Consider the following 144179-nt stretch of genomic DNA (forward strand, 5'->3'; position numbering starts at 1 on the left):
TTGTAATGGTGCTCAAACAAATGATGTTGCGCCGTGGACAGGGTTGTCTCTTTCTTATTTCAAACAACACACTGTTGTAATGAATGTGCCATGATGTCACCAATATGCAATTATGCATTTTTGTGACTTTGGTAGCTAGGTCTGGCTACTTTTATTAGAAAAGAGTGAGTATGTTTTCTATGGCTTTGTTGCATAAACCAAGCCTTTATTTCCCCAGCAGATCAGACCCGGTTGCAGGCAGAAGTGAAAGCAAGACTTATAGCAAACGAGCCTCAACACAGATAGTTTCATTATTACATATCCACTACAATGTGCAATACACATGTTGCCTTAACTAAGGAAACTAGGATGTGAATGGTTAAACTATTGTCTTCACTTACAATATTATATTAATATAATTGTAGAAAACATCTGCAATTTTTTTATTTTCAATTTTTTTCTGTTACACATAATTCACTTATTCTGGGATGTCACCTGTCTGGATGGCGTCTAACCAGCAGGTGATGTGTGTGAACATGGAGACTCGGATCGATTTGTTCTGTTCACGCAACGACAAGACAAAGATCATCACAGCGAAACGGCAAATGTTTCCAAGAACAGCCTTTTCTCTTTCAGACACAGCTCATAGCTCTTTGAACCATTACACACAATGAATCCATCGATGTCTCTTTTAAGTGTGGATGTAAAAGAAGAGTGTGTGCTACTGCATGTGTGTGCTACACAACGGTATATGCCAAGATATCAAAAGGGATCCATAAATATTCCTGGGATCTAAACGGATTTTGAAAAGAGGAGATAGAGGTGTGTTCAAACACCTCCCAGAATGCCCTGCCTCAGGCCTGGTAAGTGGGACAGACAGTAATGACTAGCTCCACGTCTTCCTCCAAAACGCCCACTTTTGTGAAGTTGGTCATTTCCTTAAGGCATAATTCATTTCTGGAACAATGAGGCCATGAATTGGATTTAACTTTATAATTATTTCCGGTGTAATAAACACCTTAATACATATGTAACTGGATGAAAAGTAGATTCAACATTTCCACTGTAATCCTTAGTAAGCACCATGCTAAAGAGACACGCAGTGAGTCCGAGGCAGTTTAGCTACAGTGTTACAGAGTTACAGAGTACAGCAGCCCCGCCCCGGTGTCAGCCCCGAGGCCATGCAGCTGAGGTGAGGTTTCAGAAATACAATCATACACACATGGATTTCTGGGAAATTAGAGTTTCACGTGAATGTAAGCATTTACAGGTGGTAAATATCCTGTTGGATTTCACAAATGTAAAAGCTTTAGCAATACACCCACAGGCTACGGGGCAGAGGAGACAGACAAACACACACACACACACACACACACACACACACACACACACACACACACACACACACACACACACACACACACACACACACACACACACACACACACACACACACACACACACACACACACACACACACACACACACACACACACACACACACACACACACACACACACACACACACACACACACACACACACACACACACACACACACACACACACACACACACACACACACACACACACACACACACACACACACACACACTTTTATGCTGGAATTGAATTCGTTTTCAATATTAAGCCATTCAGTTTAATTTTTCCCCACCACCTTTAGTTGGATAATCTCCTACGTCTTGAAACAAACACAATTTCACTGACACGCCATATGAAAAAAACAAGCTGTAATATGCAATCTGTGGCAATCAACAACTCAACTGGTGGATAAATAACATACATCTCTAACCTATGTCAACTTCTGATATCTACACCGTGGAATATGAGTCTAATTTCAAGGTAATTAAGATGATCTCTTTCCCATTTATTTTTTCAATTTATGTGCCTTTTTAGTAATATCTGTTTCTATACATCACTCCTGGAAATAGTTAAATCAAATTTGTACCCCTTGAATTGGATATATCACAAACCTGATTGCATTTGCAAATCCACCTTTTTTTCTCTAGGGTTTGACTTTAGCCATGCTTTGCGTAATTACATGGCCGAGGCCAGCGCATGGTCTGAGACAACAGGATCACATCGATAATGGCTGAAGTAATCGCTCATTCACAGCGTTAAAGTTTACACTGCTGCCGGAATTCTGTGACTTTTTCATTGCAGCGGAACAGAGATGGTAAAGATGATTGTTGCCACTCAGCCCCTCCAATTTGTTATTGAGTGCATTGCCATTACCTGGAGAGCCGCTGTAGTTAAAAGAGAATAACAGCCATAATGGAGATCTCTATCCAAGGTTACATATCTGATCGAGGGGCTTCAAAGATCAAACAGTCAGTCAAACAAGAGTTTCTTTTGATGTTGTGGACAGCTTCTCTTCAAAGGAGTTGTCTTCATACCGCCATGAAGATGTAAACATTGTTGCTGCTAATGTAGTTGGTCATATTCTGTTTGCTTTCAGGGCTGAGGCCATTTTTTAAATGCAGAATAGCCCATGGAATCAGATTAGGGCCCATTCGTACATTGTATGAAGTGAAACATGTATCTAACATGTAGGAATCACAAGGTGCAGCTACATAGCTAAATGCCATTCGCTTCACTGGAGCATCGAACACTTCCAGACCATAAAGCAATGTTTTGTATTAGCTCACTTGCAATACTTATATTAAGTTTCCCAATAAAAAATATTTTCTTCCAATCTAAGAAAACCCTGACAGTAAAGACTGAACTTATATAAGTTTTTTACCATTTTTACAAACAGTACAAATGGCAGGTGATTATTACAATAGTCTCTTTAAAGGGGCCCTATTATTGTTATTTAAAGGTTTCATATTTGTATGTTGTGCCTCTACACAAACATGTATAACACACTTCAGGAAAGGGAGAACTCCAAAAAGCCCAATCGGGCCTCTTTTAAATGAATATCTCCCACTTTATTTTGCACATATATAAATCAATTACACAAATGGCAATGGTTAACATTTTGACAGGAATGTGTCTTATCTTTGCCTTGGCTTGCATCACCTTGATTCCATTCCGATGGAAGCGGTTATTATCTGGCAGACGATGTCTGAAATGTAGAGAATATTAATGATGAATGTAACGCATGCCCAATCACTTCCCAAGAAAAATTACAGAGGATTATTTCTGAAAGGGAGAAAAACACGCCACTTATTAAATCATTCCTCTCCCCCCCTTCTTCATGCTTTTCATGGGTGGTCAACAGTAATCAGTTTACCGTCGGGCTCTTTCAGGGTGTTAAGACATCCACTTTTCATTTGCACAAACGGTGTGATAGTTTCAAGCACCCATTTCAATTAATCCCCCTTAAAGTTTTGTGCCGTTCCTCTAGAAAAAACAAACCACCCACTTTTAATCTGAAACCTATGGTGTTTTTTTGTGAAAAAGGATTTGCCCATAATTCTCATTGCCTGCATCCCTCCCCCCCACACTTAGGGAAAACACATATGCACCCCTTACACACACACACACACACACACACACACACACACACACACACACACACACACACACACACACACACACACACACACACACACACACACACACACACACACACACACACACACACACACACACACACACACACACACACACACACACACACACACACACACACACACACACACACACACACACACACACACACACACACACACACACACACACACACACACACACACACACACACACACACTGTATAATTTATAAAGCCTAAGCTCTTTCAATACTCCAAAATGCCAGATAAACTTTTCTCATTTGCTCCTAATTTGGTCACACAAGATAATGCCAACATCTGAAGGCTTTTTAAACTGCTTTTTAAAATGCATTCCTGAAAGGAGCTGGCACAGGCACCTCTGCACCTTGTCAGCTCCAATAATTATTTCCAATCCGGAGCTAGCCCTTAATGTGCTGATTAATCCAGCCCTCTCCTTGCTGTGAGATGCATTCAGCTCCATTAATTTTTCAAAAAGGCCTCACTCTCTTTGCTGGGAGCCCTGCAGATGTCAGGGCTGTGGCAAAGAAAGCCATTAGAAGTTAACACCTCCCACTCCCCAGAGACTGGCATGGACTTCCCCCTCCCTCATTCTAATGCCAAGCAGTCGCATTAAGGACGTCAGCTGCCAGGCCTGGCATGCCCTGAACTTGGACATCGCCATCTAAGCACCATCCCCCCTTTAAAAAAAGAAAACAACCCTAATAAGAGTGGTTCGAAGAAATCAACATAATGAGAAACATGGCCGGGTCGTGCTCGGTCTCTCACAAGCGATGTCAACATCTTCGCTTTCATTTCTTGGGAATATCCAGGATTGGTGGAGATCTAATGTCGTGTGTCACTGTTCTTATCCAAACTCTCAGCTCAGACATTCCCAGCCAGGTCTCAGATCTGCCTCTGTGAAAATGTCCTTTAGAACAACTCGCTCACCAGTGTGTTCGAATTCAAAGCGATTTGAAATCCGTGCTCCAACCTCCTCTCACTCCAGAGCTTTGTGCGGCTCCCCCCTTATGCAGACTGGTTACAAGCTGTCTCAATTGAGGAAATCCCCCCCTTCAACCAGCTTTTATCTGCCGATAGGTAGGTGAATGGTGGAAATTAGGATTCCTGGAGAGACTTGGGATGGAGAGAATAGAAACAAAGACTTCCCCATGTCGGGAACCGATGTCTCTTTTTCCACTGCTTTTCCCTTTCATCCCAAGGGCTCCTGTCAGACAGAGGGAAGGAGAACGAGAGCACATATAATACCTTTTAAGAGGCTGCCAGTTCTCTCCCATGCGATAAGCTCTGCTCAAATCACAATGGAGTTTCAGGACCCTGCAGTCACCCCACTGTAGGCCTGAGAACACACTCCAGCATACACATCAACACCGATATGCAAGCCACATTGAAATATAGCACAGTAGCTAATTACACGTACAATGTTGGATCCAACTTGCACTTAAAGCTCCGTTTTCTGGGGATAATTTCTTACAAATCAATTTTAGGCTTTGACTTTAGCCTTTAAAGCCACGATATAGGAAAGAAACATTTTAAACATACAGCATTAGCGGGACAATAATCTGTAAACACAATGCTTGGGTTGCCAATATGGAAGTGTATAACTCCACTCAACAGTGGAGATACTATGTATACAGTATTCTGTATACAATCCCCAACGCAAAGTATTCAGAAATCTGTATAAACAGAGGCTGTGTCAAAGTCCCAGCCCTTTTGAATGTTAATGAAACGGAGGTGTTAGGATGTCAAAAATCTGTCCAATAACGATAACAGTACAACTCCTGTTTCGACTGAGCACGCTTCAGCTCCCAAAACCCAAAGTGCAGCCTCATTTACGTGCTAATGTGGGGAGGCAGATAAAGGACGGAGGAGCGATCACATCCCTGTCAGAGAGTCACCCTTTGAACCATCCCTCATGCCGGTGGAGAGGGGGGGAATTAAAGAGCCTCAGCAGGTTTACCACCTCTCAAACACAACTCACGCTCCACTCAAGTCTTCACAATGTGACAGAGAGAAAAATAACCCGTAATACACACACACACACACACACACAACAAGCTTTTAGAGCACAAGTTCACTGTCGTGTTTGTGTACGGAAGATTTTCTTTGACAATTAATCCAAATGATTGTTTGGATGGAACAGAATTAGGTTCAGGTTGATGTAATGTACATGACAGCACTAAACACAGCTATGCTTTGTATGAGGCACGGATAGTTAGACAGTTTGACTTGTTAGCAAATAACTTTCTGCATCCCTGAAAGGACTGAAATAACATTAGAACAAATGTAAAAAAACTTGCTTAAAGAGAAATGCATAAATATTTTGACTTTCTTTGAATATTGAATACACAATGGTTTAAAATCCTACGTATTACAATTCTACGTATAATGTGTCTCATAGTGGACGTGTCTCTGTGGTTTCAGCTCTAAGGAACATTTTAGAGACTTGTCTCATTGTTTTGGTTTTGCGCCCCCGACTTCTCTCTTTTGATAGAGTCTCATAGCACTCATCGGCGATAAAGCCAGACATAAAAAGCCAGTTAAGCTTTAGAGTTAGGAGAGACAAAAGCAGAACTGAGATGGGAAAATATTATATCAAATTCATAATGTGGCAGAAATAAAGCCCCACAAGAATGCTATAATGTTACTCATAATACATAATCATTTGTAATAATAATGTGGAACTACATGACCGTTATCTAAAATGTTTGCAAACAAATATGTTGGTCTATCCCTGTTGTGTTTAATGGGAGGGGGGTCCCACACTTGTTATTGCAGCTTGAAAGTTATTCATACTAATGCTTTTTCTGTAGTTTTTAGAAGAAATTATTTCCTTATTTTACTTTTCTGTTATTAAAGGCAAGTGACGTGAAATGTTAAATACTGCATTAAAGAACATTTGTATCGAGTGGATTCTGTAAAATGTTTCCAAATCTGTACACCGCAGAGAACAATACAATTACCAAATAGGAGGAACCAACATGCACACTCCCAAGACTCTCTCAGTTGTGGTGCTGAAGCCTCTACACTTAAAGATTTACTGCAGCACACACATCATTTGAGACTATTCCAGTGTTAATGTTTCATTTTGTGACCTTTATGATGCCATTTGCATTGTGTTAAGGCCAGATGAGGCGAGAAATGAAACATTAACAATGTAATACCAAATTGCTTTGACTATTACAGGAAAGAACTGGGAATAAAACACTCTGTGATGCTGTCTGGACTGTTCCAGTCGAGTAAACCCCACCCATCTGGTGCGCTCAGATGGTTAAAACAAATGAACTACTTGCACACTTCATGACCCTGATCTGTTTGGGGTTAACATGAGGTAACAGAGGACTGATGTGTGTGATCCCAGCTGCACTGCCTCCTGGAGGAGTGGCTCTGTTGAAGAAGGAAGTGAAATCACAAAGTCCTCATGTAGCGTTTAGGTGCACGGAAGTCTTGAACAAATAGGCCTGGATGTTCTCCATCACCTCGTGCCCCGGCCCTCCTGCTCCAGCCGTCCTGCTAATGAGAGCAGCCAGCCAGGCCACATTAGTGGTGCTGCATTAAATGTTCCCACATGTTTCTGAGTCTAAAGTAATGCACCTGTACATTTCCCTCCTTTTGTTAATATTTCACATGCGGGTTTAAGGTCAACGTTACTGAGTCTGAAAGGCTGGCGCGGGCCTGTGGTCACTGTTTGATACTCCTGTTCGGGTTTCATTCACACCTGCTTACAGTTTTACAGACATCGACCGCTCTAACTTAAGGTGGTTGTGTAATGTGTTCAGATAACTCATATTAACACCCACATAAAAGTGAACTCTGAGGACGTTTTACGGTGTAATAATTTCCCAGAGCTCTGCATGACTGTGTTCATGTAAAAAGAATACTTGAAATATATGATTGATTGAACATGTCTGTTACAGTCCGGGCATTTTATTTTCATCCAACTATGCATGTTTGCTGTGATTGGCGCAGTACGAAGAACTGTGGCTTTGGCATCACGGTTACTTTCCTGACTCAAAAGGAAACTGCCCAAATGGTAAGATGAAAGACTGATTTGTAAAATATGACTTCCTTTTCCTGTAATTCCTGGAAAAGGATCAGGCTCTAAAAGGCCTACATGTTGAATACAAGTCAGTGTAATTATTCAGGGGAGATTTGTAAGTGGAACATTCAGGCCTTTATCCGGTGTATTATTCAGGGTATTAACAGCGAGAGAGCTATCTGCATTTGGCCAGAGGGACCAAGTAAACACCGTAAATGGGTGAACCAGACAACCTAGAATCGTACTAAATGCAATCATTAAACATACCCGCATTTTCATTAACTTTTGGTGTTTTTGCTCAGGTTTGATGTTGTCCTTCTGACATCCTGTTAATGTGAATCCAGTAAGCATTGTTATGATGCATTTTAAAATAACTATACTGGGTAAAAGGCAAAGGTACTATGATGTTTCTACTCTTTCTGTCTTCTATTTGGAGATATTTTGGCGGCGACCACAACAAAAATGTACCCCCAGTGGCTGGAGTTCAAAGACGGGGCATGACAGATTGCGAAAGAATTGCTTTGAGTGGTGGATCGGCATCGCAGGAATTTTTTAATTTCCTGTTACTCAATAATTCTGCTCTAGTTAGGTCCTTGGACAACATCCTGCTCTGTACCTTGTCTGATCAGACCAATCCATTAGACAGATGCAGGGGAAACATGCTTTAATCCTTTATCAGTGGTCTGCGACGTGGTGGCCCTGTGTGGCTACCTGGAAGGCTGGGTGAAGTTATTTGGGAGGAGGTCGGACAATGTGGTCAGACTCAGTGATGTCACACACTGGGGACACACCTCAACCCCCCCCCCCCCCCCCACCCCCAACACAAGTGATCATGTTATCCTCCAGGCTTTTTATGAGCTCATGGTGATAAAAGGGAACGATTCTGCCGTCTTTTAGTGGGGAAATAAAGAAAACAGTCAGATGAGAAGCAGAACGAAGTGAGCAGTAAGTGCTTTACAGTGGGGGTGTTGACTTCCAGGCCTCCGGGGCTGTGGAGCTGGTTTTCTGGTGAGGATCTTCCCCTCCTTAACCTCCAGCCCGCCTCCCTCCCCACTGCACGTTCGTCATGGCTGTTCAGGGTCAGATAAATCACCTGCCATCGCAGGTGCTGACCTGTTGTTTATTAGTAAATGTCTAAAGGACAAGCTTTGAAAGGGGGAGGAGTTGAAGAGAGGTAGTCAAGGGGTTAAAGCGCTAGTCTTAGGTCTTAAGGTTGATTTAGCAGGCCCTCTGGGAGGCTGCTGTACTACCTTGAAGAAATGAATGCCAATAAAGCCTGCAGTGACTGATGTTTGAAAGCGTCTTAATTGTCTTGTTAAAAAGAAAGACGTTGGTATGTAGGGGAAATGTGCTCTGGGTGCTGAGAGTTTGCATAGCGAAAACAAACTCCACATTAAGACATTACAGCTGAAAAATGCTACTGTCAAACAACTTTCCTATTTGACCAACATGGCGGGATAATACCAAAGTTCTGGTACAGTGGAAAACTTCTCAGAATATTTGAATTGATATGAACATATATGGATAGTATTAAAGAGGTTGATATATTTGTACTTCTATGGTTTATGATTATTTATAAAACCTAGCACACAAACCACTGTTACGCTTGTCATAACAATGATCGTCTTATCGTACCATATTTACACAAAACATCTACATTTATGCTGACTTCAATATCGCCTACTCTGTTTACATGCATGTTGGTTTTCATAGTCTTCAACCATGAATAAAGTAGGTTTTTTTCTCCAAATATGATTGCATATTTCTGTTAACAGAGCCAGGGAGTCCATTTATTTATTTGTTTTGTAGTTTAATTTGATTAGTTGTATTTATTTATGATATTTATATTTTGTTCACACTCCAATTCCATTGTCTGAATATCTTTAATAATTTAAAGTTCATTGCCCTTTACATCTGTGGTATAAAAATGCTCTTAAATTGACAATAATCATTTATCACAATATTTCTGGGACAATACATCGTCCAACAAAATGTTTTGTTTCTCGTGACAGGCCTGACCTCTGTGCCTTATTTTAGAAACACTACAAACTGACAGTTAGGAGATACCTAGTTTTCATTTCATTTAATAATATGTCATGTTTAAATGGTGGAGGATTATAGAGGGATTATTAGATGAGAACGCTAACTGTCAGAAATGACAGACAGGAAATTACTCCCATCGTTGCTTCAGAGGTGAAACAATAAAGTTGCATTTAGTATAACCTTTGAGTCAAGTTGGGATTGACAGCAGAGTGGGATCTTCAGCTATCTAATAAATGACACTATTGTCTCTTCACTCCTGACACGTTTGAGTTGAAAAGAGACCGAAGCACTGGAGGCCTTAGCATAACACCCGCGCTGCCACCATCCAACAATGACTGGCACCTTCCACCAAAGGCAAGTCAACCTTAACATTTTTAAATTAAAATAATGATTGTCTAAACATTTATACGCTTGATTTCTGTGTACATACGACTTTGTCTAGACAGTGTGTTGCCATAAAGCTGACAACACAACATTAGCCTGTGAGAGCGGCGCAAAATATCTGTATCAAGGGATGTCATCTGCCCATGTAATGTAAAGCTAAGATTGAGCTCGATCAATTAGGATTTGCAGCAGAGCAGAAAATAGCTTGTGACGGAGGAAGGTGGAGGAATGTAAAAGGAGGAATACACTCTGAAACACTCTGAACCTTTGCACACAGTGGTTGCCTGCATTATTTTCACCTGCATTATAATACTGTGCTTCTTTTTTGTTAAACCAAGATCATTTATACAGGTTTTCTGGAAATACTACATTTAAAGGTTCCATCTATACATTTTGTAGGGATACATTTCATTATAATAGTATTATTGTGTGCAGAACAGTCCCATATTAAAGGGGCCCTATTATGCGTTATGTTATGAGTGTCTTGGAATGTTATATAGGTGTTTGTGCATGTAAATGGTCTGCAAAGGCTAAAATCCCCAAATCCCCTCCAGAGGGAGTTTCTCTCTCACACACTGTCCCCCTGTCTGAAATGCCTCTTTTACTTCCGCAATATAGTGACATCACTACGTTACACTCGTTTGTATTAGTGCTCAAACACATTGTATAAGATAGGCTAAGGCACGGGACATCTCTAAGCAGTGGACCAACCACAACAGAGCCAGCTAGCTAACCAATCAGAGCAGACTGGGCTCTGGTTTCAGACAGAGGGTGAAAAGAGCACAGACAGTATGAGAAAAATAAAGAGCTTTTTGAACATTAAAGCATGTAACACATCAGAGTAGATGCACAAAATACAAATATGAACCTGAAAATAAGCATAGTATAGTATAGTATATATAGTATAGTAGGGCCCCTTTAATTTGGGTGGCCCCCCATTAATAGTAAACCTATGTATTGTCTTTTTCATTTACTGTATTGTTTCTTTTTCACTTTTGAAGTTTCCTTGCTTTTTTAACATTTAAGATTCCATTTTCAAACGTTGTAAAGGAGGAGAACAAATGCTACAGTGTCACCTTTTACTGTTTTCACTATTAAATGTACAATGACTGAGTATACATAGTTTGCTTTTTATTGCGAGGGAACATTGGCTGAACAATATTTAAATTCTGACCTTCTGTAATCCAGGGTTGAGGCAGAGGCATAGTTGAGGCGTCCTAATCTCCAGGCAAAATCTCTAACTGTCACATCAGTGAACCTGTAAAGTTGATCTTTTCATAGCCCATAATTTTTAGCAGATATTATCAGTGTGGATATCAGCACGTCAGAGTGAGTGAGTCAGTTAAAATGACTTATTAGCTGCTCAATCTGGTTTATCACCTTCATCGAGTTTCAAAAGCACCGTCTTTAACAGAAAACTGCACAGCGGGTCATTCCCAGTGACAGCTCAAATCATGTTTGTTATTGAGCACGAGGTTGAGAGCCAAGGCTTGACGGGCAGGTGTAATAAGCCAGGGAGTGGAGATGTCACCCATGGGTGCAGCCTAGGGCGAATAGGGCCTAGTGAGCGTCTAAGGATTCCTGGGCTATAATGTAACTCTTTGTTCAAGTTGCAGAAATGGGAAATATGTTCGTGCTTGACGTGTTCTTGTAATGCCGTGGTAATGAGTGTCAAAAAGCAATGGCTATTCCAAATGCCTTTTGGCATCATGCGTCACTTTGGTGTCAAAACCACAATCCCCAAATGCAGGTGTAGCCATAATTATTTCACTTAAGAATATGTGATTTATGTCAGCTGTGAGCTTTGAAGTGCGGGAAGCATACATATTACTTATAAGTCATTTCCGCATCAATGTATTTGATCTGTCTGAGAGCTGGATAAACTTCAGTGAAATTGATTGTGCTGTAATCTATTATAGTACAAGCAGCTATTTCTACACACAGCTGTAACTGTCAGCCTGCTTTTATTAACGTTCCAAATACCCAAGTGTGTGTGAATGATCAATTAATGACTGACTCATTTTTGAACAATCACATAAACATGCCAAACAGCATCTTTCTGTGTATATTACCACGACACAAACTCATCTTTCCATGTTTTTTTTTATCTACCCTATTTAGGGAGGGCGGGGTACACTCCACAATGCTAAATGCTGTTAATCCTGGCCCGAGGCCTCAGACAACAGAAATAAAATGTGCAGCTGCCTTAATTACCAGATTTAAAAAACAAACAATAAATCTGCCTTAGATAGAGATGCTGGTGGAAAACAAACAACCTCTGGGCTTACAGACAGTTATCGCCATATTCCGATGTCTTAGGAAGATTAGCATAAAAGCCCCATATGTTGTGGAAAAGGCTCCTATGCGGGGGGTTGTGACATTTAAAAAGTGTGTGAGTCATAGTTTCCAAAAGTTAATAAACTCTTGTGTTTTGGAGCAGGAGGCAGCAACGGCGCTAACTTTAAAGCGGTTTGTTTTCCCCGAGTTGATTGATAGATACATCTCAGTCATTGGAACAAGGTGTGTCTGTTTCACGCATGGGTGAGAAAGCTCCCGCGGGACAAAGATGTGCTCTGTTCGGTCCTGACCACCCGAGGATTGCAGCCCAGCTTTTGAGGTTTTGATTATATTTTATGAGTCCTAATTGTGACTGACCTGGCCCGCCGGAGGCTTCATTTCATTTGAGGGAAGAAGGGTCCGGTCCTTCCTGCTGACTGGGGCATCTCGTCCGATCTGCGTGGCTGTCTGCTGACCTCCACCTTCACAGGACGGTGAGGGACACGTCTCAAGTTCATCCTCCCCCTGGGTGGTATGGCTCTCAGCTTACCTCCACCTGTCCGCTGGGGCCAGCTTCTCCCTTCACCCCTCGCCCTCCAGCTTCTCTGTGAGACTACTTAACATACCCCGCTCAGCTCCTTTTACAGCTCTTAAACAAAACTCAGCCTTTGTTTACCAACACTAGAACGGGGAAAACACTGCTTTCAAGTCTGATTTTGCTACATTTCATCGTTTTTATAATACGATTTTAATGCAGCTATAAATTAACTTAAACATCATCAAATATAAGTTCAAAATGAGGCAACACTGAGGACTTTTTTCACTCTCCAGTCCAGTGGCTGGCGCTCTCTTTAGGTAGTAACATAAGAATGTGAGTCTAACCCTTTATTAAACTGCGGATTCCTCATTGTTTGTATAACCTCGAAGTGACTCCAGAGTCACATTTGTTCTCTAGGCCTCTGTACAGCAGAAAATGGCCGCTGCATGACCAGATCCTCTTTGATGCAATAATGAAAACAAATGAGTGTAACATGATAATATATTGAGGGGTGCCGCAGTTTCAAAGCTGACATCGCGGGGAATTGAGGTGCAGCAGGGAAACACTAAGCTGTGTTTGTCATCACCCTCGACATTGTCTCTCGCACAAATTATTTCCTCCAGTTCACTTCGGAGTATTAGTCTTCTTAGGGGTTCAATTAATCAAAGGAAGCCCGGTTCCATATGGCTCTGCAGGGCGACTCTGACTGACCCCGGCATCGCTGCAGACCGAAAGCCATACTTCATTATTCTTGTCCTGCTTTAAGCTCCAAGTGAACACCAGAGAAAACTGCAAATCATGTTGGAACAATACCATTTGAAAAAAATAACATTTTAGAAACGCCAATTGTTGCTTAACCCCCTAGAAATGATGTCCATTATGGAGCTCTAGATAGGGTATTAGGACATGACCCAATTTATCATGTGTGAATTGGGTCATGAGCCCTATCCTCTTTATTTACATAAACATAATTTGATCTCTATAGGCTCGGTATTACCTGCTATTTAAGTAGACTGAGTTATTTCCTACACGCTCACCTGTTGTTCTCGTGAGGAAATCAATGCCTCTCTCTGGCGGTATAATAACATTCCCGCTGGAGAGCAACAGCTTAATTCACTCTTATCACTTTTGGTTGTCTGGCTTCCAGTCAAGCTGGGGTCCAAGAGGTGAAATGAGTTTGGCAACCTCAACTCCAGGCGCGACAAGAGAACACACATCATGGTACAGTTAGTGGAAAAAGGGAGGGAAAATTGCCTGCATAAGCAGGAAAGATAGAGTTTCATCGTTCCTCCACTAAAAACGCGCACTCGTCTTTGGCAGACTTCAAACACTTAATCGGCAATCATTTTTCAATGAGCCCCAAAGGAGCACATTTTAGTGCTCCACCAAACAGTCTACTGCTTTGTGCTCTCTAATCCCTCACGGTTATGCATCATGGGGAGCTGGTGGTCGTCCTTTAGGCGGAGGTTAACCCCCACCTCCAGACTCACAGACAGACAGACGGACCCGCAGCACTGCTCCAGTCCTCGCCTCTACCACCTCTGCTCATGCCTCACCCGCAACATCTGTATCCATCAGGAAACACTCACTTTCTATTGGTGCAGCCCTCAAATTAAGACTGTCTTTTGATCTGGAGGCTGGACAAAATGCAAATGAAACTTGATCCCATAAATGGCCTTCTCATCTGCCTTGTTAGGCTCTATGAAGAGGTTTCACCAGCCCCTTTGGATAGAGGAGCCCTGCCTCTTCTGGACTTGTCTCACACATGTGACTGCCTCACTTCAGAGACACCCCCCCTTCAATAGAAAACACACACAACCTGTTCCCTTAACCCCTGCTTCACTCCCATCTCATCTTTTGCTTGTGCTCACAATCTGAGACACAGTGCTCGGGAAAATCATATGCAAGGAAGCCAATAATCTAAACAGCACTTAACCTGGCCGGTGGAGGATAGTATTTGTGTGATGAGAAAATCTCCAGGCTCTGGCTCTGTCTCATTAATGAGAAAAGATGAGCGTTCCCCACAGCAATTAAGAGTCAATCTCCTGCATTAACTCACCGCCCCGCGGCCACACACGCAGCACAAAGACAACAGGCCATCCACTGTCACTCATGTTCCTGGGGTGAGCCGTGCGGAGAGCACTCCCAAGATATATTAAATTAGATGCTCTGTCCTTCTGAAACCTAAACGTGGAGAATGTAATGCTGCAAGGAAATCCAATGAGTGCAACTCCAGCTCTGTCTGACATCTGATCACAACACAGTAATAGGTGCGCAGTGTCCCCAAGAATGACATGCATTACAATCTGAAACTCATAATGTTACACAATAATCACAATGTGTAACAATAATAGTACGTGTGTTTATGATCGGATTTAGAAGCATCAAAATAAAAACTAATATTACCAAAATGTCTCATTATGCAAAATGGCCCATTTCAAAATATATATATATAATAATACTCGGTGCCGGTTAGCCCAATTCCACATAGGGACCAATAAAGTGTTCCCTTTTGCCTTTTTCTTGTTGTTGTATTGCTAAAAATGTTAGGACGTATTTTTTGCAACGCTTTGATTTGTATTAATTTGAACTCTTGTTTACATCCATGTTTTCTTACTAGCAGTCTTCTTTTCCTTTTTCTGGGCAGATTATTGCTAACCAAATGCCAAGCAGCGGAATAGCTTAAAAGAAAGATGTGGATTTGCCTCCTGAATTTTAACAATACATACAAAACTAGGACACACGAATAAAAACATTGCTCTGTAGCACAACTAAAAGTCAGAAACTCCACAAGGCAACATTTATAAGAAAGGAAGTCAAACTAAATATTTATATTTTTCATCTACAGAAACTCTTTGCTTCTCTTATTTTAAACACAGGTGTATGCCTCACATTCTAGAAATGAAAACCGCCGGGCGCAGCAGCATATGACACTATTTTAGACTGTGTAACACTCAATGGAAAAGCAGGTCTGGACTACTCACCATTGTAATTTGAACAGCAAACATCATTAAGCACTCTGAGCGCAATATTCATCAAACAAGATTACTGCAGCACTCAAAAGGAGCGCAATGGCGGGCGACAACAAACAGTCATTTCAAAGAACACACTGTAGGCGTGGTGGCGAAAATCTCAGCAGAAATACTGAGGATAAACACGCCACTTGAAAACCCTTATTCTGTTCATTATGTTACATCATCATTTCTGTGCAGGACTACTAAACAGGGTGTGTGTGTGTGTGTGTGTGTGTGTGTGTGTGTGTGTGTGTGTGTGTGTGTGTGTGTGTGTGTGTGTGTGTGTGTGTGTGTGTGTGTGTGTGTGTGTGTGTGTGAGTGTGTGTTGGTGGCCATGGGGGTATTGAAGAGTCTGACAGAAAATAAGAGACAAGTGGACGGATAGGAGATTGGGTCGGGGTGGGGTGGGCTGGCATAATGAGTGACATATTGTGAAATCTTTACCTACAAAGCAGAGTCTCCTTCCATGCAAATGAGACTCACTGGATAAGGATCTGTTTGATGGGACACATGCGGAATATGAGGCAGTTAATTCCCTCATTAGTATTCCACAGAGCTGATTGGCAAAGACCGCAGAGAGCCAGCCGGAGAGCATGTCTGCAAAACCCAATATTGATTTGTTTAATGGTGTCAGGGAGTCAAAAATCACAAATCTCCTGTCAATTGTTTATGAGGCTGTTTAGCGGGCCAATAGATGCCCCTCGCTTAATTAATACCTCATTACAGAGATGTGATTATATGCTTGAACTGTTAATGGGGCCGCAGAATTTCAAAGACCACCATAAAAGGTGTTTTGACAAACAGAGCTGGGGAAACGCCATATCTGATGAATCCCAGTGTGTGTGTTGATTTGGGACTCTTTGTTTGTTTTCTTCCCTTTTTATGCTTCCATTATTCACAGGGCATACGTGCTGGAAGGCTCGACAATGCTTTCCACCACTTCACAGCATACTTGTTTTGAAACGGGCATTTCCATACAACAGGTTAATAAATATGAATAAATAGGAAGGAATAATACTCGTATAAGTTATTGAATGTGCACTTAATAAGAATGCATGCATGTACAACACATACACCTACAGGATAGTGTACATAATGTCTGCAATAAACGTCATTTAAAAATGATTATTTACAAAGACGCCATAGAGAGATGTCAGTGAATGTCTTGTTACAAAAGGCAGAAAAGCAAAGGGGCTGATGTTCGCCCAGTGGAGCACACATGGCTGATCTGAAGGGCTCTCTATTTAAAGGCCCATAAAGAGAGTGATAATGGCAGAGGTTTATGAGGACTCAGCCCAGTGAGACAGGCTGTTACTGCCGCCGCCGCCGCTGTTGTTGTTATTCCCACTGTTCCTCGATGGCCACTAAAGCGGAAAAATGGATCCCCACTTTGGGTTGAAATATGAAGCTGGGCTTATTCTCCCTCTCTTTCGCTTTTTGTGTGAAAGGCGCCCAGGCATTTGCCTGCATGGTTATGGAGTTAAATGCTCAGCTCCATGGCTGGGCTTCTGCACGGTCTCCCCCTCCATTTCACTCCCCCTGACAGGATTAGCAGGTCTCCAGTGTTAGAAATACATTAAGTGGACCTTTGCAGTCACTTATTATGCCTGATTATGCAGCTGGAATGGGCAAGGTAGGCTCTGTTTGTAGTTAAATAACTTCTCAGATGCTTTTTTTTTTTTTTTACAGCAGCAATCTTCAAAGCATGAACGGGTCAGTGGCTCAGGCACAAAGCTGAGATTGATTTCCACCCTCCTACTCTTTGTTCCCGCGGTTTAAAGAGGACAGGTTCTACTAAATTAGTTTGCCCGTGTTATTAATGGAATAGCCAATTAAACTCCCATACGCTGGTGTCATGGCAAAACAATGCAGTCGCACAGCAGAGGCTAGAACAGCAGGGTTAATGAAATGGTTAACTTATGCTGATGTATAGATCGGATTAGGCTCCATCTGGGCGGTGTGCCACAGAGTCCCAACAGCTGTCCATTTTCTACGTTAGTACAGCAGTCTTCTGCAAAGTGATGCATGCTGGGAACTTCGCAGGTCAAGGCGATATATAACTAAGCATCGAAGTCACCAGAGGCTGCAGACGTGCCGAATGTTGACTCCTCTTGTTTTGACAGCTGGGACAAAACAACCTGAGAGTTCGGAGCTAAAACAAGTGGACAATTCAGCAGTCGGAGAAAGTTTCCGTGAAATCAGCAGAGAAAGTGAGATTGACAGGGCGAAGGGGGGGAAATAAACTTCACCAAGAAAAGTCTACAAAACAGCGATAAGACATTTGTATAAGTGTGTGTGCATGAGGAAATTGGAGGTCGGGTGTAAAGGTGGTTACAGAGACGGGCTTAGTGTCAGCTGTGCTAAGATTGTCCAAAATGAGAGAATATTCACCGTCGCTCCAACAATGAAACCCAATCCCCTGTTCTTACTACTTACTTGAGTTATTTTCTGTAACGCCAGCAACATTTTGTTATTCATTCATTATCTCTGACAATGTAAATGACTCATCACATTTAAAATGGCTCCCTAAGGGGAACAGACCCCAGGAATGATGTGAATGAAATCATGGGCATTTAGGTTACGGCCCAGTTAGCCTGAAGATCCCAGTAAGAGTGTAAGGCAGAGCGGAGGGAGAATTAGCCTTCCTCACTTGATGGCTGTTATACTTGGCCATTTCCTGACCCACTGAGAATAAAGCTCCAATTTATGGCAATTATCCATGTTAAAGACGGCACCCATACACATTAGCAATAATGCCAGAGGTGATGAGAATGTGCGAGTTGCTATTATCATATTCTTCGGCTCGAATACCTCACATGAGCAGCTGATCACAGCTAAAAATGCCTCTACACATGTTATCTGTAATGGGAAAGCTAAATTGATAATGTCTCTATTTATGTGCTCCTGAGAAGCGTGTATTTGTGGCAGCGGGGAGGGTAAAAGAGGACTCCACCCCCAGAACAGCTGACACAAGTGATCCGTGAATTCTTTGGAGAGGAGGTCAGGCACATGGGGCCTCCTCACATCACACACCTCGGGCCATGACCACTCAGCAACGCCCTCCCCATCCAGGGCCCGGGCCTGTCACATCTGGCCCCAAAGACCCGGGACGTTTTCTTTCCCCTGTTCAAAATGCACCAGTGGTTCCCATTTAACACCTGTTCGCCCTAATTTCCATTTTCGGGGACGCTGTGGATTTCAAATCATTTATCACTTCCCAAAGTGCTTCCACATGTGCGCTGCCTTTCCCAGTGTGCGGGGTTCCTGCCTCCGGCCAACCTTTTCCAAATGTATTAAAATTCAGTTTGGTCCAAAGAAGTTCAGACACTGATGTTTCATTGTGGTGATGTCTGGTAATTATTAGTCTAAATTACGGCTCCGGCATGTGACGTGACAGGGTGGACTCCATGTTTAAAAGGAGAGAGGGGGCGAGGAGGTAGGGCCAAGGTGGTCTGTCACGCTTTGTGCACTTTTATAACCGTGTTCCCCAACACTGGGATGTCAGTCAGACTGAAACAGTTTCGCCACCGTGGAAACACTTGTGTGGTTAGGGACCTGAGAGGGTCCACTGGGGCCCACTGCGGGGCAGCTGGGTGAAGGCTGTGTCAAAAGCACTCCACTGTGAGGGACTCCCACATGGAGCTCTGATGAACATTAAACACCAACTGCAGTCCGGTTGATAAGGTCAGAGTTCATATTGTGAAACCAGGATTAGATCTCAAAGTGGAAAACGTTTTGAATGAAAGTGAAATCAGATTATGTCTTGGGGTTCTTTGGTCGACAGTCCCTGAGCCTCAGCAGCACACCAATAGTGTGTAATTGGCTTTGACAAAATAGGACGGGAGACATGCAACCGACTTGGAAACTTCAGTGTTGTGCATGTTGCTTAAAAACATGTTGAAGCATCGACCGGTAACAGCCCCTCCTACCTATGGCTGTGTTTGTCGTTAATAATAATAAACAAAGTTACATTAAACAAAATTAATAAACACATTTAAAGTCAGGGAGGGCATTTGAATCCCTACATATGCAATGGAGTTTAATCTCAAACAAAAAATGTCAAAGAAAAAACTCTAGCAAAGTAATATTGTTGTCATTATATTTAATAAAAACCCAAAACCATGGTAGGTAATGAGAACCTTATCATCACCACATTTCCATGTTCAAGGGTATGTGTACAGAAGTGGGAGAAAAAAAGATATTTCCACAAACACAAACAAAAAAGGTTTTTTTTATTATTTCAAATGTATTCTAATTAAAAAAGGAAATTGCAACATTTGTGTTTACAAAGTACGTTTTTTGACGCGCTAAGCTCCATCTTCAAGTGGCGAATGTTTGAAACTGTACTGTAAGTGCGCTTAATTAAAGTGGGCTGTGAAAATGTGCACTAATCAGATATGGTTGGTTACAAAGTCCATGAAATTACTAATTAGAATTTCATTAAAAGGTACCGCTTTATCATCTGAGGAAATCGTAACCTTTAAAACGCTTTCAGGAAGGCAGTGTGCCTCTTTAAATGGGTTAAAAGAGAGGAACGGCTGGCTTTTGATGTAATATCTCATTTAGGATTTGAGCTAAATTGGACCATTTAAACATGTCATTGTTTTGGACGTAATTTATCAGACTAATTAATGACAGTTATTGCCTGGGTTGGGCGGCTGACAGAACACCAGGCTCCTGCAGAAAGAGATCACAAAGACAGACGTTTAGCTGGGATGAAAACACACCATTAGGAGGCATTTGCCAAGAACGAGTGGCCTTTTTCTTCTTTTCCGCGTTTAGTTAGACTACCTCAGATGATTAGCATTCATATTTCAAAGTGTTGTGGAGAATACAGATCAGTTTTTTGGTGCTTGTTTTAATCAATGTGTAATACAGTATTTTTTAAAGCCTTGCATTCCATGCTGTTGAGTAGTTTGGTCAGTTTCTGTGTCGTCCACGTAACCTTATGCCTAATTACTATTCCTCCCATAAGTGGGTCAGGATGGGCTGTGTTAGTTAAAGGGATCATGTGTAAGCAATCAGGCCTGTTTATCTGAGAGACAGAGGCAGTGGAAGAAAAGACAATCTGTTCCTCTGCTAATGACCGGCTCATTTAAACGCCACAGAGTTCACCCTTTTCTACTAGAAAAGAGAATACTGTGCACACTGTCGACATCGGGCAGATATGTGCAGAAAGCTGATTAGTTGATAGTTCCCTTTGGAAACAGCCATGAGTCAGAGGTGAGAAGTGAAAAGTAATACTGCAGGTTTCCCCCGTGTCATGCCCTCTGCAGATGTTGAAGGGGGAAAGCAGCAGAGAGGTGCATTATGGGGCCAAAATTGTCAGTCTAACTGGATGCAGTTTCAGCGTGTCCAAGTTCATGTGAAATCGGGAAGCTGATCGATTCCTACTAAAACAGGGAAGGGAAGTCAATCAACGGCAGACTCCCATTAAGTTAACTGCCAGTGTGGTGCAAAACAAGGCATGTTGGGAATGCAGCTGTTTAATTTGCCCCGCAGGCTTCATAAACCTTTGCCTTTGAAATAGCAACCATGGTGGCAACATTCTGTCCTACCGTCTACATGTGTACAGACGTAACATATCGGCAAGTGTTTCTCATGCAACCTAAATGATCACAGGATACTTACTTTTTTTAGAAAGGAATAACTACAAATGTTTTTTTTTATGTATGGTATTGTACTCCCATATATAAATCATTAAACTGACTCCTTAAATTAAAAGCCCAGAACACTGATTCAATTGATAATCACAGACACTTTAGTTGATTGTGCTTGATGCCTGAGGCCAAATGATGTCGTTAGTTTGATTTGTGGCACACCCTGGTTCCTCGAGTGGAAACTAATTTGCACCTTCGCATGGGTGACACTTAGGCATTAGCTTGTGAGTGTGTCAGTACCTGTAATTAAAGCAGATGGTCAAATAACCCTGGCTGTTAACAAAGTAGGGCCTCTACATGGTCCTAATTCCCCTCGGCCAATTCCCCCCGCTCGTTGTTCCAGAGGAGTTGTGTGTTCACTCGTTTGGGCCTTATTAAAGCTGTGGCTACAATTAAGGCATACAGTAAATAGACCTGAGGACAACAGAGAGGACGTTTAGGCGACAGTCTAAACCTAAATGACCCTAAATAGGGCCTTTTAATACCACGCTGCCTAATCTCCACAGCACAGGTACTCATGTTTGAATGACCTTCAATCAGCCACCGTAAAGAAAGGGGTATTTCCTCAATAATTTGTAGGAAGAAAGAAAAAGAACACCATGGGAGGTCACTAAATTAAAGCCGTGACAGATCTGCGGTTGGGCTCATATTTGAAAATTACCTTACAAGATTCCTATTAGACCATTTCCTCTAAACTGGTTCCAACTTTTGGGTCCTTCCAGCCTTAAAGTGTGCGATGTGTTTAAAAGCACCACACTGAGATATGTGCTAAATACCAGCTGAGCGAAGAAAAAAAAATCCCCATAACTGTCATTAAAAGGATCATAGAGTATAATCATGGAACACATGCCGTAAGAGCGCATTCAGCAGACCTGTGCAGTCACTATACTTTCTGACATGATACTACAGCACATAATGCAGCCTGTAATTATCTGTTTCCTGGAGGTGGAGGGCTGCATAAAACTGCCATGAGCTCCTGTGTTCCTCTCATGAAACGCTTTTCTCCTCTTTGGCAATGACTCACTGCGCTTCGCCGAGGAACTTAAGCAGGTTCACACCAGGAGGGGCAGCCGTACAGCAGCCATCTGGTTAGGAGAACAAAGACTTGTATACTGTATACTCTTACATGCTCAGTCATATGGCTGAGGTAACACACTTGATAGGCTTCTGACTGAACCGCCATCTAGGCCTGGGCTATATTCGATATTACTGAATATTGATATTGTGATAAAAGACTACATATTGTTTCGATTTTAGATATTATTAATTGTTTTATTTTTCTTGTTTTAAATGCTGCATTAAAGTAAAGTTAGACTGTTCTAGATGTTTATTCTTTAGTCATTATATCCTCATAACTAAAAATAGCACCAATTGTAAACCCTCGCTGTTGTCACAATATCGAGGTATTTGGTGACAAAATATTATCGCCCAGCCTTACCACCATCAAGCTAGCATGATTTATTCCCAGGCTTTTATATCAGGCCTTAAAATCCCCCGAGACAGCTTTGAACAGCCAGGAATACATGATACTCATATCTTTAAGCAGCGTCAGATAATTGAGGCTAAATAAACATAATCAACACGGGAGATAATGCTGTTGTCCACTGCCTTATCTAAGAAATTCTCCAGTGAGACGTCATCATCCTGCTCCTCACACTGGTGGAGGAATTGAAGCCTTTTCTTAATGATATGACAAACAGAGGCAGGGAGGGTGTGTCCGTGTGTGTGCGAGTGCTTGTGGTGATAGAGGTAGAGCAGGAGGAGAGAAAGAGACGGTGAAAAAAAAACATTAATTATTAGCCCCAGTGGGATCTCTTATATTCTGTCTAGCCTGGACAACACCAATTAATACAGCAATTATTATCCTGGCCCGTAGCACAGGGTTGACTAAGCTGGCTTGCCTTCTGACGATTATGGCGTGAGGGGGAGCAGCAGAAGAGAGGCATGCTGGAGCGAGATTATTCATCTCACACTAAACCCCTGCTTTTATGATGCATGGGTGATGAGGGAGATAGCCAAAAGAGCCAAAGAGTAATTTAGTCGGCACATTTCAACTCAGCATTACTGCAACACAATCTCCCCGTAGAATAATTTCTGTTGGGTGTCATCTTTAAGGGTGTAAAGGGAGCATCAATTCGATAAAGAATGAACCGCGCAGAAATGTTCTCATATGTCCGCCCTCCTCCCGAGTAACAAGCAGGCCTAAAGCTGCACTTTAAGTCTGAGACCCTCCAGATCCTGTGTGACAGGTGCACAGTTCACTGCTACTCCTGGCCTCATACCCCCGAGGTCTTATTCTAGGCTGTGACCCAGCCCTGCACTGCATTCATTTCCTAAACATTGTCTTCTCCCCTCCCCTCTCTTGGCCCTGATTCCTAAGCAGTGGGCGCACATGTAAGCAATAGCTCCACCTAGTTTCTGCAGCGCAGCTCTCTCCCTCTCTTCACAGAGTAGCACACTGGCTGAATGAGAGGAGATCTGCAGTTTCAAATGAAATACTGCTCCCATATTATCCCGCTACTCCAGTCAAATGATCCACTCTGCTCTATTCTTCCCCATCATCCTTTTGGACAGGAGAGCTCTCTGTGTCTCTTGTTCTATTTTTGTGGCTCCCCGTCCCCGTCCCACTCTCCCGCTGTGACAGGAGCATCTTAAGCACATATGCCCCTTTCCCCGCAGCCACTGTAAAATCTGTGCTGACAGCCAATGAAAACAACACGGATGCTTGCATGTTATCTTGACATGGCCATGTTAAGCTTCGCTCTCACGATGCTAAATGGTCGTCATAAACCTAAACCTAAAGATCTGAGACGACCAATATGGACTTTTAAATAAAAATAAAAACATTATGCTGTGTAACATGTTTAGGTTGAGCGAGGACATACAGTAGGCAGCTACCGCTAGCTGTCACAGAGTCAAAACAATGTGTAAGCTGTATTTAAAAGAAGCAGCAAGGTGTTCACGTAGATCCCCTGGATGTACTGTTCCTTATGTTACAGCAGATTTTCATTTGGAAGATGTTGTACGTTTTAAACGATGATTTTTTAATGTTCCAAAATAATGTTATACCGTCTCCTGCGCTCTAATCTACCTCCTTTCTATGGGATCAATTGACAAAACAATTACAGTCTACAGGATCTAGTCTAACAAGCCGTCGGAGTACTAAGAATGATTAGATGGCGGGTATTACATGAGGAACCCATCTTTGGATTAGTGACGAACACAATACATTCTGAAATAAGTGGAGGAATATGTACATCCCTTTCATGGAAGACGCTTAGGTGATTGCTGCCACGAGAGGATTTGTCAGCATAACACAGGATCTCAAACAATAATGTGTGTGTGATAGGACACCATGGAACACATTCAGAGCAGAATCACTGCCTGTTGTGCGAATGGATCTCTCCTCCGTGCAACCGAGTGAAGGGGCCAAAATAATTCTGCTCGGTTTCATCATCGTTTAGTTGAATACATTAAAGCATCAATCGGAAAAAGAAAGCAGCATTTATTTCTAAAAAACTCAAAGTTCAATCCATTTGCTTCCATCATATCACGTGTTTTAGTTGGTAATTGGTGGTTGTTCTTTGCAGCAGGACGGTCATTTATTCACGGGGTGTTGCGTTGCTCCTGGGCACAGAGGAGCGGCCATGCCTCTAAGAGGAGGCGCTGTCATTGTCACTGCGAGGTGTAGGATAACAGCTAAACAGCAGGTTGTAATTAGAGTGGCACAGGTGTAATGAGGGTGCAAGATTCCTGCTCCGGGAGCCGGTGCCAAACTGGACCGAGGTGCCGATGGCACACCGCTGAGTGGCGTCCCAGCCAGAGACACCGCGCTGTCTCTACCTGCGTTTCGGAGCAGACAAACAGACACCTGATAGACTTGCATCAGACGATCGTATTTGAGTCGCTGAATAATTGTTCTGAACTGGAGAGGTTCGCAACAGGTGGTAATGATAATAAAACTAATAATAATAATGATTGTGAGTTATTAAAGTGATTCTCAAGAGACAGAGGAAGTGCTTTGGCTAAAAAGCTAAGAATTTGTGGTTTGTTGAACGTAACTGAAAATGTTTGTCTACCCTGGATGTTATTTGAAAAACATTTTCCTCTTTTCCTCAGATCACATTTTAACTCGCTCTCGACATGTGTAACACACACACACACACACACACACACACACACACACACACACACACACACACACACACACACACACACACACACACACACACACACACACACACACACACACACACACACACACACACACACACACACACACACACACACACACACACACACACACACACACACACACACACACACACACACACACACACACACACACACACACACACACACATCTCAGTTTGTGAGGCGCAAGCCACAAATGATCTTACTACACATTATTGTGATAAGTTTGGTGCCAGAGATAGAGGAGGAATTGAGGAGAGAGGGAGGAAAGCACCCAACACTCCACAGAACAGATAAGTGCAAAAGCCAAGATTCTTCTCACTGCTCCATCAGTTAGTGCTCAACCTGACCCTACAAAATAAGACCAGCCCTTTTGATAGAGATGCCTCTTTGCATAATATTCCACCCTCAACTATACTCTCTAAACGGCACACCACTTTCTCAGAAGTAATAGCATCACAAAATGGTCGAAAACAATCTATGTTTCTTTAACACTTAAACAGCAATGCACTAATTGTTTGTGTGAAATAATCGCAATTTTATTGATATCGCAATATGGAACTAGTGCAATATTTGTTAAAAGCTAATCACTGAATGTGTCCAAATTCCATTCTGAATTAGGTATTGCGATGCTGAAGTGGCAGCTTTATCATTTTATTCTACAGATTTCTGAAAACATCTTTATTTGGTAAAGATGATCACGGTACCCTAATCATTTTTAATTTAACGATATATACAAAATATAAAGAGGCCCAATTATGCTTTTTGGGATGTTTTCTTTCCTGTAGTGTATTTAGGTTGTTGTGCATGTAAATTGTCTACAAAGGCTAAAATCCAAAGGTTCCCACCAGAAGGAGTTTCTCTCACACACTTTGCCCCCGCCTAAAACGCTTCCATTGCCCCTTGAAGGATGTGAATAATGATCGTTTCCTCCAATATCGTGAATCATATCGAAACTTTAATAATAGTCAATATAAATGCAATTAGATGATTTTCACAAATCGTGCGGACCTAACCAGGAGTTTGACAAAGTACAACCTGACACGAGTGTACACATTTGAACTTTGAAATGACTTTGTGAGCAGTTCTCTATCTGACGCCTGGGAAACAACACACTAGATGAATAGCAATGAGATGATGGGTTATGTTTATAAAGTGTTGACATATAATTTACTTCCAATCTACTTCCCTTGTTTATTTTATTGTCTCAATGAAGAGAGAGCCTTTTTATCTGTGGCTGAACCACCACCATGACATTCTTTGGCTGTGTGTTGAGTGAACCACAGCTACACCATGTCAGAGCTGCAGCACATCTCATTACTACTCCACTGGAGAACGCAACCACAATAACACCACCCCTTCTTTCCACCAGGGCAGGCGAGGGGGGGGTGTCCGCTGTGTTTGTGTCCGGGCCTGGGAGAGAAAGGCGCGTGCGAGCTGTGGTTGTACTGGTGGGGTCGAGTCAGGGTTGAGTTTTAGTGTACTGTAATGTTGAGGAATAAGAAAGTCTGATGGAAGTTCAGGCTCATAATGTGCTAACTTATTGCACTTTTACTGGGTGATGTATTTTCTAAATAGTTAAATATTCATAGGCATTTTATTCTAGCATCTGTCTGGCATGTGGTGAGTCAGTAAGGGTCGGGGCATTCTCCCGAAGTCCTATCGGGCGAGTGGGAGCAGACCCCCACAGGCTATGAACTCCATAATGTAGGCCATCACAGCAGCTAGCCTGTGTAAGTATGACTTCTGAGGGGCTTCCAAAATACCATGGCAGTGCTTTCATTTCCCCACCACTCGCCAGGCAGCCGCAAGAATGTCAATACCAATGAAGGAATGTCTCGGGGAAAATGTCGAGGGGATTAATCAACACCTGTACTCTTTGGATATAGATTTACAAACGGCTCGAGACTAAGAGACAGTGCAAACTATGCAAAGCAAGGCTCTCTGCATTCATCACACTGGGAGCAGAAATGGATCTACCAGCAAAGGCTTAGTGATACTGAGATGAGTGAATGTGTGACGCAGAGCAAACTGGGAAAGGTCCATGATTATACTAAACTGTGAGGGGACACCCTGCATGGGCAATAGGACAGGGTCTTATAATGATGGCAAATGCATAAACACAAGTTTATGATGATTATTAAAAACCCTCTCAAAGGTACGATTTTAATCATTTCAATGTTTTTGTCATAGCATCAATAAAAATGTACCTTAAATGTATATTAAAAATTACTTAGAGTGCAAAATGCTCCTTGTGAGTGCTTTAGTATTTCGTTATTGGTCCAATAATAGGTAAGTACTGATTTGATGTAATATCTGGATATGTTGGAGCTCATTTTAACTGCTATAGATTATGTTGGGTAGTTTATAAAAATGTGTATATTTATTTATATTAATATCTTAAAAGAATGTTTCGTATGTAAAATCTTGTAACTAGTAACTAAAGCTGTTAAACAAAATGTTATAAAAACTACAGTAGAAGTATAAAATATCATGGAATATAAATACTAAGTAATAATTAAACCACAAGGGAGTATATTAGTTAATCATGTGTAATTTGTTACTTTCAGTAACTGCAAATGTGTACAACATGAACAAAATGACAAGCGATTATGTAATAATTCAATAAATACAACCCTGTGAGATAATAAGTCAACTTCATACGTTTATCTATTATTAATTGAAGTCTATAGAGAGGCGAAGTCCCTCCCCTTCCGGTGGACCTCCATGGGACCTTATTTTGGAAAAATCATGTATTGAAGTCAATGAGAGAAAGATTATCTTTTGATCCCGTTTGAAGTGTGCCACGAATTACACACATGATGTTTGTCAATTTAAAAGATAATTTTGCAAGTAAAAAAAAAAAAAATGTGTCGTAAAACTGTGAAGTAACACATTTTTTTGTGTGAAACCGCTCAATGAACTACATCTCTGGTCTTGCATACGTCACCAACACCAAGATGGCCGTCACGTTGGCACATTTCACCTCTTTCTTTCAGAATGAAGTGAAAAGTATTAAAATAGGTGAAAATCACTACAAGTCTGGCCATGTTGAGAACTGTACATACACAAGGGGAGTTAGTCGGTTCCGTAAGAGCCAGCATGCGGGACCGGCTATACAAGGTTTTGGTGAGTAACACGAGTGTAATGTGTAACGTTAATGTACGCGACTCTGGGATTTGTAGTCTTTCTAGTTGCGTATTTTTCATAGTCTTATATTTCAACAGTTTTACGACAAACTGTGACTTTTTTGACATGGAAATGATTTTTTAAGATTGACAAACATCATATGTGTAATTCATGGCACAATTCAAACGGGATACGTTTTCTCTCCCCATTGACTTCAATACATAATTTGTCAGAAATAAGGTCCCATGGGGCGGAAGTAGATGGGTGTGACTTCGCCACTCGATTACTAATCAAAATCTTTCACAAAAGAAGTCGTTAAACAAGGAAAACTCATTCTAAATCACAATATATCTTGCCTTTTCTATGAAATGTAGTGTGATGGTCAACAGATTCTAGTAAATCAAATCCGTGCCAATCCTTATAGTGATTTCAATTGTATTTTCTTGGGCAGCTTTTACTGTCTTCATCGTGTCTTCCAAATGTCTGCACCCAAACATGTCAGCATAATAGTTATCACCAATTGTGCTTATCAGTGCTCACACCTATTACGTTCTCACTTTTTATAATGAACAAATGACTCAGCATTAGTGCAGCAGCAGCAGAGGCGCGTTGTGACCTAACACTGAGTAACACACAGCTATGTTGTGTGTGCCGATATGTGGAGAGCAGATGATGTTATGAGGTGATAATGACCGAGCCGGGGTAATTGCTCTGCCAGCAGGAGACCTGTAATCACGCCACTGTGATTATGTAATGGACCTCGCTGATATTGAACAGGTGAGCCGAGAGCGGGTTGATTCATTTGGAGCATCCACAACAGGGACCTTATTAACATGCACACACATATCAAGATTAAGACAATGAAGGCAGTACAACAATACCATACAGATGATGTCAGTGCTATTAAGCCCTTAATATGATCACATGATCACAGAGGTGTATGAGGGGTTTATTATCATCATTAGAGATCATGACATGTATTTAACTAATATACAAGTTGTGTTTAATATGTTGAATTGGAGATGAACCTAAAGGTACAATATTTAACAGTTCTGTATATTAATGTATTTTAATCGACTACACCTATGTACAGTTTTTGTGCACTTTCATTTTACATATTTTTCAATATTTATTTGTGTCTCCTGTCATGGCGAGGTATGCACTTCACGCATGCGTCAGCTTTGTGGTTGTCTGTTAGAAGATGTTACAAATCGTTTCTTTTAATCGATTTCCAAGCCATATTTTGTATTTGGTTAAATCTTGGACGCTTTTAACTATATATTTTAACCCAATTAATGATTTTAGTCATCTGATGCCTGGATGTTATGTTGATAGCAGCATCCATACAATGTCAGAGAAATATTAACGTTGAACATTAAACTGCAATGTTTTGCGTTGTTACTGTGCGTTTGTTATTGAGGAAACCTCGGTGAAAATAGTCGCATATAAATACACTACTATCTCCTTTTTTAGTTACATTTGATAAAAATGACAGTACCCCCGTGTTTCAGGAAATAACTGAGCCTTTTAAACTGCATATTTGTGAGTCATCTCTAAAGATTTATTTTGAACTCAATCTCCAACACCACAGCTACATCACTTGCACCCAATTGCCTTTCCACCTGTGTGTCAGATGCAGTCCGAGTGGTGAGAACGTTGAGCAGAGCTGGACCTCCCTCACGCTGGCACACACTGGCCCCGTCTCACCCCCCCGCCCACCCCCGCTGGTCGGACACAATCTGTCTCCCAGAACAGGAGGATCCCCGATTCCCAAGCAAGGTGCAGTGCTGTCACTGCCCTCCTCTTCATTGCTTGCACCTGCTAAAACATTTGAGGTATTTGAGCAGCAGGGCAACACATTTGCTTTTCATTTAACCTGCCTTTGGAGACCTTTGAAGTACATAATAGTAGAGCGGCGTAGGCCCCCCCTTCCCCCCTTAATCATTTATCTAGTAAATGTGCATTCTCTGCAGCTAACCCATCAAGCGGAAAACGAGTTTGGCCCGCTATTTCTCTCTCCCTCCCTTTTTTCCCTCCCACCTTCCCTCCCTTGCTCTCTCTTTCTGTCAACCTGTTTTGCTCCATGCGTCACTCCCTCCCCTTCCCATTGTGAGACCCTCACTCGCCCTCACTGACTCTACTGTATGTGAATGAAGGGAGGAACGGAGCTAATTGTTGGCCACGTCTGGGCGAGAAAGCTTTCAAGATATAGTGTGGCTGGCAGCCCATTGATACAACATGGCTAATTATCTTTTGCGTCCAATCATGGAGAAATGTATTGGCGTGGGGAATACAGCCTTTGTATTTTGGGCAACACAATGAGACTTCTGTGCCTCAACAAGAAACATGAAAAAGATCTGGTCATAAATTCAAGCTGGGACTGGAGCCAGAGTTGGCAGAAATGTTTAATCATCTTCAGTGATAATAGCATATGCTTGTTTTTTTTGCGTCCTTATTAGACAGATGGGACTGCCTGAGTGTGAATGTGTGTGTGGGTGTGTGTGTGTGGCTTACACTATCCTATAATCAGAAACAGTGAGGTGGTTCAGATGATTTGGGACAATGTGCATGGCAGCTCAGAAGCAACATCCAAATATACAGTATGTTGAATAAACACTGCGGCGCTCCACAGTGAATGCAGCAATGGCTTTAATGGATGAACCCCAGTCACACACGAAACACCTTCACCTGTGAATGCTCACCTGTGACGGGGAGCCTACGAGACATTATTACACACATTAAGGACACTGCCAACAATGGGAAGATGCTTCGCAGGGAAATGTGCTTAGGAAATGCCAAGAGGCAACTTTCCCCACCAGCTTTATGAATTGCAATCCCTGTGACTGTGAGCAACAGCTGACTGACAATGTACCTGCTGCAGACACTTAGGGCTATTTATGCAGGTTTGTAATTGCAGCAATACATTCAAACATTCTGCACTCTTGAATGTCCTGTTCATATACTGTGGACTAACTTATGTTCTCAAATGTTTAAGGTTTATTCTACAGTTTCATTCTGAGTAAATACAGTGAGACGGGCAAATTGAGGATATAAAGAAATCAGTGTGAACATAAATGTTGATTCTACCACTTCCCTGCTCAAGTTCAGTGCCAAGTTGCGTACCATACTCCTCTAAATCGCTTAAACAACATGGCTTCATGTCGGCACACATGAGGGGCGCTAATTTAGTGAATCGAGGTACAGGACGCAGGTGAAGTAAGCGTGGCGCATTCAAAGTGCTTATGGAAACAGGCTGGGATTAGGATGAATCTATGATCATACTCAGCTGTGGTTGGAGATGCTAAAATAATCTGGCAAATCAACGCTCTGCCCAGTATGAGTTGGCTGGGGTCAAAAGTTCAGAGGAACTTTCTTCAAGATATAGTTGCTTAAAATGATAAAATTATCTTTTATCCGCCAAATATGTAGGGCCTCTGGTAGGGCAGTTGTGGTCAATTGTCTATTCTACGAAAAAAAAAAAATGTAAAAGGTTAAAACAATACGTTCTAAAAAGTAGGCTTGAAGGCTTGAGGTTTACAACATTCAAAGGAAGAGGATTGGGCTTGAGTTGCGTAACAAACTAATAACAGAGGTTCCTTACTTTGGACAAACTCTTGCTTCATCATTGTCGAACGCATTAGATCTACCGTAAAAGTCCTAGACACACACATCACAGCTTACAAGAGAGCATTTATCGAAGAACAACGTAACGTCTACTGTGGCTTGACCGAGGAGGCGGAACAACCAGAGCAATGTTAAATATAAAAAATATGGTTTCGAACGTGAAGAGGGAGATCAAAAAGGAAAAATGTTTTTACTAATCTGGATCAAAACCTGCCACCATCATAATACCACTGCGTTTTATGCTGCCTTTATCAAAGCACTGAGATGAGGGTTTCAGTTCTTTGTGATTCTGGGGTTGTCTCCTGCTTTCGACAATCACGTTAAGCAGGCTGCCAACAGTAGATTCATTTTTATTCATATGAAATAAACAGAGGGAAAATGTGTTTTTAATGTCTCTGTTGTGCAGTTTGCAAAGTGACGCAAAGTGTTCTGTTTTGCCTTGCAGGTAGCATTGTCGGTTGTCTTTGTGAAAGCTGCACCAACAATAACACCAGTTGGAAATGGTAGGAAGATAAAATGGGGTACAAGTGATCACAGAAAACTTGGCCAAGTATAACATTCAAAGCTCATCAGTCTTTTCTCTATATTCTCTTGCTGAGTCGGTCTTCTTTGGTGGTTACAACGTCAGAAGAGATGCAGGCTGTGCTGACATCTGTAGCAGCTCTCTTTGTGACACGGTAGAGTCCTTCTGAGCCATCAAGGCATATTTGCTCCATCACTCCATTGTTCAAGACTGAAATCCACATTTAAATCCTCTTGCCTTTGTCTTCTTCCAAGTCACATGGCTGCCTCCCACTCTGAAAACTCTTCTGTTAGCCATTCTAACCGACCAGGCTTAAAGGCTACAAGCAACTACAATGATCTCAAATGTAAAATGCCATACGTTTGTAGGTTCAAAGCTAAATGTTGAATTATACTAAATTTCCAACCTTTATGACCAATAAACTCCCTTGGAAAAAGCTGTTAATAAAAGTAGCAAGCTGTTCATTAATATCCCACACATCAATACAAATGTCCTAGGCAAAATAAACAATAGCAGGGTGTCTGTACACATCACTGGATAGCACAGCGCTAACTACTTATGATGAGGCTATCAATGTCAGTCACATCGCATTTTACTGGGGCTTGTGCGCTGCTCTTTAATGCTCAATTTAACACCGTATGAAAGGAGGACCACCTTCGCCACCTGGCTCTTTCCTTCGAGAGAAAAGCCGGCTGAGGATCAAACTCTTGACCCTGCAAACTAAAATTGTTATGCCCCTTTACAAATGAATCTGATATGCATGCTTACTTGGCATATCGCGTTTCCTCTAACCACAGCTCCCGGTGCATGTGCAGGTTGTTTTTGTTGTAGGGTACAACTCGTTTGCTAATCAATGCTAGTGCTCCTTTACGATTGATATATTGAAGCATGAATTGTTCTGACTATACTAAGAGGCAATGAGTCAGAGAGGATACAGCGACATCTAGATCTTCAATCTAGATAGTATGTCATAGTCACTTAAAGTCTACTTCAATGAGGCCAAGCAGAATTGCCCCCGAGGGACAGAACAGATATTTCCCCTTTGGTGTTTGTTTGTGTTCATATGCACGACTCCTTCTCTCTGTTATGTCAACCTTACTAAAGAGTGTGTTACAAATGGGAAATCTTCATGTTATTTATAAATCCCAAATAATAGTTAAGGGGTAAAGATAGAAAGATGAAAAAGGGATATGGGGATTCAAATCAAATACATCACACCTGGATCTGGGTAAAACTGTCAGAGCGCTCCTTATATTGCGCTCAAATTACTCCATTTGTTCCAGAAAATATTTTAATCCCGACTGACCTCAAACTTCCCATGAACCAGGGCCTGAACAAAAGGCCGCCCACTGTCCGTGCAGTAAATCTGTTGTCTCCCTTCTGGGCCCTCAACAGGGGATCATAGATCAGCACTGCTCTGCAGCTTGCTTCAATTTACTCAATTAACTCTGCTAAAGCACTTGTAAGTTCTGCAGATGTTGGTTTATTATCGAGGCCTAAAATGTACAAGTGGGTTCAGGAGCCCGGGGTTGTGGCGGGGTTCAAAAGGGGGGGAAGGGCAAACTAATTACAACCCTTAGTTTTAGTACCAAACATAGATTATGATACATAAGGGTGTATGCATCTGTAAAGCTAAATGTAGCTAAATGCTAAAAATGGCCTGACAATGAGTTTGATTTTCAGATATACAGAGGTGGTGACTTACAGGTTTAATCGAGCCGTTGGAATGACAGAAATCTCCACTAAAGATGAGCACATACGCTGTAGACTATTTCCGCTGCTACAGCTGGTAGACTTCCAGCCAGCCAGGAAAAGTTCTCTAAAGATCTTTGCCACATGAAATGGCTTAGTCCCTTAGCCTGAATCATTTGCAGATGACAAACCTTGAGTGGCTAAATGTAAATCATGATCACAACATTATTGCAATGCTTACAGTTATCGCAGAAATGACCTTGCACCTTGATTTGTATTTTTTTTTTTACATATTTATTGCCTTGCTGTTATCAGAACATCTCTGATTTGCTAAAACATAAAACTCTCAAAAATGTGTATCTGCTGCTAACCTCTCCAGGATAAATCAAACTAAAAGTGACGTTAAGAATGTAAAGTATACAGTAAGGAGGATGCTAATATTAAACAGGTGTGGTTACCATCCCCATAAAACATTCTGCCGACACTCGTGATGTGTACCCGTATATTTCCGTGCTGGGACAACTACACTTCAATTAAGAGGGGCACCCAGGATGACATTCATAGTGCTTTAAAGTAAGGTTCAGACAAATGCTTTTCCTCCGTCAAGCTAATATGCTAGCTTCAGTGGAGGGCTTATCTGTGTGCAGTTGGTGACTCACAAGCCAAGTCAAAGTTGGGAGGCTCTGCACCAGTTTAATGGCTTTCCAGCTGATTTCAATGTGAAGTATTGCTCGTACGCAGGTACAGCAGCCTCAGCCACAGAACATATTTCTCATAACCTCACTCCTCAGTGACAATGATCAAAAGAGGTTCCGACTTCTTTTTCCAGTTAAAGCATTTTATTCCTTTGGAAAAGTCGATAAAGAATCTTTCGCTGATCTGAGCTCAACTCTGTTTTGACAGAATTTTAACAGCGATGTCAAATGTTTACATTGTGAGGCATAGACAGAAAAACAAAACCCCATTGTGCTTTATTGTGGAATTCTGAAGATTTCTAAGAAAATGTTGTGGAGTTTTATGTTTAACTGACACTGAAATTATTTAGCTACAGATTGCCAGCTAATTTCACATCTTGATGCAGTATATCATGGTGCCTGTTACTAAAGCAACCATTACAATGATCTTGGTTAAGGCTCTTAACCTTTGTTGGAATTTCATTTTTCAAGAGAAGCTTGATTTATGCACATTTTAAGCTGGATTGTTGGTTCCAAAACATCTGAAAATTGTGTTTTCTGGCATAGGAAGACACAGATCACTGCAGTTTACAGCATTACTGACAGTATTACTACATTTAAAATCATCTGATCTAACCAGCATTTACAATAAAACACTGACAAGAATTAAATATTGATTTAATTATAGCTATTGAAGCTATTTGAGTGACCTTTGTGATATGTTATTAGGATGTAGCTCCTGCAAAACAAGATGTTATGGCTCCAGAGCATTTACTGTAAAACAGATTAGCGCCGGAAAACCATGAAAGAGATGAGTCTTACTGTCGACATTCCCCCTCCATTTATAAGATGAAAAGTAAGACAAAGTCTTTTGGGAGGCTATAAGAAGGAATTCCCCGCTAATGATATTCCCTGTGGGAAGAATGTAATTTATTCAAGTTAATGCGTCTTATTTTCTGTTCAAGGTGTATTCCACGGAATTAGCAAACAAATTTAATTGTTAATCCATCTGCTTTGAAACAACCGAGATCTTGTTCAATAAGCTCTGAGTCAGCTTGATCCAATTACGCTACAACGGAGACATTTGTAATCATTTGCCATCACACCACCCCTGCAACCTACACAGATACACGCACAAAACCGGCTTACGCTATCTGGGAGGAAGCATGGAAGTTGCACCGGAGTAACACAAACTGTTTGAAAGGAAGCAGGGACCCCAGAGAGTTTGAGGTCAAGGGTTTGGGGGTACGGATTGTAAATGACATGTTCACCCTGGGGCTTTCTCTAATAACTTTTTGGGGAGAGGATGAGGCCCGCTCATTTCTCCACTGTCTTCATTGACAGGTCTTCAGGGAGTGATATGCACGTATGGAAGTGTAATGAACTTGTTTTCCTTCTCTAAACCCCCACACTGTCTCTTAAATCACTTGTGCAGCACATGAGCCACCGTCCTCTCCCACAGCTGCACTTGCTCTGAGGCTGTGCACTACAGAAAGTGGCATTGATTGTGAGCAGATACACAACTTTAGTCTTTCTCAGGGCACAATTAATGTCTCTTTAATTGTTGTGCTTTGCCGTTTTGAAATTAATTCAGTTCAGTTTTTTAAAACTTAAAAATGACAATATCTGTCTGCTCTGTTTATCAGTACTGCTCAATAAAGAACAGACGTAGCTTGTCATAACAGTATTTCCTTGAACTTTTGTAAACGGTGATGATGTTTGACATCCCAAGTTCACAGTCTCATCCTGCTTCTGTATACTTCTATCAAATAAACATTGTTTATACACAAGATTATATAACATGACACTAATTGTAGCATTATTCTTGGTTTTCTTCTTACAGTATAGTACTAAATTATTGCTGTCTGGTCCCATAGCTTTCTATTTCCCTGTCTTTTACGAGTCTTAGTGATAGACAGAACATTATTCTTAGTTGACCTTTGATAGTGAAAAAGACATAGTTGATCTCTGGTTCTGATCTCAGAGTTAGTTTAGCACCAAGCTGGTCACAACATCCAGAGATTTTTTTGTATACATTTTGATATTAGTTTAATTGTTTTGACTAAACAACTAAACAATGTGACATTTTGCAGCAGAGCTATTATATTTATTTAATTACTTTTACAAATGTTAGCATACTTTCAGCAGGCAAGTCTAGCTATGGAGGTGCTGTTTATTTAGCCTTCCCTTTGGTATAAATATTTGTAAAACATGTAAACTCTTGAAAATTAGAAAATTAGCAATATAAGATGTTCAGAAATGATTACTTATAAGAAAAATACATCATGGTATAATCATACTTGCTTTGAACAGTCTCTTGTTTGTGTGGTGGTAAATGCAATCGCTACGTTATGTCTTCTACACACTTCAGCGAGGCGTATGAGAGATGTGAGATGGCCGTGTCCGTGTCATATCCCGCACAGGGTGCCGCGCAGGGTGCAGCGCAGGGTGCAGCGCAGGGTGCAGCGCAGGGTGCCGCGCAGGGTGCCGCGCAGGGTGCAGCGCAGGGTGCAGCGCAGGGTGCCGCGCAGGGTGCCGCGCAGGGTGCCGCGCAGGGTGCAGCGCAGGGTGCAGCGCAGGGTGCAGCGCAGGGTGAGCGGCCGGTCTGCTGCTGGTTAGCTCAACAGATCTTAATCTTCTGGGTTAGACTGAGCCCAGCATCTGTGGTATTCAAAGACGATTGATTGGGCAGCATTCCTAGATTTTTTTTCAACCCTGCCCTTCCCCATGCCCCTTACGTGATGTAATGACATTATCAATTAGCCCCCATTAATTTAGCAAAAACAAATAAGCACCCCCTTCAAGCATGTGGTTCTGATTTCCTGAGTGTTTGTCAGTGGCCGCTGTTTGGTTAATCCTTTGGCCAGGGTGATGTGGCCAACAGAGGTCACGGCTTTCTCCTCCCATCCGCTCATTTCCTCCCTGTCCTCCCTAGACTTTCTTCACGTTCTCTGTTTCCTTTCTAAAATGGGTCTTGCTGACTTTCTCTGCCGTCCTCGATAGGCCACAATTATGTTAAAAGTTGACGATCACTCATATTTTGAAATGTGTATCAAGAACAAACCAGAAACAATATTATTTACAAGCATAAGTGTAAGTATTTGTCAAATACAGAGGCTTAGAAAAAAAGAATAAAGCAATATTTTAACTGACAATTAATTGGCTTCTGTGTGGAAAACCCAAAGTCTCTATGTTGACAGTTTAATATCTCAATTACATTTCTTAAAAGTAATACGTAATATGAGATATCTCGAAATGAAATGTGGAAAATGTATTTACATTTTTTATTTCGAAATAATAGTTACAAATTCAGTGTGGATCTAGCTTGAAATCACGTGAACAATCTATTTTGAAAATAGAAAAAAAGATTACAATTTAAAGATAGTAAACAATGTATTAACTACTATCAATATAGCCAATACAGGCACATGTAAACTCTGTTCACACTCTCACACAATGGCAGGCCGCTTTGTGGTTGGATTTCAAATGTGGGATAGCCTGAGCTGAAATACAATACTGTTAGATCTGGAAACCATACTGCACCTTTAGTGTATGTTGAACATCTGGGAACGCTGCTGAGGAATAGCAGTAGTTACCTGACCATTTTTTATGGCCAAGAACATTTACGAATAACTTTTGCCATTTTTTGTTTATGTTCAGAGACTTGGAGGGCTTGCTTGAGGGTGGTAGCCACAGCCCACCCACAGAAGCTTTTCTAGCCAAAGTTTGCAACTTAAACCTGGTAGTCTGCTAACTTGAATAACTTGTTTGCACAAATGTATTTATTTTATATAGAAGAAGTCGTTTTTAGTAAGATAACTGGTTATTTTGTTCCCCCCTTGTGGTTTAACACAGATATTTAATCTGCAAGACATTTGAGTATATCTTAAAGTCCATGGTGCTATAAGTAAATCAGTACTACAAAACTACCAATAGTAAATAGATGGGATACACTCTCTCTAACACACACACACGCTCATATACACAAACAAACAATTATGGACATAACCACACAAAGCTATATCAATATCCATAATATGGATTTTTGTTATTTACAGGGAATTAAAGCTAAGTGGACACAAAATGAGCCTATGGAGAAGTTGACAGCCTCCACTGTGAGCCCCATGTGTCCCAGAGGATCAGTTCATACATAATACTCCACCCCTGCAGGAAATCCCCCCCCCCCTGTATCTCTGTAAAACATATTCCACTGCAACAAAGGCTATGGAAAGTAGCCGGCTATTTAATATTAATAATGAGGTTAAGACTCATAGATTAGACCACAACGTCTGGCTGTGTGGGAAGTGGCACAGAGGAAACAAATAAAGTTACAGATCGTACAGTTAGAGATGCTGCAATCTTGACTTTGGAGAGTTCGACCACAGTTGGAAGCCCTTCGCAGCCAAATATGAACATAATTGAATGAAAGAAAAGGAACTTGGGTTTACTTGATGCTGATAGCTGAAGATGAACTGAGTTGTTATATAATAGTTCGTTGTTTAACTCTTGTCTATTAAGTACAGGACTCTTTACTTTGTGAACTGTTTTGTTTGTAGTCTACATAGTAGAGTTTAACAGTATTTACAATAAGACAATCCAACCTGCAAATGTGTAGGTATGTTCTAAATGAGGAAGTAAAATCAAATGTATCACAATTGAATAAGTGCAGTGGTCCCGACTCCCCACACATAAACCACACAGTTTCTTTTTTTTGAAACATTTGTCTGAGACAACAACGCCATCTGCGCTCTATTAACATGTGGACAATCTACCCTTGCTCTATCCCTCTCCAACCAGTTTTGGACAGATTACCAGAGGAAAGGAATCACACCGCTGACTACTCTGACAGATCCACACTTGGTCTCTGTTGACTGCAGTGCAAAAAACACAAACACAGAGAAAAATGTACTTTGATTATCATTAGGGATGCTCCGATCGCTCTCTAACGGCCCGTCCACACAGCGGCGTGCGCTGACGCTTGCCGGCGGGCGTGTCTGAAACTCGACCAACAACCAATCACATGAATCTCCCGCCCCTGACACACCAGCAGCGGTTTGATTGGCTAGAGCTTGTACTGGCATATGATTCGATTGGCTGACGCCTCGCTGAGGCGTCAAAAGTTGAACATTGCTCAACTTTTGCAGCGAGCCACGCCAGCTACGCTCCACGTCGCTTCCCACGATAAATTTCGGCTAAAAGTGACGTCACCCCATTCAAAGTGAATGGGGAAGCGTCAACGCACGCCGCTGTGTGGACGGGCCGTAAACATGCCGATCGCGAGAGCCGATCGCATGAAGTAAACTACATGACACTTTTCTCTGAGTGCGGCAAAACAAGCTCGCCAAAATGGCTTCACCGGTCTGGCATTATTTTAAGGTGTCCGAAAAAGACAGTAAAATAGTGGTATGCAACGTGTATGAAGCAGAAGTCCTGCTGCTCCGCCCGCCGGACCGGTAAGCGCAGCGAAACACACACACAGGGAGAACCAGACCGCAGTTCATTTCCTCATATTCCAAACGAGAAATTACGGTAGCAAATCACCCGGTTCTTTACGACCAGAACTATTAACGGGATAGAAACCGGAGGAACCAGGCATGGATTTTCAAGATTTTTGAAAAGCTGCTGTGCGGACGTACCGTAACGGCCCGTCCACACAGTGGCGTGCGCTGGCGCTTGCCGGCAGGCGTGTCTGAAACTCGACCAACAACCAATCACATGAATCTTTTGACGCTTCTGCCGAGGCGTCAAAAGTTGAACATTGCTCAACTTTTGCAGCGAGCCACGCCAGCTACGCTCCACGTCGCTTCCCACGATGCATTTCGGCTAAAAGTGACGTCACCCCATTCAAAGTGAATGGGGAAGCGTCAACGCACGCCGCTGTGTGGACGGGCCGTAAGAGTTAGACCTAACACACTTAGCTATTTTATCTACCTCTGGAACTAGCTAAACTAGTTATTATAAATATATGTATTCTTCATTGTCGGGTCACTCATTACTCAGTGAGCTGCATGAGATACTGACAGGCTGTCAGGAGAGGGAGAGAGGAAAAGAGAGCGCTTCCGCTCATTTCTCCCGTGTTATTCTCCAAAGTGAATGTAAACTTGAATAATGTACATCATTTGAATGTAATAATTAAGTTGATTGTTGTTTGTGGAAGCTCCAGTGAATGAGCCCCATTAACTGAGTTTTAAACATGTTTAAATCTTCCATTTAGGCCCCGCCCACTCGATCGGTATCGGCCGATACTGATTCCGGCGATCGGCCCCGAAATTGGCGATCGGAGCATCTCTAATTATCATGGTTGTCACTTTAAATACCTAACAAGTAACCTAATTATTGATGGGTGGTTAAAGCGGAACTCTAAGATTTACTGAGGGTCAGTATCACATGCTGAAGCACCTGCTCCTGGGTCAGTGAGTGTGGATTAGCTAAAGGGGTCGGTTCTCTTTTCATTCAGCAAATCTTCTGTCTGAGTAGTGTCACGCTGCCTTTACTCAGGCCACATTGACACTTCTCTTCTATACTCATGGCTCATTTACTAACCGGCACATTGTTTCCGAGGAACCACTTTTCAAAAGTAGTGACATGCTCAATACAACTTGAACTTATCGTTCCAAAACCATCATTTTATGAAAAAAGGTTTAAGAGTTTATCTGCTCTCAGATTAAATGAAACAGCAATGATTTTAGTTATGACAAAATCTTAATCTAGACTGCTGTGTTTTCTTGATAGCGGAGCACGTGTTGGTTATATGATTGCTTCCCCTGCCTATCCTATTTACTTTAGACTGAAGGGAACAAATCTCCAGCTTCTCCTCTTGGTCGCCACACAGTAATTCCTGAAGAGAAATCAAGGACCTTGAAGCGTGTTAATGCTCACATATTGAAGTCTTACAGCATGGTTAAGATACAGTAGCTATGAGGGAGCACAGATAAGAAGGTGTGGACAGTGATGCGAAGTTTCTGTGCAGCCTGTTTGTGTCATATTGCATCTAAACACTTCAAAGGTGGTGTGACTCATCTCTGGACTTTGCACCTAACTTGTGCCTAGCCAATCAGCAATGTGCATATTTATCCCACAATCAACTATGGATTAAGAGCTTTCTAAGAAGGACTTTAAAGAAGATATCTGCTCGAGGTTTTGGATGTTTTTTCTGTTTAAAATGTGGCTGAATAATATTTTACAAAGCAGATGACGTTGTAAGGGTATTCACTCTGCAGTGGGACACATACACACAACTGTATATACAGCAAGACAATACAAGCTACTTGTTAGCCCAACCTATCCTGGTGTACTCCAAAGCACCATAATGTTTATTGCAAACACTGGCATATAAAAGACCTAAACACCATTTACACAGGCACACAGTTTAATGGTGCAATATGTAATGCATGGCCAAATGCTCTGAATAAATAGCACAGGCAGAGGCAGCATACACATTTGTTAGATGGACATTTAAATGCGAGAATACGCAAAGGTCTACAAAACAGCTGAAACTATGAAAACCGGTCCAAATAACCCGGCTATTTTATAATCTCTAAGGGAGGCGTTGGCTTATAGTTTACATCTGTTTGTTTATTTGAGTACAAACGAGAGGGGCCGTAAGGTTTCCTCCTGGGAGTATGGGCTGTCCCCCTGGTTCTGAAACCCGGTGAAGGGGATCGCGTTTAGTTGCTAGTACATTTGAGTTGTAGCTGCTAACGGAAGGACTGTCTCTCGGCAAGGAGCCTCAAATGAAATATGTATAGTTCTTCATTTCTGCCACTTTGGATTGAATCTATTTAACAAACTATACAAACAAACTTGGTGATGCTAAAAGCACTCCCATCATCCGACCCATACGTGAATTGAGGATCACTCTCTCAGGCCTTATTACTATAATAAAGAAACAGGTTCCTTTTTTGTCTTCCTCTCACATATCCACAGCTGCATGAATGTATTGGCTAGGGGATAAGAGAGAATGGAATTTCTCCTGTGATTTATATGATGGACCTGCATTTGACCCAGTCCTACTGCTGGAAGCTTGCCATCACCCCATTCAGTCATCAGTAAGCACTTGAAAGTGACCAGACAACGTTTTACGCCACGTTTGGGTCATTCTGGGCAGCTGGGGCCTTTAAGGAGTGGAGTGTCTTGTCAGATGTATGAGTAAATATGTCACACACGCATGTTCTCGCAGCTTCATATATTGAGTCTGTTTTTTATGACAAAGTGTAAAAAACAGTTCATGCAGAAGCTATCACTGCTGTGTATGTTGTAAGTAAAGTAACATTGCCCTATGTTTGATACAAGGCAAACTAAAGAAGACTCCTGGAAAGTGAAGAGTGCAGCTCCTTCTTCTTTTATCTCTAGGAGAGCTGTTAAAACCTTCCAATGAGCGCTTGTAAAACGTCTGTTGGTAAGCTGTGTGGTAGTCGGATGAGCAGAAAGGAAATCTAGAAATAAATAAAGTGGATTACATCCTCTGAAAGCTCCATCTTTGCCCTACAGCTGACTGGGTACCTCTCCTGTCTGCATGATAATGCTTTTGTCAAGGCTTGTGACCCAGTTGGTACAAAGCAGGAAAATTACGTCATTTGCAAATATGCTTTTATTCCATGATAGTGTATAATTGTACAAATGAAATGCGATTATCTCTCTAGTCCTCCACAAACAACCATGCAGCTTTATGTGGGGGGGGGGGGGGGGGGGGGTTGGAAAAGACTGATAATTTGCCAAAAAAACCTGTGGCGTGGAAGCATGTACTCAACCTTGGGCCCAGGTTATTTTAAGGAAAGCCAATCTTTGATCAGCCAAGCTGAAATGGCTAAGATAAGTGGGAGCTACATCTCGCGGCAGGACCGCGCACCAGTCTGATATTGCTATTTCCTCCCTGGTTTCTCAAGAGCGGTAAATAGCTGCTGCCCCCACCTCTCCCCCCCACTGCACCTCCTCCCCTCCCCCTTATCTACTCCCCACTTTCTTCAGGAGATCTCTGTCACTTTAATCCACAGAGTCTGCCGCTGGTTAACAAGGAAATCCTGTGTCAATTATCACCAACCACTTCCTGCTGGGAGAGCAGCGGGGAATCAAAGGGGCCTGAGAGTCTTTCACACCAGAGAGGAGCAGTAGTCCTAATTAAATGGCCCTTGTGTCCCGCTGGCTGCCGGTGGCCGGGTGACAGATAGGCCAGCCCAACGATAACCTCCTTCAGCTGATGATTGTTTTGATAGGGGCGCTAGTAGGCACTTTGGGTGCCCTAAGGTGGGCAGATTGCGATCCAGGGGTCCAAATTAACTCACATCCAGGACGCAAAGGTTTATGGGGAGAAATGATGGCTAAACTCTTTGAAATGTATGTAATCATAATGTAATGTGGGTACGGGTACAGATGTAACAGATTCATGTTGAAATGAAGCTGTTAAAGCTTTTAAGTACAATACGCTTTTTTACAATTCACCATAGGCTTTCGCAAACAAATCAGTGTCCTATAAACTACAAGTCAGGGAGAAAAAAATGGTCATTTAAATTCTTGGTTCATAAGTCTGGGGATGTGAAACCCGTGATGTATCATTTGCACACTATTGGGTGAAGCGTGCATATTAAGATTTGATATGCCATATTTGATCTCGATTCTCAAAACCCTGCATTTGGGGAAGAAGGGAGGTTATTTGAAGCCCAAATGTGCAACGCTCAAAATGACAATTCCCGGACCACTTTCAGGTGGGGGTCTGTGAAGGCACAATTTAAGGTTCAAACTGCTTTATATCAACTTTTAACATCATATGGGGTCAGCAAATCAGCAGCCTGCCTGCCTTGTAGTTGTCATTTCACTCCTAACTGTCACTTACAGGTATCTTATGTCGCCTGCATAATGTCAGATTAAGCTATCAGCCACAGTCACTGCCAAAAGTAGCTCTTTCTGTTCGTTAAAAAAGTTAGCTTCTAAAAAACTCACCGGAATTATCATTTCAAATAGTGCCTGTGTGAAATATGTTTCCAAGAGATTGGCTATGGATTGTGCATGATTTATAAAGTAGGTAGTTTGAGGGTCGGGAGGAAGTGAATAAATCAAACTTAGAATATTTAACATTTAAACAAGCTGAGGATAATGCTGAAATTTGACATTGAAGCCAAACATTAAGAACAAAAGACCCTGCAGCTGAATGAAGTTCATCACAATGTCCTCCCCTCTGCCTCCACTCCTGTTGGAGACTGCTTCACCCCCCAGTGCCTTGTCCACCTTCACATTTTCATATGGAGGAAAAGGGGCAGCAGAAAAACCAATTTACTAACAGAGCGACATCATCTGTTTGGCCGTTTATCTCTGACACGCCACCCCTCAGTCCAGTGTTGACAGTACATGATATTCCATTAATCTGCCTAATGAAAATTTAACCAGTGTTATAAACAAATAATTGGCCATTATCCTCTCAAAGATCCCGAATAAATTACTTGGGCGTTTTTCATGGCTTCTGAAAGAAGAAGAAGCCGGCCCCTCCTGATTGATGTTGGAATAAATGCGGGGCCGGCTCCGACGCTGCGAGTGGGTCTCGGCTAAGCCTGTGATTGACTTAATGAGAGTCTTTGGGGTGAGTAAATGTTCCAAATTGCTCAGTCATTAGCTTTTGCTCGGCTGTCTGAAGATACCCCCGGATCTGCAGCGCGGGTCTCTCCTCTTGTACCATTCCGCCTGCAATTACATTTTCATTTAGAGCAAACCTCTGAAGTCCGATAGGCAGGCCCCTTTTCATTATGCTGGCCTCCTTTTTCTTTTTTATCTAAATGGTGTGAAATGTCTCTTCATTTAGACCAATTAAAGTTGAAAAAGACTGCGCTGTAATGAATTATCATACAAATTATTTACTTAATGCCACAATCTCTCTCCCTCTCTCTCTCTCCCCTCCTCCTCTCTCATCCTCCTCTCTCTGGCACCAGGGATGCACGGAGTCAGGCTGGCGGGGAATACGGTGCGAGAGAAGACGTGGTGGGAGTCCACAATGGATCCACTTTGAAATTGAAACTTCCCTCAAAATGCTCCACATTTCGCTGAGGTTACGTCTCTCTCTAGCATTTATCTGCGTCTTGCATGAACCAAACGCTGCATATGGACCATCTTGACTAATGGAGGAGGACGGGGAACAAAGGGGAATAGTATGTCGTCAATATAGCTCATTTCAGATATTTCATTTCAGGAGATGTCTAAGCTCTTCTTAATTAAGGACAAGCTTATGGTTTCAAATTAACTCATTTAATTGAAGGGACCAGTTCTAGTCTGCAAGACGGTGTGGAGAATGTCTCCAGTCTCCTTCTGGAGGCTGTTGGCTCACACATAAACACTGGGAGAGTTCACAACTATCACAGCAGCCCCATCCATACCTCTGGGACCGCCTCTCTCTCTGTCTCCCTCCTCAATGAGACACACACTGCCAAAGTCTCCCTCCATTAGCTTTTCACCAGCAGAACAGCTATTCAGCGCATATTCTCCAGCCATTAGTCAGTGTTAGCAGCCAATGCACCATATTAGGGCTGTTTTTCACCCGTCGACATAATAGGGAGAGGAATGAAACGCTATATTTTCTTTCAATGTTTTTTTTATTTTTTTTTTAAAAGCCAGTCAATTCACAGCCTGGGTAAAGCTGGTGGAGCTGAAGTGACTTGTCACCATGGAGACGGCAGCTTCTACTTCATGCCAGAGCAGTTCAGCTAAAGCCCCGAGATGAGGGGGCAGCAGAAAGGGGGCTGTTAGTTTGTCCCCAGCCCAGCCACCACTTCCCTTACTGCAAATGAGGGGGACTGGCCGGACCCGAGATGGAAGCCAGATTTGTCACCGGAGGCCATATATAAAAAAATAAAAATAAAAAAAAAAGCTGCTGAAATGAAAAGTCCCAGCCTGGATAAATTACTTTTACGTCCTGCAAAGAAGTTGGAAATCTATGGGGGGAAATAAACTCAAGAGGGGTCAGTTTCAGAGGTGTCAAAGTGTTGTTAAACTCACTTGGCAATAATCGTAAGTACTCCATGATTTGCACTAATTGGTATGAAATCACCCACAGTGCTTAACTGCAGCTACCGCTTCGGTTAGCTGCATCTGCTCTATGTCAGAGCCGATTCTATGTGACAGCCTGGAAATACAAATACTAAATTGCCGTATGGATCGCCCACCTTTGAGCTTAAGCAACAGGTACAAACGAAATGGATTCTCACCAGAAATGTTGCTTCCTTATCAGCAGTTAAGGAAACAAGTGCTATTCGCTGTCATTATCAAGGAACACGTAAAAGCTGCAGATATTTTCTTGTGCAAAGGGAGCTTTTCTGAAAATGATGATGTGGAATGATCCAAACACAATGACAGGATTGCTGTTTGGTGATTTAGACAAGCAGGGGCGATATGATATGCTCATAACACAAAGACATATGTTGCCTTTCAGCGGGAGACGTGGGATTCTGACAGCAATAAATTACCGCTGTGAGAGGATACTGTAGGAGTTTGATGTCAAAACCAGCTCACTTAGATCAGTCATGGGATAGTGAGTGTCCCCTAACCACATGTGGCTGTACGAGGCTATTTGCTCTCTCCAACATCAAGCTGTCTGAGTAATCATACCCAAGTACTCATTATGTGTGGCATGCACCCTAATGCATGCTAATTGCTGCTTATTAATCTAATACTGGCATTTAGAGAGGTAACTAGGGGGGCTGACGCGAGTAAAGCCAAAAACAGAGTAAAGTCATGAGTAAACCCTGCGCATCATGTATTGTCAAGTTGGTGAAGATGTTTCCTCAGTTTTATGTTTGTTTTTTTATATTGGGACCGTTTTTGAAAGTGCAGAGCATTTCTCCTAATGGAAGTATTTTGGGCCTGTCAGCCACCCTCGGTAACTCAATCAGAAGACACATGAAAACAATACAGAAGCCATTTATAATTGTTGATTTACTAAAGTAAAATGCTTGTTGATTTGATTAATATCTGCTTTTATATTCCTTACACTTTGCTTGTTGTTTTAATTAAGATGAACATAAAGTCAGTACAGGTATATCCTTAATGCTCATGTAAGTAACTGTATCTTATGAACTGTCATGAAATGTTTAAGACTCGGAGCCGACTGATGAGTTGTGAAATTCTAGACCTGCTGGCTAACATTACCTCCCTGTTACTTTAACACAAAAGGCCTTGTTTCTTCAGTATTAATAACCATTTGTCACCTTAAAAAAATGCATTTGAAACTATGCATACACTCCTGAATAGGAGAGGGTAAAACTATTAATTAAAAGTGGAACAGGTTCTTATTTTAGTGGAAAGTGGAAAAATGATGAGCCTTTGTTAAGGAAGGCCCAGGAGCAAAGCTTTCATTAGCCTACATGCATGGCAAAAGCAATTCATCAACTGTAATTTTGCCTCAATGGGCAAAAGAGAGGGATCAACCTCAGCATGCTATTTATGGAGATTTACGGAAGTCTGGGAAATGCTAATGTGATTAACATTTATCTACAACATGTTTCAAAATGGCCCTCATGTCCGTGTTTTGCCTCTAAGATTAAGTTATTGCACGAGCTGGAGAAAAAAAAGGAAAAATATAGAGTGATACAGAATCTGCTTTGCAGAGCAAGAGCACACAATGATGCTTTTTTGGGGGGGAGAATTCTCTGTCACATTAGTGGAGGATTTCTTACCCCCCCAATCCCCTCCCTTCTCTCTAAATATCTCTCTTTATGTGTGTCTGTCCCTAGATGAAGGCGCGGCGAGCAGAGCGGCGCTTTTGTCCTACCGGAGTGTCTCTCTCGAATATGTGAACTGTTCCACGGATTAGCTGAGCAGAGATTTATTTAATGCATCCTCATAGAGTATTGTTGAAATCTATTTTGGGATACGGAGCTTGCCAAGCTCTAAGCCTGGTAATATATGCCTGCTACAGTTTAAGAGAGAGGGTTCACAGACCCTCTTTATGTTGGGATCATATGGATCATACAGAGTCATTGAATATGAAAATATTGAGGGCTGGTAGCACATTTATTGTTTTCACACAGGGCTTCACAAAAGGCGTGTTTCCATGCCCCCCCCCCTCCAGTCTCTTGTTTGTTTGGCCTGTTTAAATATTTGATGTCCTAGAGAATGATTGTGATATTCACCAGATAAGATACTGCACATGCATATGCCATGAGAGGCCCCTATTTAAGATACCGGCTTAAGGTTTCTGAGAGGCCAACAAAGCCATGGTGGAAAAGACTGCAGTGCATTTGCATTCAAGCGACGGATTTAGCTGGAGCAGAATGAATACTAATAATGTATCTAATTTAAAATGCTAAGTATTTACCTTAGAATGTATTCAGCCATAAAACCATATAAATAAAATCAAAACATGTGTATTCAATATCTAAAATAGCACAGGATGGACTGTGATTTCAGGCAGTATTTAATCAAATGCATGTATTTATTTAGATGTAGTTCAAATGTTATGGATCAGTTTCCATCTGCTGATACCAGCAAACTCCCCAAAAACGGAACCAACCATCCCCAGACCCTTGACTACACTTCCCAGCATGCCTCGGGGGGGATAAGGTTTTGGACCGCTTCTCCTCACTGTGAACGTGTAGCAATATGACAGAGAGTGACACAAAAGAGGAAAGCCAGGGGGTGTGCAGGAGTGGGGGAGAGGGAGCCGGACAAAAGAGAAGACATGGGCTTTGCACGGAGGACATGATAAAGCCAGGAGCATTATCGTCAGTGTGAAAGACGGGGGCCATACTTCAAACGGGATTTTCTCTCCATGACAGGATACTCCGCTGACGCAGAGCAAATAGCTCTCTGTAGCAGTATATAGCTTCAGGGCTTCTAGGCTTCTTTGTACATTCAAAAAACTACAATGCAATGATAGCATCTCACACAGAGAAACCAGAATGCTCAGTATCAAAATGATAGAAAGGTAAATAAAATAGAAAGGTGGAGAACATTCATAATTAATGTAGACAAATATATATTTTATTGTGTTATTAAGAAAAAGTAGTTCTTGAGTAAATAAACGAGACCCACTGGAAAGCTATACTAGCAACTGATGCTTTTTTTCTAGCTGCTATAAAGGAGGCTTTAAGCTTTACAAATATGACTCTTGCAAGGAAGCCACGGGTTCAATCAATTAGTCTGTGATTATTATTACTTCTGTTGTTATTACTAGTCCCAGCAGCCAGGCTGTTATGGTAACCCTAGACGCGGTCCATGCTACTAATCCTTGCCCCTTCCCTAACCCTAACCTTTACTCTCTTAATCAACATCATATTCCGAGCAAGTGGGCAACATATCGACATGTTATCCCTTGCAGCATTCAGTGAGAATTTACTTTCACTCTGGGAATTCTCAGCTGGAGTTGTTTTGTGTGCTTGCATACATGTAGGAGTGTATGTTACAGTATGCGCATGTGTGAGTGTGTGTACGTGTGCTATTCTGTCCGGGCTCCATTGTTGTTTTTTCCTCTTTTGTCTGAGTTGAAAGTCACAAGGACATTAGGGCTCCAATAAATTAGAGGAAGAAAGGCTCCCATTGTGGATGGGCTGCCACGGGTGGTGTAGTTCTGTCTTTATATAGAACTGTCTTTCCCTTTATGGACTTTCTGACAAGTAATAGCTTTGGGCCTGGCCTCAGAAGTTGTGGTAAAATACAAGATATTTTGAGTTAATAAAGGCAAAGAAAAAGGCAGTAGTACAGCAACCACAGCTAGACAAGTTTATATCCCAGACTGGTGGAAAAGCTCTTCTTTTATTTTGTTCAATATTCAACCCATCTGTCCCAAAATTACTACTGAGAAGTTTGATCCAACAGCAAATATAAACCGGACAGCAAGATAAAGGAAAAGCACGAAACATCGAAGCAAGCAAACATCAGAGTGAGACAAAGATATTTCCTATGCAAAGCTTGCACACAATGTCATGTGTGATAGCGACGAATCCTGTCCAAGTCACACGCAGGGGGGTTGGTGGGGAGACAGAAACGAGGTCGGCTGCCTGCATCTTCCAATGATTCCCCCCCTTAGCTTTGATTTTGCTGATCCAGTATCTCGCCATATAGCAAGGGACACAAAGCAGATTTCAGCTTTGGGCTAATCTCATTAAGAAACTCTAACCAGCCCTATGAGTGGTGGGGGGGGGGAAAGCAACTCATTCTGCACTATGCCAGAGCCAAGGCTCAGGGAGGCAGGTGTAATGTTACATAATTAGCCTCTAAACGGTAAAAAGGAGATTATTGCAAATGGCCTACCAGCCAGCACATGCAGTGGACCTGGTCCCTGAAGACTCACAAGTCTACTGAAGCTGAAAACAACCCCAGGGAATTCATGTGTGAAAAAGGAAAAACAGGTTATTTGCGGTTAGTGTTTGGTATAGCGTGGTCAAGACCCTTTGTAATTTGGTCCACTTTAACAAATGACTTTGATTAGGGTGTAAGAGGGGAGTTTAAAACTAAGTATTTGATGGCCAGTTAAGCTGCTAGAAAAAAAAGCAGGAATCTGAATTGACATGTAGCTGTCCACCATCTTTCTTTTTCCCTCTTAAAAAGGTGAACATGTTACTTTTAAAGACATGAACACTGCATGAGGCCCGAGTCTGTGCCCCTGCTGAGATGTCCTGTCAACCGCCAGCAGGGGCTCTGCGGCCGACTCCTGCACAGCTACGGCTAACAGAAGAATTGATGGAGTCGGTCTGATCCGGGGAGCCCACACCTAGTCACTCATAACCTCAAGCCTGGATTACCATGTCAGATTGTTGCCATATGTGGCACGGCGCACCACTCTGGCAATGACAGTGATCAACTACTACCGTTCACCATAACCATCCAACAAACATTACTGTCAGAGTTCAAACACTGAACGCACTCGGATAAAGGATTTCTGCGCCGTGTCCAAGTACAATAGGACGTATTGTCCAGCTAACATGCTAATTAGAGAAACAGATGATCTGAAAGTCTCTCTGGGCAGGACAAAGAAAGAATGGCGGCGTTCCTTTGTTGCCTCTTCAGACACGCTGAAGCATCGGCTCGTTGTTACATAAAGTTGTATAACAAATGAGCCTGGGCCCTTTGAACTGGTTGACCACACAGGCCTGCAAGAGTCACTAGGAGCCCAACATGTGGCAGCAATAAGATGGCCCCGCCCTCCACAAGACATGTGGGAGACACTGCATTCCAGCGGAGCTCATTAAAGCTAAAAAACAAATCCAACAAACCCTGCTCCGGTCTCAGAGGAGGACTGTGAAATATGTAGAACGGGCAAATGATGCATTTATTGTTTATTTATCTATTCTCTAATCATTTGATTATTTATATTGTCTACACTGACATAACCCTTCATTCCACTTGCTGATCATATCAGGAACTTTAATGAACCAGTGTAACTGACGGCTCCATTTTCAGACACGTTTTAAAGACAGTGACATTTACCATGGCCTTTACAAAGTGTACAGATGTGGTTAGGCGTTTAAACCTGTCATTGCATTTGGCTTATTTATAATGCTGTTTGTTCCACCAGTCTGCCCAGTTAAGCTATGTGTTGTCTGTTCGACTTGGCTATAAACAGACTGCTGCTGACTGTTTGAACTCCTCCTCATGTGAGCACAGGGCGTGTTTTTTGTGTTACTGTTATTGTAAAATGTGACATGATATTCAGTTTGTGTACATGACTTCCCGACATGAGGGCCGTGCATTATGAGGATCCCAGGGAGTGTATTCACTTAAGATTGATAACAACTCAAATCAAATGCCCACCGGGAGGCAGCTCTTCTCACTGTAGCAGACATCTGGCATGATTATTTTCAGCTCTTCAGCTAATCCTCTCTAAATGTAAACTGAAGAAAAATGTGCCAAATGGCTTTAGAGCAAGACTGAATGTTGGACTTGCAGAAGGTTTAAATGAGTTTTATAGAAATGTTAGAGGCATTATTGGAAAACACAGTGAGACAATTGTAATTACTTTTCAGCCTGTCACATTTATAATCATTATCCCACTTTTTAGACATGGCAATTTTTGACTGCTGTTAACCACTGCAGCTGTGGAGGAGCCACGTAACATGCGGCAGGTTGTTTTTGTTCATGTTTTGATGTGCTTTCATCTGTGTTGCCGGGCGTTAGATGTTTGATATGTAGCGTTGTGACTGGAAACGCTTGAGTCGTGTGCATGCCATTCAGAGGTGGCCCATAAGAGCTAATCTACTTGTCAGGGTTGACTGCCAAGCATATCAGCCCACACACTTCACAATATGACTTTATTCATACTGTAGATCTGGGACATTAACTGTCTCTGCCCACCAGAACACAACACGTACGCCCACCGCTTCCAATGAAAGAAACCGACATTATAAGAAGTGCTAAAAAACAGATCTGCATCCTTTACACCTTGCATCTAGGTTACCTTAAGACGATAACCTTAGATACTTTTCACTCAAACTTAAACTTGTTTTTTATGCAGGGAATCTGTTCATTTTGATATTCCTATTCAATAGACTTCAGGAAAACTGCCAGCAGGATGTTTGGACAACGCTCCATTTACAATCATTCTTATGCAGCGGCATTTGAAATGAAAAAGGCTTAAGGGGCTATCATGTTTATAGAGGCTGCATCATTAAGGGACTTCTCAGTGATGTCTACCACCAGTACAAAAGACTCTGAAACATAAGTGCTTTATGATTAAATTAGTCAAAACAAAAATGGATTTGTGATGACTCTGACAAATGTGGTGATAGCTTCCAAGCAGATGACTTGAATCATGTTCGAAAAACGGCATATCGCTTCTGGCTTGGAAGCAAGAGATGCATTTGATCGGGCTTATGGCACATTGTAGCATAATAAAAGTGGTTGGCATGATTTATTGAGCTTGAATAATGGTGCCTCATGGGCATTTCATAAATCTCTAATAGGGGGAGTGACCTCAGGCGCCAACACTTCATAAATCTATATCAACAAAATTGGAACTTCAAAACACACATAATATAGCAAATGTGTCTAATATGTTTGCTTCAATTAAAGGAATTGAGTTCAGGTCAAATAGGCCAGGTTCACATATACATTAAGAGTAAGAGCAATTATTTTGAAAGTAATAACTTCTTGATAAAGAAGAAAGGACACGCAGACATCTGCAGGCGATTAAAGCCTCCTAAATTTACAACGAGGCGGAAGAGGGATGTCAAGTTTTCACACTAATTTAATACTGGGTCTTCTTGACCCAGCTATTATGAAAGGGATTATTTTGCATAACTTATTGCAATGATAGATCTAACTCTGACCCGTAAGGCTAAAAAGCTGTCACAGGAAGGGACGTTGCCAGATGGTAGAAATATCACTCTTGACTGTATGACACAATTCAAATAAGAAGGTTTCCAAAGTTTACAATTGCAAATGTCTTTTTGTTTTTTTAAATAAAGCAATAAATAAATGAGACTACAAATATGTAAGCCTCAGGGCAAAGAGAGCGCCTGGCTGCCAAGTCACTATCTCAGTTTGTAGTACACCACAAGGGGCAGTGTGCGGCCTGTGAGGGGCTGCAGAGCTGACACACACTGATTCACTCACTGAAGTCACTAAAGGGAAATAAGTGATTATGTAGCTAGCAGGTTAAATAAATGTAAAACCAATATGTGCCGGGGGGTTTTATTGCAGAAATGTTAGCAGGGTGCATCATGTGTGTTTTGTAAATCTTCTTCTGTTCTTTAGCTTGCACAGCTACTATGATGCTTTAAAGGCAGTATATTGTACTCATATGAACACGAGCAATAGTCCATTCATTCCAAAATGGCAAACTATTAATGTTCAATATGACATTTAAAATAGGCTGAGAAGATTTCTGAATATTTTATACAACCAATTAAAAGCTTCTTAGTGGATGGATTTGATTTGAATGAACAGGCCTTCCTGCTGTCCTTTTTAATTTCCCATTGAGATTGTTTCAAAAGGAAAGGAAAGAACAGGACTGACAGCGGCAATGTGTTCAAAACATGTGTTTTGCATTTTATAGTTTGAATTCAAAAGGCCATTGTTAAAGTTACTTAAAATATAATATTGGGAAAAAAACAGTTTTTGAATAATTAGAGAATTATTGAGTGTGATTTAAAAGAGAAACTAAAATCCTTCTTTGCATATTTTCTATAATTGATGAAATAGCTACATTTTTATTTGAATACTTACATTTGTATTTTTCTTATAATAAAACATTGTATTATAATTTTGAATTCAATGATTTGTTCCTTTTAGTATTATATTGTTATTACTGAAACATTACTGACTACAAAACTCTAAGATACTTTAAAGTACATCTTATTCTTTATCATTTGGATCTTTTAGCTGTAAAGAAGAACTACTTTCTCAAAGCCACACAGTTCACTGGGCTGTGTTCATTACAGTAGGCTCATGTACAGATTTACAATGTGGAAGGGGGGTACGTTTTGTATCTATATCCACAGTAAGACAACCTTCCAGCTGAGCCACTGAGGGGTCTGCAGGCCGAGGAGAGGCAGGGGGGCTGTGAGGGTGAGGAACTTGAGAACACAACCTGAATCACTTTCAATCTATGTACTAAATTGATGGCGATGAAAATAAGTCTCAGACACAAAAAAACACTTGTTTGCAGATTAATGTCCTGAAAGCAGGATTGTGAAGGTGCTCTTTGTCGCAGGCCTCACATTGTGCCGCAGCCCTCACCTGAGACTAATGCTCCAAAGACCCTCAAACCACACTGGGCTGAGCAGCACAAATGAGACCAAAAAAACCGCTTTACTTCACTGGAAATGTAAAAAAAGTAAGCCACCTCATTGGGGAGATCATTTAAACGCAGTTTGTGTTTCTCCAGAATGTCACATTTAGGCTCTAATATTCTCCGGCAGAATGAATATATTTGTTGACTAACAGCACGGATAAAACTCTTAAATATTCAGAATTTTTAATCTGGTTTAACATTTCCACCCGTTTTATGCAAATGACAGTATATTAGCATAATCTCATTTGAGAATACATCCTTTTAAAGTAAAAGATTATAACCTATTTTTTTAAACGCATATAAATCAAATGTTATATTGAAATGGTAATGTTTTAAAGTCTGTGTGCTCGGCAGCAAAGAAGAGCATTTACATATATACTTTTATTTTTTGCATTAGTGGCTCAACACTACATGAAAAGATAGAAAACGGAGCTAAAACCTCCATGAGGGAAAACATCCAACAGCTTAAATGTCTTGGCAAACATGAAACATCCGTTTAAAGAGCTACAATAAACAACTAAGCAAATATTCTCTTTGTCTTGTTTCACCCAATGTACGTACATCATCTCTACCCTTTTTCTGATATCAATACTGTTGTTGACAAGATTAAATCCATTTTGCTGGAGAGGAGAGGAAGAGGTAGGACATTACCTCCAGGCATTTAAGTGGAAACAGGGTCTGTAAAAGCTTCAGCGAGATATTGGGATGGATAAAGATGTAAGAAAGGGCCATTATGCTGCCGAGGTGGGGGGACTGTATCTCTCCCCGTCCCCTCCTCCTTCCCTCTTTACGTCTACCTTGAACTTGTAAGGAGTTCAGCAGGTCTGAGCCTACGGTCCAGACAGGCCTCTGGAATGCGAGTGCGGCCACTCAAGCCCGTCTGACCTGCCACCATAGCAGCTCCGTTTTCACCGGGCTAACTTACCTATTCACTTACAATGGGACTTCAACTTTATCTTCCCTTGTAACACAACATTAACTGCCAAAGAGCTGGAAATGCATTATCAGCCCACCCCAAAGCTTGGATTGCTTCCCTCATAAATAAGATCATTATACGACTGGTAATCCCATTAAATAGATCATTTTACAAATATCTAAATCCAATTAATAAAGTGTTTTCAGAGGGGGTGCAGCAAACACACGGCCTTACACAGCTGACATGCTGTGACTCCAGCTCTTTGTTCCTCACTCCCTTAGTAGCAAGGGTGATATTAATAAATACAACCCCAAGCCTGATTCACTCTTTGAAAGAAAACTGGGATTCGTTGTTCTGGTAGAATAGAAATGAAGTGAAAAGTCAACGTTTATCAAATGAAAAGATTCAATTATTTAAGTGAATTTGACTAAGGGTTCAGGAGATTCTCCCCAAGAAAAATAACTTCTTCCCTCACCTTTAACTCGTATTGCGCTTGCGTGCATCATGTGCTTATGGGATGTTCTTATGCTGTAATCCTATAAAAATCCCTAGCTGGACTAGGCCACATGAGCCAAGAGCTTTAAAATGATTGCCAGATGGTTTAACAAATTAACCATTTATGGAATTAATCCAAACTAGTTTCCTAAACCATTACCATAACTCATCAGTGCAAGTGCCCTCTAAATGCCCTTTAACTTTTGGACTCCCTGCTTTGACCATGTCACTTTCTACGGACCATTAGCCAGAATATTAGAAAGAGAGAATACTGTTAACTAATTAATTGCCCTTAATAAACGAACCATCTGTGAGAAGAAGAGGCATTATAATCTTAAAGTATAGATGCCCCTCAAGTGCTTGTGTTTGTTCCACTGAACTAATAAAGTGCATAATCCGATAAAGGATGATATCCTAAGCTTGGATTGCGCCTGAAGTGGTTGTTTTACCTTTGTGGAAAGTGCGTCTGGCATGGTAAGAATGTTTTCGTATCTTTTCATGGTTTTTAATTGCCGGCTGAAGCTGTTAGGAAAACACTGCTGTGGTTAAATGAATTAGAAAACAGTGCCCCTGGGTGATGTTAACACGTCGCACCCTCTCATCCAAAGAGCGCATGTAAGGCAGCTGCCAGTGGATGATCCGTGTCATTTATATGGCTGTTTATGGTACAGCGTGAGGGAGACCACAGCTCTAGTTATGGTTTGGAATGTTTTCACTATCTAGATATTTCCTTTATCTCGAGGCTTTAATGACTGAGATGATTTACATCACATTGGCAACAGTTTTTACCGCACTTCAACCTGTCAAAAAAAAGCTAAATATATGTCTGAATCTGCACATACCATAACATAAGAGTGAACAGCGTTTTGAAATTCAGCAAAGCTCTACGTGTTGAGAGCACTGCAGCAGACCACAAGTCAGCATCCTAATGATGGCATCATTAGAAGAACGCTAGCAGTAATTATGCTCTTCATCTGAGGGCAAGCCTACAAAGAGAGGCCGGTGAAAAACTAAGGTAGAGAACAGTCTTCCCCCTCTTCGACTCTGCTTCCCCCGTCTAATCTGTCTTCTTCTAATGAAGAGAAGGAAAGCGAGAACAGTGAAGGAAAGAGATGTCAAGATTGAGGTCGGCTGCCCCCCCCCCCCCGCGGGGTCAAACTCGAGGGGTTAATACCTGGTGTCCGACACTGCACATAAACTCCGCTGAGCTCATCACACTAATTAAACAGACACACATCCTCTCGGAGCTCCGATGGCCAATCGCTGCCAGCTAAAAAAGCAGTCCATTCATGGAGGTTGGCAGGGTGTGCATGTGGGGTGGGCTAGGGAAATGCTACCTGCCCTTCCTCAGTTTGATTAATGTGAAGAACAATGGAGCTCTTGTGGCCCGCCAGCCTTACTCCACTTGGTTCTGGTTCAGCGCTCCAGGAGAGGGGACTGCATGTTCCAAACCCGTACCCCCAGACGAACCAGCACCCAGCCGAACAACTATTCCACGACTGCTGTCTGCTCAACACCCATCGCCTCGTCCTCACGCTACTCAAAGTGCTGACCCAACAAAGGCACAATGTTTAGGAATATATGTTATTTAAGAGAATTGTTATTGCAGTTATCGGAGATCATTGTTTTCTCAAGACATCACTTGTCATTTTTCTATTTTTCAAAGAAACCAAAGCTGCACAATATAAGATTTTTTACGGTCAACGCGAAGTGAACAATTGCAATTTGGAACCAGAGATTATTTTGATTTAGTTGAAATAGATTATCAGTGGAAATCTGCATTTGATGTGCTTCTATTATTCTTCTTTTTATTGGTGTCTTTTTTGCTCAGTTCAATTTGTTAAAAACTGTGTAGTATTGTGGCCTAGAATACTGAAAGCAGCTGAAAGGCAGAAGCGAGAACAATTAAATATCTCTTTAGTTAATGCAAACAACAGCAATATGAAAATAAAACTGCTACTTACATTACAGTTAAAATAGTATTTCTAAACTCAGATTAGTACTGTAAACCACGGAAAAACCATATGTTCAATACAAAAGTATTTATATGCAAATGTCATAGATTGTTAGTCTTTCCCGACTTAACAACCTTTAACTTAATGCAACACTTCCAAGTTAAATAAAACTACTGTTTCTGCATGATGCCTGAAGTTTTATCCAAAGGATCGTACAACCGTTCTTTCTTGTTGTTAGCTTAAAAAGTAAAGGACAGCCTGCAATTACATCAACGTCATCTCTCTGAGGAACGGCATAATGTAACGCCTGTCAAAACTTAGGTGACATAATTAATTGCTGCACTCCCTAAACTCTTGTAGAGCTTTACCAACATTTTGCCAATACTCTGAGCTTCAGCTTTATCCAAACAGGGAGACAAATTAAGCCACCTGCATGTCTCCAAAGCTTGACAAGCCATCTCACTTGCAAATTGCAGGCATTTGACCCCCCCTACAAAAAGAAGTCCGTAGAGGCTAGCGAGCTTCTCACCAGCCAAGGCTTGATGGGTCTTCATACGGCTATGTGACACTCTGAAAACAGTGGAGACATTCCATAACACTGGAGGCTGGAAAGAGAACATGCAAAGTCCTAATGATGGTCGTCCATATGGCCAAGAGCATAGTGTTGGTCACACACAAAACCATTGGAAAAACAAACCATAGTGCACTAAAAGGTATTCAGTGAGTATTATGAACTCAGGCATGTTGGTTTTTCTGTAACGCAAGGTTTACCTAAAGTAAGATTTCTTTCATGTGAAACTGGTGCTGGTTGCACAAACTGGGCTTATGCGAATGTGGTCGTCACTCAGGGTTCTAATAGATTTGCAAGTTGCCTCTTCTAGGCTTAGACCTTTGTTTTACTAAGAACCGCCGTGTTTCTCATGCCTAGTCAGAAGGCAGAAGGAAGTTTTCCAGATTGAATGAAGTGTAGTCTTCAACAAATACATTATATTGACACTTTACAGCTTTTTTGTTTTAATCTTTACATTGCTCAGGAGGTTTTCCACATTTTAGATACAGAATTTTCGGAATTAAAGCTCCAACTTTGAACATTTGTTATCTCTCACCAAGCCAACTGCTTCTTTTTATTAGCTATACCATTAGATTGCTTGCAAGTCAGCGTGTTTTTGAGCCGGCTGAACCACTCCATTCATTCTCATATCTCCATGTCCTTGAAATCTTCTTTTTCTCTCTCTCAGATCCTCCAAAATAATGTTGCTGCATATGATAAATGACTATCTACACATTAGCAAGATGGCAAGAGATGTTAACAATGTATCTTTGCTAGGTTATAGCCGTGGGCATCCACATGAACATTCATTGCATTCCGTTTCATTGCAACAACTGACTTGAAGTTCATTCTAAAGACTGGTTTTAACAAAGACCCATTTAGCACTTAAGACCAGCTTTAGTAAAGACCAGTTGGTGCAACCGCTCCAGGAATGTATTTTGTCTTAAAGGTAATGTGGTTTATAGATTACAGAGACATTGTGAAAACATTCAAATGTACTTTATAGTTTTTAAGGATAGTATTATCGCTTCAATAAATGAACTTATATGTGAATAGGCACATTTTAATTGAGAATTATTGTTAATGGAAGTGAGATAACTGTCTTCACATAGAAATTGGCTATCACCAGGAATTGTGCTGATGGGACTGTAGATGAAGACGACTTTACAAAAAGGGTAAAAGACACAGAGGGAAAGAGGCGAGAGAAAGATATTTCGATTCCTTTCATTCAAAACGTATTACCTTGTAATATATGGTATTGTAATCCTCTCTGTGAGCATTTTTTTAATAGCATAAATCATTATTTATCTCTGATTAATTAGATTACAGACCTTTTAAATCTCGTCTTGTGCAGAACGCCCATGGAGCTTCTCTTTTCACAGCGAAGAAAAAACAATAGATCTTTGCTGCCGATCACTTTTTGTAGATTAGAGGATTGTTATTAATTGGTCAATTGGTTAATTGTTCTGTTTCTTAATTAGTTACCGCACAGGAATAACACGCTTTGTTCAATGACCCTCTTTACAGTAATGTGCTTGTCACATTCGTAAGGATTCATACAGCAGCCACAGATTATTGAGCAGGAATATAATAATGTGTATTGAAGAATCTTGAACTAAACAAATAAATCATGCCAATGATCCTTAGCATCCATAGGCTAATTCAAAATAAAGCTAGCAAACTGAATACTTGTATTTGAATTACACTAATCCTTTACATATAGGAAGAGGACAAACAACATCTATATTTGTTCATTTTGGTTAAGCAGACAAGATGTAAGAACATGTTTTATTTGCAGAAAAATGCCAACTGTGGTGTCTGCAGGATGATGAAAAGGTTGCACGTGTTTACCATTACACCTGGGAGCTTGCTGGTATTTAAACTGGTATGCATAATAAGTGGAAAATAAAGGGTAGAAAGTAAAAAGGCAGTGACGGGGTCAGTGTTGGTTAAGCTATCTGAATCATACTGTTTTGTTAACACAAACAAAATACAGCTAAATTAGACGCATATCTGCAATAATCTAAACACCACACATACTGTATGTAAGTCCCTCTCAGGTCTGCTTGGTCTTCAGTAGGGGTTTCCTGGCATGTCCCTTCAGAAACCTGAATATTTCCATCGCTATAAGCACAGCAAATCTGAGGTAATTCCTCTTTCCACAAACTACAAGTGGTCAGCAAATGGCCTTAGTGGTAGCCAGAATCTAATGCTTTCCAAATAACTCCCATAGAAATTCACAGCAATGGCTTCTGACAGCATTTCCCAAAATGAGGTAAGCCTTGACCATTAGCTTCAGTTCCCAGCACATCTGGATGTGGTGGGCAGGGAAAGAATCACAAAACAAAATGGTAGGTTTACTAACTGGCCCTGCATGCAGCACATTAAGGAGGGTAAACAATGCTCTGATAATAAGAGGTAAAAACATTGAAAATATCAATCAAAAGTGCTATTTGTGGGGAATTAAAGCAATATTCTCAAAGATTTCAGATGAAAAGTGACTATTACCATAAAAAAAGATAGCAGGTCCTTGCTCAATATTTTCAGCATTATTGTATGCTTTTCTTTTTGCCTCAGCTATGGAGACAACATCCAATTTGAATGTCCAACAAAAAGCTAATATTTTACACCTACCTCAATTAGCATTTATATATAAAAAATACACTTGTCATTTATCAAGCTAAATCACCAAATGTCTCCTAAGGAATTGAGGAGTGTCCCAACACATTCTTATTGAGATATGAAGGTTTTCCATAGGCTACATTCTGTAGTATTGAGACAATGGCTATGGATTTTAGACGCATACAAAATGACAAATCGAAAACAAATCATATTGAAAGTTCTGTTTCTTCTCAAGTATAAAAAAGGTTTGTCTCTATCAAACTCAATCGAACAAAGCCCTAGCCCAAAAACAACAAGCGGACTGAATCCTGAGTCACTTCACTAACAAATTATTACTTTCTATTAGTACAGTGTGCAGTGATGTCACATCCTGCTGGCCGTGCCTCCTACTGTAAACTGTCCACTGCCATCATCATCTCTAGGATGACAGGAGAGCGCAGCTCGACAAGGAGCTCTGTATGAGACCGCGAAGCCAGACACTCAAAGACATTGGCAGACTTTGCTTAGCTCAGCCCAAATGTACAACACGCACCCCTCAAACGCGGGCTTGTTTAGCTGCTGGCACCCGAAGGCATCAGTCAGATGTATGCCAGCTGAGATCAAATGTGCCTGCAGAGTACACACTGCAGCATCACTACCAGCACTCGTGCCCTCACCTTGTCTACCTTGGCACTTTTTGAGTTTGATGGAAAAAATGTCCCATTGCAAACGACAAGTCAAGTGCCAGACAGCATATTTATACATCTTAATTAGCAATAATGAAGCCCAGTACCTGCCAATGATCTGATGCCAGTTGTTACTGTGTCCTGTTGACTAGAGTGTGTGTCTGTTGTTTGTCTTCTACTTACATGAGAACTGTGCAAATAAATAAGGGGAAAGGATCCTAAGACTGTTGGATCCGATAACTAACATGTAGTGATGATGAATCTTTAAATGCAGGTATCTCTTAAGGATGAAAATGTTGTGTCTGAATTATCCTGTTACATCCCTTAATGATAACTAAGCTTCTTTCTAGAGAAATGTTTAAACTGCAGGCTGCAGCATGCCTCAGATTTACAGAAAATTATGAATGAGCAGGAGATGATTATTAGTTGCTCTCACAGCTAACACGATCCTTCATTTTTAAATACCTGTCAGGACATGGTAAATGACTACAGCAGAATCTCATGATGTTTTGTTTCAAGTCTCCTTGATTTGAGGCTGTGTTTGGATGCAAGCATGTTTAGATCTGTCCTCTGCGATAAGTTTGAGGCCTTCACAGCTAGACATTTTTTATGGAGGTAATGGAAACAAGTTGCATGGATTTTTTACCGTGAAATAGGCTGCAGCCATCCTCCTGACGTCTGGATTTATGGCCTGGTAATTCCCCTCTGGAGTAATTTGGCTGGTACATCTGCAGCTTAGCAGCATTCCAGCAGAGCTCTCCTGTGCTGTGAAGTCAGGAGATGACTGATTGATTGATTGTATTACTCTAGTTTTAACATGGCTTTACTGAGCTATTGCAGTTGAGTTCTAATGTGATCTATCCAGTGCAAACTACAACTGCGTTTGATGTGAGCAGTGAGCGGCCCGCCTGCCGCTGGGTTAGCCTGCTGTGATGATCACAAACTATATTTAAAAAGTGAACTTAACAATATAATAATAATAATCCATGGCAATATCAAAACACACACTTATGTGGTATTATTTAAGATATGGGGTGAATTGTACCTCCTGCCATGCAGGAACAATTAGTTGGGAACATCCAGATTAATCCAAAAGCATTATAAATACAGTGTCAGGCAATCTTCTGCTTAATCAAGATGATCTGTAATTATTCACTCAATATGATCATCAGTTAGAATCCTCACTGCTTTCAAACTAGTGATCCCTCTACAAGCTCTTTGTAGTGCCCATTACATGCTAAAAATGCAAACCCAGGGTCTGCTGACAGCTCATGTTTCCTAGCTTTTAGGTGATAAGTCCCAGGCACGTGCTGCTCAGACAGTGATAATGAGACCGGTCGCTCACCAGCTTGTTGAGGAAACACTGTGGACCTTCGAGTTTGACCTGTTCCTCAAAACAGCCAGGCCTTCAGAGAGCACAACACATCGACATCTAAAACAGGGTTTACCACAATTGGTGAAAACTGACTTGAGTACAATTGAAAATAGATGAAAATGAACTATTCTTTAATGTTTTGTATATAAATTGTTATAATTAAAAGCGTAAGTTAACCCAACGAGTGTTATATGAACCACTGCTAAAGTTTAACTGTTTGTTAGGTCCTACTAATTAACATAAAGTTATGCTGGAAAATGTCCCCAATCTAATAAAGGATAATGAGGCAATTCACATTTCACTATGTGTTAGCTGTGTACTATTATAAAAAAGGTTGACTCAACATTAATTGGGTATGAAATGCCATTTTTCATTTTTGTCAATCCACTTGTTAAAGGTGGGGTAGGTAATTTTGGAGAAACCAGCTCGAGTGCGCTACGCTAGAATTTTAAAAATACACAGCCGGAAGAAATCTGCCACTTCCTTACAGAGCCCCTCCTCCATCACACACGAACGCGCACATGACCATTGATGGCACGAGATAAGTTTGTGCCGGTTTGTGTATGGAAGGCTGACAGGCAGGTAGGCCATCCAGTTACTTTAGCCGGGCCGGCTCAGGTGATTGGTCGTGCTTTTTATAATACTACGGCTTCCACAGATGATATTTTGTATGTATTTGTTGTCAAAGCACTTAAGATATTCATTGCTATCGGGATGTTAAGAGCATTCCATGGAATATAACAAAAAGTGTATCTCGAGCCGGTTTCTCAAACTTACCTACCCCACCTTTTAACATAATTGACTTAGGAAATTACAGTCTGGCTAGCGAGCTAGCACTAAACTAGCAACTATACAAATGTATCTTGCTAACACAAAACTATCTACTGACATTTACATTAGCTCTGTTAACCAGTATTAAATTAAATGTACACTTCACAGTGTGTTTGAAGCCATATTCATTGACAGCATAATTATATTATCTTTTAGCTTATTAATGGCTAGTTAGCAACCATGCTAAAACAATAAAGCTAAGTTAGCCAACTAGCTATAAAAGATGGATGGTAGCTAGCTTGTTAGAAACGTTAACGTTACGCCAGACATTGCACGTAATGTACACCTCTAATTGTATAAACCATAACAACTTGTGTTTGTAACTATGAGTCAATACAAACTCAATTGCCTGAAGGAGAGGCTACTGCAAACTGTTACATATTGTGCACATTAACAGGGCTGAGGTCTGAAACCTGAGCCCTCAGGTTTGTCACTTTACCTTCATGAATCCTGTGTCCTCCACCTTTACGTCCTTTTTCTTCACTGTCACATTAAGTTGCAACATTTTTTGTCTAGTGACAAGTTTAAATTTGAGAAAATATAAATCAAAATAAAAAGTTGTGTTTATTCAACAGAAAAAACTATTTGTGTTAATGACTAGTAGCCTACGGAGCTCCGCTGGTGACATTGGTGAGAAAAATATGTATACGTGGCCACCATAGACTGTATATAAAGATGGCCACGTATTAATATTTTTCTCACCAATGTCACCAGGGGGGCTCCGTACTGCTTGCAAACTGATATTGCATTATTTATACATTTCATTAAAGCACTGACAGTGAATGTAATTACATTAAAATGTTTAATTTGTAATTCGAGTAACAACAATGTTGGAACACATTTACAGTTAAATGGGTATGGATTATAAAAATCATATTTTTTATGAAATGGATAAACTATGTGAATAATGACATCCCTTTTGAAACTATAAGAGTTGTAGGCTCTATCTTTCACCCTTGTTTGCTGTTCAATGTTGACAAATGTCCTCTTTCCTCTGGTTATCATCTGGCTTTGTTCACCTGATACTAGACGCGTGGCAGCTATCAAAGGAAGACAATACCATCAATACAATGCTCAACGCTGGGATCTGCAGCACGTTTGACACCTGATTTATCTCAAGCACCCATTCAGATTAGTTAACTATCCAACAAAGAGCTCTGCGTTGGAGGAGAGGGTGTGGTCTGATACTCTGGGGAGTTTGAGGGGTTAACCTTGACATCTGGCCCCCGATCATCCAACAAGTACAGGCCAGCTGCCAAAATAGGTCTGCTTTTTCCCCTAAAAACACCTCATCCATCTGCTGAATTTCTCCTCATATAAGTTTCCCCATGATTGCCTGAGGCACTTCCATTCACAGACGCGTGCTGGGTGACACTGATCCCTGCTATGACGCCCATCCATATTTAAAGGGGAGCGCAGGTGACCTGTGGGTGGCCCTCTGTGGCACGCTTGGGCTCTCCAGCACCCACAGAATCTTACATAACATGCTTGTTGGATATTTCCTCAAATTACAGCAATATGATATAATGCACAAAGAACTAATGGGCTTTAATGTAGAGGGCACTCAGATGACACGTGCCGTACAAAAGCTGGGACCTGTGAAATTCGATCAGTTCATGAATGTGTGAGGATGACAATGAGTATTCCAATTAGCTTATGAATACAACAGGTGACACCTACATAAAGCCCAATTACACACTTATTTGTGCTCTCCCAAAGCTGACTATAAGTTAACACAGGAGGATAACAAATTAATCATGACGCAAGCTGCCAATTTGGTCTCCAGCTAGAATTATCTGGAATTTAACACTTACATCTAGCCACATGTAAAGCAAAAATGAACCGTTTCATCAGCACATGTGGTTCTGTATCTATTTCTGTCATGAGGCATTTAAAGATTTTAGGAATTGTGTTGCAAACAATTTATTTTTTCACGGTGTTGTGGTTACCACCGCTTTGCATCTTCCACCATCAGCTCTTTCGCAGTGCCGCAGTGTTCAGTAGCAGCTGCCGCTGGGTCGTTGTGAACCTCTTCAGGGACTTCTACAGAAGAGACGACAGGGGAGAGGTCATGTTTTAACCTGCTATGTGGCGGGAAGAAAAACCCACCAACAAAAGCATCAGGCGGTAAACAACACAAGTGTCTCTTGTCCCAAAAGACTTCACACAGTCTTGTTGCACACATAGGCAAATTAGAGTGGACCTTTAACAAGTAATCTTTACTCAGTTGTCAAACGATGCCACTTCTCCCTTTACCGGGAAGGCATGGGAATTTCTCAAGAACAAAAAAGGAAGAGCTGCCTAGAGCAAGGGAGAAAACAAAAGCTTTGACACAAATCAGTACAATTTAAAACACTAATCATGGTTTAACTGCCAGCGAGATCGTAGTTAATTGAGAGTGGATTTAATTTATCCTTAAGAATGATAGGGACAGGAACAGATGAATAGCAACCCACTTTATGGATGATTATCAACCCAATTCACAGTGCAGTTTGATAAACCACATATGCTGCAAAATGTAAGATGCAGATAACATAATTAGAATGTTGTTGAAATTCAGATGTCAAGTATGTAAAGACAGAGCGTGTCGTATTGTGATATTCTGTACAAACTGTGAAGTCCACAGAGACACATGTAACATTTGTGACATTGGGCTATATAAATAAACATTGATTGATTGACTTAAACCACAATTACATTTGATTTTTTTATAGAAATGTTTGCCTTAAAAACTATACAGAAGCACATTTCATTTACAGTGAGTTTATTGAAAATGACATTGGATTTCAATTATAATGATGGTGATGATGGTGATGATATCTAAAAGGTCAAAACTGTAGTACATGGATGAATTTAAGAAATGCATCACCAAATTCTTCTGAATTAGTGCTTCCGTTGGCACTTTATAGTCATCATTAACAGCATCATACTGTTATTATATTACATACATTTTCTAAACCCCAACGCTTTTCCAGAACTACAATAATACAAAAAAAGCCATACATTCTTGTACCCACACATCCAGGTATGAAAGTCTTGCATATAGGCTATTATGTGAAAACAAATAAAGACATCATGTAATTTTTTCCGATGAAAGCACTTTTTTTCATTCAGAGTTAATTACATTACCATAAGGTAGTGTGACGAGTTGATGAAAATGATCCCAATCTTGAGGAATCAATGGAAAAAACGACATTTGGCAAAAATATAACGTTTTACATAATCAAAACATTTGATTGACATGCAGAAATGACAAGAATCAGCCATTTACTTCCATTTTTTTGACATTACAAGGCTTGTGGCTGAGTTCACATCGACTACCTTGAGAAACACGCGAGTATCAACATGTCATATAAGGTCTCCACCATGTTGGGGCACTAAACTCAACTCACATTCTGTTTATTTGTGTTGGCACCTCTTGTGCACCAGCCTCCATACTTGTGTAAACTCAATGCTAACTGGCGAGATCTTTTATAAACACAGTCATCATTTCCTTCAAAAACTGTGTGCCACATTACAAGCACCGTCAGGGGATTTAGCGGGAGCTTAAGTCTTAGTGTCTGGCAGCTGTATGTGGCCTATGGCAAGCAGCATCATATTATCAGTAGAAGACTTAAAAGCTGCCAGAGGAGGATTGTGAGATCCGACTTGAGCTTTATGCCATCTTCATCAAAAGGTTCAATGCATGCTTCGTCAACATGGGAAAAAATCCCCATATGTTTGCACTATTTGTTTTTCTTTGAATGGGGTGGACAACACTAACAAAACATACTTTTATGCATTTGCAAAATACTCTATATTAAATTTGAATTACAACACAGGCTAAATTGTATAGGACATGTTGCCTCCACGCTTTGCACATTGGAACATTGGCATTGATTGGATGACACATATTATGCAAAAGAGCAGAGGAAGAAGTGCAATAATGATGCAGAGGTGGTTGTGTTTCTGTTTTTTTGCAATGCACCCCTTTACAATGTTGTGCTGGAAAAATGATTTGAAAATGCTTTTCATTTAGATTAGCAATTTATTCTGACATCTTCCAAAGCACCAAATTATATTAAAGCATATGAAGCAAATGTAGCAATCAAGCTGAAAGAGAATATGACAGGCAAAATTAATTAGAACTAAGCAACCACTCATTTTTCATTTGAACTAAATAACCTCGGGGTCCGAATGTGTTCAACATTTATTTATTACGACCTTATCCTTTTTTTCATCGTTTGAGCAAAGCAGTGGCGCTTTGGGGCAAATAGTTGACCTGAGTGTAAATCACCTGTTTCATTCTCTGCTTTACACTATAATGCACCATATGTCATACACTAAATACAGAAGCAACAGAACATGTCTATAAAAGCTGGAATATCCCAACTACTTTGCCAGTATTAGTTTTGCTCATATCGGTGTTAATTACTTTTCTTAAGTTTTACATTTTCATTCCTACCGTTGAATTTGTATTTGGCTTAACATGAATTCGACTGAATTTCAGACCTAAGTAAGCACATTTGCAAACATTTTACAGCACAGTAAAATGCGCAAAAAGTCAAAGTGAGGAGAAATTACAAAGTGACTATACAGTATGTACAATGGAAGTATTGAGACTTCGTCAAAGGTCCATTTACAACTAGCAATACAGAGTAGTTAAAGCAGTTTAAACAATAAAAGCCTGTAACACGAGTTCACACTTCAGCACACGTAGGAAGGCAATCAGTGAGAAGCTTCTCCGTAATGTGAAACAGATTCTTATCCACATATTTTCTTAATTACTATCACATAATACTCATCATTTCGTGAAGTGATTCAAACATGTTTGGCAAAATATATGCAGATCAAATAACCCTCCTCCAATACGAAGGAATTTACCCAACATCTGTGTCACATCATCGCACAAAACAATCACTTCTTGTCCATAATGAAGATGTCTGAGTGACGTCAGAGTAATAGAAGGAAGGAGGGGGGGGGGGGAAATGATCTCTTTGGATACACCAAATACTTTAAAGGCAAGCAAGGTTCTATGGCCTTGTAAGTGTTTTGTATATCATTATACATTTCAGAATCACGTATTTCAAAATCGAGCAGGATACATTCAGTAACAAGACAAGTCCACGAAGAGATCGCATACCTTCACATGAAGTAACTCAGCAGCTGAAATAATTAGTACATGACAAACTGTGTTTCCAGTGGTTCATGACAAAATGTGTTTTGACAGTCCATAGATGCGGTGTAGCACTCAACTGTGATTTGGTATCATACAGTGTAAAGGTCAACAATTGTATAAGACTGAAAAGTAATTACAAAATAGATAGAAACACCAGAAGGAAATACCAGCATAAGAACAAAGTCACCAGAAAAATAAGATCGATAAATCAACTACTATAATACGTGTTTAACACTGTACATGAAGCTGCTTCATCGAAAAAAGGAATACAAAACTTGAATGTAAACCTCAACATCAGGAAGTTATTCAACTATTGTTGAGCATCTAGCTCGAACACAGGTAAAGGAGATACAAATGATTCACCTTTAAGTAGTCATTTTGTTCATTTTAGTACCAGGAGTGCGCTCCAAAAGCAGCGAGGGGTGTAACAAAACAACAATATCCATCGATTCAGTGACCAACAATGCAATACCTCTGGTGCAAGTGAAAACATTCATACAGATATGCTTTTATTTTGAAAAATTTCTTTTTGGACCAATTCCAATCTAAATCACACCGCCCTCCTACACATTTAAAGATGGTTTTTACATAAATGTCAAGTATTTTTTTTTAGCTATCTTTTGTAAATGTAGTTTTGTTACAAGGGCATATTACATCCCCTGGAATTGATCAATAAAAACTAATATTGCATTATTGGTGGAGAATCAACGTTAAACCGTATTGTGGTGAAACGTGTTACACCCTTTAACGCTGCCCCTTATTTCAGTTAAACATGGAAACAACATATGTTGTTGTGACATTAGCATCACAGATTGAAGCGACATATGAGATGACATACAACTGTGAAATGAGGACATTTAGCTTCTGACGCCAGCTGTCACACTGTGATCTGCAACCTGAATGACACTCATTGGCTGTTTACCTCGAACAGTCATCATTAGTACCGTGAAGTGGTGAAACACGTTCATATTACTGTATATTCATTTTAGAATTCGTGTTTATAACACAGAAAAACGGACATAATGAGGCACAGTACATCATTCATCTGTGACTAGGTAAACACATATTAAAGCCGATGTAAATACATATAAAACTGTATCAGTATGACACTTATGAATGATAATATGTGTTGGGACTTTTACCATCTGTTGAGTGTTAAACATTAGAAAGGGTGATGAGGGAGGGGGAACAGTAGCATGTTTACCATTTTACAAATACATTGTTCATATGTAACTGAGCTATAACACAGTTATAAATAAAGATTGTTCAGCATAAGTCCACATGTGCATCTTGGTACCATAATTCAATCTTCTCAAAATTGTAGGAGATGGTTGATCTGTAGAGGCTATAACAACATGACTTTTTCCAGTGAATCAAACAATATTAAAAGACATGAGTTTGACTCAAAGCTTAGATTATAATGTAAACAACAACATTACCAGCAGAATGTAAAGCAAATTATTATTATTATTGCACTTAAAGTCAGTAAAATGATCACCTCCAGCAAATGACTGAGACACTAATAAACTTAATTGATAGTCATCACAAATAATAATAAAAAAGAATAGAAAGACAGTAACTGCATGTTTGTTCATTCGAAACCAGATACTTTCCAGCAACTTCTTACAGTAACTCTCCTCCAGTCTTTCTAAGAATACACATCTGTAGAACAGAGGAGGCTCTAAAACAAAGCTGATGCTTCCTCCTCTGAATGTGTATCGTAGTTTGAGACTCCAGTGTAAACACAGCAACTACAGCTTCATCTTCTCGACCCACTTGACCGTGTTTCAGCAAACAGGAAGCATAACTTCAAATGCACCATCTGGTGAACTTGGATTTGGATTTGCACCTTAAGAGCGTTTGAGCCAATGACGGCAGCTGTATGTGCAACATGTGGGGAAGTGCATACCATATTGTCAGAAGAAATGTATTTGATTGGACTTGAATCAATCATTGCATTTCTCTCATCCTGTACCCAACAATACACCAAAAAATAGGAATGCCAAAAAAAATAAAAAAAAGCTACACCCATTGAATAAAATGTTCTTTAGGCAAGGACATAAACCATTGAGCAATTTGGCTTTGATCAATACCATTTGTTCTCACTTATTTGACCACATGAGTTCCTCCTTCATTAGTAACTGTTTGTCTTTCATTTCTTTTTACCAATTTTACCCGCCTTCTTTTTGGGCTCGTAGGGTGTCCGTAGAATGCTGGGCGTCTCCTCCATCACGCGCACGAGAAGGTTGTCGATGTAGTTCTCCAGCTCTCTGATGTGGGCGTCTTTCTTTTTCACCACGTCTTTCTGCTTGATGAGTTCCCGCACAACTTCCTCGAAGGACAGGTTGCTGTAGGCGGCCAGGCTTTCCTGTTTCACCTCCTGGAAATAAGAAAAAAGGACTTAGTTTGAGGCTCCATAATCACCATATTTGACATGGATCTTTTGTAAAAGTAGCCTGAATGATCTTCTATGAAATGCCAGCATCTGATAAGCTGATCACAATGCGAAGGAGAAACTAGACTAATTAGACGTGTTGGCCTAACGTGATTGTCATGTGTTTTTGTTCTCTGCTGCTAATAAAGGCTAACAGTTGTTAAGAAGAGAGTGCTGTCAGGAGATGTAGCGCTCACATGTCAATAATGACAGATGCTATGATCCAATACTGTGCAACAGTTTGCAATGAGAATAAAGACATGTTTAACAGCTCTAATGAGACTTCACTTTGACACTAAAGCATTTAGCGAGAGAAAGTAGTTCTTCTTTAGTTTTAACTAAGGCTGGGCAATATGAAAAATCAAATATGACAGTATTTCTGACCAAATACCTTAATATCAATAATTGTGTGGGGAGAAACTACCAACTTTGGGATTTTAGCCTTTGAGAACCATTTACATGCACACAAACCTATACATATAAATATAATACACGACTACAGGAAAGGGAAAGGGAAAGGGAAAGGGAACACCCCCCCCCCCCCCAAAAAGCACATTTCAAAGCATGACCTCTCTGACTCAACAGACACAAACTCTAAACTGCCTTTAAGAACTTACAGTAGCAGGTTTCCCAAAAACACAGAATCTTTGTTTTGACGGGGGAAATGCCAGGCTGCATATTTTTGCAATAAAAGGTCAGGCTGATAAATACCAAAATAAGGATGCAACCCAAGCCCAGCGTTGCTCTTTGAGGACAACCTGCTTGGACGGAGCCGTGTGGTACGGTATGTGCAGATCGTATTGCGCGGGTACGAGAGGAGCTGTAATCGTTTTTAATGAGGGACCACTTTATCGCTTCAGTGCTGGGCATCCTCCCACGAACGGATAGAGCAGCAAAGCCTTCACCCTTGTTTAAAATACCACACTTATCAGCTTCCACTCCCATGCACCATTCATGCCTCCACTAGCCGGGTAAAGACAATGCAGAAAGACCTGGAGCGGGACTGCTTACCAGGTATCTTATCGCTTCTAACAGCAAGGAGGCTACTGTGGGGAGACGCGGACCAAAATGAAATATTTGCCACCGAGATTAAATGTCCGATGTAAGAAAGGGTTTAAGAACAGATCTCTGTAACCTATTCCTAGCACACACACACAATACAAAAAAGGTATTTCAGCGAAAGATACTGCACTTGGAGAGGGAATACGAGAAGTGACCGCAATATGTTGTGTCGCATGCAAGCATGTGTACGTGCATAGCTCTCTCTCACTCACACACAGCATAATAATCAGAGCTTCAGTGGCTGGTGACAAAGGCCTGGAAAGGACCATGAATTGGCAAAGTGATGATGACCGTTTCCCTGCGATCAGTAGTGAGGAGAAGATAAGGCGCACACTTGGCATTCTCCAGTTGTGTCATTACAGTTTCTAATGAGCTCAGCTTTGAGAATCTAAAAGCTCAGTCCTTTGAAATCTCTCACTGCCTGCACCCCTCCCCCTCCCCCTGTGTGTGGTTAATTAGGGCCTTGAAGCGGAGGAAATGGGAGCTGCCATTTCTGTGAGGCACTGCGGCATGCACAGGGGCACATGTGTGGATACCGACAGCCCTCAACACCCACAAAGAAAGGTGAGGAAAGCTATTATCAGCATTCTCCTTCTCATTTAGGCGTCACTTCAGCCACTGCTCCTTCATTATTACTATTTGCTGTGTAATAGCTGGCAAATTTGACTTTTCTATTTCAAATTGGAGATACAAACTACAAAAAGGGTAAAACGCCATGTACAAAAAATGTAACAATCATTAAAAACAGAAGAACAAATGACATCTTTATGCTTTTTCCTGACTCCAATTACGGAATAACCCGGCACTGTGACCGACCTCACAGAGGGGAATCTCACACCACTTCAAATTACGATCAGATCAGACATGATGACCGATGTGTGCAGCTGCTAATTAGTTGAATGGCACAGTCTGATTCTTTAGAGGACTCAGAGATCACTGTGGCCATCTGCTTTGTCTAATCAAAATGACAAAAAAACAATACCACGACAAATCATGTCTTTCTTACCTTTTTCTTGCCGTATACGTCTTTCTTCTTATGGCCGAATGTGATGTCTTCACTTGACTTTTTATCACTGCAAAGCAATCAAAGACAATTCACATGAACACATTAAAGTGACCGTCTATGAAGAATTACAATATGTGATGTATTTGCTACAGAAGTTCACCTATCAATAATACACTTGGTATTCCTGCACCGCGTTACAGAAGGACCACTGAGCTACTGTACGACAAAGGCAGCAGTAAAGATGATGGACGAGTGCCTAAAGAGATAAGTGGTTAATTGGGTGGTCTATCTCTGCAGAGGATCTCATTACTGTAGCTCAGAGGGCTCCGTTATCAAGCCCAGGCCCTCTAAATAGCCACTAATGACACCTTCAGCTCCGATAAACCAGAACTCAGACAGTGCCCACCAACTCTTTAGGCAACACTGGGAGTAGAGGCAACAGGGCTCGGTGGAGAGGTTTGAACAACAATACTTGACAACAGAATGAAAGAGAGAGAGGAGGGGGGTTTCATCAGATGGGGAGATTTCAATCAACAAGGTATTCCAAACTTTAAGGGAATGTTGTAACCAATATCCTGTGGTTCCGTACTGGGTGTCCAACAGGGTAGCAAGGGCACGTTTGGAGATTGTGAGAGGATTGATGGAACATGATAAAAAAACATGCAGTATATGCTCTTATAATCTAATGTCAGGCGAGACAATACTTAAACATTTTGTTTTTGATTTAGAGCGCTTCACACTTTCAACGTGCTTCCATGAACTGCTTGTATTTGCCACTGATAGGCTCAGAATGTGTGTGACAACTATCTGTTGTTACTGTATCCAAACAAGTGTGAATACCTGCATAATAAACATGTTGTGAAAATCAGCAATATAATCAGCCATGATATAAAAAATATTTCCGATGACTGTTAACTATGTTTTATGAACCCAAACACACACATGCTCTGACAGCACCCACCAGAGCTGTGTGTGGCCTGTACTACAAAGTAGGATGTTCTGTTAGCATGTTTGTGTTAGAACATATGCTGCAAACCACGCCCCTTTTATGTGAACACTCGCATAACCAGACTGAGGAACACTAGGTTGACATACTGCTTTTGTTAGGGTTAGTAAAGCCAGATAACATGTTGAACTGGCTTCAAGGTGCAGGCCTCTGGTGAAGAGTAAAGAAAAACGTTTGATTTTCCATAGGGCTCTTCCATACCGTCAGACTGAGCCCGTCAGGGGCCAAAACAAGCACTTTGAGTGGACCTGTATTGACAGTTCACTTTGAGTGGAAGGATATTACTGCAGTCCATTCTCCAGTGGCTGTCTACAGCCTTCTTACACAATACTGAAACAATTGTGGTCACTATTAGTCGCTTATAAAGAATATATAGAAATATAAAGAAACCATGGGACGCTTGCCTCGTAAATGTTTTTTGATGAGGCTACAAAAATATACATGAGCATTAATTATAGCTTTGGTTAACCAAAAGGAGAGACATTTACCGAAGGTGCTGCCTTAGGAGGAAGCATTCATTTCAAATTAGGCTCTTTAAACCCAAGAGGGGTAAATAATAACTTGAAGGCATTTTTGTAGCATCTTCTGGATTATATGTGTCCTCAAATAGCTGATGTATTTGAGAACAGAAAGTGTGTTAAGAGTTTAGATATACAGATTGACTTTGAAGTGTGTGGGGTTAGTCATTATTATTGTTTTGTGAATATAAAAGAGAAACAGAATATGTTCCTTTGTATTGAAAACACATTATTCAAAGGTATCTGTACCTTTCTCATCATCATGTCTTAATGGACACGTATCTAAATGTCTGTATTGATGCCGAGTAATAGATGTAATTTATAAACTGTTGTTTTATAAACTTGGTGATTTATAGGTGAAATTAATGACTGTTTATCAAGAACAGGAAGAATACCCCAGTCACTACCCTAATAGAGAAACATAGAAGACATTCTGTGAGAGGAGTAAAGCCTGGTGCGCTGAATGAGAGTGAGCTGGTGTTTTAATCAGGGTACAATCATACGGAGCAAAGAAAGACAGTATACCTGGTTTTGTAGTTGGAGATGAAGGGGTTAGTGTCTCCACTGAAGGGGTTGGGGGAGCACAGGTCTCCAGAGCTGCCCGATCGCCCCCCATAGTTGGTCTTGCGGCCTTCCTTCTTTCCAGTCACGCGTTCCAGTAGGCTGACCTTCTCCTTTTTCTCCTTCCGCTCCGGCCGGTCCCACAGCTGCCCGTGCTCCCCCTCAAATGGGTTGCGGTTGCGTGGGAGCGTGGCATACTTCTGTGGCAGGGTGTCACTGATATCAGTGAAAGGGTCACTGTGTGCCTCTCCGTCCTGGTAGCCTGGCACCTCGCTCTGGGAACGCCTGTGAGGGCCGCCTGCAAGACAAACCAAAGGGAGTACATCAACTGCATACTTCAAGATGCACTTATCTGAACAATGTATCAATGCACTAATCACAAAAAGGCCACATTTGTTTCCGTTTTGTTTTAATATATGTGATATTTCTAACTTGAGATGATCACATGGCCAGAAGTCATTGTAATGTAACCAGGGCCGGCCCTTAGCATAGGCAGTATAGGTGAATGCTAAGGGCGCATCAACACATCGGGGGCGCCAAAAATGTCAAAAATTTAAATTTCATAACACAATTTCCCGATTTTGGATCAACAAAGGACATCTTATTATCTTATACTGACATAACTACGCCTATATTGCATACAGGGCCCATAAACTATGGCGCACCCCCCAAAATCAAGTTGAACTGCCCCAGCCCCAGTAAAAACCAGAGGTTTATGTGAAATTGTTCTTTTTTTTTTTTAAATAATGGTTTTAGTGTGCAATTATAGGTTTTAATTTTGTGTGAGTGTTAATTTAAAATAAATCAAACTCCCAAAAAACGTATCCAGCTTCTGTGTGCTTTTATTAACATTGGGGGGAGAGCTTTAGAGAGCTCTCTCCTGCAAGACTGAGCGGCTCTGATAACCTCAGCTCAGTGAGGTAAAGGCACACCTTTATATGATCATTATAGTTATAAAAAAATAAGAGAATAGGTGAAAAACAGGTATAAAATACTATATGACAGTACAAAGTTGTTATTAATAAACAAGAATAGAGTTTAAAAGGGGATTGATTTGTAAAATATCCATAAAGAAAAATACAATCTGTTTACAGTTCTGTTTCATATTGATGTTGAGAGATGTATCCATAGATCTCTTAATGTTGCTCTCAAAGTGCACCAGATTGATGCTTTCAACTTCAATATTAAGAACAAATGCTGATTGTTGCCTGACACCTTTCAGCTTCCCCTGACAATAGTAACAACTGAAGTGCATCGGCACAAACCATAATGTATCCTAAATTAGCAATAACTGACCTAAAAATACATCACCAGATAAATATTTGTTGTGATAATCTTTTTAATTTCAGTCAGTCCTTATCCATCCTTTTGCTTTTGTCCTTACACAAAGCAGGACATTAGTACATTTTCTATCATTACTATATTGTTTTGGGTAGTTGTGCGTCATCATGTTATAGCCCATTCTGTTTGATCGCTTTCTTTCTGTTGTTCACATTGGGAGTATTCTTCACATTGATTTACAGCTTCTGCAACTCGGGGAAAGAGGGGGCAAATGGGAGGCCAATTATACGGGTTAGAAACAGAGGTCAATTAAGGTCACAGATTGATAGGATTGACCTAAATAACTAGGATAGTGAAGATTGTATACCTTGTTGTGTAAATATCTGTCTTTCTCCATAGCTGTGACTTATATTGACCTCTACTGATGGCCACTACAAATTGCAACAGCATCCTATATTGACAATAAGTCAGTCACACAAGAAAAAGACACTTCATTAAGAACAGGTTGACAGCCAACGTTTTTTTAAGTAATAGCAATGTGAAATAGTTTCATTTTAGTGCTCTAGAATGACGCCTTTTATTCTACAGATATAGCAGGAATGTTTGAGATACAAGGTAGATCTCTGATCATCAGTGACTCGGTTAATAAATGGGATGATTGTTATTTAAAAAAAGAGTAAATCCTGCACGCATTTACCAACCGCTAAAAAATGACATAATTCAACTGCCTTATAAACAAGAAATCTCGAAAGAAATAAGAGTTTTGTTCCTCACCACTTTCTTCTATGGAGTTCATGGAATCCAGTTTGGGTCGGAAGTGAGTCCCAATGAGATCGGACATGGAATGGGCTGCAGAGAGTTTGTGGACCCCAGAAAGCAGCGGCCTCTTGACCTTAGCTTCAGGCTGGGGTTGTGGTTCTGGGGCGAGGGACTGGCGGTTTGGCTCCGTGTCGCTGGCAGCAGAGCGAGGCAGGATGGCAGAGGACGTGTCACTGAAGCCGCTATCGTGTTTGCGACCTTTCATTTTGTCTTTAAGTTTGGAAAAAGGCGAGCGGGGCTTCTCCTTCATAGAGAGGTCGAACATGCTGGCAGTCATGTTGTTCCTCATGAACTGGATGCTCACTTGGATGCGGCCTCGTTCTTTCCTCTTCTTCCCCGGCTTAGACTCCAAGGGATACCAGCTAGAAAATGAAAGAGGAGGACGCTTAGGCTGAGCAAATTCAATGAGACAATTTATATAAAAAGAGCAGGATTTATAAGAAAATCTTCTCAGTTGATTACATGTTATTCAACATAATTCAGTATGACAGGTATACAAAGTCAGAATGTGGTAAAAGTCTATCAAACAATGCGACAAAAGGAAAAAATAGCCCACATTCTCGCTAATGTGCTCTACCTACTTCTTTGTGGACATCACTGAAAAGGCTAATTTGAGCAGACTAATCCAACAGCGACACACAAAAGCAGGGGCTTAAATCGTTTGAACTTTTTCTGACACACACAGGAATACAATTCATCATTCAGAGGATAAACATTATTCCCTGCAAACTGAACATAGGAAATAGCCTGCTGCTGCTGAATAATATAGACCATTTCAGGATGCTTTTTGGGCTCCTATTTGTTTAACCTCTCCGCTTCTTCAACTGGAAGTAATGGGATTTATGCATTCATTCTTAGCGAAATAAAGTGGCATTTGCACAAATCTGGCCTTTGTTCAGAAATGCAACGACAAGCAATTGGGAAATTGCAAAGCCCCGGTGCAGGTCCAGCCAACAGTTCATACATGTTAATGAGACGTATCCTCTGTGTTATAGGCCTTGTGACAATGTCCTTTAAGAAACTGCAGTAGGAAAACCTCTTCCAGTCATTGTGTTCTATTTGATGTGTTCATCTGGGAGATGATGAAGTAGTTTACATTAATATGCTGTATACCTTTGCACTCATTAGAGATGATCCGATCACGTGATCGGGGATCGGAGCCGATCACGTGATTTTCAAAAGATCGGAAGAAAAAAATCGGGGATCGGAACTTTTTATTTTTTTATCAATTTTTTTATTTAATGTTACAAAACAAAAATGACCATGTTCACGTTTTAAAGTCATCCTGAGGACTTAGTTTTGGTTTAAAATTACACAACATCATGTATGTGTTGCTTCTTTTGGGCTTATTTTCATAGTGCTTATTTCTCTCACATCTGGCAACAGAGTGGGCGCAGTGTCTAATAGTAGCAGTAAGCTAACGAGAGGCTACGTTCAGCTGGTGACTCGGGAGTCGGGACAGAGAAAATGTCAGGAGTTTGGAAGTATTATAAAATTGAAAGCGAAGGCAGTGTAACAGCCAGATGCAATGTTTGCAAGGCAGAGGTTCCGCGTGGTGGAAAGAACAGAGCTACGTTCAACACGACCAATCTAATACGCCACCTGAGAAACAAACAGACAACAACACGACGAGTACACAGCGGCCACTCAGATAACGGCACTGAAACAACCGACACTTCCAGAGACTTTCAAAAGGAAAGAGAAACTGCCCCAGAACGGTGAAAAGGCCAACACAATAACAGCCAAGATAGCTGAATTCATCGCGTTGGATGACCAGCCGTTATCTGTTACCTTTGTTTTCTCTTAATGCATTGCATAAAGATCGGATCGGGAAAAATCGGTATCGGCAGATTGTCAAAACCAAATGATCGGAATCGGATCGGGAGCAAAAAAAGGTGATCGGGACATCCCTAGCACTCATCCATCATAATGCAGTTTGATCAATATAATAAATTGTTCTAATTTTCAAAATATTTTTTTGTGAAAAGTACTTGAATTGACATTTGACCTAGAGTGTAAGCAATTCTTTTTTTCATACAATTATTGATATTTCTTCGTGGATTAACATGCAGATTTGTGTGATCCCTTGAATTCCAGCATGAAACACCATTTATCAGTTCATCCAAAAAAGGTGCTGGTATTGACTTTCTAAAACCTGCAGCTGTTCAACGCTATTCTGAAGCCGTCTAGCTCGTGGCTCGGGGAGCCGCTCATGAAAGGGCCTCGCTGGGTCCGATTCCCAGGCTGCGCGCCGCTCTCAGTCTGATCAGCAGCCACAGCATACGGCTGCCGTGGGGCCGGGGCTGCACCTCACGTGTGTCTCAAGGCCAAGATAAACCTCCCTGTGCTTGGAACCACAATCCTCCCACTCGGGCCTGGACCGCTGGGAAACTCCTCACAATCAACAAACACAGGTGTGCGATAATTATGGGCTGCCTACTCAGATATCAAGACGGGCTTTCCTCCCCTATATGTGGGTTCAAAAACATTGCGGATGGGCTGCGGTGAACACAGGCCCACTGTGGAGAGTGGATATAACATTGAGGGACCCGGCATCATTGTCAAGTATGCCAGCAGTGCAGTGTGGGATTGGGCCAACAAGCAATATGAGCGTATCCATTACAGAACCTCTGCTGAGAAAGTGCACGGCCTGGAGGTGCATCGGCTCAGGCACTTTAAACAAATAACAGCCATCCACGCTGATTATAACATATTGTGATTCTCCTGACTGATGAGCAGAGAGGAAGTGTGCTAATGCCTTTTTTTTGTTGAAATGTGCGGTGAGCTAATTAACACCAGATCCAATTTGGTTATTCTGTTCGCTTAATGTGAGGCTAAAATGTGTGCGGGTGTTGAACTTGTAGGGGTCAACACCCACAATTGTATCCTTATATAACACTGCCTTGATGAGCTATAATAGTAGGTGGGATCCGCTGAAGCCTTCCATGCCGTAGTGTAACCAGGGGACAAACCTGCATAGGGAGGGTGAACAGCCTAGACAAGTTCCCAGTTAATGAATAGGCTGACTCACTCGACATACACCCAGTATCAGCCACCAATACTTATGATCTACACCTAACCTGACATGTATTCTTTTTTGGCTAAATGAAAGCACCCAGAAAAAATGTAAAAAACAAAAAGGAAAATGTGTGAGCTCTACACAGAACAGGACAAGATTCAAAACCATGTTATTTAAAAAAGGAAGGGCTATTTTCTATTCACACCTTTTTAAACAATTGTTTGTATAGGAGTGACTTACAAGACATGTTTAGCCAGCTCCACTTGTTTCATTAGGCCAACTGCTACTCACCATCATGTCAGTGATTGTTGAGCTTAAAATAACCTCCTTTGCCTCAAACAATAAAGGGTCAACAAGATGGAACACTTCAATGAACGGAGCACTAATGTTCTACTTCATCCGAGACAATTGTGTTAGATTAGAAGGAACACTCTGGTGTCTCTGTTTACCTACTGGCAACAAAAAAAGATCTATTTACTTTTTCAAATTAAAACACGCCTGTGTAATAAAATGTAATCGTCTAAAACAAGGGTATAAAAGAGAATATTACATTCAATTGTATTTAAATCATGTGGTGTACAGGAGTTACGTCATGAACTTAATTTAGAACCGATGCACAGACTATAACGCACAAAACATTGGTATTTTGTGTAGCTTAATATGGCAAAACACATGTGGAAATGTGGCAAATAAATGCTATTTTTGTCTATGCTGTAATCCACTTATGACTGGAAAACGTCTGCAAATATTTTCCACTTCCTCTCAAAAGTCCCCTCTATCACCAGCAGCACGACAATGCATGAGTATGAGCTGGAGTTACAAAGAACATAAATGCTTATGACATACAAATGGGCTTAAATGATTACATATGAAAAGTACTATATCAAATGTAAGATTGAAAGACAACTAAATGTAGTGGCATCCAAATACAACATTTGATTATTGTACAAACTAATGAAGAAGCTCATACGCATGGTAATCTAGTTTTTATCAGGATCAAGTATTCATTTCTTGACACAAGTACTATAAAGTAATATTCTCTTTGCGAATATCTCTATGGCTATATGTAGCAGTGGGTGTACTATTGTCGGTTACTAGCTTTGCAATGACATTATAACAGATGTCAAATCAAAGGAGATATTTTGCCAAAACATGTTACTCTAAATAAAACACAATTTATGATACTTACTCAGTTTTCTTCCGTTCCTTGTTATCGAAGATTTCATTGAGGCTGATGGACCTTTGACCCAGGAACTTGTCCATCCCAACCAAAGAGCGGTGCATCACGATAAAGCAGAGTTCATATACTTCTGGGTTCCCCTCCAAAAGTAACCCCGGTAACTCAAAGGAGGCTTCCTCTCTCCAGACGGGGTTAAGCGTCTTCTCTGCCACCGATGTCGAGTACTTTTCTTTGCCCAGCTGAATGATAGTGTAGGCATCGTTGGTGCCATTTTTGCCCTTGGCCTGTAAACTGGTTGATTGAAGAACAGTGGCTTGGACATGGGTTGGAAACCACTTTTGAGACTGCTCGGCCAGTGACATGGTTATCAACTGAAAGCCATTCAAAACTAATTAATTATAATGTATGCAGTTAGTGTTTTTCTGTGGATGTGATGTGCAAAATGCAACAAACATGTTTCACTATAGTTTGTTGTCCATGTCAGTGTGGTTTATGAGCCTACAGAAGCAATCATTTTGAGCAAGTCTGATAAATTGAGCAAGCCTCATCTTCTGTCAGATGTCCAAGCCACTTGTGAGTCATCTGAAAAAGCACAAAAAGAAACAGAACAGCATTCAGTTTCTTTCCCAGAACCATTACATGACTCATGTGGGTGTAGAGGCTACATTGATATTAAGCCGGATAATATTTCCTCCAGCTTTGATAGCAGTCACTTGCACAAACATGTGATTTTAAAGTAAACACACAGAAAATCAAGACTGAAACAGATGTACATGTATGCTATATGATGGTGTACACCTGCTATAAACAGATCTCCCCGAGCTGGAGTATCAGGAAACTGGTGATCTCATGCAGTGACACATTTGGGTGCTGGTACATTGTCACTGATTCAGCGCCATGGTCGTTTCATATAGTACCTACACATTACTTGTATTTGGTTACAAGGTTGAAAATAGGAACATGTATTCCTAGTTATGTAAAATGATTATTATGAGTGGTGTCAAAGTGATTTTGTCACTACCCATGAGCAACTCTAGGTTTTATCTTAAGGTGACTCATCTCTAAAGGGTCTGTTCTTCAACTTGAAAGTGTGTTTCATTCATAAATCTGACGTTGCAGGACAACTCAGCTGTATGTTACTGAACTGACAGAGCCACGTGAAACCTATTAGTCCTGGATGTACCTTTAACTGAGCATCTTTCCGGAGATTCGTCCAAGAACGGAGCTAGTACTTAACTCATTTCCAATATATAGTTAAACATTGAAGCAAATGTAAACACTAAATTGCAATACTAAATGATATGGTTAAAATTGAGCTTTGTTATAGTTGTTACATTCTGCAGAAGAGCGTTAGATAGATGCAGCTAGCTAGCTTCAGAGCTAGCAGGCACACAGAGCATCACACACACAGCTGCTTACCTCGGTGTCATGTTGTACCGACACTTGAAGGACATTCAGCACCTCAGCTCAGCAGAGACAGACTTCACAAATACATTCATGTAATGGTCCCTTAGGAAATTGGCCGCTAAAGTTAGTTGTTGCTGCTGCTGCTGTTGCTGTTGATACTCACTTCTGTCGGCCAGCGGCGAGCTTTACTTCCTCGTCTGACGTCACTTCCTCATCATCCCGGTGGAAGTTCAAGCAACATATCAAAAATAAAAGGTGGTCGCACTAATAACTGCGGTTACAAAGGTTCTACAATTAAGACTAAAAAACATTTCTTATAAAGTTAAATTCTGTGCAAAACATTTTTAATAAATAAAAACACTAAAAAGGAAGAACAATTGATGCATTCGGCTGTCGGCGTTGAGTTGTGGCTTTCCTGCACAGGTAAGCAGTAATGAGAGGCTATATGCTGTAAATAATTTTAGCTAACACTCTCTCCCCTGTAATATATGGTTATGTATGCGTGTGAGTCTGCCTGTGCTCGGGGGGTTCACTTTACTTGAGAGGTAAATCATACAAACATGGGAAGTGCTTTTGTCTCATGAGTGGGACATGGAGGTGCAGATAAGGGGTTCACTTGAATGAACACAGACATGCTTGTCACCCCTCTTGACAAGTGCATCTTAACCAAACACACCTGCCTGTGTTGGTTTTATCGTTCTGCCACAACCAGTGCAGTATGTACACACCACTGGCCTGAGGCTCCGGCTGGGCCATCCATCAAACTGAGATTATTGCACTTATCTAGAGTACATCTCTGAATGAAATGCTAAGGCTTAGTGAAATATTAGGCTGTACAAAAATGTGAGTCAGATAGCATTTAATACATTTGAGGATATCTGCCTCATGTTTTGAATTAGCCGTTAGGTGTAAACATTGTGTGAATAATGAGTACAATGTCACTTTGTAACTGTATAAAGGATGTGACAACATTTAGGATTTAGGTATCACACTTTAAAAAGGGCTTTTTATACAGTAGCTCTTATTAAAGGAATTACATTTTTAACCAGAAGATACTTCTATTATTTAAACAAAAGCAATAGTTATTATATATGAACAACTAAATACATGGCAATAAAACCATTCTTATCATCCAGTTTTCCCCTTTTATATCCTGCGATGGTTTTGCTCCAATTTACCAAATGACATTATTGTAGATGTATTGTGCCTCATTATATACAAATGTCCTTAAAATGTAGCCCATCATATTTTATAGAAGGATTTAAAGTTGGCAATTTGATGAAACAAGATGTAAGATGACTCAAATTCTACTAAAATAAACATGTCAATTCAACCAGCTATAAAAAAAACAATGCATCGTGGGTTTGCACAAAGTTTGGTAGCACTGCATGAGTTTATAACAACAACAAAAAATGGCCAGACACCATTTTGAACGTTTTGGCTCTTGTTCTCGAGTGATTAATGGCTTATAGGGACACATTTTGAAGATTGTGACAAGAGTTTGTTTTCAAGTGAAGGCAAGATCTCATTAGCCTTTCCAGTCTATAAATGGAGTATGCTCAAACAGCTCCGTGTGTTTCCGAGTTATCCAGTCCCATCTCTGATCCACTACTCACATTCAGGCACATGTTATGATCGGTTATGGTTAGCCTTTTCGGCTTGAACTGAATAAAATAACGACTAAAGGAATATTTATACACCATCGGGGTCATGAAACGCTTCCTTCATTTGACAATAAGTCAAACACTTTCATATATTACCCCGTATAGGGACATAATACCACTGTACTGGTGCTTTGTGAGATAAGACATGAAAGACACGGCGTTCCAACATCACTTGAATCTTTTTATTACCCTCCTCTATGGAGAATACATTGGTCGTATAAAAACAAAACATCACGCTATAAATTAAAGTAACCTGGTCCACTTTCTGAGGGAATAACGCTGAGGGTCATAAACTGTCCGACATGTAAGTGAACCTGCATGCATGGCGGGGTCCACATGTTGAACCATATTAGCTGTGGCCCCTAACGGCTGGGCCTCCATCCATCCCATGCACATGGTTCTGGTTTAGATCCCTTTCTTCAACACTAGATAGGTTGTATTACATTTATTAAACACTTTAAGAAATCTCTGGCTGCAAGATTGTCCATCTGTTGAGGACAAGAGAAAATATATGAAAGAGGCATGAGGCGGAGAGAGGAAAGAGTTGTGATGTCAGTGCCGGTCTTAATGTGGTGCAGGTCTGAGCTCTGGACGGATGACTGATTTAAAAGGTATAGCTTTTAGCGGAGTGAACAGTTAGATCACAGGTGAATTTTAATAAAAAAAGAAGGAGAAAGGCACACAAATCACCTCTGCTTTACTCTCAGGAATGTTTTTGTGCACAGCTTTGATATATAGGTGCAGATGTGCGACTGCAGCGTGACGAGCAGAGCTTAAAAGGCCTGCTAAGCTGGGGCAACATGTCAGGCCGGTTACTCCATTAAGGCCTTGATTTCTACCTTGTAACCTCAACACAACTGAAACTATCACCAAGGAATAACGGCAACATCCATAATTCACTGTTCAATGAGCTTTCTTTACGATTGAGAAGCAACAGTGAAATCTAAAGGTCCTATTGGTAATATTTGGTGGGGTTTCTCGCCAGATTCAAAACCTTATCAATAAACAAAATCCCATTAATTCTGAATCCAAGCATCCAATTAGCACGGGTTTGTTTGTGCAGGAGGTGTTCCCCTTTTGCATGTCAATCATACTATGTGCACAGCTCTCTACTCTGCAGATAACACAAGGTCCCTTCTTCTGTGGTTTAACATATCTGACCGGCAAAATATTAGCCCAGCTGGACGAGTCAAGATTCAAGATATGTTATTGTCCTTGTCATAAAGTGATGGGGGATGAGACTATGGTCAGGTCTACTACAAACATGATTGCCCTTTTTCGTGGGGGAAATGTAGTCACCTCAAGTGATTGAATCAGAGATATTCATGTAAACAGTGAGGCTAAAAAAGAGCTTGAGATCAGGTGCTGCAACAGCTTTGACCAGCTATGTCATGGACTGTCATGGTGAAGACATGACATCTACGTTCACACCCTCACAGATGGCATTGAGCTCTGGATAGTAACTGATAGGCGATCACAGAGAAGCAGCTGAGTTGAGCTTGGTTCCAACAGCTCTCTCTCAAGGGCGAGGGAACTCTCATGGAACCCCTGCTCCTTCACGATGAATCGTATTGCATTATCGTTCAGGTATCTGATCAAATGCCTCGTGGACACCTCCCTGTTGGACATGCCTGACATGTCTTTACAGGGAGGTGTCCATGAGGCCTCAGAACATTTCAAATCAACACCCTAAAATAACATTTCAAATAGTATATATCTAAGATAGTTTTAGAATTGTGCACTGTATATACAATTGCCCTGCCAACACTTTAAGACATTACATATCTAAATAACGATCAGACTTAAATATACTTTCATAAAAAATACTACATTTAAAAAGAAAAGAAAAAAAGAACGTTGTCTTTCTGTTTGCAGTTTGACAAATAAAATGTACATACATTCAACCATTCAACTCCTCAGAAACAGATGACATTGCTTAAAAGGGTAGAGTCTAAACAATCATTTCAGCGGCTTTTATATTCTATAAACCCAAGAAGACAGATACAGATATAAGCCTGTGCAGTAGGCCTCTGTGAAATGCATTCCTATGCACAGTTTAATGTCAGCAGCACACTCGGGGGTCATGTTTTGCAGGGCATGAGAACAGGTGTCGACCCTGCAACAGTACGAACACACTCTTCCAGGCCAGAGGAAGCACCCACACGTGTATGCCCCGCAGTCAGCCCCGTACAGGATGAAATAATTCATCAGAACTGTTCAGAAGAGACGTTGTGAGGCAAAGTTCAGAGGCATGCTAATGACAAGAGCATGTTCGCAGGGAAAATGAAAAACTGTCAGCTCTGAATGAATTGGGAACGGCAGAACAGAGGTTAGGCCATTTCAAACTCCTTATATCTCTGTATAATCTGTGTAGAGGGCTTGCAAATGCCTGACAGAAATTGGTGGTTTTGTAGCACATGGCTCATGCATTATTTTATGCTCTCTTGACTTGTATGGATTTCTTGAGTCCAGTTCTTTACAGCACAGCTTATTGGATATTCCAAGATGAAAAATGTTGGATAAAGAATGTTGCTTTCTTTCAAACCCCTGTCAATGCTTTTTGATACACATTTATATTCAACATATGGACTACTTTTTTCTAAAACCCTGCTGCTGAAGACAGATTTTTTCAATGTTAAGTAAAAAAAAAAGCAACTGCATTTTAAGTGGAATGATTTAAAGTAATGTTTAAGTAATGCATGTACAACACACTCTAAATGACTCCCTCAAGATTAACATTTGTTATGGAATGTATGGTTTCCAGGCATTTGCATAGCCAATAGGATATATGTGTATGTATGTGTCTTAACTTAACAAGCAGTGAGACATTTAAATGTAAAACAAATACTGCATTCGGAGAGAGTGCGCATTAAATAAACATACAAATATAAAGTAGTATTACCTTAGCCCTACAGAGAAAACGTGTGGGTGCATCATTACGTTCAGCAGTCTTCAAAGCTCGAAGCAGAATCAGCTTATTACCAGTTTCTACAAGGATAAACATCCCACACAGCCACTCAGTCTGCACAGTTTTATTGCAATTTGCCTATATTAAGTATCAAATTAACATTTTCTTCTAAAAAACATGTATATACAACACCATTTAGCAGAGTCAGACTTGCGTTTATTTGAGATGAAACTTGAATGATCCCTGAAGAGACACTGGTCCTGAAAACTGGAACAGAAGAAGTGATGACAATTGGGATAACATAGTATTTATAAATATTCAAGGTTCAAGGTTCTTTATTTGTATAAATGGTCTGCATATTTTGTCCATTTACTTACATTTAATATTCCATCATGTTGTCTTATTGTCATTGCAATTGCACAATGAATTAAACAGATATAGTAGTTTATGTCAAATAGGACACGATTGATTAATACAATTGAATTGCACGTTAAACTGGGCCTATAATAACATGTAGGGTGTAACATGAGGCCTTTGCGTATTAGTTAGTAATTTAAGATCGCAGAGTTTTTTAGCATGAATTAGTTTAGTTTCAGATTGCACAATTTTTAAATGTTTGGGGTTGGTTTATCTTTGCTAACAATTTGTTAAATGTATGTATCTGTATATTTTAACTTAAAATAATAATAATAATAATTCAAAGCATTACAAAACAATAATTTTGCAGACCCCTGCAGTACATTTGAGGACCATTAGGGGTCACATACTCATGTTCTGGATTATTAATTGGCAGTATAATGTCAGGGAGTTTGTGAATGAAAAGATAATGTCCCCCCACCTTTGGGTGCCGAATAAGATGACCTTTGTTCTCACTCCGCTAAAGGCCAAGAAAGTGTGAGCAGCGCCAACCTGGAATGACATATTTCACAGATTACACTACGGATGACTTGTCAGGTTAGATGATAGCTACCATGATGTGCCATCACTGGTGTCAGCGACCCGGTAGCTTTGGCGATCAAGCCTTGAAAACCTCAAAAGAAGAGGATATTATGTTAAATGCCACATTTTTTGTTTCCGTAACAGATTCACAATACCAGAGAAGAGTGTGTGTTACTCTGAGTCAACGGTGTCTGCTGGAGGTCAGTGTTCCCTGGAGTCGTTCCTCGCTGAGGTCAGACACACTGCTGCACTGTCATCATCCCTCTTGTTCTTCTTCTTTCTTCTCCGGGACACATCACAGACACTTTTATAATCTCCACACACTACATCTTCACCTGGGCTAACATGTCTTCCAGATGTCGTGATCGTAGCAGCTTTAGCACGTCTTCTCTGAACAGTTAGAAGGAAAGATTATTCCTTTTCAAACAAGTCTTTTTCTACTTCTGCAAGGTGATGATATATTGAAAATTGTGGAAATCTTTTTTCCATTGTCAATGTGACAACAAAGGTCAAGGTCTATGATGGAGAAATGCTGAAGTATTGTCAAATATTTGTGTCATATCAACCACAAAAGGTTACACAGATGACATTAAGCGCAGCTGACATCTCTGATTGGCAATTTGAGGCTCATGACCTTTTGTGATGTACACAGTGGGACCTGCACTGTAATTTCTTGATATCAAAATGACAATTGATAATGATCACTTTTGTAGATCACGTTTGCAAGACGGCTCTAATGAATTCTTTATGTCACCTTAGCTGAAGTCGTAAAGAAAGGGTATTAATGTCCCTCATTTCATTGCATCTCATTATCATACGCAAAATGCTTGTTGAATGAATGATGCCCTCCACTTAAAAAATGGTTTTCTTTATGTTTGTGACACACAAATGTCTTACTTTGACTTTAATTACATGTATCTTTTGGAAATGTTAGCACACTTTCCTAAAATCTGAGATTCAAACATAGCCCGTACAAACTAGCTTAAGTACATCACAAATGCAAAAGCCAATGGCTGTCAAATACAAAAAGGCAGACACATATTAAAGGAGAAACAATCTTTACCACAAGGCCGGCAAAGACACTTTTAATCCCCTGTGCAGAGTGGACTTTCAAGTAAAGAGAGCGAGAGTTAGCATTAGCATTATAGACGTTTGAACAGCTAGCATGGCAAAATCTGAATATTTGTGAAGTTGGAGCTTCCTTGTACAAAACACAATGTATAAAAAGAATCTCATTACATGTTATTGTATGTTTCAGTAACAGTAATGCTATCACTCATTTCCAGTTGCAAGCTAACAAGCTAACAAAAACACAAACAATAAAAGATGCTAACTACACTCTTCATTCTGACACATGCTGTTCCCAACACATTGGACTCCTCAACTTGATGAGTCAAACATGTAGCTATGGCCTCAATCTCACCAATGTTTCCCCCAATGGAGAAACAATACACACCCAAAAGTATTGCCATAGAGCTCGATGTGTCCTGGCAAGGCCTGATACAGAATGTGTCGATGAGGGACAAACAGTATATGCAACCCAGTCTCACGGCATTTCGTGTTCAACAACATGATTTTTAATCTATTGATTCGTGTTCACCAACATGATTTCCCCCTTTTTTTCGTGTTATACAACACGATTTTAAAAGCAATGTATTTCTACTGGTAATGTGTTTCATGCCTGCAGCACGTCTTTTTCTCCGGTCGGGTCGTGGAAGACCGGAAGCTGTGTGGTTCATAAAAACATGTTCTTACTCAATATCAAGCCACAATTATTGCTTTTATTTTAAATCGTATAATTTCGGACTTTTGTTGTCGTCTGTGAGGAAAATAAATGGGGCTCAGAGCCTCAGAATACTGACATCTGTATTTTTTAAATATTTTTTCCTTCTAATTTGTTATTCTTTTCCCAATAACACACTGTTATTTACTCACCAATAACACACAATTATCCTTGCTTTTATTTATTGGTTTAATTCCATAATCTCGGGCTGTTTTGGCGTCCGTCAGGAACGGAATTTCAAAATAAAAATAACCGGAAACAGACGTAGGCCTCTAGGAGTTTAGGATGGCCGAAGACACTACACTACCCATAATCCCCAGCTATCGTTTAGGACTACAGTCCCCGTGATTAATCTTCAAGCGCTGGGATTGGATGTTGGAGTTGGAGTGGCAGTGCGCCAAGGTTACGCCGAGCGTCAAACAGCTGTTTGAAATGGAACGAAACCACGCCAGACTATCCAAATCTGGAATCGAAGGCCCCCCCAGAACTACACATGCTGGCTATTGTGTTTCGCGAAATGTTCTATGGGACGTCTCTACTGAACGTTTTCGTTTTTCCTACAATTAGAAGTTGCCAGTATTAAACACATTGGTGTTATCAAATGTAAAACATATAGTGAAAATCGCTTGTGTCCATAATGGGCAGCATTAATATACCCACATGACAGCTCATTGTTACTTTGTAATTCTACTCCACTATAATTCAGAGGTTAACCTGGTATTTTTACTCCACTACATTTATTTGAGTTACTTTGCAGATTCTGATTAATGATGTGAAATATAAACAACCCTTAAATCAGACTTTAGTTACACCTGAGTAAAATTCAGGTAAGGTGATTGTCAAGTGCCAACAATCAGGAGAGATATTTGATAGTTGGTGCTTGAGAAGACTAAACATGTATCTGCAATTGACATGAATGGAAACGAGTAATAAAGTATATTCATTACTCGTTATTCTCTACTAATAGTTAATTAAATACTGTATATTATGGCTATTTTGCACATTCCTTTCAAGATTTCAAGATTTTCAAAGGTTTATTGACATATCATATACACAACTACGGTATAGTTATGCAATGAATGAAAAACTTGGGTCGCAGCTGAAGTTCCTCAACAGTGCAGTACAAGACATCTATCAATATGTGTGTATACCTCCACCATTAAACTGTCATATTCTGCACATTTATTATTCTATCTACATACATAAGACTATAATTCATATGTATAATATCAGTTAAAATAAGTGCTTCAACATAGTTAAAATTGCAGGAAAGCAATATATTAGACGTTAAGTACTTTGTCACAGCGGCGTAGCTGTGGGTGGGCCCGGGTGGGCCTGGGCCCACCCACATGCACGTCTGGCCCACCCACAGCCAATCAGCGCTTCATAGCGCAGAACCGGGAAGCCCAGAAGGAAGTGCCACAAACTGCAGTTCATCTAGTGGCCGACAGGGGATGGATGAAAAAAGGAGCAATTCCCATAGACCCCCATGTTAAAATGCCCAACTTTACAGCAGTCTGTGTGCGAGGGGGCGGGCAGTTTACACACACGCAGCTGCTACATGCAGCAACACACACGCATGGAGGAGATGGCGGAGAGAACACGCTCCGAGGTGTGGTTAAACTATAGCCGTGTCGATGGGGACAATACTCGTTACCAAAAGTGGAATAAGAGTTTAGCATTTAAGGGTGGTAACACGAGCAATGTGTCTAAACATTTAGCAAAAGTGCTCCACATCCAGATGGAGGAATGCACCGGGTTGGACTGTCTTTCTAGTAGCTCTGTAGCCCCATCCACGAGTAACGTTTCCACGTCAGGTGTTATGCATGCTAGCAGCAACACACAGAGTTAACTACATTATACAAACATGGGTTAATGATTAGAGGTAACTGAGTTATTTATTTTGTTAAAGTTTCAGCTATTCTGTTTACAGTTCTGTCATCACATTATTTAATACGATTTGTTAAAACATTGTTGTTTCTTTTGATGTGAAATATTATGTATTTAATTTAAATAAAAAGCAATGTTAGTTTTGTTCACAATTTGTTTAGTTAGTTTACCTTGTTTTATTCTCCAAAATAACCGATAAAAGTAATGTTAAAGGACCAGATCGATAAGACATAGACATAGACATACTTTATTGTCATTTCAACAAGACACAGAGTGTACTATTAAAACGAAATTTCGTTGTACTGGCTGCAGGAACAGGACAATATAAAAACTTGCTAAAATTGTACATATGAATAAATAATAGTGACATGGTGCTGATAAAATTAAAGATAAAGTGTGCATTTAAAATATGAAGACTTACTATACATATAAATAAAATAGACATACTATATAACAAATATGTGCTCTTTAAATAATAATGTAATCTTTATGTTACTGGTCTACTTGCTGTTCAGCAGTCTGATGGCTTGGGGGAAAAAGCTATTGCAGAATCTGGCTGTTTTGCTCTTAATGCTGCGGAACCTCTTGCTGGAGGGCAGCAGGGAGAACAGAGCATGGTGAAGATGAGTGGGGTCTTTAAAAATGTTCTGGGCTTTTGTCAGGCAGCGTTTCTGCGCGGTGTCTCTGATGGGAGGGAGAGAAACTCCGATGATCTTCTCTGCTGTCCTGACCACTCTCTGCAGAGACTTCCAGTCTTTGGCGTTGCAGTCTCTCGACCAGATGGACATGCCGCTGGTCAGCACGCTCTCTATGGTTCCTCTGTAGAACGTGGTGAGGATGGGAGGGGGGAGCTGTGCAGGAAGTGTAGGCGCTGCTGTGCCTTCTTAAATAGTGATGTAGTGTGAGTGGACCAGGTCAGACTGCTTGTGATATGCACCCCCAGGAACTTGGTGCTGGCTGTAGTCTTCACTGCTGTGCCGTTGATGTGGAGTGGTGGGTGACAGTGCTTTTTGTTCCTGACGTCGACAATAATCTCTTTTGTTTTATCGACATTCAGGATCAGGTTGTTGGTGTTACACCAGTCTGTCAGATGTTTCACCTCCTCCCTGTAGGCCTGTTTGTTGTTGTCCCTGATGAGTCCCACCACTGTTGTATCGTCCGCGTACTTTATGATGTGGTTGGTACTGAACCTGGAGCATAAGCATAAGCACTATCGATAAAAGTAGTAGTACCGTTAAAGCCTTAACGATACCCATCCCTATGTGGATGTCAGTTTTACACACATTCTGAGGCCGCCGTGCCTATGTTTTTTGTTTTCACTGCTAATTTATGCTTATGTTCTATTAGTGCATTAAAAATCATTAATGAAGTTTCAGCTCAGACCCCACGCTTAATATGTCTCCCCCTGGCCCACCTACATTTCTCCAGGCCCACCCACACACTAATTCCTGGCTACGCCACTGCTTTGTCAGGCTTAATATTTATCTGTAGATAGATACCCCCAACGTTTTTTTCTTATTTAAAAGAAGACCTTAATCTAAAGTATTATTTAATGTTTAAATAAAGGTTCATTCGTTTTTCTGTTTTGCACCTCCTCCTATTAATATCTTTGTACATCCTGCACTAAACTGTTTTATTGTAGAGATCACTTATAGTATCTTCTTGATTTTTTATATTCTATATTTTTATCATTGACCTTCTACTTTCCCCCTATGAAAGTATGTACTCTCAATATTTTTGTAATCAAATATAACACATAAAAACAATTATTCAATAACGTGCTTTAACCACTAGGCGGTGCACACAAGGTACACACAGCCATAATAACTTTGTATTATTAGTGTAGGACACTTATGTATGTACAACATCTGAAGATGTGTAGTTTTATTCATGCTTTCACATAATGTTACAGCATATTGCTATACTATTTCAGACTCAGTATTTACATTCTTATATTCAAAGAAAATCAGTAATATCTGCTGTGCACAATTATGGGGTAAATATAACCTATCTATGAATTAGATCAAATGTAAAAGTCAGCCGAATTAGTGTTGATACTGCAAGGAGACGTATTGTGTGAAGAGAAATTGAAGATGTTGTTTAATTGTTGATATATTTATGATCCACGTCACGTATTCAGTTTCGGCAGCATTTCTTCAGTTTTTCCAAAGGTCTTCTCATCAGGGCTCTATAAATAAAGAACTACGGCAGATCTGTAATATGTAATGCAGCCGAACCGTGTATTACAATGCCGTTATGTGATGACTTTCAAAGAGAAAAGCAAGAACACTCGGAATTAAGTATTATTTTATTCTTTAAATTTTTTCCCGGATTTCATATCATATAAACACCAAATCCCAGCATGCATTGCGGCTAAAACATCCAATCAGCGAGCTTAAACCATAGCTGGGGATCTTGGGTAATCGCTTGAAATGCCTACGTCTGTTTCCGGTTATTTTTATTGTGAAATTCAGTTCCTGACGGACGCCAAAAAAGCCCGAGATTATGGAATTAAACCAATAAATAAAAGCAAGGATAATTGTGTGTTATTGGTGAGTAAATAACAGTGTGTTATTTGGAAAAGAATAACAAATTAGAAGGAAAAAAAGATTTAAAAAATACAGATGTCAGTATCCTGAGGCTCTGAGCCCCATTTATTTTCCTCACAGACGGCAACAAAAGTCCGAAATTATACGATTTAAAATAAAAGCAATAATTGTGGCTTGATATTGAGTAAGAACATGTTTTTATGAACCACACAGCTTCCGGTCTTCCACGACCCGACCGGAGAAAAAGACGTGCTGCAGGCACGAAACACATTACCAGTAGAAATACATTGCTTTTAAAATCGTGCTGTGCAACACGAAAAAAAGGGGCAAATCGTGTTGGTGAACACGACATGCCATGAGACTGGGTTGGTATATGTGCTTAACATGTTTTGCAGGAATTTTAAACAAAATATGAATCAATGGGTATTTTATATTACTTTGACACGGGTCATGTAGGACTTTATTCACTAGAAGAAAAGGGAAACTGGGTCTTCATTAAAGAAACAGTGACAAATTGACTTTATGAAAACTTTCAATGTTGCTCCTTTGGGAATATCAATAATATGTCAAACAGACTTAATCCACACATTGTGACAGCACACCTGACAGTTAATCCCTTCAATTTGAATTGATTTTGATAACAACATGGTTCACTGTAAGCCTTTCTATCTGTTTGTAAATAGTTACCCATTTTCAATTATGAATATGTTTAAAACCTCATTTTAATGCCTGTGAAAAAAAAGGCACATTAAAACATGGATTTTACCACAAATAAGCTATTTTCCAGCAGAAAGGCCAATTTGATGCTCATCATGTGCCCTGGTGTACCTAAGAGCTGTTTAAAGAACATCAATGCAAAGAGGGATTAAATATTCCTGTATTTTGCTAATCATTTATGAAATGCATAATTATCTCAGCCGCTTGTTGAGTGGATTAGGAATCATTGATTCTCCCTCTCTTAGTGTATATATAGTGTCTACCTAACCCTTTCAAACTCCCCAATAGAAATATTCTGAATAATACGTATGTATATAGTTGGCAGCGTTGTACCGTGGTTCATATTTCATGCAATGTGAATGACTAATCCATGAAATGTGTGGGAGGGATGATTAACACAGACACCAGCACTGAAAATATGTTTGCTTTGAAACTCTGAATGTGATACGTATATGAAAACTATGAGTAATTGGCAGTGAATGGCCGCCCGTGTAGATTTAGAACTCAGAAATGCAGTTTATGACTAATTGTGTTAAGTGAAAATAAAGTGCACTTTTGTTCCTGGGCTAATTAGCTTTTTAATGTTTGCGAGGGTGATTGTGGAGGCTCTCCTGGGCCCCGCTGCATGTGGAGTGAGCCCTCTAGCTCTCCCGTGGGGAAGGAGCGCTTGTTACATGTCAGCCTGCGGGCCAGAGGAGAGGAGAGGAGAGGAGGCAACACTTGTTAAGAAAGCAGCATGAACAGAAACAGTTCCTACAGCAAGGTGTTGTTGGGGCTAAAGCTGAAGCTACATTACAGTATGATTTTCAAACCTTATCAAAGTTTTTTCCTATTGTAAAACATGGACACCCAAGTCTGTTTTACCAGCTTGTTTTATTTGATATTTTCAATACACGTTGTAAATAAATGCACAATTCCTGGAAGTACATAACATATTTATTTACCATCAAGATTGAGGTCTTGGTGGAGATAATGTGATTTTTTTCACATTAACAGTATGAGGTAAGAAATGCACAAGAAAATACTAACCTTTAAAGCAACACAATTATTACATTACATTGCATTGCATTTAGCTGACGCTTTTATCCAAAGCGACTTACAATAAGTGCGTTCGACCAACAAAATACAAACTTGAAGAAAACAGAATCATATAAGTACATCAGGCTTCATAGAGCCAAAACATTTCAAGTGCTACTCAACTGGCTTTAGGTAAGCCAGCCCTTTATTAGTATATAAGTGCTTTGTTAATAGTTCTATTGCTCGAAGTGGAGTCGAAAGAGATGAGTTTTCAGTCTGCGTTGGAAGGTGTGTAAGCTTTCTGCCGTCCTGATGTCAATGGGGAGCTCATTCCACCATTTTGGAGCCAGGATAGCAAACCCACGTGTTTTTGCTGATGGGAACTTGGGTCCCCCTCGCAGCGAGGGTGCAGCGAGTCATTTGGTTGATGCAGAGCATAGAGCACGTGCTGGGGTGTACGGTTTAACCATGTCCTGGATGTAGGAAGGGCCAGATCCATTCGCAGCATGGTACGCAAGTACCATTGTCTTGAAGTGAATTCTAGCAGTTACCGGAAGCCAGTGGAGGGAGCGGAGGAGCGGAGTGGTGTGGGAGAATTTAGGAAGGTTGAAGACCAGACGAGCCGCTGCATTCTGGATGAGCTGCAGAGGTCGGATGGCACATGCAGGTAGACCAGCCAGGAGGGAGTTGCAGTAGTCTAGGCGTGAGATGACGAGAGCCTGGACCAGAAGCTGCAATTATCATTGCAAACACTGCAGGGTCATTTCAAGCAGTATTTCTCAGACCACTATATCAATAAATATCATATTCCTTTTAGTAAATGTCATGTTTATATCTTGCATATGCTACGATGACTTACTGTATTGGCTATTTTTTTATAATAAAAAACTGTTTTTATCTAATACACCCAGAGATATCTTAGATAATAGTCTCTTTTTCAAATGTACTCTTCAAAGTGCTGATTCTCAAACATTTTTAAAACTCATAAAAACAATCAACATGATTCAAAGCATTGTTTCTTATTCTGATAAAGTCAATTCCAAATGAAAGTAGTCTTCCGTGAAGTTTATATTCTTCCCAGCCTGTGTAGGAATCGTGCTATGAGGTGTGGATTTATTGTCCACTTTGAAATGTAACTGAAACATATTCCCATAGAAGGAAACTTTAAAGGGTCTTGAGGGAGCGGAACATTTAGATTCAGAAAAAGGGTGAAGGGTAGAGGATAATTTAGGGAAAGGAGAGGACCCAATAGGAGGCGGGGAGCGGGGAGTGAGAGAGTAATTACTGGATGTAAAGGCCACAAACAGAGCTCCTGCTGTCGCTGAAAAATCAAATCTGTCAGCAATTAGACGGAGGCCAAGCAGCACTTGTCAGTGGACAATGGGGCAAGAGGAGAAGGGGCTAGCAATTATTAGAGCTGATAGAGTACCTTTATTTATCTAAACAGCAGGTTAGTTGCCCAATCTCCTCCTTTGTCACTTGTTGCCTATGTGAAAGGGGCACCACTTAATCCGAATAGTGTTCCTTGTGGCAACCATCGGGTATTATGCCTGGGCCAAGAGCTGGAGAGGGCTTCCTTTCAGCGCGGGTCAGAATAATCCAGGGGTTGATCTCATGCTCTTGCAATGCTTCCTTTTGCTCAAAGCGCTGATCAGGATCCTTTACGTTTGCAGCTATTTATTAGAAGTTTAGTGAGTGGGGGGCACTCGTCTAAAACATGTAGTCATTATCAAAGACTTCTGCTCCTCCGAGGGGCAAAAGCCCACAGAGAGAGGATTTGAGATGTGTGGGGCTTATTTTCATTTAGAGCCGCCTGCAAATACAGACCACATTATAACTTCAGTGTTTCTCACAGAAAGACATCAGCATCGGGTAAACGAGGGGAGGCTCTGCTTTGTTTGGTTAATGGAAGAATTGGAGAAATGTTATTAAATGGTGGCTCATAGGGATCCTAGTGGTTGCTCAGAGTGTTAACTTCTCAATTAAATGTATCATTTGAGAGAAAACATTCACAAGGTCTCACCTGAGGTTAGGACAATGTTGCCAAATGTGTTAAATCACACAATATATAGATGCAAATCTAAAGAAAATAGCTTTTTCTTAGCTTCCTTACCCTCTTTTACAGTGCACACATTTTAGTTGACTACATCACGTCCTTAATGCGTGTTTATGTGCCCTTTTCCCCTCAACATACACCACTTTAGAAATAGTTAGTAAAGTTTAACGGGTGCAAATCAGCATGCGTGCTCTGTTCCCGATATTAGTAAAAGCAGTGTTGCACTTCTACCGTATTAATATCATCATGTTTTCTCGTCGTGTCCATTCGAAAGGTAACATTTGTTGGTGCAGTTAATTGCATCGGTATCTTTCAGGTGCAGAGCGCACAAGCTTCACTGCAGTTTTACAACAAGAAGCCAGAATAAATTAATTTGGACAAGTCAGCAGTACTATGAGGAAAGAAATGAGATGGATTGACATTCAAATATTAGATAATACATTTAATATTATATTAAGTTTATGGTGCTTTTAAAAAAAATCACATGGAAGAAGCCTAGTTATTAATTAAGGCCAAACTGAGAATTAAATCAAATTAATTAAATCACATTTCTGATGATGTGAACTCATCCCATTAATGTGTGTATTTGTAATGTTTCTGACTTGAACTGAGGAAGTTAAGAGCGAGAAACATCAACCCAATGCGCAGTATCTTATAATGTGGTTGATAGCTCTTGTGCTGACACAGGCTAATTTCCTCAAACATCCCTAACTGGAGACAAAATGAATATCAACTTCACTCTCAGTTGTTCAATTAAAATTAAAATTGGAAATTGTATTAATGAGGTTTCAACTAACTTTAAGAATAACAAGAATTGGCTAAGTTTATTTGAAGTATGGTTTTGAGTGAGGAGGTGATCGTTTCTGGATAAACGTCTAACATGTCTCTCTAATATTGAGAATAAACATTTTCCATTTGCTCATGAAATTGCCTTGCGAGTCATTTCCAATGTTTTTTTTGGTGAAATGACAGTAAAGTTATTGCTTCAGGTTCAGTAGTGCCGGGACACGCCATCTCCCCGCTCCTGCCCTCTACCTCCTCCATCGTAAAGAGGAGCATATTTGCGGCGATGGAGTCCGATTGTCAATAAAGTATGCGGCATAGTGGTGTCTTAAATATTCCTTTATATATGGAACCCAGATGTGAACAAATATGAAATCCCATAAATCACCGGAGGCTGATTAGCTTCCTACATTTGGCTATTGAAAAATGCATAAGTACATCACTCATGGCTCAAAGCAGATTTCTGAAGATTACAGAGTTGCATATTTTCTAAATAGGGACAGGTTTTTAATGTGGTTTACAGAGCTCTCCGGAGGCAGAACCAGCAAGAAAGATTCATAAACTGGAGACTGCGAAGGCTGATTCTAAGTTGACATTGAGGTATTTGCCTGTTTCCCACACGTATAAACATATGCTGCTGAAATACACGACTGACATGAGACAGAGCATCTACAGAACTCATTTGTACTCACATGAACTCGCAAAAAATAATATCTATTTATCAGTTTCAGGTTAGAAAAAAGAGTGCAGTTAGTGATGTACTACGTTAGAAAATATAAATTCAATACTCCGTCGACGTTAATTGGAAGAAAAATGGGTCTGATTGGAAACTTTGTCGAGGAAAATTGGTGTTCCCGAAGAACACATGAAGAACGTTGTTTCTTTTCTTCAAATTGCTTTCACAGCTTAAACAAATTTAATAAGACTTCTCTTGATTGACAGGAGAGCGCTCTCCCACAATGTCTTCTTTTTGCTCTCACATTCCTCGTCAGCAGCTGTGCGTCGTTTTCAATGAGATGGAGGCTGGAAATCTGCGCTACACACACACACACACACACACACACACACACACACACACACACACACACACACACACACACACACACACACACACACACACACACACACACACACACACACACACACACACACACACACACACACACACACACACACACACACACACACACACACACACACCGACGGGGAACAAGTGGGACTTTTATACAAGTCTCGGCGGGCCTCAATGTGCTACTCATGACACATTTCAGATGTGTTATTTTGTGTCATTGAGAGTTTTGTAAACTTGGTCGGTTTACAGTACAAGCTACATATCACAGCGGTTGACATTAGATGGCGGTTTTGGGGTCAAAAAGTCAATAATTAAGATTGCATTACAATCAATGGAAAATGCTGCACAGGAAGTGATGCGTTTTACATTTCCTGCTTTGTTTGTTTGCACTTTGCAACAAAGGAAGAACTTGTTAGCATGAACGTGAAAGGCCAAAGAATAACAAGACCACCTGTATAGTTAAAAATAACATTTAAAAAAGTGCTGTATCGTGCCAGACATCAGTGTTTCCTTGACTTATCTCTGGCACAATAACAAAAAGCCAAAATGTACAGGATTCTCACAGATAAAACCCTTAATTTCTCGTCAGTGGAGATGATTTCCTAACTTTTCTCTAGTTTTCCAGCCCTGTGTTTGAGGCAGTTACGTTCTCAGCGAGGCACAGTGGAGGTCTGTGCAGGTGGCACGGCTGCAAAGCCCGGCGGGGGTTTTCTGCTCCCTCTCCACAGGTGCTTATTAGCATATATGAGCTGCCACATGTTCCCAGCTAGGCCGCCGCCCGAGGGGGCAAAATCAGTCTTCGCCCATAATCTTCACAGCCTGACCAGGCCCTTGCTCCACTAACAGGGGCACATGGCGTAGCGTTTATGAAGCCCAGCAGAGGTATTACCCCTGCGCTTTCTCCCCTCTTTTTTTCTTCTTCACTCCTCCCTGAACTGCTGGATAACCTCTCTAAGCATCTGCACCTTTATTTCCATATACCAAGTTTAAGGTCAGGATGAAAAGAGATATCGATGCACATAATTCATATATGTAAGAGATATCTTCTCTCAAAGGCAAAAAGTAATTCAGACTTTACGTTGCAAATGTTACGATATCAAACAGCTCGGCCAGCAGTTGAAATGTGTTGCACCTGGCCGGCATGACAGAAACCCATTGTCATCTTAACAGCCTCCCACCCTGTGAGACATGTGAATGGTTCCGCTGTGTGTGTGTGAGAGTTCGAGTGGGGGGGAGCGCAGTTTGGATGGGAGCTGTCTGTGTTTGAAGTGGGCATATGGTCGTTGCATTTGCATTTAATGCCCTTCAGATTACTTGTTTTAACTCGCGCTAAACACTTCACTCGGTTGGGGCTAATTTGATGAGGTCATGGTATGACCCTGTGACCCCCTCTCTCCGTGTTCGCTAAGTGAAACCAGCTGAGTCACAGAGAGAGAGAGCCGGGTGGGGAGGGTCTCTGCGATGTGGCTGGATTGGCCAGAGAGTCGCTGAGCCTCACTTACCCATCAATCTACTATGCTCTGAGATCACGCCGCTGGTGTGATCCCCCCACCCCCACCCCCCCCCCCGAGCATCACAGAGATCCACATCCTCTCCCAAGCAAAGCATCTAGTCAAAACACATTCAACTGACCTGGAAAGAATAACAAATGGCCAAGCTTCTTATCGCTTCCACTTTCAACTGTGGAGATGCTTTCGAAAGCCGATTGGGCCAATATACATCCAGCCAGTGTGTGTGTGTGTGTGTGTGTGTGTGTGTGTGTGTGTGTGTGTGTGTGTGTGTGTGTGTGTGTGTGTGTGTGTGTGTGTGTGTGTGTGTGTGTGTGTGTGTGTGTGTGTGACCTGCAAGACCCCTATTAGGACATTTATTTTCCTAAGTGTTGCTATACTTTCTTATGTTTCAAAACTCTTACCAAGAGCTTTACTATGACTTTTCCAACATAAGCAATCTTCCAATTCTAACTTTTCAATTGGGAACAATGCGTTTGGTGTTGGTTACATTTTAGGTATTTGCTGTGCAATTTATTATAATTTTTGAAATAATGTTAGCTTGTTAGAAACAACACAGCCATAAGCATGCTTAGATATGCATTTGTAAACACACACACACACACACACACACACACACACACACACACACACACACACACACACACACACACACACACACACACACACACACACACACACACACACACACACACACACACACACACACACACACACACACACACACACACACACACACACACACACACACACACACACACACACACACACCTCTCAACATGAAAGGCCATCCAAAGGAATAGTAAAAGCCCTCTTATGGAATGTCAGTGAGGCCCGTTGAAGTACTGATCCACAGCGGCAAACCGGCTCTTTTCTATTGCTGCAGACTCAAGTGTTGTCCAGACTCCAGAGAATAGCCCCGTATGGTCTGAAGGGCTACATTTTCCTAACCTCCAAGGCCACCGCCACGAAGGCGCCTCAAGAGAGCCTCTTTCGTGTCAAAGGGGGAAAGCCATTCAACTCGAGAACGGCCTCTGGCTTTTGATCAGTTCACAAGTTACAGTTTTGCAGAGGCTCTTTTTTCATGCAAATGGAAAATCTTCAAACACGGCACGGAAATACATCTCATTCGGATGTACCTTAATAGGTAGTGCTTTTAACATGGGAACTTTCACAGCCAAGGACTTGCTTGAAAGCCTCTTTAGAGTAGTGAAAGGCCCGCTCAGCGCCCAGGTGTAGATGGTCCCCTTTAAGATCTTCATTCTGCCCCAAGTTCCTTCTCATCCAGCGCCTTTGTATGTTCACTGGAGACTTTATTGACTCCCAATTAAGGGATTAGGATAAAGATTATTGGACCCGTTTTCAAAACACACAACATTTACTGGCTTTCCCACACCACTTTGGATCACCACCCGTGTTTTGGCACACATTAACTTAATTGTTGTTGATGGAACAGCTGTTTCCAAGCTTATAGTGTTTTTAAAACCCGTTCTCTAATTATTCCAGCAGGATAAACAGTTTTCATTCCTTTTTTTACTTATATTCCACATATTTATGCTCAAATACATAATCGTTATTTGAGGAGCTATTTGGAGTGTGGGGTTGCGTAAATATAGTGCAAAGTCTATTCCGAAGGGTCTTTCCCCAAGTGGATTTAAATTCAAAGGTGTTGGAATGTCGGGTTTTATTTGGGGTGTCTCTCTGTGTTTCATGTGTTTCTCTTGGCACTTTGAAACTGCCCATTATGCTCGTATTAAAGTTCATGTTGCTGGAATATTGGGAAGAAGGAGGGGTGAACCAAACTCTCGTCAAGGTCATGTTCCATTGGAAAGAGCCAACAATGCCAGAGCTAATCCCTCCCCCTCCACCGCGCTCTGACCCCATCCCGCGGCTTGTAGAACTCTGTGGTGGGAGAGGACAAGAGGCCCGGCTTGTTCCTATGCTCAACCCGGCATTAGGCGGCCCAGAGCTCTTGGATTATCTGCCAATTAGCACCAATTGTGCCGGACGGCATTAATGTAATGTTCTATATTTTTTAATACCATTTAATTTTTGCTCCTCTCCTCTCCCCTTCGCCTAATCAAGATTTTCAGCACCCTCTTTTGCCATTTTCTCATTTAAAATAAAAGAGTTGGGGTTTAATTTGGCATTAAGGAGCGTAGAATATGCCTTGCCAGCAGAGCGTTTGTTAGAGGGAGAGAGTTAGCAGGGAAATGAGGGGGGGAGAGACAGAAGGGAGAAAATCATTTTATGGGAGATACTGTGAAGGACTTGTTTGAACAGGCCGCCAGCCTCAGTGTCCTGCTACATTAGCGGGGAAGTCAGCTTTGTGGCGGAATAACGTGTTGCCTCACTATTGTGCCCCCTACGGTGGAAGGGTTTGGTGGGTTTGGATTAGGAGACTCCATTACATTACCCTAATAACTGGATAAAGCCGCCTCATCCAGTGCAACTGATCCTCAAGTATTAGCGCTCATGGCTTGTTACAGCATTTCAGCAGCTGATCTGCAGACAGTTGATTTCTCATTATAACACACTGATAGAAACACACAGCTGCAGCAGACAGAGCTCGAGCACGCCATCACGTTTCATCTCGCAGCAAATGTGTTATTTATCAGAGAATTTCCCAGAGACCATTGCAGTCGTTTCCCACTGATTCAGATTGGCAATAAAGAAAGTCAACAAATCTCCCCACAATTTAAGAGGCTAAATGATAACCTTTAGTCTGCTATGAGGGGATTTCCACCTAGTTTTATTACCTTGAAAAACCTTTTATACTTTACACATAATTGAGTCAGGAAAAGTAGCTAATCATTATGTAGCATGGTGGTTTCACAGAGTTTAATTATATATGTGTTGCAGGTGTTAGGGCATGTCAGAAGCTGCATTATGAGACTCGCAGAATATTTTTATCAGGTTTTGTCTTTTTTCAAATAGTGTAATTTACCTTGTGTAAGCTGTGCGGGTTGTTTTCACACACCGTGAGAGTGAGAGATATAAAGAGTGAAAGAAAAGAGGGGGAGAAAATGAAAAAGTGAGGGAAGGAGTGTGAGGCGACAGCAAACCGAGCAGTGAAAGCAATGAGGATTTTTTTTATTAAAATGCAAAATTTTTGTCATTTTAGATCAAAGTGAATTGATGGAGAATGACCTTCATTACAACGTTTGAACGTATAAAAAGCGGCGGCATGAGAATGTGGCAGAGGAGCGAGCAGATTACATATAAAGCCCAGCTTCTTTGATGTTAACTGTCCAGACCAATTAGGCCCCAGGACATGTGAGTCCTGACGCTTTCATGGATGGATTCAGGTTGACTCTCTGCGTGCTGCAACCACACACCAACCCATCCCAGAAATGTCCTCTAAATTAAATCACATTTTTGACTATGATTCTTAAATTATTTTTGACAAGTAGTAGTAGAATTAGCAGTAATATCTAGTGGATGTTATTTGTAGAATTACCTAGATATTCACAAAAAAAGTAAAGGAAACGATCTGCGTCAAAAGTCTCTTTTAGATTTGAACGACTGCAAAATATATCCAAATTTGATCGTAATCGCTGGATGGGCTAGTGCAATATTCAAATAGAAGTATGCTCAATATTTAGGCTTAAATACAATTTTCGAGATTTATTTTTGATTGTGAAGTTGCAGAGATAAACGGCCCACAAATGGTATCCTGCTAACTTAACAAAACAAGTTTGTTTCCTACAGATCCTCACACTTTCACCATTTAATATATTTTTCAATCCTAATAATAATTAGGATAAAAAAAATGATCAAATCCCTCAATATTGTGAATCATATGGCAATTGCAATATGAGTCAAAAATAATTGCAATAAGTTGTTTTTTAAATGGCTAGCCCTTCCCACAGCTGTTTAGCATAGCTTTAAATCTCCTCACATACACTGGCAGTGTGTCCGCAGGTCTGGCTGCAGAGTGGGGGGGGGGCTCAGGTGAGGCCAGAGGCCGCTGGTCATTAGCGACCCAGCTTCCCTTCATAGTGTTAATGGGGGGTCAGCCTGTGGACTAGAAATCCACAGTCACAGCTGGCACATCGGCATCTCCACGGTTGCTGTTTTCACTAGTGGAGTGAAAACAATCCCCCTGCTGTTCCCCCCGGTCCGCCGCGCTGACCTTGCCCTTGGGCCACAGCACCATACACCACCCCAGCTGTTGTCACTCTGCAGCAGGAGGAAAAGTCTAGCCGGCCCCTCTTGCTGGGACCTTTTTCTTTGCTGTGGGCCCTTCCTGCAGGTGTGCGAAGGTCCTACTGTAGCTCCCCCTGTTTGATTACGGCAGGCCAAACACCAGGCTCGCTCCGCCCGGTCCTGCGGGTTTGATTCTGGGCCTCCAAATGCCTTTTAGATCCCTAATCCTAAACACTTAAGCCCTTCCTGATGGGTTCAGCTCCAGGTCCCAGCGATTGAACCAATCCAAATAGTGAGAGCACTGAGGGGTCGAGTTCGGCCGATTTGACTTTTGGCCCTTTTTTTTCTTTTAATTCAGTGTAGAAACCCTTTCCCATCGATTGAAGATCTATAGACGCAGTTGTCAAAACACAAGAGCCATTCTTGTATTTTATAAAAATATAACTTCACACACCTACATGCTTCTGGCACTAACAATCACATCTTCATTTTTCCTCTCATTCTGACCGAACTTCTATAAAGTATGAAATTAACTTCTTGAAAGTCTGAAAAAAATGTCAGAGCTCACTGGATTGGGAAGAGATGTTTTCTTAAAATCAGTGTCATCTACAGTACAGTGCTACACATAAATTACCAAACAACAAAAAAAGTTTAGTTTCTCTCCCCGGGCGTAGCGGTTGGTTTAATCTTCCCCATTTTCCTCTGTGCTGTTTAAGTAAACAGGGCTGTCCGGGCCTCCACCTGTTTCAGGGTGCTTGAGAAATGGACTTTTCCTGAAAAGTCTGTGACCTCTGACCCCTGCAGAGCAGGAAGGGGCTGCCAGGAGGCAAATGCCCTCCTGTGTGGCCAACTGCCATTTAACCCCATAATTGTTACAAGGCAGCTCCTGGCCATGCAAAACTTGGTTTCCGGAAACTGCTCTTAAACAATCAAATAAACGCACATGCTGGGAATTTGCCATGCCTTAGGCCACGAGAGGGGGCTTGTGAAGCAGTGATTACACACGCACTGCTTGGAACTGACACCTCTGAAAACACATACAGCGATATATAAATATATCTTTGTGTTGATTGTGTTTGAATTGTATTTTTAAAAAGCGCGCTGGAAGTTATTCTAACTCAAACAAACATAAGTTGTTTATTTTCCATTTCAAATCATGCTAACAAGTACAATTTTATGTCATTTCGAGTTATATAAACTAGCCCACTAATACAGTTCTTAATTGAAATAAAATAATGGTCTTCTTTCAGCCAACATTTCAGCAGTTAAGATCATTTAATGTTGGTGTGGTGTTGAATCACAGCTGGCCTCAGGCTGTGTTGTAGATACAGTATCCACTTTACCTTTATCATGCAGCGCTCCGGCCCATCAGGCTTTCTATGTGGTTGGCTGCACTTGGTTATTTCTTCCATCCCTGCCCATTTGCTTCTCTGCTCGGCGCTCACCTCCAGACTCGGGCTTAGAGTGTTTCCCCAGCAGCCTCTCTGATAGCGGCGCGCTCGGTGATTGCTTCCCAGGATCAGAGCGCATGCAGCACGAGCAGTCGGCTCAGCATACCACACATGCTGCCAGATCAAAGGTCATCCGCGGAGGCCCGGGATTACGGGGGAGGTAAAATTATATTTTTTATCCTTCTGCTTTGTTTTTGATCACCCTATCCGACCCACCTCAACCTACACTCCCACGCCACCTCTCACTGCAGCCCTTTTACGCTCAGGTGTTAGTTTTCAAGAGAGGTGAAGCAGGGTTGAGGATTGCTAATGTAGAAAAACAACAGACAGATTGGACGCAACCTTGAGCGGCGGGTTTTTTGGAAAGAGCTCTAAAGAGACTCCAAGGTCAGGGGATGTGGGAACTGCTGCTCTCTCCTGGGTCTGACGGAAATAGTGACCAAATCAAAGACGGCTCTTGAGTGATACGCCGACTGAGGTCACATCTATTTATTACTGCAGGCGGGGGGGGGGGGTATCAACTATACAGTAGGTCTATAATGGAAGGGACAGTAATGATGCCTGATGAGTGACATCAGAGGTGTGAATGACTTGTCATCATGGAAGTTATTATCCAAGTGATTACAGCTTACATAAACCCTGTGTTTACCTGTGTGTGCGTATTCTGCACTGCCGTCACATTACTGTGTGTGTGTGTGTGTGTGTGTATTATTATGAACTTTTAATTTGGCATTAGCAGAAGCTCTTCATAACTTTTAGCTACAGAGAGCTCCGCCTCATTTGCATGCCACAGAGTGTGTAATTATCACAGAATGCATTGCATTGTGTTAATGTCAAAATTGCTCAAATTTGTAAACAAATAAAAGCAAATACACCACGAGTGTGTCATTGACTTAGTCTTGTAATTTCAAGGAAATTGCAATAAATGTCATGGTGTTTTTTTCACCATTGTGAGGACAGCCAACATGAAACATTTTTAAAAGAAAAAAGTGTGTATTGTTGGCTAATTATTAATTCACAAAATATTACCCGATGTGTCAGAGTATGTCTCTGGGGCATATTTCTTGTTTTGGAAATGTTTTTTTAAAAATACGTCTCCCACCCTGTGTGTAGTCATTCATCTGGAAGAATTAATTATGATGTTTAGTGAACGCTGGATTTTAATGTTCAGGGAGTCACAATTCTGTTAGGTATATTTATTCTACAAATATAAGTTTAAAGGCAACAAAGAGGACAATGAAACAAACACTTGTATTTAGTTTTAGAAGAATTTACAGAATTAAAATGAATTATGCAAAACGTGGTAAAAAAAAGTGCACACAATAATAATTGCATTTTTAATTCTAAAGTCTCCTCTTTTTGACACAAATGTCTCCTAAAACATATTAAGTGGCTTAAATGAACTACATCAATACATATTTCAAGTAGATTCATTAGTAACTATAAGTTATAGATTTACAAAAGTTATAAAAAGTTATACCTATTTATAAATGTCATGAATATCTTTAAGATTAAGGCTTGAAATATATATTTTCAAAGGAAATGTGTGGAAGTAATATAGCACAATTTCTTTGTTGCATGTAAAATACTAATACAGCAGATTTTTGGGTGATGCCACAACAATAAAAGTATTTTCTTGAAATATCTTTTAGTTTAAAAAAAGTTGTGTGATAAAGGAAGAGAGTAGGGAAGGTAAAAACAAAAAGACAGAGTTGTCCATACAGTACTGTAGGTTGAGTAGTTGTCATTTTTAACATAAGAACATATTGCACCTCTATCCCAAATGCAAAAATATAAAATAAGTTATTTATTGTCAGGGCATCTTCTAATATTAGTGTTTTTTAAAATCTCTCCTATAGCTGTTCCTGTGATATTCTGTGGAAGTGAGAGGCGAGCCGGATGAATAGTGGATGACGAGCCCCCGCGGAGAGGAGGCTGCTGCCCCTCCATGTGATTCAAAATGCTCTGCAGAGTGGGAGAGGACCATTAAGTGGTGTGTTATTTACACATCATAAGCCAGTCTATTATATTGACATCCATGCGACCCCGTCCACCGCTGCTCTGCTCACGCCGCAGCCTCCCTCTCTGTTTGCTCTCAACACCAGCATGCTGATTGGGTGATTTTCTGATATGACATTCCAACGCTGCGGACTATGTGCAAGATCTTTTTGTCTGAAATAGTCCGAAAGCATTCATTACCCGGCGAGAAATGAGACAAAAGGTCAAGAAAGCGGAGCGACGGGGTGGAGCCATGTGAAGTGGAGGTGGGGTTTACAATCCAATTGGGGATTAAGTTATCTCTTATATCTCTTACTTACAATAAATCCACACGTCTCCATCAGAAATGTCTTGTTTAAACTGTGGAGGAGCATGAAGCAAATGTTTGACTTTATTTAAAATTCATTGTTCAGTATTACATTGCTGGCTGGGGTGAGCCCTGAGATTGCAGAGGTGAGCAAAGGCTGTATATATATATATATATATATTTATTTTACTCTCATCCAGGAATTGCAGAATTGCCTTCCTGTTGTTGTCCTCCACATTCATGCTGCCATTTACCTATAGCATCAAAATATTTGACATCCTATAATGGGATCGCATCCAGAGTAATTCTTGTAACTACTGTTGACATAGGAGCCCCACGTAAAATAAATCTTTTTTTGGCCAGTGATGTGAATGAACTCTCTGTGAACCATTTCAAGCATTAATGCAGATAAAGGAGAATGCTTTCCCTTTTTAACCCAGATCATTAGAGTATAACCACCACAGAGTTGTTACTGTGGGCTCCACTGCCAATACTTTTCAATAAAACGGCGGGTATCTGGAACAATTATCTGCTTAGGGATGTAAACAGTTCAAAGCTATCCTATAAAAGGTGATTTCTTTTTGCAGAATATGAGAGCTTTTTTGCACAAAAACATGAATCCAATTATGTTGCTGTTTATATTCTTCTCTTTCTCTGTGTCCCACACACCCGCTCGCGCGCACATGCATGCATGCACGCACGCACGCACGCGCGCACACACACACACACACACACACACACACACACACACACACACACACACACACACACACACACACACACACACACACTCGTACAATACAGTAGCCTTTGAAAATAGTCTTCACAAGTAGGGGAGAAATGCAATTATGAGAGGTCATCTTCTACCCCAAAATATTTGTTTAACCGATTCAAGGACTGGAGGCACAAGTACAGTACATGTTATGAATTCTGACGGATTCATCAACCAATCAAAAGCACTTGTGTAAAAAAAGCTGAGAGAGACATTATTTATCAAAACATTCATGGCTTCAATTTATGATCACAAGCAGTCCAGCTGGGTAAATGATAATATTTCCAAAAGGCAAATATGGAGCCTTTTTAAATTATTTTTTTGTCTGTGGGCATGTTGTTGAATTTATAACACATCAAAGTTGGGAGGCTGTTTAGACAGAACCTCAACTGAAGATGTGTGTTATTTTATGATCCGTAGCTACAAGATAATATAATAAATATCTGAACACAGAAGTTAGTCATGTTGATCATGTTACAGGTTAAAAGTCTTGTACTTAAAATAATGAAATAACCTTTTTTCTTAAATACTGGGAAACCCTGCGAGCCCCTGGGAGACCCATATGAGACCCTGCGCCTCAGTTTGGGCATCACTAACACAGGAGACAACATCTTAGTGTAGCCGTTTCAAGCCACAAAGTATTAATAACATGACATTTTTTTTTATTTATGGTGTTGTCCCATCACAGATGATATTTCAAATGATAATTTTTGTTTTATTTTCTAAGATTTGTATTAAAAAAAGGTATCTTGTGCTCGATTTGATTTAATCTGTTTTAATTTATCAAATATATTAGAAATTAGACTACACGGAGATCCAGTTTTAAAGTATAAACAAACTTTTTGAAATGTATTTCCCTGCTCCACGAGTCAGATTATGATCCAGGCAGAGGCTAGAGGCTCATGTCCCTGCAACACCGCGCCGGCTGTAAACCATCGGTGTGTTTGTATGCGTTCATACAAGATGTGGGACGTGACTGAATCCTCTCAAAGACCGTCAATTAAATTAAAGTACACCGAAGCTGTGAATTTCACTCAAATTGGACACCACTGAATGAACAAATATTATCACTAGTGTTTATCCTTATCCGGTGAAGTAAAATAAACTGTTGAATCAAGTTAAATCAAGGTGTTTAAAGCGGAGATACTTTTCCTATAACTTACTATAATTTATTAATTTTAAAATGACATGTTTTCTTCTTATCAAAGAACATTTGCAGGCATTTTTAATATCAATTGTTTATGCAGGAAGTGAAGTATTTCAGTAAAATGGAAAAACCTAAAGTGCCAAATAACTAAACTATTAGGTTCATTGAATACATTTGAATTTGTACATCAATTCCAAAATCTGCAGCCACTAAAACCAATTTGATATCAGCAATAGTGCCAGCAGAGTAAAACTTAAACTGTTGCTCAATATGTGTTATATACTTTATTCTACAAGTGAGTATATTAGATTAGTTAAGGAGTTATTGGAAGAGGAAATAAACAATACAAACTAATGAGAATCTGATTGGGATCTGTGGTAAATCTGGCAGACAATTTCCTCTCCTCACCTCTCTCATGAGTCGCAGCACCCACCGAGCAGGAGGCGTCCCACAGGGAGAGCCTCTGTGTGGTTATCATACCCCATCTAGTGGCTGCAGAGGGGAGAGGGTGGAGGGCAGAGTCAGCAGCAGCCTCTAAACCCGGAGCAGCTGCAGTCAGAAACAGAATCAAGCAGGTTTACACAGGGAATTCGCTCTGGTGTATAATGGTGCTACATAAACACAGTAAATGTAATTAAGTTGTGAAAAAAGAGGAAAAGGTATATAAAACTATTTTTAAAAAACTGTTAAAAAACATATGAGGAAATGTTTACAACAAATATAAATATTAAAAAAGTAAGTACAATGATCTGAAAAAAGAAAAAATAGTAATATACAAAAATAATAGACTAAAATGTGATTTTTTTGTATAGATAGATAGTTAGAGAGAAAAAAAGTCGCCTGTGTTTTCGTTCAAATAATATGATAATGGAGACTTTGGACGCAAATCACTGTAAAATGAAAAGAAAACAGAGACATAATTTCATTCAATTTGTTTGAATAACTCCTTATGAAGAACTCCTATGTGGTCTGACAATATAGCATTGCACAACATAACACTATTTTAGGTGCAAATTGAATTTCATTTAAGGGGGGGGGGGGGGGAGGCTTTTGGAGGTGTTGAGACTGAAGCGGTACACGGGTTCGTGTTTCAGAGATATGAAGCCATAAGTATGTGTGAAAGCAATGCCCTCTAGATCCCCTCTTTTCACAACCCTATTATCCAATTGAAAACTGATCTTCAGCGAACTCCCATTGTGTGCCTCTCTCAGAGAATAAATGCACCAAAATTGATCTCAGGTCTCTCAAGTGGGCCCGCCGAGCTGGAGTTTACACATGGGACCATTTTATTCCTGGTGGCAATTTACAAACATGCAAAACTGAGAGCCCTCCACCACAACCTGCGAGACAAACACAGGAGCTCCACCTGTCTCATAACCTTGTTGGGGGCAGGGGAGATGTAGCTGTGACAATGTCAAACAATGTGTGTTAACAATTCAACAGTACAGTGGGACTGTCATGCAGAAAGAGCAGCGATTTAGAGCGTCTGCTAATGTATTGTGACTCCTGCTGTCAGCAGTTCAGCTCTACACTCTATAACTGTCCAGCCATCTCCACTGATACAGTTTCAAAAGGCTGCATGCTGAAGCTGCTGGGGCTGTTAAGGATTCACTCTGGTTTTGATGTTTTACATTATAGGAGAGCGAGATGCTTTCAAACACCAATGTGGCCTAGCTGAATTAAAAATGTTCCTGTTGAAAGGATAATCAGACTGTTTTGTGACACATATAAGTCCTAGCTTCTAGTCTCATTATGTGAAGAAGATATAACCATATTTTAGAAATTAAGTATCACTTTTTGTCAAAGCAAGTAAAGATACAAGTCTGTGAGCACAAAAAAATACAAAAAAAAAGTTAATTTAAATTGCAATCTAAGACTAAAAATGTAACTACAAAGAATATGATTCATAAGCAATAAATAGTCAATTGATAGTTATCAAAATACATCACACTACAATTTAGTTGTATGTAGATATAAAGACATTGGACAGGTATATTTTTGTATTTGAAAGCAACTAAAACTCCATCAGTTATCATCTCTTTATAAATGATATTATGTACATGTATTTAAAATGTATCTTCATTTAATTTTGGATTTAAAATATTTAAATACATATATTTATATTTTTTATGAATATGTTATTCCTTTTAGAATTATTTATGTATTTGGAGGATACATTTAAACAAGTGGTGTATTTATGTAATGTACAATATTTTTACAACGTGTCTAACAAAAATACACAGCTCTAATAACAATGCATTCACCTTCTGTTTAAGACCTCTTTTAAAGTGTGTGACACTTAAGTCATGACATTTTGTTATCTAAATTAAGACTACTAGGGTTTTTGTTAATACAAGTGTAACTAGCAATATGTAATTATGAAACCAGTCCTCACACGTGGTGTACCACAAGGATCTATTCATGGGCCCATCGTTTTTTGTTTGCTGATAATACCAGCTACCAACAGATTTCCATATAAAAAGTACTAGAAAGTACAAAATAACTCAAAATGATTTAAGGATTTTGCTAAGTATAAGTAAATGGAGCAGAAATTCCACAATTTACATACCTTTCACAAGTTACCAATGGGAGATGAAATTGAGATATAATGAATAAACTACAGTATAAAGTCAGTGGGGATCATCCAGAGGTCGCGTTAACCGAATATATTTTCCGTCATTTTGACAATGACGGAAAAATCTGAAAGCAGTCTGTCATTTTGACGGATTAGAACAAACTCAGAACAGCGCCAAAGTTTCCCCGCAGCAGGGCTCCGGTGTTATGCCCTTATGTCGTTTCCAGACCTAACTACAGTATGCCGTACAAATCATTGAAATGTCTGGGAGTTTATGCTTTACGCTGTGGCGCACACTCCCGCGAGGTGCAGTGGCATGCACAACACGGCATAACACCGGTGCTAATCCCCCCCCCCCCCGTTGACAGTTCACGAGCGTGCACCTTCCGCCGCCATTTGACCATACCTCAGAGTCTGATTTAAAGCAAACCAAAAGGAGAATCAGGATTGAGCTGTAGTTGCTCTGGTCGATAAAAAAAGCCCTATTATATGGTTTATAATTATAAAGCCCTCAGCTGTTTCAACCTATTTCCTGTGCATCCTTTTAATCAGGCCATAACCACCATTACATTTGTTCAACCAAAGGGTGATGCAATCCCGGAAGCCAAAGCTCTCTATTCATTAGATTGTTTAAATGTGCCTCAAAGCGGTTGTGCAAATAAACAAGCGGTTACAGTGAAAAGAGAGGAATCCCTGAGTCGAGGAGAGACTACAATTCCAACTTGTTCCTTTTATCTTATTAATCCCACGCAATGTCGTTTCGCAGGTTCCTGAAAAAGGACTTCTAAATTGCATCTAATGGGCTTCAAATCAAGCACTAATTAAAACTGCATTAACCTTAATGAATCAGAAAAATTGAGACACCAATTTATTGGAGTTGTGTTTATACAAGGGCTGCTTTCAATAATACATGACGCAACCGGCTGTGTGGGATGAGCCCGTCTTCCTAATGCGAACCTCCTGTGAGTGTGCGAATGTGTGTGTGAGCATCAGTGTGGTGTGTTTTGGCCCTCGTCGTCATTACAGGCCTTGTTAGAGGTTAACTTTAGCAACATTCAGGCGTCTTTAGCACCGCTGAAGGAGACGGAGCCGCATGGTGCCAATCAGCGTCACAGGTGTTCATAATTGTCTGTCTAATTGCTTCATTACTGGTGAGGAGGCCTGAGCCCCGTCTGTGCTTTCACCACATCTGGATTTTGGAAAGACCTCTCCAGTTTAAACGAGAAGCTCTCTCCTGAGTTTTAACATGTATCTGCTTGTTGCCGTGATTTCCCAGGAGCGCGTCATTTATTTGTACACTGATTCTGACTCAAACGCCTTTAATGGAAATTCCCATGGGCTTCTGGGGGTGGAGCGCTTACGGCAATTTGTTGACTGGGAGATCTCATTTGTTTTTCCATGAATGAATGTTAAAAGTAAAAGAAAAATACAACATTCAAAGGATGTTAGTGTAGATTTGTGCTCCAGTGAAGTACGTTAAAGTTCGGAGTGTGTTTTTTATGCTATTCCAGTCGCTTGGTTGGTTAGAGAAGACCCTTGAGATTTCCCTCAAGAGACCTGCTGTCCTAATGAATCAAGCTTCTACGATGTGGGGAGGACCTGAGGGGTAAAAAAAACGGTGGTTCGTATTACTGTGGCTTCAGCAAACCCGCCAAACTCACCAGTGATCCCTCGCCACTCTTGTTATGTCAGATTCCTGACTGGAATTACAAAACAAAAACGGCACATTTAAAATCTTTCACTTCATGTCTGTTTGATGAGTCACTGTTTTATGGCTGCAATTCTTCTCCCTGTAAGGAAATGGGCGATAGATTAGGCTGAGGTCACCACAGCTAATGAGACATTTAACATGCCATTTGCAGGAAGTGCCCCAAGATCTTCCCTCTTTCTCCGATAAGCTCCATGACGCCCAATGTGAAACGGTACCGACCCTAGGGGACCGACGTTCGACCTCCAGCCACCTATGCCCACCCAACAGGCTGTTATGTATCAATGCTCACGTCAAGCCTGGGCCTGCGTGCGCCAATTAAGTCCCAGCCATATGGATTTCAACTGTGGCTTTTGGCAGATGTTTGTCCAACCCATCGCTCAATTTGGCCCACGAGGGATTTGGTGTCACCTTTAGGGAGTGTTGGAGATTTCTGTCAGATTTTGATTATCAGTCTTCATCAGGTGCATTGGTGTTTTCCCAGAGGTGAAATTACGGCCCAGTGTGTCTGTTATTTATACATGAAAGTGATCTCAGTCGTCTGCAGTGCCAGCAGTCACTTATGGGAGTCGCCAATGTTAACCTGTGCTCAAATTTGGACCGTGGATTATATTCATGACCAATGATTACATTCTTGCTTTGAATGTATAAAGTTTATTCAATTATAAAAACATTTGGTTATATAGTTTCTTTCTCCACTTCTGTCAGATGTAGATGGGCATGTCTTGACTTGATTCTCCCTGACAACAGAGTCTTCAGTCAGGCATGTTGAAGTCCTCTGAGGGCACGCTGCTGTTTCTTGTGATGTCAACACTCTAAACACAACATGCTAGTCTTGATTTGTATCATGCATCAGACATTTACACCTCTCTCATACTTAGTGATTACACTACATAATTACTATTATGACGTAATTAGATATGACATTATGGCCAACAATGAGCATCTAAAGCATATCGATTGTCTATCAACCCCCAGAAAGTCAAAAGCATGCGGTAATTTGCCAATAAAGGCTGCACTTTCTCCTTACCACAAACCGGAGTCAATAATTCCCACCATTGTCTGCCCCAAATTGACTCAACAGTGGGTATTTGAAATACAAGTGGTGAAATATTTCATGTTCTTTGCAGCTTATGTGCAATAGACTTGGCAGCAGCACAATAGCTATGGGAGGTGATTTATTTTCTTAAAGTAATTAAATGCCTACTTGATAATTTTTCGGGGGAAATTTGAGAATGTGGCAAACAAATTAAAAGAGCACTCCATGACTAAACCTATCCCTAGGATTGATGGAAACATCACAAGCGAAACAGGAGCCAAACCTTCTTAATCTACGTAGCTACATTTGGGAGTTTCCGAGGGAACAATTCGGAAACATGCATTCTATTTCTGTTTGCACACGATTATTAATTTCAATTTATGTAACCCCACTTACTCTCACAGTTTAATTAATGATGCTTGTTATCAGCTGTGTTTAAGAGGTAATGGACAATGCTGCATTTTGAGTGTTTACAGTGCTAGAGAAAAATCCTGCTTTACCCCTTTGTAATGGACTGCCAGCAAACAAGAGATTAACAGTGTTTGTCACTCTTCCTGCAGCTGTGTTATAATGCAAAGCAAAGAGGGGAGGGGGGGTAAGGAATTAAGTGCCTAACTTTGAAATGGTGACTTGAAATAGATACCATGGTCAGAAGAACTGGCATGCCCCTCCATCACCTAATCCATACCATAATTCCTGATCTAATTAGAGGGAAGCTCAGCGCGAGGCCTGCCATGAAAATAATAAAGAACACAGACAGACCGTGTGCCCAGGGACGGAGGGAATAAGAAGTCAGTGAAATAGAAAGAGAGGGAGAAGTAGGAGAGGAAAGAGGAAGAGGAAGGAAAAACAAGTGCACAGTACAGCTTACTGAGCATGTAAACATGGCCGACCGCTAGGGGTGTAACGGTATCCGTATTCGTCCCGTACCGTCACGGTTCGGACGTCACGGTTCGGCACATGCAGTCACACGGCGAATACGCCTTTTTTTTACGAGTGGGAAAAAAGTCTGTCACACAGGGCAGTATACACTACACTATATATACTCCAGGGGGCGGTATTGCGCCTAAAAGCTGTTTGCCAGCCGCCCTTAAACAACAAATGAAGAACAAGAAGAAACACAACAACAAAACGAACAAAATACAAGAAGAAGAAAAGTTAGTATGGTGAGTTCTCATTCATAACACTCCGTTCGATGTCTCACTATGGGATGCGCCTCATCGCGGAGCAAACAGAAGCATCAATCTCATTACGCCAATCCTGATTGGCTGGTGATCTTGACGTCAACGTCAGGGGAAATCACCCCCTATAAGTAGCCTGCGCCACGACGCATGCGTCATTCAAACACCTCTTCTCGCTTCAGAGCACATCTCTAATAGTAGCCGGGCTAGCTTAACAGTCCACAGACTGAACCAAAGCTAATTTTCGGTCGACGGGCGTTAGCCGGCTACCCTATTCTGCCTCGCAGAAGAGTATGGTACTAACACACCAGTTAGTATTATAGTCAACCTCGCCGTTCTTCCTCTGGAGTTAAGGTAAGGTTTTGACTTTCAAGTTAGCAACACACCCGTTGCTAGCTTGTGTTTTTCCCCTCACTGCCGACACCACGGTAGCGAGGACGCTTTTTTCTTCTCTCTTCTCACGGAGGAGAAAAGGATTACAGGAATATTACCACACCAGGTAATATCCTTTGAGAAAAAATACCCACACTGTCCTTTTCCCCCGGATTAAAGACAGATTGGTAACACTTTTTTCTCGACGTACCTGTTACGAGCGGGCCCTCTCCATGCCTCACGGCAAACGAGATGGATGCCTCTCTCCCTCACACCAGAGGAGTCAGGAACTCGGAGGCTCGGCGCTGCGGCTGCGGGTTGAAAGTGTCAGGCACAGACTCACACCAGATCTGTTCGTCCTGCCTCGGGCTGGAACACGCCCAGGAGGCCATTGACAACCCCGGCTCGTGCGGGCATTGTGCCCGCTTCACTATGAAGAGCCTCCACCGAAGGTTAGCACAACAAGCTAGCCTGTCGGGACGGGACTCCCTCATGTCCACTGATCTGCCGACCGGCAATCAAGACACGGGGGCGTCCGCCGCAGAGATGGAGCCCCTCACTGGGTCGGTCTGGGGCTCATCGACAGCGGCACCCGCAGAACCGGAATCCCGCGCCATATCAGGCCGAGACCCGGTGGCGGCAAGAGACGCGGGAACGGGGCCCCCACGCTATACCAAGCTGGGGCTCCCGGCTGGACCTCACCATGGTTTCACCCGCGGAAGATGTCCTAGAGTTAGACTACATGGAGGACGAAGAGGATACCTCTGAGTTCCTCCTGTCTGACTCGGATGAGCAGGAAGACGACATCTTCATGTCATCGGCTCAGGCTGCAAAGCCGGGAGCGATGGTTGCTCTCCCGGGCGATAGCACACCAGCTTCGCCCTGTCTAAGCATGGACCTGCAGGCCGTGTGTCAGCGCGCCGCGTCCAGGCTAGACATCCCGTGGCCCGAAATGGCCAAGGAGACCTCTCCCGTTACGAGGGGAAACTTTTTTCCCAAACAACGAGGACAAAGAGGCAACTCCTTTCGGTCTTCCCGGAGATGTTGGATGAGGTGTCGGTCTCGTGGAGAGACCGGTCCTTTAGCAACAAGGCCCCAATCCAGGGTACCTACTCCCTTGACTGTGACGGTATGGAGAGGCTCGGCCTGCTCCGCATACCGCCTATGGAACCGCTGGTGGCAGCCCACCTCCTACCGAGGATGGGCCAGCCACCAAGCAGGAACCCCACGCTGCCAGCAAAAACGGACCGATTCCAGTCGACCATGACTGAACGGGCCTACAAAGCCGCAGCATTGTCCGCCAGGGCTCTGAACGTTTCCTCGATGCTAACCGCGTACCAAGCGGAGCTCTGTGAGGATATGTCAAGCAATCCTGGACAGGCCACTCTGGACGAGATAGCCGCGGTCACAGACATTTGTCTCCGTGTCCAACGCTGCGCCGTCCAGGCCACGGGCAAGGTAATGGGGATCATGGTGGTGCAGGAAAGAGATAGATGGCTCAACCTCACCAACCTCCCAGACCGGGAAAAGGAAGATGTGCTTGACATGCCCATCGTTCCCGAGGGGATTTTCGGCTCCGCTCTCGCTTCCATGCAGAGGAAGTGCGAGTCGAAAAAGAAGGAAGACGAGGCCCTCCACCTCTGTCTCCCTCGAAGGGTCCAGCCGCTGCCTTTGCAACAGCGGCCCTTCGCCCAAGCAGCACCGAACTCTGCTAGGTTCAAAGTACCAGGACAGCAGAGGTCGCAGCCCGCCCCGAGTCCCCAGCCCAGGCAGGAGATGAGGGCGAGTTGGCCTAGAAAATCTCCGGTTCCGGCTGAAGCCCAGGCGCAGCCAACCCAGAATTTCGGCCAGCAGTCGAGGAAGAAGAAGCGAGCGGCCTGACAGCCCCTCCTTCTCCCCTCCGTGACAGAGCTGGAAGTTCTTTCCCCGGCTCTAAATGTGTCCCCGCCGCCTCGAGAGATTCCTCAACGTCATCCTCAAGTCCGCATAAAACACATGTCACATCTTTCTTGTTTGAATAAACCATTTTCCGCTGCCGCATCCAGGCTTCGGCCAAGGGCGCAGCTCAAAAAAATGAAAAGAAAGACAATAAACAGTCCGTTAACTATAAATCCCCTTCTGAGAGCAGCTACGGCCTCTCTCAAAAGGTGGATAATAAACGGGTCTGTGAAGGCACTACCGTCACGCGCATGCGCAGTGCCGGCTAGAGCTGTAATGGACAGCCCGCCAATTCTTCCCCTTTTGAGAGCAGCTACGGCACCTCTCAAAAGACGGATTATTGACGGGTCCGTGAAGCCACCGCCACATGCATGCGCAGTGCCGACTGGAGCTGTAAAGGCACCTCCGTCACGCGCATGCGCAGTGCCGGCCAGAGCCGTAAGCGTGACATCCCAGCTGGCTCTAAGGAGCATACAGCAGGAGATACTCACGATGTCTGCCTGGGCTTCTCAAAACAGTTATAATTTATCTGTTTTCACAAACCCAGAGAGAGTCAACCCATATTCTGGAGAGAGAGATTCTCTCTCTCCTAGAAAGAAGGGTTTTATCTATAATGCCCACCGAGCGGAGTCAGATTACGGAGGAAAATGTCCTCGTAAAGCACCCACTCAACATGGGCCTCATAATAAAACTAAACCCCGAACGCCACGGCGTATGGAGAGTTTTGGTTATTATGTAATGCGTAGTGGCACTACACCCGACTTTTCTAGTGCGGGACGCGCCTACGGGTGCCGTCCTTTCACGGAAGGTGGTCACCACGGACGCAGGTCAGACAGGCTGATAGGGGATTTATGAAGGTCGCCCGGTGAGAGGTCTCTAGAGCAGAGACTTCCAGCGGGCACACGTAAACTACCCGGAGCTTTTAGCGGTGTTCCCCACCCAAAAACGCTTCCTGCCTTCTCTCAGAGGACATCATGTCCTCGTGAGGACAGACAACACGATATCGTGTATGAACCGCCAGGGGAGGTTGCGTTGTCTCCAGTCACACACACTGGCACACAAACTGATCCCTTGGAGCGGCAGACGTCTCCTCTCTCTGAGAACGACACAGGTAACGGGAGTTATGCACCTCAGGACAGAACTACTGTCCAGAGGTGCACCACTCTATGCAGACTGGACTCCTCATCCAAGGATCGGGAGTCCGCTGTGGGTGCTGTCTGTTCGCAAGAGGAGAAAATGCTCAATGACAGCTGTTCTCTTTAATGCACGATTTAAACGCACTGTTAGGCGGGGACGCACTCGTACACGATTGACCTCCGGGTCCTCTGTACGCGTTCCCACCCCTGGCTCTGTTACCCCCATCTCTGGCCAGAGTGAAGGAGCAACGCCACACACTTACTCTGATGTTTCCACCCTAGCCCGCAATATACGGGCTGGCGGGGATATATCAGCTGTTGTGCGGGCAGTCATGCCAGCCCCCACCACGCAGGGACAGATTGTCTCAGGCGGGGAGGGCGATCCTTTACCCACGCCCAGAGCGCGGGGCACTATGGGCCTGACCCGTGAGCGGTACAATCTGAATACAGTGGGACTCCCTCAGAAGGTGATAAACACTATTCAGAGTGCGAGAGCTTCCTCCACCAGGTCTCTTTACGACTGTAAGAGGAGGGTGTTTGAGGAGTGGTGCCTTCAAGAAGGGCACATCTCTTTTCAATGTCCTGTCGGGGTGATTTTATCATTCCTACAGGACTTGATCGAAAAACACAGAGCTTTCTCCACGATCAAGGTGTACCTGGCTGCTATTGCTGCATGCCATGTGGGCTTTGAGGGTAAGACGGCCAGCCAACATCCTTTGGTTTGCCGTTTTATGAAGGGAGCTCGCAGGCTCCTCCCTGTCTCCAGGTCGCTGGTGCCCTTATGGGACCTGGCAGTGGTTTTAAATGGGCTCAAAATGACCCCATTTGAACCCCTGGAAGGAGCTGACATGAAACATCTGTCACTCAAGACAGTGCTGTTACTGGCCCTGGCATCCGCCAAGCGGGTCAGCGATATCCATGCACTGTCTGTACATCCCTCATGCACTCAGTTCGCCCCAGGGCAAACGAGAGTGTTGTTGAAACCCAACCCTGCCTTTACACCAAAGGTGGTTGGTTCGTGTACCCCAATTGACATTGAGGCATTTCCTCCGCAGCTGGTTGTTGTGTCCAGTCCGGGCTTTACACACATATATGGAAAGATCAAAAGAGCTTCGTCTTAATGACCAACTGTTCGTGTCCTGGGCTAAACCTCACAAGGGTAAGCCTGTTACTAAGCAACGGCTATCCCACTGGATCGTGGAGGCGATTGCTTTGGCCTATACGAGTCAGAATCTGCAAGCACCTTCGGGTCTGCGGGCTCACTCGACTCGGGGCCTGGCTACATCCTGGGCTTTGTTCAAGGGTGTTTCCATCCAAGACATCTGTGCAGCGGCAAGCTGGTCTTCGCCGCTCACTTGTGTCCGCTTTTACAGGCTAGACGTCTCCGCTCCAAGCGTGGCCCGAGCAGTGCTGGGCATCTTGTTGAGTCGGGACTCCACCTGTTAAATTCTGGTTGATCGGTGATCTTCGAGATAAGCTCATCTGGCAATACGGGAGCTACAATATCCCATAGTGAGACATCGAACGGAGTGTTATGAATGAGAACTATAGGTTACTTACGTAACCCCAGAGTTCAGAGTAACATGAAGTGAGATGTCTCACCAGACGGCACTCCTTGCTATGGTGAAGCGAGAAGAGGTGCTTATTTTGAATGACGCATGCATCGTGGCGCAGGCTACTTATAGGGGGTGATTTCCCCTGACGTTGACGTCAAGATCACCAGCCAATCAGGATTGGCGTAATGAGATTGATGCTTCTGTTTGCTCCGCGATGAGGCGCATCCCATAGTGAGACATCTCACTTCATGTTACTCTGATAACTGGGGTTACATAAGTAACCTATAGTTCAGATAACACACAGGAGCTAGAACCCACCTGCTTCTTTTAAATCAGCTGTGTGGGAACATTTCGGGTTCCCTGTGGACTACAATAACGATGAGGTGTGCGAGTGGTGGATCGGACGAGGACGGTGTGTCGGCGTTGTTCTACAGCGGTGCGGTATGCTAATAGAAACACACGCCAAACATGCTAAATCATATCAGAAGGCATCACCCAGATTTGCCAATCACCGGAGCCCGGCAAAAGACAACAGCTGTTCAACAGCTGATCCGCGCTGTTTTTAAGAAGCCAATAGACATGAGAGTCGAGAGACCAAAAAATAAATAACGGAAGCTTTTGGCATATGTTTTTCAACGACTTTGCGCTCTTGAAACACTTTCTTATTATTTATGATGTAATATTTTCAAGACATCCTTTTTAGTTTTACAGCTTGATGAAACCTTTTTGTTTGACATCAGCCATTATAGATAATATGGCCATCTGAGTGTACTGTGTATGGTTTGTTTTTAACTGTTTAATACAGTTAATTATTCAAAATGTCAGAGTTCTTTATTTTTAAACTGAAACTTGCACTACTGTTCAAACATAAATAACAACAAACCTGGAATTATGCATTTGGGACTTTTTTTTGCTTTTTTGTTGTTGTACCGAACCGTGACCTCCAAACCGAGGTACGAACCGAACCGTGACTTCTGTGAACCATTACGGCCCGTCCACACTACAGCGTCGACAACTCCAATCTGCCCATTCACTTTGAATGGGGTGACGTCACGTTGCCTCGCTTTTTCGCCGAACTGAATTGTGGGTAGCAGAACGGTCCGTCTCCGCCGTAGCCAGCGCCAGCCAATCAAATCCCGTTTCGGAAAATCTGACAGCTCAAGCCGTAGCCAATCAAACCGCGTCTAAGTTGGAGAGATATCCCGCCGTTCATTTCTATATTTCAAAAAAAGTTGGAGGAGAAACTAATTATTGCTGTAGCAAATCACCCGGTTTTGTATGACCAGACCCTCTTCACCTACCGGGATACAAACCGGAGGAACCAGGCATGGAGGGAGGTGGCAGAGACAGTGGGTGAAACTGGTAGGTTTTCGCCTGTTTGGGGAGTTTATATATATGTATATTGCTCCCATAAAATCGCCGGGGGTTTTTGCTTTGTATGTCGGGGGCGGGAGATTCATGTGATTGGTTGTTGGTCGCATTGCTTGAATAAAATCCCCAAGGTACAGACACGCCCAGCTCCAAGCTTTTTTTGAAGCTGTAGTGTGGACGCTCCGTTACACCTCTACCGACCGCTGATTTAAAGCAATCAGTACAGTGGTTTAAACAATTTGAATATATTTAGTTAATGTTCAATCCACACATGAGATTATTGACTTGGCTGTAATACTATGTATGGCAGCAATCGAACACATTTCACTAATATTTTCATGAATTAAAACACATTTCGATAACGTATTAATATTTACAATAAAATAGTTGAAGCACATTATAGCCAACAAGGTAAGTGAACGGTTAAGATAATTTAAAATGGATGCATTTGGGTGCCGCAAATGTGGCATCACACAATAGTTTAAATTAAGCCCTTAAATTCTAGAATCAATACGATTTTCAGAAAGCCATGGCTACCAATTCATGAAATTGTACATGTGATATTATTTTAATTTATTTGAATGAATCTCATATCTCTTTAATTAATCCTGGTTGCTCTACTTTCAGAGGAAACACCAGGTGATATGTAATACGCATTTATTCTGCCACAAAACATACTGTATATATTTTCATGAATTCCATGCCATTTTGCCACAATATTCATCAATGAATTATATCAATATCGATCTAGCAATTCTAAGATTATTGACCATGGACAACAGTGCTAGATTACTCCACAATTGAACTAGCTACGTAACGTTAGCTCCTTTAGCTGTGGTTAGTTGACTCATCTAAAGGTAAGTTAGTAACTTAACGTTAGCTAACATGACTTGTGGCAATTTTTATAGGATGAAATAACCAACATGAATAAACATAAACAAACGTAACACGAATATAACTTTAAAACATTACCTCGTCCGTGAACGTCATTTCTGCCTGAATCATGTCAGATACATTTTCAAGTAGTTGTTCAGGGATGAAGACAGCAACTTCCATGATCCCATGCTGCCTTATTCTTCATGAAAAACAACCTATAGCGGCAGACATTACAAAATGTATATTAAAGGGGACCTATCATGCAGAATGCACTTTTTAATGTCTTTATACATGAATATATGTCCCCGGTGTGTTAGGGAACTCACGCAGCGTCAGCAAATAAAAACCTCTCTCTTTTCCTCCATATCCAAATCCCTAAAAACGGGGGTACAACGGAGCTCATCTAGATTTGCGTCCGATATGACGTAATATCGGCAATGCGGACCCACAGCACTATCAGAAAGTTGCTATCAGAAACAATGCCTGACTGTTTTGGACGTAATATGGTCTTTGTTTACATTAGCAAGCATCACTAACGCAGTACTGGACAGAGCACATGTGTTAAAAAGCAGGAAAAAAAATAAGGAACTCACCTTGTAGTAAACCCGCAAGAGAAAAAGCATTTGAGCTCCATACCGTTTCAGAAATAATCCTTGATGTGGTTTAGAACAGGATGGCATTTAATCACGGGAGCATTAAGCTGTATCTGCCAGGTAATTCTGAGCAGGCATTAGCTCCACCTTCTCTTGTTTCTTTTTCAAGCTAAGGCTAAAGATATCTCATTCACACCAACGGTGTTTCAGGGCCGGTGTCGGTACCAGATGGGTTCGGGGTACCAGATGTGTTCGGGGGCCGTCTCTTACCAATGACGTCAAGCATTGTACGCATTGTGATTGGCTGTACGGTAATTTACCCAGAGGTGCTCTGGGGCAAATCACATCTACAGATCATAACGAACCGAATTGAAGTATTCCTATACTCCTAGCGTGTGAAAATGTTTGTAAAAAACATGAAAAACGGAGCAATGGCTGTAGGCCATTGGCTGTACGGCAACTCAAGAGGACTATCATACATGATCAAATTCCGAACATTTAAACATAGCCTACACTTCATTCTTTACTTTGTCCGTTATTATATGTAGAAGATATTACTTTTTTCTCCGTGATGTTGTTTCCATAGAATCCTTTTCCGTTTCACAGAACACAAATTGGGTTATTTACATTTATGTTTACACTACTACTCCAGGGTTGCCAACTTTGGATGGCTGGAGTGAGATTTTGATATCATGGGTTTAATTACACATATGCACACTAAATGACTGCTATCGTGTCAGCAGCGGGACCTTAGCACATATATAGGATATATATATATACAATGTATACGAATATACAATATTGGACACAGACTATAAAGGGCACACAGTTTCATTCACTAATGAAAGTCAAACACATGTTTGTTTCCACTGTTTTATTGTGTGCCTGTCGCGACAAGCAATTAATTGACTTATCGTACGATAAATAAAAATTAACTCGATACATTTCCATTTACATGAGGATGTGACTAGCAGTTTGAAAGGATGTACTTGAATTATTATTATATATTATGATTATGTCAGTGGTCTAAAATGGTCATACAATCGCAATAATTTCCGGGAAAATGCATCCAACAAAATTAATTATCGTGAGAGGCCTATATATGAAACACACACACACAAACAAATCTACAGACTTACTCCAAACTGCCAAATATATTAATTAACACACTCATATACTCTTTGACTCTATTTTGGCCGAGTAGAACGATAAGCAGCAGACTTTTACTTTGTTATCATTTCTACTGGATCTTAGATCTGCGCATGCTCAATACGGGTCGGGGATTGACCAACCGGCTCCCACTGCTCTGCTGTCTGTTAACATTGTTAAGTGGTGGGGGCAGGGAGGGAGCGGATCGACAGCTTGAGCTGTCAACTCAACATTGTAATTAACCAACCAAAAACGATCGCCGGTTCATCTTGTTTTTCGCGTGAGAATAGTTTGGGCAGCGTGAGATTGAGAGTGAAAGCGTGTGTCACACGCCAGATGCGGGAGAGTTGGCAACCCTGTACTACTCCCATACTCCTAGCGCAGGGGTGTCAAACTCAAGGCCCGGGGGCCAAATCCGGCCCGCGACTTCATTTTATGTGGCCCCGCAAGAGCTTGCAAAGAATATAATACGGTTACATGCTACTTTACAGAAGCTGGTTGCCCATAAACTACATGTCCCACAATGCATCTCGTTTTGTGACATGCGCACCGAAAAGAGACTTGCAATTATTTGCCCTGGACTTCTGCTTTCAAATGTAGTTAGTTATTACCCTATCCGATAATAATCCAATTCAGAGGCAATAATGTAATATAATACATTACACAAAAATTAACGCGTTAAAAAAATGTACGCATTTTAATCGCACTTTAATCGCACTTATTTTTGCACAGCGGAACATTTCTCACTGAATGAGTTTCAGACGTACCGATTATACTGGAGCACCAACTAACGTTCATGACTTCAGCATGGGACTTCAAACAACAACAAACCACGGTGAACAATAGTCAAACATGAACGAACAAGCTGATGAGACCGCTTTGGTCGGCCCCGTGGATGGGAAATTTTGTTTTACAAAAGGGACGGATGGAAGCGTCGACAAGAGCACGGTTGTGTGCAAATTATGCAAAAAATAATTTGCATATCACCGCAGCACATCAAGCCTAAAGTATCACCTAAATGCAAAGCATGTAGCAGCTAGCGTGGACGTTAGCCCGACTCCGAGTGCAAGGAACCACACCCTGACCCAACCCACACTCAACCAGATGACTGGTTTCAGGGCCAGGATAAGTAAGTCCACGTCTGAGAAAATAACCAACTCCCTGGCTCACTGGATTGCACTCTGGGCTCGACATTAAGGGCTGCCCGATGCAATAGAGTCTGGCTGCAAGGAGGCGTTTCCTATAGGGGCGTTTCCTATAGGGGCGTTTCCTATAGTGAACGACGGGAGCCGGCTCTCGCCCGCGAACGAGCCGTTTTTTGTTTTGTTTTTGCGGAGGGATCTAGATCGGCATGAAGGCACATTATGCAATGTGCAATGTGGACATTATCCCACATTCTCAACAAAGTAACGACATGACTCCCAATAATAATTGAAATGCTTTTATGGATTTAGAAAAAGATTTTATTGATTTAAAAAATAGTTTTATGTATTGATTTAAATTGACATGCATCCGCTAAGAAAAGTAGTCCGTTGTTACTAGAGATGTCCCGATCCGATCACGTGATCGGGGATCGGAGCAGATCACGTGATTTTCAAAAAATCGGGGATCAGGAGAAAAAAATCGGGGATCGGGATTTTTTTTTTTTTATTTAATGTTACAAAACAAAAATGACCATGTTCACGTCTTAAAGTCATCCTGAGAACTTAGTTTTGGTTTAAAATTACACAACATCATGTATGTGTTGCTTTCTTTGGGCTTGTTTTCATAGACCTGGTTGCTTATTTCTCTGAAATCTGGCAACAGAGTGGGCGCAGTGTCTAATAGTAGCAGTAAGCTAACGAGAGGCTACGTTCAGCTGGTGACTCGGGAGTCGGGACAGAGAAAATGTCAGGAGTTTGGAAGTATTATAAAATTGAAATCGAAGGCAGTGTAACAGCCAGATGCAATGTTTGCAAGGCAGAGGTTCCGCGTGGTGGAAAGAACAGAGCTACGTTCAACACGACCAATCTAATACGCTACCTGAGAAACAAACACCAACAACAACACGGCGAGTACACAGCGGCCACTCAGATAACGGCACTGAAACAACCAACACTTTCAGAGACTTTCAAAAGGAAAGAGAAACTGCCCCAGAACAGTGAAAAGGCCAACACAATAACAGCCAAGATAGCTGAATTCATCGCGTTGGATGACCAGCCGTTATCTGTTACCTTGTTTTTCTCTTAATGCATTGCATAAAGATCGGATCGGGAAAAATCGGTATCGGCAGATTGTCAAAATCAAATGATCGGAATCGGATCGGGAGCAAAAAAAGGTGATCGGGACATCCCTAGTTGTTACTGTTTGAACTAACGTAACAACGGCAGGAACTGCTTCTGTAGTGTTTTTGAGGAGCTTTTTGATTACAGATTTGAAAACATCGTTGCTTGCTTTAAAAGTAGCACAATTCATTATGTCAAACCTTGAAAGATATCCCTGCCCTAATGCCAAAAGTAACTGGCAACTGAATATATGTCGCCGTAGCTATGATGTCTATGTCTGGACCGCTGCGTAAAAAGGAGGGTTTCTGACCCATTACTTCTCTTCTTACTTCTATAAATATAAAACACGGAGGACGGAGATCTCTTTTTGTCCCCCTCTTCTCCCCGCTGCAGCCTAGCAGTTGATCTCAAAGCACGCTCCCCTCTCCTGCAGGGAGAAAAACTATATTTATATACTTTATATAGGTTGATACAGTAGCCCCTTTTTTAAAATAGTTTTTATAGGTGTTGCCATTTGTTTTGTGTAGCGTGGTTCTACAAGCAAGTCAATGCATTCATTGGGTGGTATCAGAGAGTTACACGGGTCTGTAAATGCAATGAAAACAATTGGCCACGCAATGCATGTAATTTTTACTTTTGAATACTTTAGTACAAAGGATGTCTTGAATAATTTAAGTGATATATGTGTACACATATAAATCATTAGTCAAAACAGGGCTACATTTGATTTAATTAAAAGGTATAATATGTGGTAAACTGAAGAGCCCTTTGGGAGCCGAAAGAGCCGGCTCTTCTTGGTGAGCCAAATGATCCGGCTCAGCAAGAAGAGCCGGAATTCCCATCACTAGAACAATGACTTCTTCTGCGAGGATTTATAAAAGCAGCTGGAATCCCTTAAATTGCTATTGGATAAAAAAAGTTAAGAAACGCCCCTATAGGAAACGCCCCTATAGGAAACGCCTCCTTGCTGCGGTCTGCAGCCAGACCCATCTCGCCCGATGGCCCGGGGCCATCTAGTATTTAGCTCGGGCAATGAAGCCTCACCTGCTGGTTGCCCGATCGGGCAATCTATTATGCCAGTATCATGCAGCTCGCGGATCCAGTAATGAGTGACCCGACAGTAAAACTAAACATATCTATAACTAGTTTAGGTAGTTTGAGAGGTAATTAAAATAGCTACGTGTGATATTCTAACCTGAAGTGTGTGTTTTGTTCTGCTCACCGCTGCATGTGCTTATGCAGAGCAGCAGCTGATCTCTCTCTCCCGTCAGATTAGACTTCACTCGCGTTTATGTCTATATCGATCAGATCCAGCTAGTTCTAGCTAATGATATGACTACCTGCTTATTAAAAGTACAACTTTTACAACTACAACTACACAATAAGTGTCGCTATGCAACTGGATGAGGACACTTTAGAGGCTTCTCAATACTCAAATTTTCCCTCCTCGATTCCTCGACTCCTCGGTCCTCCGGTAGTGACCCGGAAATGAATTTCAGCACGCCATTTTGAAGGAGGTCTCATTTCTCTAAATGCACACCGAGGATCGAGCGTCGAGGAGGCTCTCTGGAGGAGCTATAACCGAGGATACACTGATGGTTCCTCCACGGCTCCTCCGCGGATGCATTTCCGGGAACGGTGGAGGCGTGACGCACGGCCGGACTTATCTCAGCCAATGACAGCTCTGCATGCATCCCCTGGATATTATTTTAGAACCTGCTCTCATCGCAACGCCATGTTTACAGTGAGAACAGCTGTGAGGTCCGTGCAGAAAGCAGAGCAGTGTGTAAAATATATATCACTCAGTATAATAGGCCTACTCTCTTTATTTGTTTTAGTTTAGTAGATTTCTACAAACAAAGAGTCGATATTTTTCTAAGACCATTTAGTGCTTCACATAATAAAATACACAACGGCTGTAGCCTGATTATGCTTTAGGAGCTGTAGGTGTGTGTGGTACAGTGTGTAGGTGTGTGTGTGTGGTACAGTGTGTAGGTGCGTGTTGTACAGTGTGTAGGTGTGTGTTGTACAGTGCGCAGATGTGGCGGACAGACAGGTCTCAGTTGGTTTGGTGTCCTCTGCTTACTTTTAATACTTGCAAATACAACTTTTGGCCCGTAATTTCAATTCCCCATTTCAGCGACCAGAGAGAGGAGGGGGGGGGATATATCCAGTCTCTGATTGTGTTATGACAAAACACTCGACAGCTGATGCAGCTGTTGCCACGTAATAATGAACGGACGTCGCTTTAATATGACCGCTCAGAGGAGAGGAGTTCTCATTTCTTTAAACGTCTGCTGCTTCCCCTCCTCTCTCCTCGGTTCCCCTTAAGAATTGAGAAGCCTCTAAAGTATAGCGCAGCATTATGCATGTGTTTACATGCCCACCGGAACCCCGAGGCATTGCCAACAGATCAACGCACAATCAACCCATACAGGACATATCTTTCTCCAAGTGTTAGACATTAGAGTTGACTATTCTTGTCTGTCACATACTCTTCTTGTCTGTCACATAAGTGGCGCAACTGAAGCGGTATTGCTCTAAAGGGAAATTATTTTGACCGAAGATATTTAGCTCCTCCTTCGCGTCAAAAGAAGCCAGTTGAGGTGGTTCGGGCACCTAGTTAGGATGCCACCTGGGCGCCTCCCTAGGGAGGTGTTCCAGGCATGTCCAGCTGGGAAGAGACCAAGGGGTAGACCTAGGACCAGGTGGAGGGATTATATCTCTTCGCTGGCCTGGGAGCGCCTTGGGATCCCCCAGTCAGAGCTGGTTGATGTCGCCAGGGAAAAGAAAGTTTGGGGCTCTCTGCTGGAACTGCTACCCCCGCGACCCGACCACGGATAAGCGGGAGAAGATGGATGGATGGATTTAGATTTGCCGGCTAACGGGAACTCTGACGTGTGCTTCGCGGATGCGCTCGGCTCCTCTCGACTGCTGCTCGGGTCTGCTCGGTCAGTTTCCGGATGAGGAGGCATTCGTTCGACCAACTTACAGTAGTTAACATTACAAACATTTTTAACAGGGGCCATAATAGTGTAAATAATGTTTGTTTTGGCAGTTATAACTGAATGTAATGTTTTCTACTTTTTTCCATCTGGGAAGGCATTTGCCTTCATCAGATGGAAAGTGTTTTGACCAACAACTTAAGTACAAGTACATAGCTATGCAGGGCATGCAAGCGAGCAAACACAAACAAGAACAAACAAACAAGTGAAATGAAGAATAAAATTGAAATTGTACAATATAATATTGTGGTGGTTCATCTTATAATTCAGTCTAGAGAATGCACCAGACAGCATTTAAGACCTGCAAAAATCAAAATTTTCTAGGGGGACGGAGGCCCCCCAAACCATTCGTGCCATTTCGTCCGCGTGCATTTTTCAGGGCAATCTCTATTGGGCTCAGGGCCATCTGTAAATTAGCTTAGATGGCCCACAGGGCCATCTCCCAAAATCCTTAATGTCATGCACTTGGACTGTAGACCACTTGGAGTAAAATCCATGTGAAAATTGCTTCTCACTGTTCTCAGGTCAAATATGTATATTTGATTAAAAATGCGATTAATTTCAATTAATTAATTACAAAGCCTCTAATTAATTAGATTAATTTTTTTAATCGAGTCCCGGCTCTAATTATTTTATATATATATTTATATATGTATATTAAATATTTATATAGTTACAACCGGCCCTTTGAGTGCAACCATAATGCTAATGTGGCCCGCGATGAAATTGAGTTTGACACCCCTGTCCTAGCGTGTGAAAATGTTTGTGAATAACGGGTGGAAAGTCTCCGAAAACGGAGCAGTGGCTGCGATGCTAGCTTTGCGGCTAGTGGTTAGCATTTTAAATGGAAATATGCATCGAAACATCATGTTTCAGTAAAAAAAAGGCCCCACTGATCATCTACTCTCTGAGACGATTCCAGGGATGCCTGACTTGAGTTTCTAGCACCAGGGAAAGTGGACAAAAGTGCCCCAGATCAGCCTCTTCATTTACCCAGGGCTTAGTGCTTGGCTTTGGGCATGAAAATTCAGGAAACTCCCCTGAGTATTTTATTAACCCTTTCATGCATGAATTATGAAAGCCTCAGTCAAGTGTTATTATTGCTCTTGGGGCATGAAAAACAAGATTTGAACTTTTTTTTTTTTAATCTAGTTTTTTCAAAGACATTTTTATATGTCCACTCAGGTGGACACTATGCATTCAGGGTTTGAACTGAAGAGATGTACATTTTGAAAAAATTATAAATAAAGATGTGCAAACTTAAAATTACATTATAATAACATAAGTATATTGATTTACGGGCCAAAAAGATATTGCAGATGAAGTATTTTCAAGAATAACCAGGGCCAGGGGCCAATTTGAGGCCCCACGCACAGTTATTTGATGAGTGCTAATGGAGCCTCGCAGCAGAGAAACCGTGCCGCGCCACCCTAATTGTGCCACATAAGCGCATAGGTGCGCCTCAGATGACCACAGTAGCAGTGATGATAACTGTATTAAGCACCTTGCAGATCGCTTCTCTGATTGTTTTATTGCACAACAAAATCATGTATATTAACTTTCTGTTCTATGCATTTCAGTTCATTAACATTCTTTAATTAACACTTCACTTTCCTGACACAGTTCCACTAACATACATTCACTGTCAGTTACCCTTTTCTGTGATAAACACATATTTCACTTGAATTTCACATACAGTAGACAGTTATTGTACCTTAAATACATTTTAAGAATGAATTATCGAGTCTCCTACATGAGAGAAACAAGGCCTGGGCAAAGGCTAGGAAATCAGGCTTAGAGGTAGAATGGCTGCGTGTTAGGCAGCTAAGGAATAGCTTCACTTCACATGTCAAAAGTGCTAAATCTAAGTATTATCAGTCAGTTACCACAAACAACCTGAACAACCCTAGAACATTCTGGAAAGCCATAACATCGATATCCACCGGTGATATCCGTAATGAGCTACCTCCGTGCATTACCACAGCATCTGGCTCTATATCGGACAGGGCCACCATACTAAATTGTTTTAATGAGCATTTTGTTTCCTGTGGCTCTCTGTTTGATTCTGTTTCTAATTCTGCTTCTGTGAACACCACAGTCGGTGACTCTGAACAATGTGGTCTGGAAAACCCTTTCAGTTGTATTCCTTTTACTGTTGATGTTGTTCGTGAAGTCTTAACCAAGTTAGATCCTAAAAAGCCGGCTGGTCCAGACAAAGTAGAACCTTTCTTTTTAAAGATAGCTGCAGATGTTATTGCTCCACCTCTCACTACTCTTTTTAACCTCTCTCTCAGCACGAACAAAATCCCAAAAGTATGGAAGTCAGCTTATGTCCTGCCACTACTAAAAGGAGGGGAGGCCAGCTTATTAAACAATAATAGACCCTTCTCTAAATTGTCAGTTCTGGCCAAGGTTCTTGAAAGCCTAGTGAGTTAGCAGGTAAAGGTGTTTTTATGTACAAATGACATCCTGTCTAAACATCAGTCAAGCTTCAGAAAGCAACACAGCACCATCACTGCCACAATGAAAGTGGTGAATGATGTGGCGAGTATTTTAGACAATAAGCAGAGTTGTGCAGCCCTATTTGTTGACCTATCCAAAGCGTTTGATACCGTCGATCATCGCATCTGGAAGCAGAGGCTACTCAGTATTGGCCTATCCAGCCTTGCAGTGGGGTGGTTTGTGAACTACCTCTCTGAAAGGTCCCAATGTGTTCATTTTGATGGGCTGTCTTCTGAGTGATTAAACATCACTAATGATTTTATGACTGCTTTGGATATATAATTACACCACAATAAGGTTTTACTATCACAGTGCACTGAGATTTGTGACAAACTGTAAAGCACTTACGCATCACTGTACACTGTAAACCAAGGTGGTTTTGCCATCACTTACTGTACGGAGGCTCAGTCACTGGTACATTTTAATTTACAAAGCCATGTTGGATAAAGTACCATCTTATATCTGCACCCTGATCTCTCGGCAAATTGAAAGTACGTATTGCCTGAGATCTTATGCTGTGGTTTTATTAAATGTGCCAAGTGCTAGGACTGTCTTAGGGAAGAAAGCTTTTAGATGTGCAGCTCCACTAACTTGGAACAGTCTGCAAAAAGAATGGAAAATTACCAAGCTGGTACCACTACATGTTTTCCACTACATGTTTTTCAACCGAGCTTTTCAAGCTCGGTTGGATGCTCCACAATCAGATGCTGTTGGTACCTGTACATGTGGATAGATATGTAAATTGTAATCCCTGTAATTTGTATGATGTCCTTTTGTTGTTCTGTTGTTTATGTTTTTATGTCTTCATGTGGAACCTACTTGTCACGGATGAGTGAAGGAAGCAGGACCCAAATGCAGATAACCTTTGAGAAACCCTTTATTTCAAGGATAAATGATAACTACAGAACAGAACACTCTCCGGTGAACTCCGTCACCAACAAACAATGACCCAACACTGAACACAGACAGAGACAAGACTAAATACAAGAAGGGGTAATCATGACAACGAGAAACAGCCGGGCAGGGGAGGAGAAACACAAGGACAACAGGTGAACACAATCGGGTAATCAGGGAGGGAAACAGACAGAAAGCAGACAGGCAGGAAATGGGGGTGAACACTTAACACAATAAGACAGGAAACCCAAAGACAAGAAAAACCCCAACACAGACAAAACTACAAACGTGACCTAACATGTGAATTGTGACAGAACCCCCCCCTCAAGGGACGGATTCCAGACGTCCCTAAAAAAAAAAAAAAAAAAAAGTCCAAAACCCCAAGCAGGGTGGGCGGAGGGGGTCCGGAGGACGGGTCTTGGGCTGACAGCCCAGGAACACAGCGGAGGACCAGGAAGGGGTCTCGGGCGGACGGCCCGGGGGGCAAGGTACAGTCCAAAAAAGGGGATTCGGGCGGACTGCCCGGGGACAAGGCAGAGAACCAGGAAGGGGTCTCGGGCGGACGGCCCGGGGTCAAAACAGAGTCCAAGGTGGGGACCATGGAGGACCGAAGGCAGCGGCAGGAAGAGTCAGGGACTCGGGTCCGAGGGCGAAGGCAACGGCAGGAAGAGTCAGGGGGCCGGGCCCGAGGGCGAAGACCGCAGCTCTCCGGGGGCCGGGCTCGAGGGCGAAGAACACGGCTCTCAGGGGGCCGGGCTCGAGGGCGAAGACCGCGGCTCTCAGGGGGCCGGGCTCGAGGGCGAAGACCGCGGCTCTCAGGGGGCCGGGCTCGAGCCGGTGTCGACCGGACAGGATCAGGAGGCCGGGCAGGAAAGCGCTGATGGGCCAGTTCCGGAGATCGGGCAGGACCCGGTGTCGGCCGGACAGAAACCAGAGCCGGTCGGACAGGCTTCGGCAGGATCCCCCACGGAAAAGGACCAGGAGTTGGCAGGAACCCCGGCGAGACCGGTGATGGACATGGGGCTGGCAGGGCCCCCGGTAGCACCTCCAACGGCACGGGATATAGGGTTGGCAGGACCCCCGGCAGAAGAGTCTTCTGCGGGACCTCCAACGGGACAGGAGAAAAGGTTGGCAGGACCCCCGGCAGGGGAGTAGACGGCGGGACCTCCAACAACACAGGACACAGGGTTGGCAGGACCCCCGGCAGGGGAGTAGACGGCGGGACCTCCAACGGCACAGGACACAGGGTTGGCAGGACCCCCGGCAGGGGAGTAGACGGCGGGACCTCCAACGGGACAGGAGAAAGGGTTGGCAGGACCCCCGGCAGGGGAGTATTCTGCGGGACCTCCAACGGCACAGGACACAGGGTTGGCAGGACCCCCGGCAGGGGAGTAGACGGCGGGACCTCCAACGGCACAGGACACAGAGCTGGCAGGACCCCCGGCAGGGGAGTAGACGGCGGGACCCCCAACGGGACAGGAGAAAGGGTTGGCAGGACCCCCGGCAGGGGAGTAGACGGCTGGACCTCCAACGGCACAGGACACAGGGTTGGAAGGACCCCCGGCAGGGGAGTAGACGGCGGGACCTCCAACGGCACAGGACACAGGGTTGGCAGGACCCCCGGCAGGGGAGTAGACGGCGGGACCTCCAACGACACAGGACACAGGGTTGGCAGGACCCCCGGCAGGAGAGTATTCTGCGGGACCTCCAACGGCACAGGACACAGGGTTGGCAGGACCCCCGGCAGGGGAGTAGACGGCGGGACCTCCAACGGCACAGGAGAAAGGATTGGCAGGACCCCCGGCAGGGGAGTAGACGGCGGGACCTCCAACGACACTTGCGTAGGGGCTTGAATAGGGAATGGAGAGGGAACTCGAGCGGAGACTTGAGAGGGGACTCGAGAGGAGACTGGAGAGGGGACTCCAGAGGGGACTAGAGAAGGGAACACGAGAGGGGATTTGAGAGGGGAACTAGAGAGGGGACTCGAGGAGGGACCAGAGGAGGGAACCCGAGATGGGACTGTGGCAGCTGGGATCGGGACCATGGCTGCTGGGGCCAGAACTGGGGCTGAAACCATGGCTGCAGAGACCGGAATTGAAGCCAGAATCATGGCTGTTGAAGCCAGAATCCTGTCTATAAGATCCAGCTCTGAAGTCGGAAACATGACTGTATAGGGCGCTCTTGGAGCCGGGACCATGGCCGCTGGGGCCGGCCCTGGAGCTGGAAACATGGCTGTATGATACAGTTCTGGAGCCTGGATAATGACTGTGTGGGGCGGTCTTGGAGCCGAAAACATGGCTGCGGGAGCCTGTACTGGGACTGGAACCATGGCTGCTGGGGCCCGTACTGGGACTGGAACCATGGCTGCTGGGGCCCGTGCTCCTTGTCTGGCCTTGCGACGACTCCTCTTAGCAGCCGCCTGAATACTCCGTGGGCCTCCATAAGCCTGACGACTTCCAGCACATGACTCCAGAACAGGAGCAGGAACTGGGACAGAAGCAAGGGTTGACCCCAGACGGACCACTCCGAGACGTCTGTAGTCAGCAGGCCGGAAATCACACCTCCAGAGGAAGTCCAACATCCAGTCAGGTAAGAATTCCACCAAGTCGGGCTTCTCCATCGCCAACCGGTGCGCCTCTACCAGGGCAGCCTCCTTCAGCCGAACACTGGACGCTTCCTTCCACCAATCGTGGCAACATTCCAAAGGAAAAGAGAAATGTTGCAGCTCCACCTCAAAAGGATCGTCTGCTGGGTCTATTTCGGGTTGGGTCATTCTGTCACGGATGAGTGAAGGAAGCAGGACCCAAATGCAGATAACCTTTGAGAAACCCTTTATTTCAAGGATAAATGATAACTACAGAACAGAACACTCTCCGGTGAACTCCGTCACCAACAAACAATGACCCAACACTGAACACACTGAACACTGACAGAGACAAGACTAAATACAAGAAGGGGTAATCATGACAACGAGAAACAGCCGGGCAGGGGAGGAGAAACACAAGGACAACAGGTGAACACAATCGGGTAATCAGGGAGGGAAACAGACAGAAAGCAGACAGGCAGGAAACGGGGGTGAACACTTAACACAATAAGACAGGAAACCCAAAGACAAGAAAAACACCAACACAGACAAAACTACAAACGTGACCTAACATGTGAATTGTGACACTACTGCTGCAGGTCTCCCTTGGAAAATAGATAATTGATCTCAATGGAATTTTACCTGGATAAATAAAGGTTTTGAATTGAATGTCGAGCATTAACTGCAAGTCACTCAAATGAATAAACTGGAGAATAATTATGTTACAAGTATTACAGAAAACATATCCAAGTGTAACAAACATCCAGTATTAACCTTACTGTTTTTTACTAACAGTAACCAACTAATACTTTTCATGAAGTGCATATTTATTCCAAACTCACAATATATATATATATATATATATATATATATATATGTAATAAAACATAATGCACAATGGTACACAGTATCCAAACTCTTTAGGCACTGGTCAGAGGCATGTAAAGCAGATCACCAGAATCCAATACTGGTAAAAACGCTGCAGAGATCAAATGTTTCCTTGTCTGAAAGGAGAAACCTAATTTTAAAACAACATTTTCAGTGTGTGACTTGAAAGATAAGTTCTGATCAATAATAAAACCTAGATATGTATGTAGTGACCCTTTCAATGTCAATTTCAGTCCCTTGAACAGTACAAATGTTGGGGAGAAAAGAAGTTAACTTTTTGCCATTTGAGAATATCATGAGTTTGGAGTTGTCTGCATTTAATACTAACTTGAGTTGAGATAAGTGGGATGGAATAACATCAAAGGCAGACGGGAGGAAATCAAGACTTTGCTCTATAGAAGAGGATGACCAATAAATAACAGTATCATCTGCATAAAAATGGAAAGCAGCATTTGAAAATTATTAGAGATTATTTACATATATCGTGAAATTATTGGTCCTAATATGGAACCTTGGCGCACACCCTTTCAAATCAAATCAATCAAATCAAGTTTTATTTATATAGCACATTTATAAACGATTTTTGGCTGAGCCAAAGTGCTGTACATATAATAAAAATACCCTACAGTAAAGACATTTTACAGCTAGTACAACAGCAGTTTGTTCAGAATATCAGTATGACAATACGACACCCTCTGTCCTTAGACACTCACATCGTACAAGGAAAAACTTCCAGAGAAAACCCACAGTTTAAAGGGAAAAATGGGAGAAACCTCGGGGAGAGCAACAGAGGAGAGTAGTAGTAACAATCCCCTTTCAATCACATTAGTATTCATGAAAAAGTGACCGATGACACGCCCCCAATTATGCAAATTATCTAAGTCCCACCTCCCATTGTTCGAGATCCTTTTATGTGATTGGGTACAATTATGTTAATGAGCTAAGTCCCGCCTCCCATTGTTCAAGATCCTTTGATGGGTGTTATCACAGGTAGGTGTGAAAAGTCCCCCTGTGTAGTGCCTTTGTTGTCTAATTCTTTGATGTGTTGATTAAGGCAGTCTCTTTGAAGTTATGTTGTCTGGGCCTCTGCCCCCTCACACCCCTTTGTAGTCTAGTCCTTTGCTGTGAGGTGTTATAACAGGTAGGTGTGATATAAGCCTCTGATGTTAATCTAGGTGTTGATTAAGGCAGTCTCTTTGAAGTTATGCTGTCTGACGTCTGACCCCTCAGAGTTGTCTAATCTAATTAGCCTTTGATGTTTGCCCTTTGATGTGAGGTGTTATAACAGGCAGGTGTGATTTCACACTGGTGTGTTATAAGTGATGTTAATCTAGGTGTCTCTTTGAAGTTATGTGTGAGACTTTCTAGTCCCCCTCCCCCTCCCAGCCCAAGCCTCTCCCCTTTCTCCACCCCTTCCTTTGGCTATGACACCAGCAGATAGTGGGGGGTGGAATTAGATGAAAATAGAAATATGCTCAAACTAAATAAAAAGACAGTCATTTCCGCTTACCAAGTCACCTTTTAAAAAAGAAAAATGGCCAAGAGACGCCTCGATAGGGGTTTAATCAGCGAGAGGCCTGTGACAACTTACCGCCATCCGTCCGGAGCGCCAGTCAAGAAACGAATGCAGCATCTGTGCGGGGTTCAGATGCCTACAGCCGAAGATCTGTGCACAAACTTATCTCGTGCCCTCTTTTGGTCATATGCACGCGTTCATATGTGCTGGAGGAGGGGCTCTGTGAGGAAGTGGCAGATTTCCCCCCGGTTGTGTACGTTCAAATTCTAGCTCACTCAAGATGGTTTCTCCAAAATGACCTACCCCTACCTTTAAGAACAATTAACACACACACACACACACACACACACACACACACACACACACACACACACACACACACACACACACACACACACACACACACACACACACACACACACACACACACACACACACACACACACACACACACACACACACACACACACACACACACACACACACACACACACACACACACACACACACGTTGGAGTTGGCCTTTGATGTGAGGGTTTGAGATAAGCCTGGGATGTTAATCTATATGTTGATTAAGACACTCTCTGTGAAGTGAGAAGTGAGGGGATGGAGTTAGTTTTAAAAAAAGAAATACACTCAAACTAAATAAAACAGGTTGTAATAGTGATAACTAAGGATGTTCTCTTTAGTTGTAGGGCTTGTGAACAAAGCCCAAAGCTGTAAACACTTAAAATACATAGAATCAACAGTGTGAGGGTAAATTAAAATATTCATTTACAAACATACAATGCATTGTCTACTGTTAGTGTTAATTAAGGGCTATTGTTATTTTGGCTTATAAGGGGTTAGGAGTTCAACTTTAAAAAATTGCACAGGATCATGAGTGAGAGGGCTAATGAGCCAGCACCATACCTCCTCTATGCATTTTCTTGACCTGTATCTGATCTTGAAAAACTACTAAAAAAAGTACTTTTTATTTTATTTTATATATATATATATATATATATATATATATATATATATATATATGTAATTATTAAATGTTATTTTTTTTTTGGTAGGGGTTAAACTAGTATATTATGTGGATAGTATATTATTAGATGCTTAAACATGTTATGTTTTTTTCTGTTTACAGTAGAGACCCTGTGTGCTGAAATCTACTCAAACAGTGTACTTCATGGTAGTGGTCAGCTTTTAAACACAAAAGTGTATCTTTCAGTAACTTTCTGAGAGAATTAAGCATAAATCTATAGGTTACTTACGTAACCCCAGTTGTCAGAGTAACATGAAGTGAGATGTCTCACTATGGGATGCGCCTCATCGCGGAGCAAACAGAAGCATCAATCTCATTACGCCAATCCTGATTGGCTGGTGATCTTGACGTCAACGTCAGGGGAAATCACCCCCTATAAGTAGCCTGCGCCACGACGCATGCGTCATTCAAAATAAGC

The 144179-nt window shown here is 41.8% G+C and overlaps 1 protein-coding gene and 2 long non-coding RNA genes across 5 annotated transcripts; 1 reads left to right on the top strand and 2 right to left on the bottom strand.

Annotated features, from left to right (window-relative positions):
- Positions 1-2995: 2995 nt before the first annotated feature.
- LOC117459691 (uncharacterized) lies at positions 2996-66010 on the bottom strand. 2 transcript variants are annotated; one of them, XR_011644469.1, is made up of 3 exons: positions 65860-66010; positions 63861-63979; positions 2996-3066 (listed from the first exon to the last, which is right to left on the bottom strand). It is a non-coding gene; the product is annotated as an uncharacterized lncRNA (long non-coding RNA). The 2 variants fall into 2 exon arrangements; XR_004553551.1 differs by lacking the exon at positions 65860-66010 and adding an exon at positions 64560-64618.
- Positions 30538-90598, top strand: LOC117459690 (uncharacterized). 2 transcript variants are annotated; one of them, XR_004553550.2, is made up of 3 exons: positions 30538-30626; positions 74534-74638; positions 90527-90598. It is a non-coding gene; the product is annotated as an uncharacterized lncRNA (long non-coding RNA). The 2 variants fall into 2 exon arrangements; XR_011644468.1 differs by lacking the exon at positions 30538-30626 and adding an exon at positions 65083-65171.
- On the bottom strand, positions 68168-85058 carry LOC117459689 (rab11 family-interacting protein 2). Its single transcript, XM_034100762.2, has 6 exons — positions 84884-85058; positions 83474-84046; positions 79221-79627; positions 77130-77463; positions 75081-75147; positions 68168-72958 (listed from the first exon to the last, which is right to left on the bottom strand). Exons 2-6 carry the CDS (start codon positions 83824-83826, stop codon positions 72731-72733), a joined length of 1389 nt encoding a protein of 462 aa, XP_033956653.1. The 5' UTR covers positions 83827-84046; positions 84884-85058; the 3' UTR covers positions 68168-72730.
- Positions 90599-144179: the final 53581 nt, after the last annotated feature.

The sequence above is a fragment of the Pseudochaenichthys georgianus genome, chromosome 15 (assembly GCF_902827115.2).
Source record: "Pseudochaenichthys georgianus chromosome 15, fPseGeo1.2, whole genome shotgun sequence".
NCBI classification, from domain to species: domain Eukaryota; kingdom Metazoa; phylum Chordata; class Actinopteri; order Perciformes; family Channichthyidae; genus Pseudochaenichthys; species Pseudochaenichthys georgianus.

What these genes read in the sequence shown, in the direction of transcription:
- LOC117459689 (XM_034100762.2), bottom strand. Translation starts at nt 83,826, where the DNA reads ATGTCACTGGCCGAGCAGTCTCAAAAGTGGTTTCCAACCCATGTCCAA. An exon ending in AAGGAACGGAAGAAAACTGA is followed by an intron (nt 79,628 to 83,473) that starts GTAAGTATCATA and finishes TTCATTTTCTAG; the next exon opens with CTGGTATCCCTTGGAGTCTA. An exon ending in ATCTCCAACTACAAAACCAG is followed by an intron (nt 75,148 to 77,129) that starts GTATACTGTCTT and finishes ATTGCTTTGCAG; the next exon opens with TGATAAAAAGTCAAGTGAAG.